Source organism: Nyctereutes procyonoides, unplaced genomic scaffold (assembly GCF_905146905.1).
Source record: "Nyctereutes procyonoides isolate TBG_1078 unplaced genomic scaffold, NYPRO_anot_genome, whole genome shotgun sequence".
Taxonomy (NCBI): Eukaryota; Metazoa; Chordata; class Mammalia; order Carnivora; family Canidae; genus Nyctereutes; species Nyctereutes procyonoides.
The window spans coordinates 4,689,542-4,833,720 of NW_026575051.1; the positions used below are offsets into that span (position 1 = coordinate 4,689,542).

At 40.1% G+C, this 144,179-nt stretch overlaps 2 protein-coding genes and 1 non-coding gene across 11 annotated transcripts; 1 reads left to right on the plus strand and 2 right to left on the minus strand.

Moving 5' to 3' along the window:
* Window positions 1-9,982: 9,982 nt before the first annotated feature.
* FKBP5 (FKBP prolyl isomerase 5) lies at window positions 9,983-119,587 on the minus strand. 9 transcript variants are annotated; one of them, XM_055330888.1, is made up of 12 exons: window positions 119,487-119,586; window positions 112,832-112,934; window positions 70,326-70,455; window positions 66,257-66,401; window positions 48,161-48,303; window positions 47,102-47,216; window positions 32,260-32,416; window positions 26,556-26,646; window positions 24,030-24,113; window positions 16,034-16,219; window positions 12,965-13,204; window positions 9,983-12,272 (listed from the first exon to the last, which is right to left on the minus strand). In XM_055330888.1, the coding sequence occupies exons 3-12, from the start codon at window positions 70,428-70,430 to the stop codon at window positions 12,168-12,170; spliced, it is 1,371 nt and encodes a 456-aa protein (XP_055186863.1). In that variant the 5' UTR covers window positions 70,431-70,455; window positions 112,832-112,934; window positions 119,487-119,586; the 3' UTR covers window positions 9,983-12,167. The 9 variants fall into 9 exon arrangements, with proteins under 9 accessions (XP_055186863.1, XP_055186862.1, XP_055186861.1 ...); XM_055330887.1 differs by lacking the exon at window positions 119,487-119,586 and adding an exon at window positions 113,104-113,215 and having other exon boundaries at window positions 70,326-70,452; XM_055330886.1 differs by lacking the exon at window positions 119,487-119,586 and adding an exon at window positions 113,104-113,215.
* LOC129513140 (40S ribosomal protein S15a-like) lies at window positions 13,211-15,871 on the plus strand. Its single transcript, XM_055330896.1, has one exon. It carries the CDS (start codon window positions 14,768-14,770, stop codon window positions 15,032-15,034), a length of 267 nt encoding a protein of 88 aa, XP_055186871.1. The 5' UTR covers window positions 13,211-14,767; the 3' UTR covers window positions 15,035-15,871.
* On the minus strand, window positions 98,865-98,967 carry LOC129513171 (U6 spliceosomal RNA). Its single transcript, XR_008665156.1, has one exon. It is a non-coding gene; the product is annotated as a U6 spliceosomal RNA (small nuclear RNA).
* Window positions 119,588-144,179: the final 24,592 nt, after the last annotated feature.

The window sequence follows — 144,179 nt, forward strand, 5'->3', positions numbered from 1 at the left end:
CAGCCGCTGAGCCACCCAGGCGTTTCTAATTGGATATTTTTTGTTTGTTTAGGGTTTTTGTTGTTTTGCTATTGAGTTGTATGAGTTATTTTTTGTTGTTGTTGTTGTTTTGGATATTAACTAACACTTTATCAGATAAATAATTTGCAAATTTTTTTTTTCATTCTGTAGGTTGTAGCTTCATTTTGTTGATAATTTCTTTCGCTGTGCAGGAGAAATTTTGAGTCTGATGTAGTCCCACTTGTTTATTTTTTATTTGCTGCTTGTACTTTAAGTGTCATGTCCAAAAAATCATTGCCAAGACCGCTGTCAAGGAGCTTCTTTCCTGTGTTTTCTTACAACAGATTTATGGTTTCTGATCTTACATTTAAATCTTTAATTCATTTTGAGTTAATTTTTGTGATTGCTGTGAGAAAGGGGTCTAGTTTCACTCTTTTACATGAGAATATGCAATTTTATTGAAGAGACTGTGTTTTCTCCAATTGAGTGTTCTTGGTTCCCTTGTCAAATATTGGTTGCCCATATAATGCATGGGTTTATTCCTGGGCTCTTGATTCTGTCCCATTGGCATATGTGTGTGTGTTTCATGCCAGTTCCACACTGTTTTGATTATTATAGCTTTATAATATAACTTGAAATCTAGAACAGTGATGCTCCAGCTTTGTTCTTTATCAGGATTGTTTTGGCTATTGAGGTCTTTTGTGGTTCCATATAAATTTTATTTTATTTTATTTTTTATTTTTTTTTAAGATTTTATTTATTCATTCGTGAGAGACACACAGAGAGAGGCAGAGGCACAGACAGAGGGAGGAGAAGCAGGCTCAAGGCAGGGAGCCCGATGCGGGAATTGATCCTGGGACTGCAGGATCACGCTCTGGGCCAAATGCAGGCACTAAATGGCTGAGCCACCCAGGGATACCCCATATAATTTTAGATTGTTATTTATACATCTGTAAAAGAAATGCTATTGAAATCTTGATAGGGATTGCCTTGCATATATAAATAGATTATAGATTATATTGTTAATTGTTTTAACAATATTCTTTTTGAGAGACAATAATATATTTTTTAAGATTTTATTTATTCATTCATGAGAGACCCAGAGTAAGAGGCAGAGACACAGGCAGAGGGAGAAGCAGGCTCCGTGCAGGGAGCCCGATGTGGGATTCGATCCTAGGACCCGGGGATCGCGACCTGAGCCAAAGGCAGATGCTCAACCAGTGAGCCACCCAGGCGTCCCGAGACCATCATATTTTTATTTTATTTCCTTAATAATTATAGTTATTTTAATTTTTATGTTAATTGAAATGTAGTCGACATACAGTATATCAGTTTCAGGAGTATAACATAATTGGCATTTATATACATTGAAAAATGTTCACCAGAGTAAGTGTGGTTACCATCTGTCACCAAAGTTATTACAGTATCACTGGCTGTATTCCCTATGCTTTTCATCCCTGTGACTTATTTCATGACTGCATGTTTGTATCCTTTTTTCTTGCTCCTTAAATTATAAAGTTGGGTTTTGATTCAGAACCTTTTTTTTTAAAGATTTTTAAAATTTATTTATTCATGAGAGACAGAGAAAGAGAGAGAGGCAGAAGCAGGCTCCATGCAGGGAGCCCGACGCGGGACTCAATTCCGGGTCTCCAGGATCAGGCCCTGGGCTGAAGGTGGGGGCCAAACTGCTGAGCCACCCAGGGATCCCCATCTTTCTTGTTTTTTGATATAAGTGTTTATAGCTACAATTTTTTTTTTCTTGAGTACCACTTTCATTATGTCTCAAAGTTTTGGTGTGCTGTGTTTTCATTTTCATTCATCTCTAGGTATTTCTCATTTATCTTGTGAGTTCTTTGATTTCTGGGTTAAAAAATGTATCATTTCCACAGTTTTGTGAATTTCCCAGTTTTCTTTGTTATTGATTTTTTTAAAAAAAGATTTTATTTATTTATTCATGAGAGACACACAGAGAGAGGCAGAGACGTAGGCAGAGGGAGAAGCAGGCTCTATGCAGGGAGCTCACTGGGGGACTCGATCCCTGGACCCCAGGATCATGCTCTGAGCCAAAGGCAGATGCTCATCTGCTGACGCCCAGGTGTCCCTATTGATTTTTTAAAAAATATTTTAGTTATTTATTTGAGAGAGAAAGTGCATGCATTGTCTTTAACTCTTATTGTTGAATACTATTTCTCTGTATCTCTCCAATTCAGTCTGTTTTTACTTCACATATTTTGATGGTCTCTTATTAGGCACAAAAATGTTACTGTTGTTACATCTTCTTTTTCTTTTAAGATTTATTTATTTATTTTAGAGAGGGTGAGGGTGGGGAGAGGGGCAGAGGGGGAGGGAGAGAATCTTCAAGTAGGTTCCCTTCTGAGCATGGCGCCTGATGTAGGGCTTAGTCTCACAACCCTGAGATCATGACCTGAGCTGAAATCAAGAGTTGGATGCTTAACCCACTGAGCCACCCAGGTGCCCCTACTTGTTGCATCCTCTTGCTGTATTGAATCTTTTGTGTAATGTCTTTCTTGGTCTCTTGTAATCTTTTCTTTTTTTTTCTTGTCTTGTAATCTTTTCTATTTAAAGTCTATTTTGTCTAGTTTTAGTATAGCCCCTCTTGCTCTTTTTTGGTTATTATTTGCACAGAATATACTTTTCCATACTTTCATTTTCAACCTGTTTTTTTGTCTTTGGATTTCAAGTGAGTCTCTTGTTGGCAGCATATATTGATTGCGTCATGTACTTTCATCCATTCTGCCAATCTGTCTTTTGATTGGGGAGTTTATTCATTTCCACTTAACATAATTCATGATAAGGATGAACTTATCATTGTGGTATTGGTTTTCATGGGCCCTATAGCTTTTCTGTGTTTTATTTCTTGCATTCCTGTTTTCTTTTGTTTTTGATTTTTTTCTTTTTGAAGAGATTTTATTTGAGAGAGAGACTGACTACAGGGAGGAGTAGAGGGGTAGGAAGAGGGAAGGGGAATGAATCTCAAACAGTCTATGCTGAGTGCAGAGCCCCGTGGGGGGGCTTGATCCCTCAATGCTGAGATCATGACCTGGATTGAAACAAAGAGTCAGACACTCAACCAACTAAGCCACGCAGGTACTCCATTTTTTTTTTCTTTTTGTAGTGAAAAGTTTAAATTTCTGACTTCCTCTTTTGTAAATTCTATAGCTATTTTCTTTTTGGTTACTCTAGGGATTACATTTAACAGGAAGTTATGATATTGTAACTTAAATGTATAGCAGCTTAACTTCAGTAACATACAAAAATTGCTCCATTAGAGCTCTGTCCTCAACCCTTTTGATTTGTCAGTCACAAATTACATTAAATTAATTAAATACACTAATATTACTTTATACATTGTGTGCCCAAATACATAATCATTCCTTTAAGTGTATTAGTCTCCCAATTTATGTGGAAAATAAGTTTTGGAGTTATATACCAAAGTTATGGTAATATAAACTTATACATTAATAATTGTTTTCTCCTTTAAATGTATTATTCTCTTAAATCATGTTGAAAATAAAAAATACTGGGCATCTGGGTGGCTCAGTGGTTGAGCATCTGCCTTTGGCTCAGGTCATGATCCAGAGTCCTGGGATCGAGTCCTACATCGGGCTCCCCATAGGGAGCTTGCTTCTCCCTCTGCCTATGTCTCTACCTCTCTCTCTGTGTGTCTCTCATGAATAAATAAAATCTTTAAAAAACAGAATAAAAAGTACCATCACTAACCATTGTTATAATAATACTTTATTTAAAAAAAAAAGATTATTTATCCAGAGAGAGAGCACAAGCAGGGGGAGCAGCAGGCAGAGGGAGAGGGAAAGCAGGCTCCCCCACGGAGCCCAATTCGGGGCTTGATCCCAGGACCCTGGGGTCATGACCCGAGCCAAAGGCAGATGCTTAACTGACTGAGCCACCCCAGCATCACTCACCTTCATTTTTGAAAGATGGTTTTGCCAGAGACCCTTCATTGATTTTTTTTCTTCTTTGCCCACTTCGAATATATTGGCCAACTGTCTTTTGGCTTCTAAATTTTCTGATGAGAAATCTACACACAATTTTGTTGAATCTCCCTTGTATGTTATGATTTGCTTCTCATGCTGTTTTCAAGATTCACTTTGTCTTTTGCTTTTGAAAGCATGATTATAACGTGTCTAGTTGTGGGTCCTTTTGAGTCTAACTTGAAATCTGTTGAACTTTGTGGATTCTTATGTTCATGTGTTGCGCTAAATTCAGGAGGTTTTCATCATGGTTTAATACCTCTTTGCCCCCTTTTCTCTCTCCTTCTGGGACTCCTATGATATGTATGTTGGTCCATCTGATGGTGTCTCATAGGTCAATTACACTGTCTTGTTTTTCAATCCTTTTTCTTTCTTTTCCTCAGCCTCATAATTTCTATTGTCTTTTTTTTTTAGATTATTTATTTATTTATTCATGAGAGACACAGAGAGGCAGAGGGAGAAACAGGCTCCATGCAGGGAACCTGACATGGGACTCGATCTTGTGAGCCCAGGATCATGCCCTGGGCTGAAGGCAGCACTAAACTGCTGAGCCATCCGGGCTGCCCAATTTCTATTGTCTTAAAGTTTGTGAATTCTTTCTTCTGTCTCTGCCTTTGAATCTGTCTAGTGAACTTTTCATGTCAATTACTGTGCTTTGCTCCAGTTTTTTTTTTTTTTTAGGTTTCCTAGGTCTTTATTATTATTTACATTTTTCTTCAGTTTTCTTGACTTTCTCCACACATTCCTTTAACTCTTTGAGCACCTTTAAGACTATTGCTTTAGGGATCCCTGGGTGGCGCAGTGGTTTGGCGCCTGCCTTTGGCCCAGGGCGCGATCCTGGAGACCCGGGATCGAATCCCACATCGGGCTCCCGGTGCATGGAGCCTGCTTCTCCCTCTGCCTGTGTCTCTGCCTCTCTCTCTCTCTGTGACTATCATAAATAAATAAAAATTAAAAGAAAATTAAAAAAAAAGACTATTGCTTTAAAGTCCTTTTTTTTTTTCTTTTTAGGACAGATTCTATCGAATTATTCTTCTCTTTTGAATGGGCCATACTTTCCTGTTTCTTTGAATGCCTCGTGACTTTTTTTTAATTGAACACTAGCATTTGAATCTAATAATGTGGTATTAACTCTGGAAATCAGTTTCTCCCCCTCCACCCAGGGTTTGGTGCTTGTTATTGGTTTTATTTTTAGTTGTTATAGGCTATCTCTGTGCTAAGGATCAAACTGAAGGGGGCAAATGTAATGTCTTTTTTTCTTTTTCTTTTTTTAAATTTATTTATGAGAGACACAGAGAGAGGCAGAGACATAGAGGGAGAAGCAGGCTCCCCCAGGGAGCCCAATGCGGGACTCGATCCCAGGACTCCGGGATCACGACCTGGGCCAGAGACAGATGCTCAACCGTGCCACCCAGGTGCTCCAAATGTAAGGTCTTTAAGGTATTTTCTGAGTCCTTCCCTCGGCATGTGCTATCACTTGCTAATTTCCCTCAATATGCACATTTGCCCACCTCTTTTCTCCTCAGCCATCACAAGCAGCAATCAGCAGAGCATGATCCCCAATATTCAGAGATGCTGTGCCTTTTGCTGTGGAAGCTGCTCCAGAAAAACCTGCGAACTGCCTGCCATTTGGAGGGTGCTAAGCCCTGAAATTGAGTGAAACTGCAATTTACCATCCCTGCCCTCCCCGAGAATTTGTGGTTCTTCAACAGACTCCAGGGCTGCAAAATATTTACTTAGATCCTGCCGTTGTGATCCTGCAACTGTTGTGAAGGTGGGGAGAGCTTCCTGGAGAGAGCTTTAGCATCAATTTCACTCTGCCATCTTCCCAGAATCTTCTTCCATTCCATCTGTGCAGGACGATGAATTCTTGAGTTATCAGTGTGACTGGACACAGACTTAATTAAAGTCAATATAGCCTGAAGACCACAGCCCCATTTTGCAGTTATGCCCCCACCTCACCACCTCAAGGAATTCAACACAAAAAATCAGGTTGTAGGAATTGCTAGGAAACCATGTAGTTCTGGCCTCCATACTATCAAGATAAGTGACAGGAATGAAGGACCACTGAGATTGACGTGTGGGTCTACTTTGTGAGAAAGGCCAGAAAACCAATTTATTGAGCATCTACTATGTACGATGTTGGTGATGGTGTACTTAGTACTGAGATGGTGAGGAGTCAAGGAGTAAGTGAGCTCCTGGGTCTCTCGGTGGTCACATGAATACCAAGTATATGTTCAGGCCAGTGTCATTTTTAGGAGGACTTTGGTGTCTGTAGAGGGTGAGAGTATACATGTGGGCTTAAGTTTTTAGACAGATCAGGAGTTCTCAGGGTGAAGAGATGGCTGCAAGTAGACCTAAGTTAGTAGAGCAACTAGAATTGGACATGGTAACCTCAAATACCAATCACTGGCTACTTGTTCTTCCCACCTCATTTTCTGGGTCAGAAATTTGAGAGAATCTTAAAGCCAAATCATAATGTGTATAGCAAAGAGTTACCTTATGAAAACACGTGATCCAACGCAGACTCAGGCCAGAAATATTTACTACCTAAAGGAAGGCTTAGACACCTAGTGTATTTGTAATGTGTCAAACTAAGCCAGTTTTTTTTTTTTTTAAGATTTACTTATTTATTCATTCAGAGAGAGCAAGAGAGAGGCAGAGACACAGGCAGAGGGAGAAGCAGGCTCCATGCAGGAAGCCCGATGTGGGACTCGATCCCGGGTCTCCAGGATCACACCCCGGGCTGCAGGTGGCGCCAAACCGCTGCGCCACCGGGGCTGCCCAAACTAAGCCAGTTTTTTTTTTTTTAATTTTTATTTTTTTATTTTTTTTCTAAGCCAGTTTTAAATACATTCTCTCCTCGCGTAGTTTTGGGTATGGATCACATGATCTTGTAAGAGACTTGGAAAGTGGGAACAATGCAGCAAACATATTCTTTTTATATTTGGAAGGTCAGTGGAAAGGGGGAGGTTTAAGTCCCTGGCACAGAGCAAGCACTGAGCAAATAGTTATGACCAGCTTCAGCTTGTGGCTGCAGGACAGCTTTTCCTATGCACTGTTCCTAGCAGCTGATACCTACCCTACCTTTGTCAGTGTCTGGCATGATAGATTTATCTACTTGCCTTTGATTATGTTAAAAAGGCGTGTTTGGGTCCCTCCAAGCACGAATATTTAAGTGTATGCTCATAATGAGCAGAGGTAAAAGGAAAACTTTTTGCCTTCTCTTGCTCCCAACAGACTCCAAGGTGGTGGGTTGTAAGGTTCTACTACCTAGAGAAGAGGATCTGAAAAAGAACCCAAACGTTTGGGAAATTCCTTCTCTTAATCCAAAGCATTCCTTTTTTTTTTTTTTAATGGTTTACTCAGGGTTTTATTCAGGGTAATTTACTACAGTGGGGGATCAGATGGAAGATGTTCTACGGCAGTTGCATAGTTATTCTCTACAAAATCCTAAGTTCACAGATATTATGGAGGGGACATGCAGAAGGGCATTGTAGTGAGATTAAAGGGTTCACACGTACCTCAAAGGGCTTGCATGGACCTGACAGCTAACTTTTAATTAGATCTTATGGCACCATCGGTGTATCAGGAAGGGCACATTATTATCTTAACAGATTCATTGAAAGCTAAAACCTGTTTCTGAAAGCTAAAACCTCCCCCTGTCCTGGAATTGGTGGGCATTTCTTATGTAAGTAAGTATTAACCTCCAAGGGGCCCACAACATACATCCCCAAGAGAGGTTTCTGAGCAAACATGAACAAGATGGAGGGGCAAAGATGAAGTCAGTATTGTCAGCACTCCTACACTGTTATCACTGAAATTACTTACAAAATGTCATTTGAGTAACTGTAGAATATGCCACTGATTATAACAATTGTATTTAACCAATCACCTACTGTGTGGACTTATTTACTTCCTGTTAATAGCTTATGACTAAATCTTTGCAAACATCTTAAACTATTTCCTTAGGATAAATTATCAGTGGAATTTCTGGAGCCAGTTAAAGGGTATTTAATCATCACTTAATTTTTTTAAATTTTTGAATAATTTTAATTTACATAAGGCCTGCAAAGATAGTACAGAAAATTCCTGTATACTTTTTTGACCAGCTTCACTAGAGCATTCTTTAAAAAGTAAAACATGCCTATCCTTTACATATTAGCACATTTCCTGTATTTTTACTCCAAAGTAAAATGATGAAGCCTATGGCTCTGCTGCCATTTCAGGTCCACCAAATGCTTGGGGATTTCTTCTTAAAAAATATTTCTATTTATTTACTTAGAGAGAGAGAGAGAACACACACGCACACAGAGGGAGAAGTAGACCCCTGCTGAGCAGGGAGCCCAAAGTGGGGCTCTATCCCAGGACCCTGGGATCATGACTTGAGCTGAAGGCAGCCACCTAACCAATTGAGCCACCCAGGCGCCGCTTCTTGGGGATTTTAAAGAGGTACCAATATCTCATTCTAGTGCCAAGAGATTGTAACACAAACTAGAATAACTATATAAGGCTATCAGTTGACCTGGATAACTGTGGGCCAGCCACTTCACCACTTAGGGTCTTACCCGCCTCCCCACCCCCCATTTGATTCTCCAAGATCCTCAGGGAATTTCTGCATCATGGACTATACTCTTATTGTCCTATCCATAGGTAGGTAGCAGTTAGCTCCAACAGGATACTGATAAAGATCCTCTTGGGAGTTACGTCAGCGATATCCATTTTTTGCAATGTATTACTAAGGTCACACACGTAGATGATATGCAATTATAGATCAAGAGATAAATTATGCAAATAGCAGTTATGAAATTATTGTGCCTTCTTGGTATCCTGTCCCTATCTCCCCACCAAACGTCAGCCTTGTAGGAGAAAAATAAGAAAGGAAGCATTGAGTGAGGGTCCCTGAAAACTTCCTCAAGCTGTTAAAGAATGTCCTTTAATGTACATTTTTGCCAGTCATTGTTATTCAAACATGTAAGGAGCCAATTGATGGAAATAATATACAGGTAGGTTAGGGAATTCAAAATTTTGGGATTTTGACTAAACAGCTCAAATTCAGTGCATTGTGAGTCTCCCAGGGTTGCCGGTCTCAGAGAATACATCCTAATGCACCATGCTAGAAGGGAGCCGCTAAAAAGGCTGAGCAAGTATGGACAAAGCTCTTCATTGATACTCCTCATGCTGTGGGATGGACGCGGGCTGCCCTGAATTACCCAGGTCACAAATTAACAACTGCGAAACTCTGTGGCTATCCTTACTACCTACCCCCTGTATGATTGTTATTTGCTTAGAAAAAACATGCAAATAAAAGGAATTATTTCATTACCAAATAATTTAGCAGCAAAGGGGTATGTCTAGAATTCAAACCTGGAGATGAAGCATGGAATTCAGAGGGAATATATGGCAAAGTGTCTGGAGCCTACATTGACCTGTCTGCAGATGCCAGTCACTAGTCCTCCTGGAGGCAGGCTCGCCACTACCTCAGGTAGTCACCTTTCTTTTGCAGTGTACGTGACATCTCCTTAACCCTTCTGGGTATGTAACCATGAGCATCTGCTGAAATATGCTACTTAAGAAAGAGAAAGGGCATGCTTAACCCAGAGGATCACCCACCACATGCTTATGTTTTACATATTTACTAATTATGCAAATTAGCACATAATTAAACCTCTTCATTTCCCAAATTGAACCTACCTTACAATTAGCTAAAATAGTGGAATACTCACTGGCTGATGAGAAAAAAAAAATCTTCTTGTTTTTCTGATTTGGTTCATCTGAACAAAGATGCATCTTTCTACCACCTTTAGCCCAATGCTGATTTCAAGCTGTGCCTCTGAGCAGGGAGGACAATAGTGTCTGCAGCCAATTTTCTAAGGTTGTAGTTCTTCAACTTGGCCCCCACCCTAGTTTTCCAACCAAAACAACTTTTTCTGAAGACTATTTAAGCAAAACCCAAGAATAAGGGGAAATCATGTTTGGTTGTTTATTTAAGGAACACAAAAAAGTGCATCTGAATGTTTTTCTTTTTTTAAAAAACAAGTTTTCAATTCATCATATATGCTGCCTCAGCACTCCAAATGCAGTCTGAAAGATGGTTCAAAGACATCCACTGGTTTCTAGACAAATTAAGATTACTGAATTTGATACAAGAACATATGAAGTTTCTTTTTCTTGAGTGGTGATGGGCACCTCACCCTCATTTTCTCAGAACTACCTGCATACCCCCTGTCCTCCCCTCTGTGCACACTCTTGCCCACTCCCTGCTGGTGACCCATAACACACATTTGGAGACAATTGGCTAGGATAATCTAAGTTTTAGAACCTGTTTTTTTGTTTGCTACCTGCAAAAAGCTAACTGGCCTTAGAATCAAATCTCACTGGAGTCATGCTCTAGTCAAAAGAGCTACAAATACTAAACAGTCAAGCAACAAAGCAAAATCAACTTCTGCTTTTCATATTTCCTAGGCGAGATTGGGGCTTTTAAAAGAAATCTCATGAATAAAGACAAAAGTGAGAATTAAAAGCATTCTAGTTGTCAAAGGAGAAACTCACAATTTAATTCCACTTGTTCCATGGAGAAAAAAAAATGGTATAAATGGAAATTATTTTATTTTTAGGTTTTGATGTGGGTCCTAACCTAACAAGTGTTTTGCTAAAACCACCATAAAAGTTAAAACTAGTAATTGCCAGTGTTCTTTAGGATTTTACAAAGTGAGATGTTCCAGGTTGGAGCTACTGTTTCCTTTGATTGCAAACGCATTCCCACAAGTGCTTCTCAGGCCATGGGGAGAGAAAGCCATGTTCAATCTCACTTACCCGTAAGGACCAAGATTCCACTACATGTACGTACTCTGACTTGCCCTGATTCAATGCCCCAGGATTGGAGCTTTTAGGCTAGATGTGCCTGCACAGGAAGCAGTTTTCAGTTCTTTTTCACGACTTACACCAGAACAAAGAAGCCATAAGAAAGTTGCTGCGTGCCAAACCTGCGAGGAAAACCCTTAACGTACAAGAGCAACTGCTTATTTTTCCAACTCTGCAGATTTTGTTTTTAAAAATCAAGCTACTTCGTAGTAAAAAGTCAAACATTTTTTGCATGATAGAGGAGTGTAAATAAAGTTCCATAAACCAGTATACATGTTTATGAGCCAGTGATTTAAAAAAGACAAAAAAAAAAAAAAAGCTGCATGAATCCTAAGTGGATATGTAAATAAATCCACTCCAGGTCAGAGATATTCTAAGAACAAGTCTTAAATTCTTAATAGCAAGGTTTAGAATGGAAATCAGAAACTGAATGGCAGCAATGCTAGCAGGCAGTACGGTACTCCATATTAGTTCCTACAAGAGACAGAGGAGGGGAAAATGCATAATTCTGATTACTCTTTTCACATTTCAGCATCTCAGAACTTCAGGGAAAGCAGGGAAAGCTAATCTAGAAACTCCCTCTGCTCATTATCATTGCTGAAGAATGTTTTGGAAATGACAGATTCCCTCCTCCAGGGCCAGGCTGGGTGCCAGAGAGCCCCACTCTCCCAAGCAGACTGGCTTAGTGAGGAAGTTTGACTAAAGTCAGCAAGCAAGTGGCCTCTGAGGTTCTGGCTTCAGAGTCTGGCACTGTGGAGAACCTGAGGGGATTCCAGACCCCTCTCCCTATGGGTTGTGTTGGTTACGAATGCTAGCACTTCAGTCATTTAAAAACCAAGACCTCCTCCTCTCTCCCACCCAACTGCAGGAAAGGAGAAAATCATTAAGCATTTATTTTTAGGTTTCTGCAGTGCTATTAAAAGTTCAATCAGATGTAAAACCTAACAGACAGCCCAAATTGTTAGGATTATCTCAAGGGACCCTGAATTAGATATTGAAAGTTGACACAAACTGAAATGAGCTGGACTTAGCTGGTGGTTCGATCTCACCACATCAATAGTCACTTCTGCTTCGTTCCACCGGGAGTGGTCCCATGCCACCCTCTCAAGGAGCACGCTGGGCAGCAGCAGGGTGGCTGTTTTCTGGGAAGCTACTGGTTTTGCCATTTGCTTCCAGATTTGCACAGACTATAACAAACTTTACATGAAACACTGTTGAGTCCTGAGTTGGGTGACAGCCCATGGAGGAAGGGGCCGAGTTCATTAGGGCTCTTCCCTCCTTTGCGTGGTGTCATACATGGCCTCCGGCTTTTTCTTCTGTTGCTTGACTTTCTGCTTCTTTTTCATTGGTGACCCCTTCTAAAGTCTTCTTGCCCATGGCTTTACTGGCCTCTTCCTGAGGAAGAAATAAGATATCAAGAGGGTTAGAGAAAAAACTGAAACATTCAGATAATTCCTGGCTCCTCCTGACTGCTTATCAGGTCTCAAACAGGAGAGCATTACAGTGGCTTTCCTGGGGCTGCCTGGTTGGGTAAGTCAGAGCAGTGCTGACAAGAGTGTATAGTGGACAGCTTTCACTTTTCTTCAGTGGGAAGGACTAGCTTGCCACAGGGGTGTTGTGACAAGAGGACTGGGGAGTGGAGGATGAACTCAGGACCTGAACACAACCTTGCTGTAGGGGAGGTGATGAAGTAAAAGGGCATTGATGGTGGGCCTTCCCTATCATGGCCCACTGCCCGGGAAAATGGAAGTCTCAACAAATATCTGAAAAGTATCTAAAAAAATACTTGATGTGTTTGATTTTTAAAAACTAGCAAGTTTTCCTAATCTCTAGGGAACTTATTTTTCTCATCCCTTTCACAGACATGCAGTGCCTCATAACTCTGCATGTCTGGTGAGTAGAACAGCCCATTCTTCTTATGGATCCAAACCAGCCTCAGATCAGATCATAAATCATCTTCCCAATTCTTGTGCCTCTTAGGTTGTCTATCTGACCCTGTGCCCTATGCTTAATCTTGTTGTAACAAAAACCAAAGGGGCAAGATCAGTTTTTGATGTACCTGAAGGGAAAGACAGTTCTGCACATACCTTTGCATCCTGCTCTGCAAACTTCTTAAACATGTTGGCGTATATCCTGCGGTCCCGCTCGTTGTGCTCCTTAGCCTTTTTCTGGCACATGGAGATCTGCAGTCGTGCAGCCTTATTCTGGGGATTCACTTCCAGGACTTTCTCAAAGTCGCCCTTGGCCGACTCAAACTCGTTCATGAGCAGCTGGGCTTCACCCCTCCTGTACAAGCCCTTCTCGTTGGCACTGTCTAGTCCAAGCGCCTAGGGACAGATGGTCTACATTTTAGAAAGCATGAATGTAACTTTTGTTACATGTGGACATGTTTGTGGACCTTTCAAAGAAATTCAGTATTTAAATAACTTACCAAACTTTTCTGGCCAAGGGGACTGGAAAAAGTTTACTGAAGTGACAAGATTCAAGGTAATTAAATACTAATCAAAGTAGAACCAACTATATCCAAATTAACTTCTGTATTTAATGCAATTTCCATTAAGATTCCAAGAGGACTGGGGAGGAGCCTATTGAGAAGTTCATTTTAAAATTCAATGGAAAAAGCAAATGCCCAAGAATGGCTGAGAAAATTGTGGAAAAACAAAAATAATGAGAGGAGGCTTGACCGACCACAGAAGAAAAACATACTATGGAACCACTAAAATTAAACACACTGAAATTAAACCACACTAAGAAAAAAACTGAAATTAAAAGATGGATTGCTTGTCTCTGGGCAAAGAGGTTATGGAACAGAACAAAGCATTCAGAAACAGGTTTGTGTGTATATATAATAAGATTTAACAGGGACAAAAGTGGGAATGTCAATCAGTAGGAAAAGGATTAACTTCGTAATAAATGGGGCCTACACTGTAATAAATGAACATGGAAAATAAGAGAAATTTTTACCTCATATCAAAACACAAAAAATTCTAGACCAAGCATACTTACATGTATGCAATCTGTCCCATCAAAATACAATTTTTAATTAGTTTTTTTAAAAAGTACACCTAGTTGGAGTAGTTTTTGCAAGTACTAAACAGAATTATTTCTATTATCTTAGAGTGGGGGAGACCTTTCTAATTAGAAAGGAAAAGACAGATTCAATGAAATAAATACTAAAATTTTCCTTACAAGTGAGGAGAACAAGATCCCCACTGCCAAAGGATTAATAGTAATAAGGTACAGACTGCCTCAATATAAATCAATCTAGTTGAAAGATGTGAGCAGGCAATTCACAGAAGAAATGCAAAATGGCTGGTAATGAAAAACTGTATGATTTCATCAGTAACCAAGAAACAAAAATGAAAATAAGAGTTTTTTGTTGCTGACAATATTGAGAAAAAAAAAAAGAACTAAGATAAGGGATGTCTGGGTGGCTCAGAGGCTGAGCGTCTGCCTTTGGTTCAGGGCATGATCCCAGAGTTCCAGGATCAAGTTCCACATCAGACTCCCCTACAAGGAGCCTGCTTCTCCCTCTGCCTATGTCTCTGCCTCTGTCTCTCAGGAATAAATAAATAAAAAACAAAAACTATGGATAATATTCAGTAATCCTATTTTTTGACTCCATATTTTCACTCCTAGAAATATGGTCTGCAGAAACAATCCCAGAAGTATACAGAAGTGGCCTGTATACATCTTCTATGTAAGTAGTTGCAAGTCTATCATGCTTAAGCCCTGAAAGGCTTAGGTTAAATCTATTATTACATTGAACCTGAGGAGTTGATGTTCAATTTGATACCAAAGGCCACAGATTTAAGTAAAGTCATGGATGAAAATAATTTTAGGCGCTCGCCCCTCCCGTCCTCTTTCCGCAATCTCTCCGAGCCGCCACGATGGTGCGCATGAACATCCTGGCAGATGCTCTCAAGAGCATCAACAACGCTGAAAAGAGAGGCAAGCGCCAGGTTCTTATCAGGCCATGCTCCAAAGTCATCATCCGATTTCTCACTGTGATGATGAAGCATGGTTACATTGGCGAATTTGAAATCATCGATGATCATAGAGCTGGGAAAATTGTTGTGAACCTCACAGGCAGGTTAAACAAGTGTGGAGTGATCAGTCCCAGATTTGATGTACAACTGAAAGATCTAGAAAAATGACAGAATAACCTGCTCCCATCCCGCCAGTTTGGCTTCATTGTACTGACAACCTCCCCTGGCATCATGGACCATGAAGAAGCAAGACAAAAACACACAGGATGGAAAATCCTGGGATTCTTTTTCTAGGGATGTAATTCATACGTGCAAATAAAATGCGTCAATGGAAAAAAAAAAGAAAATAATTTTAATAACAAAAAAAAATTTTTTTTAAAGTATGCTTCATGCCCAGCATGGAGCCTGACACGGGGCTTGAACTCACAACCCTGAGATCAAGACCTGAGTTGAGATCACGAGTTGGATGCTTAACTGACTGAGCCACCCAGTGCCCCAATTTTATTAAAACTTATTCATAGTGTATTACTATAGTCTATGCATCAGGAAAGCCTGTGGGGCACCTGGGTGGTTCAGTTGGTTAAGTGTCTGATTCTTAATCTCAGCTCAGGTCAGGATCTCAGGGTTGTGGGATCAAGTCCTGCATCAGGATCCTTACTCGGTGGGGTATCTGCTTGGGATTCTCTTTCCCTCTGCCCCCATCCTCGTATGCATGCACACACACTCTCTAAAGGAAAAAAATCTTAAAAAAAAAAAAAGTTTGACTGTAATCTCTATCTTTCTGAATTTCCCAATTCATAATGAGAAACAATTCCAAGGGCAGCCCGGGTGGCTCAGCGGTTTGGCGCTGCCTTCGGCTCAGGGCCTGATCCTGGAGACCCAGGATCGAGTCCCGCGTCGGGCTCCCTGTGTGGAGCCTGCTTCTCCCTCTGCCTGTGTCTCCACCTCTCTCTGTAGCTGTGTGTCTCTCATGAATAAATAAATAAAATCTTAAAAAAAAAAAAAGAAGAAGAAAAAGAAACAACTCCAAGCAAACAAATGAACATAACAAAACAAAATGAAAAACCCTCCACCCCTTGGCTACGAAGGAGCAAAAGATGACCAAATATGAAGATGAAGAAAAAGATCTGGAACATCTCAAGTCCAGTCCACACACAGACACTCTACCTTGTCACAGCACTCAATAGCTTTGGTGTATTCTCTAAGCTTCAGGTAGCACATGGCCAGGTTCAGGAAGGCGGCAAGCAGAAATGACTCAGAAGCTTTTGACTCCTTTTCCGATAAGCCATATTCCATCTCTAACCACGATACGATCTTCCCATATTGAATCACTGCCTGCATGTACTTGCCTCCCTGGTAGAAAAAAAAAAGCTAGTGAGAATTTGTTGTACAGGCTCTGGGGGTTGGGGGTACAAGAGAAATGTTAGCTCAGGCCTCCCTTAAAAAAACCAAATCATCAAAGTGAAACAACCTCTCCTACTGACCATGGTATTTGATCATTTCTTTTTGCTCTTGAGAGATAGCCATCCCGGCCCCTTTCTCCATTCTCCTTGCAGTGCCAGTGCTTTCTGAGCTGGTTTGGGACAGTGAATTATGGAATGCTATTCTCCAGCATGTACCATCTCATCTTTTTCAGAGGGGACAGTTCTTCCAGCAGGAGGGCATCAAGGCTTTGGGTTACATTCTTTGGTACAAGTATTTATCAGACTTTCAAAACGTTGGTGAGTAGTTTTTTTTAAGATTTTATTTATTTATTCATGAGAGACACACACAGAGAGAGAGAGAGAGGAAGAGACACAGGCAGAGGGAGAAGCAGGCTCCATGCAGGGAGCCCGATGTGAGACTTGCTCCGGGGTCTCCAGGATCACGCCCTGGGCTGAAGGTGGCGCTAAACCGCTGAGCCTCCCAGGCTGCCGGGTGAGTAGTTTTAAACTCTATCACTAATTTACTTGAAGGGGAAGTTACTTTTCCCTCATCTCCTGAGGATCAGCACTCCGTAGAAGAGACTGCATTCTGGCAAGTGCCAGCTGTAAACACAGCAAATCTTAAGTTACCTAAACCAGGAGTTGCCAAACTTTTTCTGTAAAGGGGCAGATAATAAATATTTTAGGCTTTGCAGGCCAAACAATCTCTGTTGCAACTGGGTCAACAGTAGTGCAAAAGCAGCTATAGACAGTATACAATGTGCTTGATCCCTGAACAACACAGGTTGGGGTTGGGACTTCCCAGGCAGTCGAAAACCTGTGTACAACTTATTTCAAAAATGATTTACTTTTATTATTTTATATATTCATTTTTTCATCATGACAAGTACATTATTTAATCTCCCTCACCTATTTTACCCATTCCCCCCAGCCCCCTCCCCCCTGGTAACCATCAGTTTGTTCTCTATAGTTAAGAGCCTGTTTCTTGGTCTGTCTCTTTCCCCACCCCTTTGCTCATTTGTTTTGTTTCTTAAATTCCACATATGAGTGAAATCATATGGTATTTATCTTTCTCTGACTGACTTATCTCACTTGGAATTATATGTTCTAGCTCCATCCATGTCATTGCAAATGGCAAGATTTCATTCTTTTTTATGGCTGTTATTCCATTATATATCTTCTTTATCCATTAACATATTGATGGACACTTGGGCTGGTTCCACATCCTGGCTACTGTAAATAATGCTGCTATAAACATAGGGGTGCCTGTATCCCTTTGAATTAGTGTTTTTGTATTTTGGTGGGGGTAAATACTCATTAGCATGATTACTGGATCCTAGGGCAATTCTATATTTAACTTTTTGAGGACCCACCATACTGTTTTTCACAGTGGCTGCACCAGTTTACATTCCCACCAATGGTGGAAGAGGGTTCCTTTTTCTCCATATATTCCCCAACACTTGTTGTTTCTTGTGTTGTTGAGTTTAGCCATTCTGATAGGTGTGAGGTGATATCTCATTGTGGTTTTGATTTGCATTTCCCTGACTCTCCCAAAACTTAACTATTAACAGTCTACTGTTGACTGTAAGTCTTACTGGTAATAGTTGATCAACACATTTTACATGTTATTTGTATCAGATTTTACTTATTTATTCATGAAGGACACAGAGAGAGAGGCAGAGACATAGGCATTCTGCCTATGTCTTCTGGAGAGAAGTAGGCTCCATGCAGGGAGCTTGATGTGGGACTCGAACCCGGGAATCTGGGATCATGCCCTGAGCCAAAGGCAGACGCTCAACCACTGAGCCACCCAGGTGTCTCTCATATACAGTATTCTTAAAGCAAGCCTGAAACAAGAAAATGTTATTCCGAAAATCATAAGGGAAAATATATTTATGATAGTGTAGTGAGTCTGTCAAAAAAAAGTCTGTATATAAGTAAGTGGACAGGTGCAGTTCAAACCCATGTTTAAGGGTTGCCTGTAAATGTGTGTGGCTGTGTCCTGATAGAATCTTACTACAACAGGCTGTAGTTTGCTGACCTCTCGTCTACAGACAAGGGAAATATATAGTTGAATAGTATCCAACATAAATAACCCTACAACATAAATCACATAGATGTCAGTCAGCTAACTACATGAGAAAAATCTCAACATATTTTTGCTCTTACCTGATTAGTAGAATTTTAACAATTATGAATAGCAACTGTGTAGTCAATTCAGGTGAATTAATTATATATATGCTCCATACAAGAAATTATGGGGCTGAGACAATGTGTTTATTGCCATTTTAAGATGAAAGAAGTGACAGCTGGTAAATACACAAAAAAGTACAGGTGAGGAATCTCCTCTGAAGGAGTTGATTATAAGACTGAGAACAGATGACACATCCTACCGAGCATATGGCGTAATTGGAGCCAGATCCTCAAAGGTATTATATCCAATGTCTGAGCCACGTAGTGTTAAGATGATGTCAGGAGGATTTACTGTAGTCAAAGCAGTGTATACACCTCAATGTAGAACTGTCTTCACACATGCACCCCAAAGGTCACCCAATGACAAGAGAAAAACCCAGAGCAGATCTACAAGAATGTTCCTGTTCTAAAAGACGTCAAGTGGTTCACAGAAGAAATGGCTCCACTTGTAGAAGCAGCCCTGATGCTGATTTTTGGTGATGAGGATGGGCAGACCAGTTCCAAGTGGAAGGCTTAAGTCTGAATCAAAGGAAAGTTACATCCCTCACTGAACATCCCGCTTCACATGTGACTTGTTTAGAGAAGACTTACTGAACTGTGTTATCCCCTGTGACTTCAATTCATATGGTGAAGGCCTATCTCCATGATGATATTTGGAGATAGGGCCTTTGGGAAATAATGAGGTTCAAATGGGATCCTGAAAGTGGGGCCCTCATGATGGACTTAATCCCCTTGTAAGAGACACGAGAGAACTTGCTTCCTCTCTCTCTCCCTTGCTGCAAGCACCGAGGACAGTTCATTTGGGGACATAGCAAGAAGGCAGCCATCTGAAACCCAAGAAGAGCACTCTTACAAGACATCAACCCTGCTGGCACCTTGATCTTAAGACTTCCAGTCTTCACAACTGTGAGAAATAAACTCCTGTTGTTTATATCACCCAGTCTATGAGATTTTGTTATGGCAGCCCAAGGAAATGAAGACAACACTTTTATTTTTTGTCAGAGCCCAAGGCCCACTACTCCTTTTTGGGACACTACAAAAAAGAAAGTCCTCACGAGTTGTCATTTCTTTATTTTTATTTATTTATTTATTTATTTTTTTTTTTTTTACAAGTTGTCATTTCTTTCTGTCCCTGTCTTTTCTCTTGGGATGGTGAGCAATTGAGGACAGAATCACATCTTATCCCTTTGGAATATCCAAAGATACTTTAGCACAAAGAGGCCCTTACTGAAGGTTTGCTGAAGGAAGATTAAGATCAAAGATATAACTATGGAATTTTTAAAAAAGATTTTATTCATCTATTCATGAGAGACGGAGAGAGAGAGAGAGGCAGAGACACAGGCAGAGGGAGAAGCAGGCTCCATGCAGGGAGCCCGACACGGGACTCAATCCCAGGTCCCCAGGATCATGCCCTGGGCCGAAGGTGGTGCTAAACCGCTGAGCCACCCGGGCTGCCCTATGGAATTAAAACATTATCATTGGGAGCAAAAATGGAGAAGTGGGTAGACATGAAAGGTATTGTTTCATTTAGGTTAGGTAAGAAGGACTGTTCTGCCTTAGTTCCTTCTTTCTCCTCCTCAAATGTACCTATTACTTTTTCTGATTATCTCCTATGTATTATTACAGGGAAAGAAAAAAGCTGGAGAAGACAGTGATCCATGTCTTATAATAATGGTAGGTTTTGGGGCATTTGGGTGGCTCAGTCAGTTAAGTGTCTGCCTTTGGCTCAGGTCATGATCCCAGGGTCCTGAGATTGACACCTGAATCGGGCTCCCTGCTCAGCGGGGAGCCTGCTTCTCTCTCTGTTCCTCTCCGTGCTAGTACTCTCTCATTCTTTCTCTCATGCTCTCTCTCAAATGAATAAAAAAATAATAATGGTAGGTTCTAAACAGTCAGAATAGCAGGGAGCTATGGTTTCAAAATAACAAGCAAACAAAACAAACCAAAAAATCAAAACCAAAAAACTAAGTAATAGGCTTCATAGTAAGTTCCTTCACGTTTTTTCTTTAAAGATTTTATTTAGGGCAGCCCAAGTGGCTCAGCGGTTTAGCGCCGCCTTCAGCCCAGGGCGTGATCCTGGGGACTTCGTTAGGACTTTTTTTCATTAAGCTTAAAATCCTAGAGTTATGGGATGACATGTTTCTAAATTACAGCATTGGCTTCTTGGTTCAGCAAAGTCAAAACATAGCAAAGCTTGGTTCCTCTGAAAAGGTTTCAGCAGTCCATCAAGGATCCTTAATGAGCTTGCTTGAGAAATGCTTTTCTCCCCAAGGAGCACAAGGGGGCGCAAGAACCCCATTTCATGGCAACGTCCTCAGACTTCATACCACTCTGCCTCCAAGTCAGAAAAGAGAAACACTAACCAAGTATGACAGCTAGTGCTCTTGTCCTGCAGAACACTATCAGCTCTGAGGGCAAAAATAATGTCTGTTTAATTGGCTTGCACAAGGCCTGGCATAATAGCATGTTGTATCTGTTTAATTATTTTCAGAGACAAATGAAGAGTCTTTTGCCTTTCTTTTCTTTAGTGTTCAGAGGTTGGTATGAGGAGTTTACAATCTAAACATAAAATTATTCCCATTTTACAACTGAGTGCAATTCAACACTTTACTAACAGGAGAAATTTACCCATTTTATGTGTAAACCAAACCGACAGATTGATGAAAATGGATGGGTCTGTAATGTACCAGATGGCATGAAATGTAGATTTTTATTTTACCCCATCCCTGCTCTCACCCACACATCTGGACTCTGTGCATGTGCACAACGTGCCAAGTCAAACACTCTGGAAAGATGAGGCCCAGGAGGGCAGAGTGGCAGATTGAAACCTGCCCTGAATTTTTAAAAGGGAATGCGTATAGGAAACTATCTACCGACCATTTTGAAGTCTTACATCTAAAACTAGGATCACTGCTGGGATTTTTTTTTACCCATAATTATGAAGGTACCTCCAGGGAAGTTTCTAATAGTACAAAATGTTCAGAGACATTCTGGGAGAAAAGTCTTAGGTCAGTGGTTTTGAACCTTCCATTAATTTTCCCCCAAAAGACAAATGTTTTGACAGATTTTGTCTATCAAATTGCATGTTAAAAATAATATGTTCCATATGTGTGACTGCTGATCCAGATTTCATCCAAAGATCAGTAATTTTAAGAGGGTTCGTAATATTATGAAATACAAAAATCACTACTGCAATTGTGATGCTTAGAAGCAACAAAGTTAAGTAACTGTAAGGACACTGAAGCATTGCTTTCTGCTGCTCATCACTAATCCTGGCCATCTCACTGTATGTGTCCGGGACACAGCTAAACGACACGTGGCTTTGCCACATTACTTCATTACCAATAATGTTCCCTAAAGTTCTGAGTCATCAGCAACCAATTAGAACTTCTGAATAGCTGAGCTGTTTTACTACACAGAGTTGATAGAATTCCAGTCAAATGCCAAAAACCCCAACTCCCCAATCCCCAAACTATTAATATTCTATTTATAAGTTTGGGAAATATAAAAAATACAGTAAGGACTTTATAGACTCTAGGAAACACCACTCACAACCTATAGTCCTAAGGGATTTTGCAAAAAGTATTTTATTCTAGTGTGGTATGTATTTGAGTCTACAAATAACTCGTGGAATCTTACTTAAATAACTTAGAAATATCCAATATATTTCAATCCAAATTTAAAAAGATCAAACTTGCTCTCAAGACTTTTGAAACTCACAGAACTTTAGCAAGAAACTTCTCAAATCCATCACATTTTTTTAAAGATTTTATTTATTTATTAAAGATTTTTATTTATTTATTCATGAGAGACACAGAGAGAGAGGCAGAGACACAGGCAGAGGGAGAAGCAGGCTCCACACAGGAAGCCTCGATCCCAGGACTCCAGGATCACACCCTGGGCGGAAGACAGCGCTAAACCGCTGAGCCACCTGGGCTGCCCTTATTTCTTTATTTGAAAGAGAGAGCATGCACTCGAGCAGGGAGAGGAGCAGAAGGAGAAGGAGATGCAGACTGCACTGAGTGTGGAGCCTGACTTGGGGCTCGAGCCTATGAGACCTGAGCTGAAATCAAGAGTCGGATGCCGAACCAACTGAGCCACCCAGGTGCCCCTAACTCCATCACCTTACACACACAAAAGTAACCTCTTTGGACCTTAAATGGCTTTAAATCACTTGGTGCCATAAAGCCCAGTTCTCCCAATTTGGCTCATGCCACCATTCCCCAAAGCTTTCTGGTGATTCACACATTACTTTAGTATAGCTATAAGTATAGTATAATAGCTATAAAGAGATGTAAATAATTATATATTATCTATACTAATACATTTCAAACTTGTTTAGCTACAACCCACAGCAAGAAACATGTTTTCAATTATGATCCCGTACCTACTCACACACAGCTGAACAAACTTAATGAAACAAAATCTATCTTTACTAATAGGTCTGTTCTCACAGTCTGAAAAACAATAACCACACATGTTGGCCCCTGGCTGTCTGAATTCTGTCTTGATTATATAGTCTTACATAATTCTCTAGTTGTTTCATGGGGGTTAACACTGCTTCCCCTCCCTCCAGAAAAGGTTGTCAGTACAATAGCCAGTCTCAGAACAGACACTCCATAAAGACTTGCTGAAGGACATTTAGGCATCACTGCTTTAGACTGCTGAAAATATCATCCAATTTTGTTCATGGGCTGCAGTGGCAAGAAAAAAAAAAAAAGAAAGAAACCTTGACAAAACTTCGTTCTTTCTTTTTTTTGTTCTTTCTCTCTCTTCTCTAAGCCAAGCCCTTTCTGCTGGATATGGAGAAGGTACTTGGTTGGGTGTGGAGAAGAAATGGACAGAGCATTCTGATTAGAGCTGAATAAAGTGTTGTTTTCTTTTATACCTGGGGGGTTAAGATCTAAGTGAGGAAGTATCACATTCTGAGAGGTAACAAGAAAGGGCTTTCAAGAAGCAATCAATAACAAGTATCATTCAGGAGTTTCTCAAGATTCCTCACAAAACCAAGTATGGCAGGGATTATCTTGGCTACTAGAGAAAATGAACATTCTCCTCCTGTCGGTTTCTTTTGGGATCTGTGCAAGTTCTCCTTCCTTTTGTCATATGCCTTAGTGGTTTCACCAAGACAGCGGAGAGGAAAATGATGTGAAACTTACCTCCACTAATTCTCACTTACTAACAATTATTCTGTACATTCTTTGTTTCATTCCACAAACACTTGAGTACCAACTACGGACCAAGCAAGTAACCTTAGGCCCTGGGTGATACAGTGGTAGGTAGGCCAGGAGGACCTGGCCTGCCTTTATGGAGGGTTACAATCTACAGCAGAACGTGTACAAGAGGCATCTGTATTCTTTTTGTCATGTTAATCCATTCTTTCTCACTATTTATAATGAATACTGAAAATGACAGACTTGCAAAAATTCAGGCTTATTTTTATCCAAAAGGGTGCTGATGGAATTCAGAGTATGGAATATTAGCACAATTCACTGACACTTGAATAAATTATTGAGATGGAAAAAGTTGTACAAGGACTCACATACCTTGAAGTACACAGTTCCCTTCTCTTTGACAATGGCAGCTTGCTCCAATTTTTCTTTGGTGTCCATCTCCCAGGATTCTTTGGCCTGTTATGTAAATTTGTAAAAACAGTTAGATGAACAGAGAAGGAAAATGCATCAGTTGATACCTGTAAGAACAGAGAGGCTGCTTCTAGGATACACACACCTCAGAACACACTAGCTTTTAAAACTCTGCGCCATTGCCCATTCACTGCTAGGCTGGAGCTCACCTTCCGTGATGACTGAGCTGCTGTCTGACCCATGCTGCCTGAGAAGGAGGGGCAGGCAAAAATACAGTAAGGAACATAAGCTGTCATGTGCTGTTAAAGAGTGCACCTTTGGAGCTGTGAGGAGAGGACAAATAATAAAACCCAGTGTCCCCCCCGCCCCAACTGCCATTACAACATCAGCAAGTTGTTTCTCTCAAGACTCAGTGTTTCAAACTCTACAATGGGACCACTACGTAGTCAAGTCATGGCTGCATATTCACACAGAATTTTTTAAATGCCAGGTCACATTGTTGTCTCTCTGCTTTGAAATAACCAGGTATGCACTAAAGTGTCCAAACTCAGTCAACCTGCAGACAGATACCTAGGGGATTTCAAGTAATACATAAGAGGGAAGATAAAGCTGATGTAGAACTGTTGCAAAGGATTTCATGACCATTTGCTCTTTTGGATCATGTGTATTATTTCTCTCCACCATTAGAGAAAGGAATCCAGAGATAACTTCACTTTCATTAAGAATAGGTGGATTTCAAGGGAGCATCAAGAGTCAAGAGAACAATCTGGGATGCTTTAGGGAAAAAGACAGTGGCTGTGTTAGTGCTACTTACTACACAGGAATTACAAAACTCTAGTGGGTAACTGCGAAATTCTCTCTATTCAAAAAAATAATTAGTGATGTTTTCCTGCTGCCACCCGCCCCACCGAGTGAATAATGACAGTTACTAGTCTTTCTGGCAACCTTATGTTGCTTCTAACAATTTAGCTCTGTTAGTTAAAAATCTAGTAACAAGGTCCCTTTGCATTTTTTTTTATATGGAGTTCAGTCTTTTCAGAGTATAAATACATTCTTACTACTATGAGGCAGAGATTTAAATCATGTTGCCTCCAACATCACACTTTCACATGGTTTCAAATATACGGAGCAGTGTTTCATGGAACAACCCCTTGGAGCAAGAGGTGCACGCAGGGTTGCTTCCTGCATACAACAGTGAGAACGCTCCTCAATGTCCACTGAACTGTGGATGGGAAGGGGCTGTGGGTTACTTGATTAAATGGAAACAGGAAAGCCAAAGGTCTAAATAACCATATGCTAAAGATTATTTTCTCTCCCTTTAATAATAAAAAACATTGTGCTATGAAGACCACTTTGGAGGATCAGCGCTGAGCTGGCAGGCCTTCAGGAGAGGTAACTGGACAATTAGCGATGGTCATGACAACAGCGAATGTTTACTCTGGGGAACACGGAGTGTGAAGGGTATGATCAGGAACATCATTGTTGGGGGAAAATCCCAAAGCAGTCTTCCCCTGTCTTAGTCCGAAGTTACAGCCCTACAGGACAACTGTTTCCTGACTAAGTCTAATAAAATGTAAATAGTCACATTTCTAGTCCACAGCTTAATGTACAGAGAGCATGGAGACAACATTGTGGGAATTAAAAAAAGGTATTCAAAATGCAGTTCTTGAAACTCTCCGGGCAGGGTGGGGCCGTGGTGATGCAGGGGGACTACGTTGGATGTGATGGCATACCTAGCGCAGACACAGGCTTTATGTGTGACTGGTGAAGCTGCTGATGGGAGCCTCCAGAGGTAGGCCTGGGATAAAGACAGGCGCCAGGAGGTATGCCACTTCTGGAACCCCAGGCAACAGACAGACTCTTTTTTTACACTTGGGTGTGTGGAAAAAGGAAAGGCCAGAGGGTCAGCAGGTTTGGGTGTGTGGAAAAAGGAAAGGCCAGAGGGTCAGCAGGTTGGTCTCTTTTGTCCCTGGTTACAGAGTTTGGGGACCCAGGAAGACCTGCACTTTGGATAACAAATTGGAGCCACAGTGAAGGCCTCTCCATGACTCTGGAGAGGGGTACGATCCATTCAACACTAGAAAACTGCACCCCACTCCCCCAAGGAGCTGCTTGGCAGAATGTGAACCTTTTTGTCTTCAACCCAGGAAAAAAAGTACAGAAAGAACAAGTCTAGGAACAAATAAGGGAACAAGTCTTGGATTCTACCCAAAAAACTAAAACTAAAAAAAAAAAAAAAAAAAAAGGCTGACACGTAGGAACAAAATAAGAACACTGAGCTCCTTTGCTGTGTATCAGCTGTGCGCTATCAGCTCTCTCGTACTCTGGGAGCAGTGTCAAAGACAAGAGACAAACTTGGTCACGAAAAGCACAACATACGAATAAACACCATCCATCCACACCACTTAATGATATCCAATTGTCACTTATCGGGAGCTGGCAGAGAGGAAATCTACCATGATTTCAGAGAAGCGGGTATTTTCCCACCTTTTCGAAGCTCTTCAGTGTCACTTCATATATAAGCTCAGCGTTAGGCTCGATGCCAAATTTCGGCTTCCCTGCCTCTCCAAAACCATATCTGAAACAGAGAGTAAAAACAACAACAACAAAAAAACAAAAAAACTTTAAAAAGAACTGATGTATTTCCAGGCACTGCCTTTGGTATTTTGAGGCATCACAGTAGCACAGAGCTCTCATCTGGACACTACACACATCAGGGACCCTGAAGACAAACCAGCTGTGGATCAGAAGATACAGTGCCAAGTGCCGCTCTGTGGCTCTTGAAGAAACCAGGCTAGATTTAGTTTTCTTTTCTCCTTCACCAGCACATGTAATGTAACACCTGTACTACTTGGGAAATCTTCCTTGATGTGATTTTAAATTTCACTGCCTTTTCCTCTGATTTCATATCTAGTTCTTTGTATAAAATAGCCATTGTCTGGCTATCAGGACTTTTCCCCGAAGCTTTATCAGCAGCACAGAGAAGACAGGCACTGTGACTGTTACAGTGCTGTTCATTAGAGGCTATATTTTAATAAGCTTTTAACTTTAAAGTGCAGTCTCCCTCCAGTAGTACCACTTCCAGTCAGGTAAATAGAAGAAGGGAAGAAGGCTCACACATCAGGAAGGAAATTAATCTTCCCAGTATTTCTGCAAGACATTTAAAAGCACACCAGAACACACAAATGATAGAACAAATGTATAATCATAAAGAACAGCCCTGGCAAGCTCTAACACCTCATCAAGAAAAATGCTCTCATAGCTTTGTGGCTATCACACTATAAAACACTACACCTGTTAGCCAAAACTTACCAAAGAACATGACTGAAGGTATATAAATTGCTTTTCTGTTTTTATTTTCTTCCAGGTCATTGAAGGTCTTTAAACAAACCTAGAGCATTCAAAAAGCACGTATCTCCTGTAATGGCAATGCTGGTGGCGTTGTCTGTCTGGTCCAATGGTTTCCCAGCATTCAGTACAATGCCCAGCATATCATCATGAAAGTGTTCACTGGAATATATTCTGTTCCCATCTGTTTCAATGCTAAACTACTCTCGAGTATAGGGAATAGTACTGTAAGATAACTTAGTAAACCCAAAAGGATGCCAAAACCAGATGGATGCTAAAACCTCCCATTTTCTCTGGGGCAAAATGACTGGGGGTGGGGTGGGCAGAGAACACTCATATCTTGTGGCTTATACCACCCTCTTTACCTCTTGCCTGGATTTTTCAGGAAGAAAATGCTTACTCACCTCTGCTATTACACAAGAAAATGAAAGCTGGAGCCAGAGAGAGGTACAGAGATACAAAGAGAATTGGTAGGAATGAGGTGTGGTAGTTTTAATAGCAGGGCAAAGGGTATCTTCAGCAAAGAAATCAGAGAGGACATAATTACCAGTGGCTAATTTTAGGCAGTCATGACTAGTTTTCTACTTGGAGCTCTTAGACCTATACATCTATTTGGTTTTTACCATTTGGTAGATAGCAAACATTCCTTAACTGTTGGGAACTAGATGGATAGGGGAGTCCTTGCAGATCATCTGTACTGACAGCATGTGGTATTTGGAGCCCTGTGCTAAACAGGTACAAACCCAGTAATTGATAGTCTGATACTTGCCTTAGGTTAGTGACTGTTGACAGGGGTGATTTTAATCCCTGCAAAAGAGACATTTAGCAGTATCTAGAGATTTAGGGTTTGCCACAACCACAGGGGTGCTACTAGCATTTAGTGGGTAGAATATCCTACAAGCCACAGAACAGCCCCCACAACCAAGAAGTATCTGGCCCACAATGTCAACAGTGCTGAGGATGAGACAAGCTGCCTTAGGGGTACTCGTGAATTGAAGTCCCAAGGCTGGGGGAGGCAGGGAGGGCTGGGTCAAGGAATGCACCAAACTGTCCTGATTCATCATCAATTGGATTAAAGAAGACTGATTGTAGACCTTATTTCTACAATCTCTCCTGGTTTCGAATGGAGAGATTCCATGAAGATTTATGTGAAGCACACCACCCCAGGGAGGTGAAAGCCCACACGCCAAGCTGTTTTGGGAGCATCTATCCTGACTTCCAAGCTATACAGACAGTTGTCTGACTTATGTCAGATTGGCCTGGGTAACCAAGGGCCCACGGCACACAAATTCATCTGACTGAAAGACAGAATGTCACAAATGGAATTCCCAGACTTAGCCCAAAGACGAAAGCTGGGTTACAGTAACAGAAGGAATCTGGTATTAATGTTCTTGAATTAACGGCAGACAGCAGAGATACAAAACGTATCTGCACATGACCAATAAGGCTTCATGTGCATACAAGAAGTACCACAAGTGCTTACTGACTGCTTCATTTTTACAGATAAAGAAACTGAGGCTCAGAGGGGAGTGTTTCTGGATGTTAACACAAAAAGGCAGTGGCAGAGCCAGGATTTAAATTCAGACTCTGTGTGTCCCCAGAAAACTGTTTATTTTTAAACCCACACTGCCTCATAATTAAACATCATGGCTGTTTGGCAGCCTGTCTTTTTGTTTGGGACTGGTGCAGGACAGAAACACAAGGAAAGGGAGCAAAAACACTGTAACTAGCTGTACCTTACCTAAAACAAACAACAGGTCACAGTATTAAACACTGTATAAAAGACACTCTTCTGTTGAGAAGAAAGAAAACGGGTTCTGTGGAAGTGTTTTATGAGTTTATTACGAAAATATCCTACCAAGGGGTCTCTCAGAGTCGCAGAGGTGTGCCCTGAACATTTTCTAGAGAATGAAACACAGATGACGTGAGACAACTACAGAGCGTGCATTTGCAGCAGCCACATGTACAGCGACACTCAGATGCAATATTCTGTGCTGTGTGGGGATCTGAGCAAGACAAGTAAGCCCACTGCGAGCACTCACACTGCTTGGTGTGGGGATGGTCTACCTATATGGCTAGTCTTATATAGTGAACCTACGCAAAGCCTTACACCACAGACTGTGCATTTTATACTACTCCTCAAGAGTAATCTTGAAGACAGTATGTTCCTTTCTAACTGTGATGATTTATTTACCATGAGACATATGAAAAAATTTATACCTAGAAATTTATTAAAACTTGATTACTTTTATGATTGAAAATATTTTAAAAATCTACCCTATGTTAAAACAGGGTTTCCTTTTTCTTGTAGTCTGAGGGTAAAATAGAATAGAAAAATAGTCACCACAGCAATAACAGCTAATGTACTGAGAGTTTATGTGTCAGGCACTCTGCAAAGTTCTTCACATTCATTAGACCTCCACAACTTTATATGGTAGATACTGTAGAACTTAAACCTGAAAGCATACAGTGGACATAAATACCACTCTCTTTATATGAGTCTAGAACTATAATTGTAGAAAGCTAGATTAAAAATAATGAGATATTACCTGGATATGGAAGAGAAGCTCTCTCTATGCTCTACTTGAGTAAAGAATAGTTCCTTCTAGAATGAGAGAAATAAGTTCCCCTGAAGGTGAAATACAACTATAGGGTAAATGTAAATAAAACACACTAAAGCAGGAATACAGTAGTGGAAAAAGGATGACAGAGAAAAAGAAGATATGAAATAAATGGTGCCTCTTTGAAGGCTCTAAAACAGATCAAGGTATAGAGCATTTGGAGACCTGGCCAAACCCACCCATGAGAAATAGGATCAAAGCTCAAGTTATGAGGGCAAAGGTGAATATGCCACTGGATTACTTCTGAGGCTCCTAAAAGGCAAGCAACTGTACAAAAGGCACGATGGTACCTATTGGTAAGTGCAAGCCATCCAGATTCTCAATAACTCAAACCCTAGGGACTGAAATCCAAGGAGCCAGAGTGGGAGGAAACTCCAGATAAGCAGATGCACTTTCATGCAAACAGAATCAAAACACCCTGGTTTCTCTCAAGGGTCCCTTTCTCAAGATAGAAGGGTTAGATTGGTATAATTTTAGGTCTAAAAATAATACCAAACATGTTTTCACAAGAGAGACTGTTAGTGTCTGATAGTTCTAAGCTGGGAAGTGCTAATGGATATCCTTATGATGGGAAAAATTTAGGCAAAAATGAGTCATCTCCGCTGCCTTTAGATTCAGGAAGAACACTTTTTTTTTTTTTTCCAGAGGCTCTGTATAAGAACAGGTGGCACAAATTCAAGTGGTAATAAATCATCCAAATGTTTCTTCTACTTCCAACCTTCACATGTTTTACTACCTCCCACCTAATTTAGAGAAAAGGAAAGAGGGGGGCAAGAGAAGCACATGAGATGAGCCAATAGCTTCCTGTCTTGGCAATAAAGCAGGCAAAACACATAAAACAGCAAAACTTGCCTGTCAGTCCTATCCTTGACACACAACAATCAAGTAAACAGGCTTGCAGATCTTTGTGATACTATATGGCCTATCAATTCACTCCATGACTTAACTGTAGACTGATTTGTTTCCTTAGCATTAACTTCATTGAAAAAACTAAAATGTTGATTGCAAAAGCAAATGTATCTGTTTTTGTTTTTTTAAAATTGAAGTATAGTTGAATACAATGTTGTATCAGTTTCAGGTGTGCAGCATAGTGATTTGACAATTCTGTATATTACACTATGCTCACCGTAAGTACAATTACCATCCATTACCATGTAATATCAGCACAATATTATTTACTATATTCCCTGTGCTGTACCTTTCATCCCTGTGATTGATTTTATAACCATAAATTTGTATCTCTTAATTCCCCCTTTGCGTATTTCACCTAACCCCCCCCAAACCCTCTGACAACCAGCAGTTCCTTCTCTGTATTTGATTGTTTTGTTTGTTCATGGGTTTTGTTTTTTAGATTCCACATATAAGGGAAATCATATGGTATTTTTCTCAGACTGACTTCTTTCACTTAGCATAATGCCCTCTAGGTCTATCCATTTTGTCACAAATATAAAACACTGATAAAAGAAATTAAAGATGACACAAATGGAAAGATGTGCCACACCTTTGGATTGGAAGTATTAATACTATTAAAATGTCCATACTATCCAAAGCAACCTACAGATTCAATGCAATTTCTATCAAGATACCAAGAGTATTTTTTTTAATATTTTATTTATTTATTCATGAGAAACACAGAGAGAGAGAGAGAGAGAGGCAGAGACACAGGCAGAGGGAGAAGCAGCCTCCTCGAAGGGAGCCCGACATGGGACTTGATTCCGGGTCTCCAGGATCAGGCCCTGGGCTGAAGGCAGCACTAAACCACTGAGCCACCTGGGCTGCCCCCCAAGAGTATTTTTCACAGAACTAGAACAAATAACCCTAAAATTTATAAGGAACCACAGAAGACTCTATGTAACCAAAGCAATTTTGAGAAAGAAGAACAAAGCTGGAAGTATGATACTCCCAGACTTCAAGTTATGCTACAAAACTGTAGTAATCAGAACAGTATGATACTAGCACAAAATAGATGCATAGCTCAAATGGAACAAGACAGAGAGCCCAGAAATAAACCCACACTTATTTGGTCAATTAATCTATGCCAGAGGAGGCAAGACTATATAATGGAGGAAAAAAACAGTCTGTTCAATAAATGGTGTGGGGGAAACTGAAGAGCTACATGCAAAAGAATGAAAGTAGACCACCTTCATATACTACACACACACACACTGAAATCTCCGTCCTTTAGGTAACTTCACTGTGTATGGAACTGGTATGCTCCTTACCGTGGTCCAAGATATAAAATACATTGTTCTTCCCGTTGCATTTTCTCCAGGGCTTTGTCAATTCCAATTGGAATGTCATGGTCTTCTCCTTCCCCAACAATGAAGACCACATCTCTGCAATCAAACATCCTGCCATCACAGCGGCCTTCCAGGTGGACTGAAGGAGAGGAGACAGGTCTGTCAATAAAGGAGCTCCGCAGGGCTTGCTAATTTAGGGAAGGGATAAAGGCTTATTTCCCCTTTCTCATTTCATCCAGAGACAAATGGGGTATGTCCTGTTGACACTTAGTCTACCCAGTCTGAAAATTTAAGGGTAATCCTATTTTTTTTTCTAAGTTTAAGCTTATAATTATCAACAACTGTATCAACAAGATAGGCTGGGGGCACCTGGGTGGCTCAGTTGGTTAAGTGGCCAGCTCTTTTGGCTCAGGTCATTATCTCAGAGGCTTGGACTCCACACTCAGCAGGGAGTCTGCTTGAGAATTCCCTCTCATCTTCTCCCTCCCCGACTCAGGCTCTAAAATAAATAAATGAATTTTTTAAAAATAATAAGATAGCTTGGTGGATACTAAAACAAAGTGGAAACACAGGTTTAACCTACTATATGACAGATTTCCTCACCTGTAACAGGATCAAGAAATGCTAAAATATTTGGTAGATAATTATCAAGGTGTCAAATTTAATATCAAGTATATAGCGACTTAAACATTTATGACATCTTGACTTCAGATGCTTGTAAAAAAAGAACTAAATGACTATTTCCCCAAAGATAAACAAAGGTTAACTGCATAAAGAAGCTTTTCTTAAGAGTTCTAATCTCATTCACAAATCAATTTGAGTAAACAGAAAACCCAAAGCCAATGTCATCAATAACTATATCACAGCTATAGCCCTTAGTGGAGTGATAACTGTAAAGTGTGAAGGAATTATTAGTCTACCATAACTTCACAAATCAAATTATTGAACTATCTCTTCTTAAATGTTAAGAGGTCAATTTCTTGGGGCCTGATTACCCATTCTAATCAAACTCACTCAGATTATTCCCAGGGTAATTTCATATTAGACAAGGAGCTTTTATGTTTCTTCAAGACAAAATAGGAAAAACACATTTAGACACATTTAGGTCTGTGTATTTTTCTCAATCTATTGACTTTTTTTCTAAGATAAACAACTCTCTGAATCTTTCCATCTATTTTTCATATCATTCTCTTCCATTTAGGTCTTTGACTCAGTAAGAAAAACGGATGGCTCATGCAATAGCACGGCAGTTATCAAGCAATGTAGTAATTGGTCTTTCCTAAGAAAATTCCTTATTCTAATTTCTGTAATATAATGGCCTAGATTGAAATGTAACAATTTCCTAAAACACTTCTTTTCTACTGCTTTCTCTAACTTTACCTTGCTTAAGACTAAAAATTACTCATTCTGTTATACTTGTTTCATGAGACAACTATTAGTTTCCAAATACAAATTCAATTCCAACTTACTCTACTTTTGAATTACATGATCTCAAAGGTCCTCTGAAATTATATAATTTTATAAATCCATGACCCAGTGATATAGTTCTCGATATAGGTCAGAAACCAAGCTTCAAAGCTAATTCCTGCAGCTTATCATTTGATCATGTTACCCTTTAAGCCCAGGCCTGAAAAATTAGAGAAACCTTGAAAAGTAAACAGTGGTGGAATAGACATCAAGAGCCATGATGCCACCTAGACATTTATGCTTCAAAGCTCTTTACCCTTTTCTGATTTACTAGGATTAAGACCTTCCTGATGTGCTTCCATCACAGACATAGGATGGAGTTTAAGCAGCTTGGGCCAAATTGGAGGGAGGCAGGACCCTCCAAACAAAGGCAAGAAATACAGTGGCTCTCAGGGTGGAGTTGACGTATAGGAACTTCGCTCTATGTCCCACAGTCATAAATGTAGATGATCCTAACAGTCACTTTTGGAATGCTTCAGGTAAAATAAAACTCAACCAACTTACAGCACATAGAAAATTCTTTTGAATTAGAAAATATTTTCAAAATAAATTCAATTATTTTCAAATACATCTAGAGAGGTTCTGAAGGGTGTCTAAAGCTTAAGACATTTTTACTAAAATAAAAGCTGTTGTTACTAAAGGAATTGAGAGTTCTGAAAAGTTTATGCTCTAAAATACTTTAAAATCTGCCCAAGATATTGATGGGAGATTCATGTGATGATACTTTTCATGAAGTATCATAAAAACAAAAACAAAAAACTGCTGAGCAAAGTGCATTTCAGCTTATGAATTATGGAATATTCTCAAGTATTGAGACTTATCCTAGTACTTCACAACTTAGCTGACAGATTTTTCTGTCAGAGGTTTATTGTTAGAAGTATCTTCCTCCCTAAAGGAGAGTACATTTAGTGGAGGAGGAAACTATCAGTACATTCATTGTGGTTTTTGGTTGATCAAGTTTGAATGTTTTCAAAACAGGAAATCCAGAGACTCTGCAAAGGATTCCTGCCTGTGTGTCAGTTTCCTAGGCTAGTTTACAGCTTGATTCATGTACTTGATGTTAAAATTATGTAAATAATTTCAGAAGTTCTTTTTATGGGGACAACCCATCATATTAGAGGGGGAAAGATTGGCTACTAATCAACATGTTAGGAAAGATCAGTGAAGCAAGCAAGCTGAAAAAACAAGTTTAAATTATAAGGAAAGTAAGCACACTATGATGAAAACAGCTAGCCTAAGAGAGACAATAAATGATAAAACTAGCGTTTATGGCCACCTGGTAGGAAGGCAAAAATCTGCAATAACTCTTGTACTTACTACTTTATTATATGGGCTAATTTTTTTTTCTGTTAAATCTAACTTCTAAGTTGGAGTTGAACACTACGTACAGTACCATAAAAATCTTAAACCGATACATGCACACGCACACACACATACACACACACACCAGTTCATATGTATATATAAAACCACTACCTTTTAATCTGGAATGTCAAAGAGAAGGTACCACAGCCTCAGGGAGTAAACAGTCCATTGATTCTTTACATCTCTAAGTAGCAAAGGCTATCTCTCTTAACTGGTTTCTAAACTCAGAACACTGGTGTGACAAGTTCTACAAGACTGCTGACAAGAACTCACACAGTACCCTGGAGCCCCAGAAATGAGCACCATGGACTGCCACAGCAGAGGCCCCCCTTCATGGTGATAGATGTAAACGTGCCTGGCTGGCTCCTACTGGTCCAGTGCTCAGCTTTTTTTTTTTTTTTTTTTTAATTGTCTCAACAATCGATACCAAAGGAAACCGTAGCAACTCTGGCTAAGGAAGACGTGTGGTTGCTTTTGACCTTGCATCTCTTAGTGCAAATACTCACTTAATAAATATTTAATAATAACTAACATGACTCACTGGGAGCTTGGCCTCTAGGGCTCAGGAGGTCTGTTGCTAATTCCAACCAGCATGATTTACGGGAAGTAAATGATCTATGACGTGCCCAAAGAGAATAAAAGTACATACAGGATGCTTCTACTTAGGGCTTTTTTGGTAGAGGAAAAAAAATACACAAGTTAAAAAGGAACATTTTCTCTTGACTTAAAGTCTATGTAACTTGGAGAGGGGAGGTCCTCCAAATCCCATGAAGTCAAACCAAATGAAATTACCCGAGCTTTGCTGCGCAATCCGAGTGTAACCACATCAAGTAAGCCGGGTCTGCTGCAAAACATCACTTAAACTGGAGCTCTGACTTATTGTTCTCTTACTGCCCTAGAGCAATTTTGTTTTGAAGAGCACAGAACACCCTGTTCTGAATGTGGCTGGCACATGAACTCGATGTGCTGACAGCAATTTGTACTCTGATTAAAATAGGGGGGAAAAGGAAAGAGAGTGTACTGCAGTAACAAAAACTGGAATGCAAGAACCCAAAAACTGTAGAATTTGTATTTTAGGAAGCAAAACTGAGAAGGAGACTCCATAACCTAAAAACAACAACAACAACACCCAAAAAAAACCAGTGCTGTAAGTGCTCCAGCCTAGAGACGCTAGCTCTGCTAAGTGTCTGCTTTTCCCTTTTCTAATTATAGTAGCTGGTGTCTGATAGCTTTGCACTCATTCCCAAAACAATTACTGGGTCATGGGGATCTGAATGGGAATGCTGTAATGGCATTACTACTAGACAAAACCAGTCATCTCGCCAGAGAAAACCAGGTTGTGACAGGTTACTCCCACATGGCAAGGGTTTTCTCTGCTGCCTAATCCATGCCAAATGAGTTTCTGCCTGCCTAATAGAGCTGAACATCCAAGAGACAGTGGATTCTTAATGACCCCCTGAAACGGCAAATGAGGAAACAGAGATGGATTTCTATAATCAGGAGAGGCATATTCATCACTGATTAGAAGAGAAACTGTTCCCATCAAGCATGGTGGTCAAAGTCCCCCCCCCCTCCCCGCACTGCCTCCTCCCTCCTCGGCACCACTTTATACCGTGGGAGAGGACCAAATACCACTGTGCGATTGCTGACAGAACTAAGGGGCAGATGCTACCTACCCAGGACAGTCAGGCACCCTGGCTACCTGAATAGAAGAATCCATGCAACTGGATTATAGATCTTCATCTAAATAGGAGGCACATGCACAGGGATAAACTCTACCCCAACACAAGCCCTCATCACTCCCCTCTTTACACAGGGACAGCACTTTGGTCGGACGTGGACTCCAGTCTCATCCTGCCGCTTTATAGTAGTGGCTTTGGGCAAGGTCATCTAAATTATCTGAAGCTCAGTTTCTTCAACGACAAAATAATTCCAGCTAACTCATTGTTGCTGAGGATTAGATCAGGGCCCAGCAGCCGGCATTCCTCCATTTTCACGTCCGGGATCTCCTGTGTGAGACCACTGTGATCTGGATGAGACCCGTGTGAGACCACTGTGCACTGGATGCACAGAGGTGAACCCAATGGAAATTAGCTAGGATTATTTTCCTGCAATTAGTGGTAATTTAGACCAGATTAAACATGCTTTAGAACCTGGATACAAGAAGCCACTGAATGGCTCCAGGGAGAGCACTGTTGCAGTATGAATGGAACTAAAAGTAGGCGAGGTGAAGGGCATGTCTTACACTTCTTTTGTACCTCATAATGTCTACCACAGAGTTCAAGGCCAGAAAGTTAATATTTACTTAACAATGAGTTTGAAACAGGGCCTTAAGGAAAATAGTAATTTTCACTCATAGGAATTTTCCTGTTTGAATGTTGGTCAGTACTCCAATTTTTTTTTAAGATTTTATTTATTTATTAGAGACACAAAGAGAGAGAAAGGAGAGAGAGAGAGAGAGAGAGAGAGAGAGAGAGAGAGAGAGAGACAGACAGGCAGAGGGAGAAGCAGGCTCCTTGCAGGGATCCTGACGTGGGTCCGTGGGTCTCCAAGGTCTCCAGGATCACGCCCTGGGCTGAAGGTGGCGCTAAACCGCTGAGCCACAGGGGCCTGCCCAGTACTCCTATTTTTAATAAATTCCAAGAGCTATTTAAAGTTTTTACTGATATGGAGCTTTTGTCCTTTAACACTATTATTTATTTTAACACATAATAAATGATTCATTGGCTGGATTTTTTTTAAATAACAAAAAAGGACTATTTTCTATGAGGATTTTATTTTACCTGAAGACTTGAATATGCCTTTCTAGAAGAAGCTACATAAACAAGATATTTAAAAGAATAAACACTGTCCATTTTAGACCAAGTGCCATACTATATTTTTTTGTGAAAACATATAATAAAGTGGTTTCAAGAATTTGCTTTCTTACTGGAAAAAATTTACCAGGACATTCACAAATAGTTCAAAAGCATGTGAAAAACAAAACCAAAGAACGCTCATAGCTCTATTAGATCTCAACATGTACATACATGAAATAATTTCTCTATTCAAAATTGTTGGTACCATTTTGTTTTTGATATTTATCTATTTATTGAGAGAGAGAGAGAACGCATACCTGAGGGGTGGTGGGGGTGGTAGAGAAGCAGAGGGAGAGGGAGAAAGAATTATCAAGCAGACTCCACGTCCAGCATGGAGCCCAAAGTAGGGCTCAGTCACACCACCCTGAGATCAGACCTGAGCCGAAATCAAGAGTTGGACACAACAAAATGAGCCACATAGGTGCCCCAAGAAAAATCATTTTAGACAATTTTGCCTCCCCTCTCCATTGCCCATCTGCACCACATTTTGTTAAAATGATCCAGAGACTAGTTCCAGATTGTTATTATTATTTTTAACATTGTATTTTTGCCATTTCAGGGATCTGTTAAGTTAAATGCAACTTTACTGACACGGGAAGTACTCTTTTTGCTCACTAATGTTGCTTATGCCTAGAAATCTTCACTTCTTGGCTTTATTTTTTGTGTTATTTTAGTATATCCTACAGTATTTTTTCAAAAAGGATATAAGTCTGCATATTCCAAAAAGTTGATTTTGTTCTTAAAGGATGAACTGAGTATACAACTCTAGGTTCAAAATACTCATAGTTGTGGGCAGCCCCAGTGGCCCAGTGGTTTAGCGCCGCCTTCAGCCCAGGGTGTGTGATCCTGGAGACCTAGGATCAAGTCCCACGTCAGGATCCCTGCATGGAGCCTGCTTCTCCCTCTCTCTCTATCTCTCATGAATTAAAAAAAACAAAAACAAAAACAAAAAACTCATAGTTGTAATACTCAAAGTACTGTCATGTAGTATTTAGTGTCATGAATAAATCTGATGTCATTCTGATTCTCATTCCTTTGCTCAGAGTTTGTTCCTATCTGGAAAAGTTCAAAATTTTCTTTTAAGCTGTGGAATTAAGAAATTTTACCAGAATGTATCTAGGTGAAAAAGCACTCTTTACTGCTGTAGGACACTCTCAACTGGCCCTTTCAACCTTTGAAGCTCTTCTATCTTTAGGAGAGTTTCTACTATCACATGTTTAATTAGATTCAAATGGTCTTTGATTTTTTCATCCCTATCTTCTTTCTTCCACCTTCCATATCTTTGGGTTTTCTCACTCTATGTTCTGAGAGATCCCTAGACTACCTTTTTTATATCACCAATTCAGAACTCTGGGACTGCCCATTTTGCCTTTCAACCCTTCCCCTGAATTCCAGTTTTGATAATAATATTTTTAATTTCCAGAAACTTTATCTTCACTTTCCTTTTTCAGAGAAGCCAGGTTTTTGACTTATGAATTTAATGTCCCGTTATATATTTCTGAAGACAGTAATTAGTATCTTATTGTTTTCATTTTTAATTTATTTCAGAGAGAGGGAGAGAGAGCATGCACGTGTGCACATGGGGGTAGGGGGAGGAACAAATGGAGAGGGACAAGCTGACTTCCGTCCTGAGTGCCGAGCCCGACATGGGGCTTGATTCCAGAACCCTGAGATCATGACATGAGCTAAAATCAAGAGTTAGACCCTTGACTGAGCTGCTCAGTGCCCCCCGCCCCGCCCACCCCGCCCTCGTAGTATTTTAAAAATTCTCTTCTATTTCTTCTTAGTCCATGTTGGTGCTTCTTTTTCTCACGGGTACTTGGTGATGTTTCTTTGTTATCCGGTCATGTTATAAAGGAAGGATTCAGTAATATCAAATGATTGTCGTTATCTGGCACAGTTTTTCTTAGTGGTTAGATACATTTCCATGGTAGGCTTTTCCCCCAAAGAGGTGGGCTGATTGTGAAGATGTCTGCGTGGAGAGATATTTACCGAGAAATACCAGAAATATTTACTAAGCATTTACTATGAGCTGAGCATGATGTGCACATGAAGGCTGGGGATACCTTTCCCCAGCGGTGATATACAAAAAAGTCTTCAGGAGCAAAACACTTGAGCCTATTTACTATTGTGCAGAGCTTTTTCACTTTTCTTCACCTTCAAATCTGCTTTAAAAGTTCAAAGATACTTTATGTCTTTTTTCTCTAGGCCAAGGCCTAACACATGGAGTCTTCTGAGGCACATCCCTATTTTAACTTGGAAATCTGGCCTTACTGACTTTAGCCCAGGAGCAAAGATACAGCCAGACCCTAGAGTAATTCTCAATCCTTGGCTGCAAATTAGAATCACCTGGGGAGTTTAAAAATTTGTGCCTGGAGTTCCAGCCTGTGAGATTTAAGATTCTTATTTAACTGGTCTGGGCATCAGGATTTAAAAAAAAAACTCCCCTGGTAATTCTAAATTCAGCCAAAGTTGAGTACTGCTACTAAAGTTTACTGCCCCAGCTGTTCCATATTGTTTTATAACAACCATGATGATTGCCCCATAGCCTGCTTTGGCTCCCTTGCACCAGTCGACTGTGTGCTTGGAGTTCTGCCCAAGTTTGTTGAGAATGGTATGTACCTCTTCAGAGAACTTCTCTACACCTGTTTTGAGTTGGATTCCCGGAGTCTAGTTTCCATCAGTCTAATTTTATTTACTTTATATATTCTAGAAATTCTTCATAATTTCTGATCCACTTCTTGCATTCTTCCTATTTTCCAGCATGATTATGGATTTTTTTACTCTTTTATGAAATCATTCTCCAAACCCCTTGCCTGTCTCTTACTCACTGGGATCTGAATAGCGAAAGGAGGTAGGAAGGAAGGGTATTCCAACAAACTGAATCCTGCAGATGGCTCTGCTGAAATGTTCACATTTGAAAACACTGGCGATTGCATTTTTTGCATTCAAATATGGTGAAAGCACTGTGGGGCAAGACGGCCACATACAGCCAGCATTTTGATGTGTCTGCTCTAAGCACTGAGGTTAACAAATCAAAAATGTGAAAGACGGGGGGCTTGGGGAAGGAAGAGTGGTAGCTATTTAGAACCTGAAGTCAGTGAGATTAGATTTCTAAGAAAGCAAAGCTTAAAGGTAACAATGTAGCTTCTACTGCCAACTAAAGTATGATGACTAAAATATCCATCATCTCAATGTCAATTAGACTACCTTAGAACACTGTGACTTTTTTTTAATGGAAAAAGAACAAGACTGAATAAAAATTACAAGATGGTCATCTTAATCGACACAAGAAAAAGCACACGGAACAGAATCTAAAAGTTGATTTGCAATTATTAGGATCCTAACAGAGAGGGTAAAAATTTCTTTGAGGAGGAACCCTGGGTGGCTGAGTCAAGCTAAGCATCTGCCTCCAGCTCAGGTCCTGATCTCAGGGTCCTGGGATTGAGCCCTGAGATGGGCGGGCTCCCAGCTCAGCCAGGAATCTACTTCTCCTTCTCCCTATGCCCCTCCCCCTGCTTGTGTCCATGCTCTCTCAAATAAATAAAATCTTTAAAAATATTTCTTTGAGGAAGAATAAATCCTGTCAACTAACATAAGTTTCTCCCTTATTCCAAATACAAAGTAACTGAAGTAAAAGATCACAAGTCAGAAAAGCCTTTTGATTTCAGTCCATAACTTTATTTTTCAAAAACCAAACAAATATCCTAGAGAAATACGACTTAGGTACGATTAGTATTAAGAGCTATAGAATTGGGACCCCTGGGTGGCTCAGCGGTTGCGTGCCTCTGGCTCAGGGCATGACCCCAGGGTTCTGGGATTGAGTACTGCATCAGGCTCCCTGAAGGGAGCCTGTTTCTCCCTCTGCCTATGTCTCTGCCTCTCTGTGTCTCTCATGAATGAATAAATAAATGAATAAATGAATAAATAAATAAATAAGAGCTATAGAATTAATTTGAAGACTGTTGTTCAACAGGAAAACAAGACAACAAGGAAAAATTAATAATGGGTTCTAGGTCAGCCCTGGTAGGGCCAAAAGGATTTGCTAATGAATTAGATGTAGGATATAAGAGAAACAGGAGTCAAGGATTTCCTTCCTTAAATCTATATTCAGGAAGCAAAACAAAGTATATAAGCAGAATATAGAGGGTAGAAAAAAAGAAATTAATTGTTCTGTGTTACATATAAAACGATTATTAAAAAAAAAAGATTATCATTCCTGTTTTATAGATGACAAATCTGGATGCCCAAGCTAGTCAAGTAACTTGTCTCAAGTCATAAGAATATCAGGTACTGATTCCAAGATTCAGAAACCAAGTCTACCACTTGCCAAGCCTGTGCACCCCTCCCCTGACCACTCACTGTACCTTTACAAAGAAGTGACAGGCACTCTGTAACTCTTGTGTATCTATAATGATATATTATATGATGGATCACCACTGTCTCCCATTCTCCTTCATTGCAGAACTGGCTTTGAATCTAAGTGTACAGGTGACGCTATTAGAAAAGGGATACCTGTAAGGACCAAGAAGACTCCCAAAGAACAAGGTGATCATAGTTTTGGACAGAGACCACTTTTAAGTCAACCCTCTGTCCTCCTCCCACACACAGCAAACTTGTTTCAAAGAGGGAAAGCAGAACACCTTACCCTTGATAAGTGAAAATATAATATAGTTTTATAAAACCGATTTGTTCCAGTAAACCAAAAAAGGTTTTTGGGAAAAAAAGTAAAAATAAACCATTTACTCTAAAACCTCCCAGGAAAGTACAGCCTAACAATATGAGAGACAACAATCAGTCATTACCCTTTCTTAAGATATTTGGAAACAGAAAAAAGTAAAATGAGATAAAGAACTATTCAAATATTTTTAAAAACCATTGATAGTAGTTACTCTTCATACAAAAAGGAAGGGGTTATAAGAGAAGAAATGCAGGTACCTGCTCATTTGTACAGAAGAAATACAGGTGGTATAAACCAGGAACTTATATGACTGGTGACCAATGGTAGGTAGGTAGGAAGGAAGGTGGAAATAATGAGGAAATGGGAACAGGTTAGTAGAGATGAGGGGGAAAAACACTTCTGTGTATATCTTTTTGTATAGTTTAGAATCACGGTAATGTTTCACCTACACCAAACACAAACAGTAAACATCAACCAGAGTGTGTGTGGGACCCTAAATGGAACATAAATGTAAATGAACATAACTGCATTATAAATGAACAGCATAACCACACTGAAGGGAGTGAGGAAAAAGAACTAACCTAAGTTGGAAAGCAGTGTTTTCATGTATGCTCTAAGGCTCATGACTAAAGGAACCGTACACAAATATTTCCCATATTTAGGAAGCTTATTTTTCACAAGATGTGGGTTAGCAATTCTGAAACTACGTTCTATATAAACTATAATTAAGCAGTAAGCAAATATATTGTGGATAATGAGAGTGAGGTTTCTCACTGCTGGAGAATGCTGTTTTAAATAAGCAAAGGGAGAAGGTGAGAATGAACCTGTGGTGTTGGATTGGAAATAGAAGGGTTAGGATGTACTCATAGTTTGTAATATATATACACAGACTGGTAAAGAATAAATTTGATTGTGTATATTTATGCAGATTGAGGCACACATATTTCCTACATCCATCTACTTGAGAGGTTCTATAAACAATAACATTCCATAGTATGAGTATACCACCTAGCACTTAGATCTTGGTTTCTAAATACCATTCTCTAATAAAAGAAATCAGATTTTCTTTAAAAATAGCTGATTCCAGCCCCAGGGCAAATGAGAGCATCCTGTACCAAAAGTAAGGAAGTACTGAGGTGCCTGGGTGGCTCAGTTGGTTAAGCATCCAACTGTTAGCTTCATTAAGAGTCTTGGTCTCGGGGTTGTGGGACTGAGCCCTGGGTTGCGCTCCATATTCAGCACAGAGTCTGTTTGGGATTCTCTCCCTCTGCCCTTCCCCCAGCTTACTCTAACATAAATAAGTAAAATCTTTTTATAAAATAATTTTTAAAATGTTTTTTATTTATTCACTTAGAGAACGAGAGAGAGAGAAAGACAGAGAGAGAGAGAGAGAGAGAGAGAAAGAGAGAGAGAGAGAAAGAGAATGAGCAGGGGGAGAGGGAGAAGCAGACTCCCCGCTGAGCAGGGAGCCCAACATGGGCCTCAATCTCAGGACTCCGAGATCATGACCTGAGCTGAAGGCAGATGCTTAACCATCTGAGCTACCTATGCAATCCATAAATAAAATCTTAAAAAAAAAAGAGAGAGAGAGAGAGAGAGAAATAAAAAGGAAAAATTAAGGAAGTGCTTAAAAAAAAAAAACCACAGGAGGTATGTTGAAAAGCATTTTCTAATGACCAAACTTGGGACAATTTGAGCAACAACATAAATAAGATAGCAATGAATAATAACCTACAGAATAAAATAAACTCCCACGAGTCCATACTATTATAAACAACTGAATAAATAGGGGAGGAGAAACCCCTCCTTATAGCAGAATTCCAATTACATTGAAGTAGGAACAATGGAAATAGAAAAATCACCATTAGGCAAATACTACAGTTATAACCGTTGCATACAAAAGTCATCCATGGGAAAAAAAATCATTCATGGATGCTAAAATCACTGTTAAGGTGTAATGTAAAAGAAGATCTTGGGATCATCCATCTCCTAGTAGTTCTCTCCCAATGAGATACTTAGAAAGGCAAAAATAGGAAATTTTACAAAGCAGAACTTGGCAGATCCCACCTTAACCAAGGGACCCAAGTTACATCATCACTATCACATGCCTCCTGATAATGATTGAACTGAGAAAGGCACACTATTGCTTATATGATATTTTTCCAAAAAATGTGTAACTTCAATCTAATCAGACAAACCCAAACTGAAGTATATTTTATAACCAGACGGTTGTCTTCAAAAGTGCTAAAATAATGAAAATCACAGAAAGACCGATCCAACTGTCTCAGACTGGAGAGACTACATATCACAGTAGATCCTGAATCTGACCATGGACCAGAAAAAGGACATCAGTGTGGGAACTGATGAAATTCACCTAAGATCTATAGAACAGTTAATAGTATTGCTCCTTGTTAATTTCCTGATTTTGATAAATGTACTGTGGTGAGGGATGATGTGAACATTAGGAAAAGCTTGAAGCATATAAGAAAATTCTCTGTACTAGTTTCACAGTTTGTAAGTTGAAAATTATTTTAAAACAGAAAGTTGAAAATAAAGACTCCCACTGAAAATACTACTAAAAGCAAGATCTGATTTAATTTAGCCTGCCCCAAAGTTAACTCTGCAGTGGTAGCTTTGCGGCATTGTTTATAACTGGGAAAAGTTTTTCCTTTCAATTTGGTTACCAAAATCCTCCAGTTTAGAAATATACATTATAAACTGTTGAATCTGAGGAGTAACTGTAACATAGGGAAAAATCTCCATTTTTGTAAATGCCTGAAATTTTTTATTAAAAAATTAAAATGTGTAGTATAGATAATCTTTTCACATACTTGCTAAAGATAATTTTCTATCATCCTTGTGACTTTCATAAACACATAGAATTCTATCATGGAATGCTCAGAGCTAGCAGGACCTACAGGATCACTGTAAAGAAAGGAAGCTAAAGCCTAGAGACTCCAGGGTTAGTTAGAGTCAGCTGAAGCCAGAATCCTCTCTCTGACTACTGGTCTATGTATTTCTCTAACATCTGAGTTCCTCTTTGTTTATTCTAAAACTTACCATGAATGATAGCTACCTAAACATTTCAACTGCAATAATATAGTAATACTATTTATAATTGTTTCCAACTAAATGAATAACTCCATTTGAACTAATCTTCCAGACTCCCCAAAATGAAACATGGGTCTAAAGATAAGAAAATCAACCATTCTAGCTTACTGTTCCAAAGGAACTCTAACTTATTTTTATTTTTTTTAAAGATTTTATTTGAGAGCAAGAGAGAGAGAGAGTGAACATGAACAGGGGGAAGGGTAGAAGGAGAGGGAGAAGGAGACTCCCCACTGAGCAGAGAGCCTGATATGGGGCTTAATCCCAGGACCCCAGGATCATGACCTGAGCTGAAAGCAGATGCTCAACTGACTGAGCCACCCAGGCACCCTGGACTCTATTTTAAATAGGCCTTTTATAATAGTTCATATTGCCACCCTTGTTTAGTGCTTTGATTGTTTTCTTAGTAGAAATATTTCTCTCTGTTTTCTCACAACTCTCCTTTTTAAAGTACTTCAGCTTTATGAAGCAAATGAATGGCATCTTTCAAACATCTATCCACGCAGAAAGCATCTACTGAACACCAAATGCATGTAAGGCCCGGTAGGTGATGCTGGAAACAAAAAGATGAAGAAAGATTCTGGTCCTCAAGGTGCATACTGGGGAAATGGGTAAACACTGATTACAGCATAAAGTAGCAAGTGATGTACATAATGGTATACAGAACAGGCTCTGGGAGGAACAAAGAGTGACCGGGTATCCCAGTCCTTGACAGTATCTCCTTACTCCCAACACAGCAAATAAAAACACGGAATAGCTTTAAGTCATCCAGTAAATGGCAAAGCAACCTGAACCCAGATTTCCTACACAGAATAGAATGAACACTATTATCAATTATGATCTAACTAAAATAAACTTTTTGACCTTGAGGAAAGCCAATGAGATGGGTTTTGAGAGCTCTGAAGCGCACTATAAGCTAACTGCTCTGTTTAGAACTCTGTACTCTGTACAATTTATATAACTTTCCTGAACTCATTTTCCTCATCTGGAGATAATAAATCTTATCTCGTAAGGTTATTTTAAGAAATAAATGAATAAATATGTAAGGCAGCTAACATAGTTGCTGGCACACCAAGGAGTCCATAGACTTGGGACTTGATGGATAAGATTACCTTTTCTTCACCTTCTGGGTCTGCAGAAGCTCGCACAGTACCTGGCATGGGCATGCTAGATAAATATTTACCAAATAAAGTCAGTATTAAATAAATGTTGAATTTAAAACTATTCTCGGGCTATATTCAATTGTTTATTGCTATAAATAGATTTTTAGAAAGAAACCTCCCTTTTCTCCCTATAAATGGAACCCAATTTTTAAGGACCAGTTCACTGTCACAGCGATACTTACTTTCTACTGTTGCTCCTTCATTTGGGTTTGAATATCCTTCTCCTTTCTGTTTGATTCTTCGGATAATGCCTCCATCTTCAAATAAATCTTCTCCTTTGAAATCAAGGAGCTCAATCTAGAAAGGAAAAAAAGGATTTGGCTGAGAAAAGACCAAACAGAGCCAATTTAACATACTTAAAAACAAGGGCAACCAATTCTTTCATTTTACAAAATAAAACTCTTTTATATTTATCTATGTATCTCAGTTATTGGAAAAGTAGGAAAAAAAGAACACTGCACTTTCAATACCTGGAAAGAGCCTTCATGTAATGATAATGTCTAGGACTGCATCCTGTGGGATTGCAGTGCAAAGACAGACAGGAAACACTAGGAGGGCTGCCTTGTGGGCAAAAAGCCAGAGCTCCAAGGTGCTGGCCCAGAACTATTTGGTCGGACTCTAAAGGCCACCACCTTTCCAGCCCAGATTCATGGAATTCCCTTTTTAAATGTAAAAATAAATCCTATGAATCAGGCTTATGGACAACTAAAGGTGTTTTTTTTACCTAATTATGATGTTTCAGGCATTTCCTCCCTTCATTTTTTAAGTCAGATCTTGACAAATATATATAATTCAACACAGGATGAATAACATTATCACCACCTACAGCTTCTAATGAAGAAGTGAGATCTGTGACAAACAGTAAGCCTGTATAACATGAAAATATCTTACAATGTGGTTTCAGTACATTTCAACACTTACCTCCCACATTTCCAACCTGTTTTCTGGTCAATTTTGGGTATGTTATACTCACACCACTGACCAGAACCTTTATTTCTCAAGCCTGGTGTCTTTTGTTTATTTGGATATAACTTTTCTGTGCCAGAAACACGTTTCTAAGAAAGCATTGGCACACACCCCTTGGGTTTGTGGGAAACAATTCAAGAAGCCAAGCTCCAAAATAAATAAGTCGGATTTGATCCTCAATAGCAAGCTTAGCTCCTTGTTCCACTGCCTGTTGCTTCAGAGCCAGCACTATAGTAGAACAGATGCTAACAAGGCAACATCACACACATACTTACCTCAAAAAAGAGAGTTGCATTCGAGGGAATTTTAGGGAGACTGCCAGCAGAGCCATATGCATATTCTGGTTTGCACAGTAAATGGCAGATCTCTCCTTTCTTCATGGTGGCCACCCCAATGTCCCATGCCTTGATAACTTGGCCTAAGAGAAAGAAAAAGGTGGTTGAAAGCTGTAGGCCATATTTAAAAATACTTAACTGTCATAAAACACAAGTTCAAACAAATTTCCTATTCTCTTTATATTACCCACTCAGGAAGTAGGAGCTACAGAAGAACCTTGTAAAAGCTACCAAGAAATAAACTGTGATTTATGAGGGTGATCAGAGAAGATTCCCTATTGAGAAGGATGAAAGCTGTTATCAATTTTTTTTTTAATTAAAAAAAATTTTTAAAGATTTTTTATTTATTCATGAGAGACACAGAGAGAGAGAGAGACAGAGACACAGGCAGAGGGAGAAGCAGGCTCCATGCAGGGAGCCCAACGCAGAACTCGATCCCGGGTCTCCAGGATCAGGCCCTGGGCCGAAGGCAGCGCAAAACCGCTGAGCCACCTGGGCTGCCCTGTATCAATTTCTAAACTGCTCAAAGATTGAATCTTTGAAAAGTGGTAATAACATAATCTTTGAAATGTAGCTGGGTTGCACTTGTTGCTTAAATTTCCACTATAGGGCAGCCCGGGTGGCTCAGCGGTTTTGCGCTGCCTTCAGCCCAGGGCCTGATCCTGGAGACCCGGGATCGAGTTCTGCGTTGGGGTCCCTGCATGGAGCCTGCTTCTCCCTCTGCCTGTGTCTCTGTCTCTCTCTCTCTCTGTGTCTCTCATGAATAAATAAAAAATCTTTAAAAAAATTTTCCACCATAATAATCAGGGCATTTTTCTAGGTATAGATAGAACAAAAATAGTATGGAATAAAATGGAATTTGTCCTAAGGATGCTTACAATTTAGTTGAGTAGACAAAAACAACAAACTGGAAAGGTATAAATTGCATAAAAGGCCCCATGAACGATATCTTCTCAAAATTTAATAAAAGAAAAAAGCATCTTTTTTTTTTTTTTAAGCAAAACAGTCATGTGTCCTTTTGTCAAATCACAAGAACTACTGAACTCAGAATTTTTTTTTCCTACTTCCAGGAAATCAAAAGTTGACTTTACTCCACAACTGTAGAAGTATATTAGCCCATATAGTTGAAATTATATCTTATAATAAGCAGTCTCAAATCCTTTGGGAAACAATAAAAATGTAGGTGACTTAAAGGGATAAAATACAAGAATGAGGTACTATGTCAATAAAAAACTTAAGGTCTGATTCAGGTAAACATTGAATCTCAATGGAAATGAATTTTGAAGAAAGCTGTTATCCTGAACTGAGAACGGGTAGTAGGATATTAGAAAGTAAGGGGAACTCTATACCTAAGTAGGTAAGTAGGGATGCATTTAAGCATCTGCGACTTAGGACTACAGCTTGTCTTCATTAAGTATTACAATTTTTCAAAAGATCAGATACTTATTTTAGTTAAAAATCTGAAAGTTATATATGCCTATTATTAAAGCATACACAAAGAAAGACATAAAGTGAAAGGGCATCCATTCCTTCCTTGTAAGAAGCCACTCTTGTTCTTTTATATTCTTCTGGCGTATGCTGTCACTTTTTATAAAAAATTTAAGACACAAATGACGGCATACTATACATTCAACTCAGCTTTTCATTTTATATATATCTTGGGGCACCTGTGTGGCTCAGTCAGTTGGGCAGTCAACTCTTGGTTTCAGGTTAGGTCATGATCTCAAGGTTGGGCTCCACCACAGTGGGCATGGGCACAGGGCCTGCTTAGGATTCTCTCTCTGTCCCTTCTCCCTGTTCACCCCACCCCCCAATAATATAGATCTTGATTTTTCTCCATCAGTAGAAAGGAGAATATGCATTTTAGAAGTTAAAAGTGCACCCTGTTTTAAGCTTAGACTACCTGGATTAAAATAACAAACCCTTACAAGTGATGTGCAAATTATTTAACCTCTGTGCCTCAGTTTCTTATCTGCAAAATGTGGATAATAATAGTGCCTGCCATATAGCTGTTATAAGAATTATTAGATAAAATGTCAAATGCATAGCATGGTGCCTGGGTTAATAAAGAACAGCCATCATAATTGAGGGTGCATGGTTGGCTCAGTTGGTAGAGCATGTGACTCTTCATCTTGGGATTGAGTTCAAGCCTCATATTGGGTATAGAGCCATCATTATCATCGTAAATACAAACAGATCTACCTCATCCTACATGGTGGCATAATATCCCAGTCTCTCTCCTATTGAGAAACATATTAACAATGGTATTCTAAATAAGGATATTTGTTCATATAGGATTGTCTCCTTTGTTCTAGTATATTTGGAAGGTAAATTTCTAGAAATGCAAAGGTGATGTGTATTTTCAGTTTGATAGATATATTGTCCAATTGCCCTTCAAAAATGGCTACATCAATTTATATGCTTACACATGGGTCTACTGTGAAAACATTCCAGAATCATCAGGCAAAATGTTAAGTCTGTTGTTGACAGGTTGGCTTTCCTGTCATTTATTCTTTCCAAAGATTGCTAGGTTTTAGACTGGGCCCTTGAGAACATTTTTTTTTTTTTAAACTACCGACTCTGAAATTTTAAGATATACTCCTTCAAGACATCTTCATGTTGTGGGGGTTACTACTGTACATTTGTTCAAGATAGTTAGTCAAGGGCAGCCCCGGTGGCGCAGCGGTTTAGTGCCGCCTACAGCCCAGGGTGTGATCCTGGAGACCCTGGATCGAGTCCCATGTCAGGCTCTCTGCATGGAGCCTGCTTCTCCCTCTGCCTGTGTCTCTGCCTCTCTCTCTCTCTCCCTCTGTGTGTCTCTATAAATAAATAAATAAATAAATAAATAAATAAATAAATAAATAAATAAATAAAATCTTAAAAAAAAACAAATATTTTCTCTCCAAAATGCTCTCTGAAAAAATAAATCATGTTAAATATTAATAAATAAATCATGCTAAAAAAAAAGATAGTCAATTACTGAGGAACAAAGATCTAGCTATTAAGAATACAAAGGTGGCCATCCCCTTCTTCCTTCCAAGGATCATGCAATGTAGTATGGCTAGTGGAAGAGAAAGATACATGCACTGTTTTTGTTTTAAGCAAAGCATGGTAAACACTAACACAGAGTATAAAAAAGGGGGCTTTGGCTTTTGCTTTTGGGTGGGGGTTGGAGCAATCAGAAAAAGCTTGATTCACAGATAAGATCTACACTAGGCCTTAGGGGTCAGAAACATTAGCCTGTCAATTAAATCCACAGGACCCTCAACCTAAAAAAGATCATGCCTGTGCCTTTGCTTTTTTTTCTCATTTGAGAACATAAAGCTTCTTTTTCATTGAGCTCCCAATACCGAATGAAACACACTGAGCAAAGAGCCAGAGTGGTATGAACAAAGGCATTTAATTCTAAATTTGCCAACCCAGGGACTCTTAAAAAATATTTCTCCTTTGGGATCCCTGGGATCTCTCTCTCTCTGTGACTATAATAAATAAATAAATTAAAAAAAAACTTTAAAAAAAAATATTTCTCCTTTGATGTGATGAGTACCAGGTGTTGTATGGAAGTGTTGAATCACTAAATTGTATAGTTGAAACTAGTATTATACTGTATGTTAACTAACTGGAATTTAAGTAAAATATTTTTAAAAAGAAAAAAAAGAACTTCCCCCTGATCAAAAAAAAATACAAAACAAAAAATACTAAATATATACTCATCACAGAATACCTGGAAAGTATAGAAAAGCACAGAGAATAAAATTTAAAACCTTGGATATCCCAACATCAGGCATAAACTGTTAATTTCCTGGTTCATTTCCTTCCAAATTATACATGTACACTTTGTTTGCATTTAATATTTTTACATCCACATTCTTAAAATTCTGGCCACATTTGGTTTTGTGATCTGCTCTTTACATTTCACACTGTATGAGCATTTTTCTTGTTAAAAGACAGTATATGAAAAATGACCTTTAATAATTATATACTATTTCAACTTTTGATTATAATTTCATCACTTCCATTAATAAACACTTAGGTTCTTTCTTTTTTTTACTATTATAGTTTTTTTTTAATTTTATTTACTTATTCATGATAGACACAGAGAGAGAGAGAGAGAGAATTAGAGGCAGAGACACAGGCAGAGGGAGAAGCAGGCTCCATGCAGGGAGCCCGACATGGGACTTGATCCCTGGTCTCTAAGATCACGACCTGGGCTGAAGGTGGCACTAAACTGCTGAGCCACCCGGGCTGCCCTATTATAAAGTTTTGATGAATAATTTTGCACCTAAAAAAACAAACAAACAAAAAAACCAAAAAACAATTTTGCACCTAAATCTTCATGTATTTTTTTTTTCCTCCACAGTAAAAGCCTCTTACCTGACAATCAGAACTATAGTGGGTGGGTTAATTTAAAATGTTGCTTCAAGTGAGGAATCAAAAACGAACATATACATACTTCAAATATTTTTATACCTTAAAACATATCAAAGTATATTAATTCACTAATCTTTGTCACAAGGCCAACTCCTTGTCTGTGAGTGTGGCTCTGGTGATAAAGAGTTCCACACCAACCTTACTGTATACATCATACTTATGATGTATCATTTCAATCTACAATGTGGGTTTCTTTAAAGTGGACTGGAAATCAGAAGATACTTGTAAAGCAATCAGCACAAAGAACGCTTCTGGTAAAAACGTGTTCTGAATGGCTTGTTTTCGTCTTTTACCCATTCCTAATTTAAGAGCAATTTTTTTTAAAGAGCAATTTAAAAATGTTTTTAGCAATTCACCTTAGTAATGTCTTTCTGAAAATGTTCAAGTTTTCATAGAAATAATTCCTCTTTGTTTCTACATTAAGTGTTTTATGTACGATCTAATTAAATTCTAGAATTACAAAAAAGTACAGTGGACATGAACACGTTTCAGCTGATTCTTAGAGTCTGAGGAAGAAAAAAGCAGCCCCTAACATTTGGAAACTACTTGACACTGACAGCTAGGCCTTTATGATGTCTGAAGCAGGCCTGGGGGAAGGTAGGGCATGCTATTCTCCCATTGGACATAAACAATCTCACAAAACATCAACATCAGCCAAGGTCATTGTGAGACCATGAAAAAGTGAGACAAAACAAAAACACTTCAAAATTTTGTCTGAGCAAAAAATAAGGTCATTGTGCAACCTACAAAATACCAAACATCCCCCTCTCCTGGCTGACAGGAGTGACTGCTGCTTCTCCAGCAGGTGTAACTTTAGTCTCTTATCTATTCAGCCTTCCTCTTAGGTAATATTTACTAAGATACCCAAAAAATCAGCTCACATCCTAACAATATCCCATCCAGAGCAAAGACCCTCTTCCCTAAACCCTTCCCCAAATCACCTAATACAAGCCCAAATCCTATAATAAATCCTTTTGGACACTCTTAGTGAAATACCCCACAATTCCTATGTTCATTTTCCCTCCCTACAGTGAGTAATAAACCCAACTTGTTCAATGACAGCTGTGTTCTGTGGCTGGAGGGCATTGACAAGGCCCACTTAAACTGGCTGAAGCAGAGTGTAGCACCACACCACAGAACAGGAAACCACCAGTATCACTCAACATATTTGCAAACAGAATGAAGAGCATCATCAGTCTGGAATTGGTTAAGCAAGCTTCTACCATACTTCCTTAGGTTCAATTCCTAGAAGGAAAATTATAGGGTCGAAGTATAAACATTTTTAAGATTTGTAATTTTTAGGATCTTTTGATCTTTAGGATCATAATTATATACACCAAGAATATAGAATTTATCCTTACACTTGATCTGGACTTCAGTTATATTAGCTCAAAAACAATTTATCAATTTCAGAGTCCTATTTCATTTGTAACAATATCTGAAATGAAAAAAATACATTTAAACAAATGTATAATGTATTCTATATATATCTGACTATAGGCAATTGGAAAAGTTTAAAAGTATACAAAAAGCCCAGTATAAAGGCAACGAACTGTACTATTTTCTTCCTTCTGCAAAGTGTAATCAAAGAATACATTTTAAAATATAAAATTTTGGGTCACGTGGGTGGCTCAGTAAGTATGTGACTCTTGATTTCAGCTCAGGTCACAATCTCAAAGTTGTGAGACTGAGCCCCGTGTCAGGCATCATCAGGCTTTGGACTGGATGTGGAGCCTGCTTGGGATTCTCTCTCTCCCTCTCTGCCCCTCCCTGCCCACTCCCTCTCTAAAACAAACAAACAAAAAACCATAAAATTGGGGCACCTGGGTGGCTCAGTTAATTAAGCATCTGCCTTTGGCTCAGGTCATGATCCCAGGGTCCTGGGATGGAGACCTGCATCAGGCTCCCTGGTCAGTGGGGAGCCTGTTTCTCCCTCTCCCTCTGCCTCTGCCTGCCACTCCCCTTACTTGTGCTCTGTCAAATAAATATTTTTTAAAAGCTCATAAAATTTTATAGGTTCAATGTAGGTTCATCAATTTTAACAAGTGTATCACTCTGATGGGGTGTGTTGTAAAGGGGAGAGGGAAGGCTATGCAAGTGTGAGGATGGGGAGTATATGGGAAATCTGTACCTTCTGTTCAATTTTACTGTGCACCTAAGAGTACTCTAAAAATAAGGTCTATTAAAAAATATAGCAACACATTTTAATGAAAGCAACCTAAGTGTCCATCGATAGATGAATGGATAAAGATGTAGATAAAGACGGATATATACGCATACACACAATGGAATGTTAATCATAAAAAAGAATGAATTCTTGCCATTTGCAACAATATGGAGGATCTAAAAGATGCAATGCTAAGTGAAAAAAGTGTGTCAGCAGGGCACCTGGGTGGCTCAGTTGATTAAGCGTCTGATTCTTGATTTTGGCTCAGGTCATGATCTCATAGTTGTGGGATCGAGCCCCATGTTGGGTTCTGCAGTGGGTGTGGAGCCTGCTTAAGATTCTCTCTCTCTGCCCCACCCCTCCCCCTCTCTAAAAAAGAAAAAAGACCGTATGATTTCACTCATATGTGGAATTTAAGAAATAAAATAAGTGAACAAAGGAAAAAGACAATAAAAAACCCCCAGACTCTTGAATATAGAGAACTGGTAGTTCTAGGAGGGAGGTGGATGGGGGTATGGGGTAAAATAGGTGAAGGGGATTAAGAGTACACTTATGTATGCACTGAATGTATGGAATTGAATGTATGGAATTGCTGAATCACTATATTGTATACCTGACACTAATACTGTATGTTAATAATACTGGAATTTATTTATTTTTAATTTTTTTTAATTTTTTTTTTATGATAGGCACACAGTGAGAGAGAGAGAGGCAGAGACACAGGCAGAAGGAGAAGCAGGCTCCATGCACCGGGAGCCTGACGTGGGATTCGATCCCGGGTCTCCAAGATCGCGCCCTGGGCCAAAGGCAGGCGCCAAACCGCTGCGCCACCCAGGGATCCCTAATACTGGAATTTAAATAAATAGATTTATAAAATAAAGGGAAAGAATTTTAAATCATGTAACACATTTTAATAAAATATAACATTTTAATTTAATCATGGAATACTTTCAAACTATAGTGACCACTTTAGAACATTTTAAATTTTTAAAAATTGTGGTAAAATACATATAAAATTTACCATCATGACCATTTTTAAGTGTACAGATCAGTACTGTTAAGTATATTCACATTGTTGTACAACCAGTCTCTACAACTTTTTCATCTTGCAACATTAAAACTCTACCCATTGAACAACTTCCCATTTCCTCCTGCCCCAAGTCCCTGGCAAGATTTTCATTCTACTATTTCTGTGAATTTGATTACTCTAGATTCATCTAGATATAAGAGGAATCATATAGTATTTGTCTTTTTTCCACCAGATATTCTACACCCAATGTGGGGCTCGAACTCACAACCCTGAGATCAAGAGTCACAAACTCTACCCATTGAGCCAGCAAGGTACCCCCTATAGTGTTTGTCTTTCCATGACTGGCTTTTCTTAGTGTATCCTCAAATTTCATTTAGTGATGTCACATGTGTCACAGTGCCCTCTTTTTTTTTTAAGGCTGAATAATATTCCTCTGTGAGCGAGTATATGACAATTTATCCATTCAGCTAGAGATAAACACTTGGGTGGCTTCCAGCTTTTGGCGATAACGAATAATGCTGATAACAAATCCGAGCATACACCTATCTCTTTGAAACACTGCTCTCACTTCTTTTGGGAACATATCCAGAAGTAAAATTGCTGAGTCATAGGGTAACTCTACGTTTAATTTTTTGAGGAACTGTTATACTATTTTTCATCATGGCTGTACCATTTTAGATTTCTACCAACAGCGCACAAGTATTTCAATTTCTCCATAACCTTGCCAACACTTGTCATTTTCTTACTTTTTTTAGAAAAAGATTTTATTTATTTATTCATGAGAGACACAGAGAGGGCGGGTGGGAGCAGAGACACCGGCAGAGACAGAAGCAGGCTCCATGCAGGGAGTCCGATGCAGAACTTGATCCCGGGACTCCAGGATCATTGGCATGCCCTGAGCCAATGGCAGGCACTAAACTGCTGAGTCACCCAGGGATCCCCTTTTCTTACCTTTTTTGACAGCAGCTATCCTGATGGGTGTGAGGTGATCTCTCACTTCATTTTTTTTTTAAGATTTTATTTATTTATTCATGAGAGACACAGAGAGAGAGGCAGAGACACAGGCAGAGGGAGAAGCTGGCTACCTGTGGGGAATGTGATGCAGGAGTCGATTCCAGGACCCCAGGATCATGCCCTGAGCCAAAGGCAGACACTCAACCACTGAGCCACCCAGGTATCCCTCCCACTGCAGTTTTTATTTACATTTCCCTAATGAATGGTGAACTTAAGCATCTTTTCATATGCTAGTAAGCCATTTATATATCTTTCGAGAAATGTCTAGGTTCATTGCCCATTTTATAATGTTTATTTGGGGTTTTTCCCTGTTATTGAATTATAAGAGTTCAATATGTATTCTGGATATTAACTCTTTGTCAGAAATAGGATTTGCAAACAATCTTTCATTCTGTAGGTTGCCTTTTCACTGTTATTGTATCCTTTGAAGCAGTTTTAAATTTTGATGTCCAATTTATGTATTTTTTACTTTTGTTGCTATTGCTTTTGGTGTCACATCCAAAAAATCATTGCCAAATACAATTTCATGAAGCTTTTCCTCCAAGTTTTCTTCTAAAAAAATATAGTTTTAGGTGTTGTGTTTAGGTCTTTGATCCATATTTTAATTTGTATATATGGTGTAAAGGGTACAACTTCACTCTTTTTGAATATCCAGCTTCCCCAAACATCATTCATTGAGAAGACTGTCCTTTCTCTACTGATTGGTCCATAAAACATTTAAAGGTATGCATTTGAAATATGAGCATACTTAAAATATTATAGGATGGAAGATATATGGTATTATACAGAAAAACACTTTTTCATATGGGAATAGAAAAGAAGGACAAAAAAGATAAAATGTTTTCATTGTAAAAGGGTTTTCTTTCAAAACATAAAAGCCGATAAACACTTAAATATAAGGCTAGTCACTAGCAAGTTTCAGATAATTAAAAACCCATCTGATTCATTCCTGCTTTATCTTCATTGAAGATTTCCAGGACTTAGCAGCAATTTCTGCTTGCTATTCTAACTCTATGTGTATTTTGCTAATATTTTCTATTTAAAAAAAAAAGAAAATTCCATATCAAATATAATATTGAGAATGTCTTCCTTTTTTCATATTAGATAAAGCAAATTAGTTTTTCCTATTTTTCCCTCTTATGAATTGTTTGTTTTAAAAGGTCTTATAAAAGGGCTCTGATAATCATCTCTATTTCCTACCAAAAGTATGTGATTATGAATTGAACTATTTACATCTTAAGATTCTTTTAAAGTGTTCATATCTCTTCTGTTATATTCATTTTTGCCATTTCTCTAATTACTAAGAAAGGATGCCTTGGTGGCTCAGCAGTTAAGCATCTACCTTTGGCTCTGGGCGTGATCCCTTGGTCCCAGGATGGAGTCCTGCATCAGGCTCCCTGCATGGAGCCCGCTTCTCCCTCTGCCTATGTCTCTGCCTCTCTCTCTCATAAATAAACAAATAAAATCTTTTAAAATATATAAATAAATAAAAATAAACTTTTCAAAATAGGAATCCAACCTGTAATATCAAGCATATAACCGTAAATATTTTGCTTTTTTTATTTTTTATTTTTTTTATTTATGATAGTCACAGAGAGAGAGAGAGAGAGAGGCAGAGACACAGGCAGAGGGAGAAGCAGGCTCCATGCACCGGGAGCCCGATGTGGGACTCTATCCTGGGTCTCCAGGATCGCGCCCTGGGCCAAAGGCAGGCGCCAAACCGCTGCGCCACCCAGGGATCCCAAATATTTTGCTTTTGATAAACCTATTAACTCTATCATTCTTGTAATAAAAGTATCTGTTGTACAGCAGGCACTCAGTGAATTCTGCTGGCCCAGAACCTACTTTATTTTTGTACCTGGTTTGAGCTAGTTTTAAGCCTTAAGATCTAATATAACTCCGAAGAGATTGCTTGAGTTTGAATTCTGCCCCTACCACTTGATTGTATAACTTTGGGCTAATTACTTCATCTCCCTGTATCATAGTTTCCTCATATGTAAACAAAAAAACAGAACCAAATGAAAATAAAAATGGTTAATTATGGTAGGTACCTAAACCATAAAAAAAAAAAATTAGCAAAGTGGATTTCATCAAAATTAAAAACTTGTGTTCCTTTAAAGACAATTAAAATGAAAAGGCAAGCCAAACACTGTGAGAACATAGTTGGAAAATCTGATAAAGTGCTTGTTGTGCTGAGCACAACTAACTGATTTTTTAAAATAATAAAAAATAACAGATACTTCACAAAAGAAAATATATAAATGCCCACTAAGTGCAGGAAAAGATACCCTCAATATCACTAGTTAACAGGGAAATACAAATGACCAAAATGAGATACCATTTCATGCCCATTAGAATGGCTAAAGTTAAAAAGACTGACCATACTAAGGACTGGCAAGGGTATGAAAAACTTAAACTCTCATGTACTGCTGGTGCAAATGCAAAATGGTATGGCAATGTCTTATAAACATACACTTACTATGTCACCAGCAAGTCCGTTCTCAGGCATTTACTCAAAACACATGAAAACATATACCCACACAAAGACATGAATGTGAATGCTCATAAAAACATTGTTTCATAATAGCCCCAAACTCCAATGTCGAATTTCTGAATGCATGAACAAATTGTGCTATTTCTATACTGTGGAATACTACTTGGCAATTCAACATTCATGAATCTCAAAATCATTAGGTAAGTGAAAGAGGTAAAATACCAAAAATGACATATGATTCCATTCATATGAAATTCTGGATAAGGCAAACTATAATAACAGAAACCAGATTGGTGACTGCATGGGCCCCAAGGTCCAAGAAGGACAGAGACTGCAAAAGAAGAGGAGAAAACTTTTCAGGGTGAGGAAATTGGTCTATATTGATGGCTGGTAGTAGTTACAGAAGTATTACCAAATTCACCGAGCTTTACCTTTCTTAGAGGGGTAAATCTTACTGCAGGCAAATGCCACCTCAATTTTAAAAAACTCAAAAATTCTTAGAACAAATGTTAATATGACTGTCACCTAACAGATACTAAATAGATTGTATAAAGAATCCAAAAAATAATAATAGGCTTGGTGTGACAATAAATGGTGCTGGGAAAATTGGACATCCACATGCAGAAGAATGAAACTAGACCATTCTCTTACACCACACATAAAGATAAACTCAAAATGGATGAAAGATCTAAATGTGAGACAAGATTCCATCAAAATCCTAGAGGAGAACACAGGCAACAGCCTTTTTGAACTTGGCCACAGCAACTTCTTGCAAGATACATCCATGAAGGCAAGAGAAACAAAATCAAAAATGAATTATTGGGACTTCATCAAGATAAGAAGCTTCTGCACAGCAAAAGAAACAGTCAACAAAACTAAAAGACAACCTACAGAATGGGAGAAGATATTTGCAAATGACATATCAGATAAAGGGCTAGTATCCAAGATCTATAAAGAACTTACTAAACTCAACAGCAAAGAAACAAACAATCCAATCATGAAATGGGCAAAAGACATGAAGAGAAATTTCACAAAGACATAGACACGGCCAACAAGCACATGAGAAAATGCTCCGCATCACTGGCCATCAGGGAAATACAAATCAAAACCACAAGGAGATACCACCTAACACCAGTGAGAATGGTGAAAATTAACAAGACAAGAAACAACAAATGTTGGAGAGGATGTGGAGAAAGGGGAACCCTCTTGCACTGTTGGTGGGAATGTGAACTGGTGCAGCCACTCTGGAAAACTGTGTGGAGGTATTTGGTAAGAGTTCCAAATAGATCTGCCCTACGACCCAGCAATTGCACTACTGGGGATTTATCCCAAAGATACAGATGCAGTGACACGCTGGGACACCTGCACCCCAATGTTTATAGCAGCAATGTCCACAATAGCCAAACTGTGGAAGGAGCCTCGGTGTCTACTGAAAGATGAATGGATAAAGATGTGGTCTATGTATACAATGGAATATTACTCAGCCATTTGAAATGACAAATACCCACCATTTGCTTCGATGTGGATGGAACTGGAGGGTATTTTGCTGAGTGAAATAAGTCAATCGGAAAAGGACAAACATTATATGGTCTCATTCATTTGGAATATAAAAATTAGTGAAAGGGAATAAAGGGAAAGGAGAGAAAATGAGTGAAAATATCAGTGAGGGTGACAAAACATGAGACACACCTAACTCTGGGAAATGAACAAGGGGTAGTGGAAAGGGAGGTGGGTGGGGGGTTGGGGTGACTGGGTGATGGCCACTGAGGGGGGCAATTGGCGGGATGAGCACTGAGTGTTATGCTGAATGTTGGCAAATTGGACTGCAATAAAAAAAATTTTTTTAAATAGGCTTGGTGTGAGGATTTAATGAGACAATGCACATAAGGCCCTTAGTCTGGCATTACAAGCACTTAAAAAGTATTAGCTATTAGTCTTTCAACATATATTTTTTTCCTCTTACTCTAATATGCTCATTAACATAATGCAGCACAGAAGATTATATTAATGTTATAGGCAGATTGCTCATATTACTTCATTATAGTTTTGTTTAGTTTTTTTTTACTTCATTATTGCTTAATCTCAGTAGTAAGAGTATAGGTATGTGGAGAATCCAAAATGATGGGTTTCTTTGTTTCGCTTCTCAAATCTGGGGAAAGAATATAACAGAGGATTTTTATCTTCATAATTTGCAATCATGTTTGTCACATACCAAGAACACCCAAAACAACTTCACTGAAGTAGCCCTCTATAAGAAATCATCAGGGTATACCCTAATAAGGGTAGTTAGGGGAGGAGCAAAGCCTTGGTGTGCTTGGATTTACTTTGAAGAACTGAAAGAAAGAATTCTTTCATCCACCAAATCTATCCCTTCCCAATTTTATTGATAATATATTTGTTGGAGGGAGGCAGGGAGGGGGAAAAACCAGAACTTCTACTATGGAAGTATATTGGAGAATCCTGAGTCCTTATTTTGACTTCTTTTAAAATGAGTTATGAACACAGTTCTAGGAATTCGGAACATGTAAGATTTATTTATTTATTATTTTGTTTTTAAAGATTTATCTATTTATTCATGAGAGACAGAGAGAGAGAGAGAGAGAGAGAGAGAGAGAGAGAGAGGCAAAGACACAGGCAGAGGGAGAAGCAGGTTCCTCGCAGGAGCCCAATGCGGGACTCGATCCCGGATTCCAGGATCACAACCTGAGCCGAAGGCAGCCACCCAACTGCTGAGCCACCCAGGCATCCCAGAACATGTAAGATTTAGTTAAGAAAACTAAAAAAAAAAAAAAAAAAAAGAGAGAGAGAGAGAGAAAGAAAACTCAAGAAAGGAAACCATCATCTCTTCATTCTAATTTGTGTAACATATTCTGAAGTGGTAATAATCAGTTGTCTTATTCAGTTTTTGTCTTTCCAGATTTCCTGAGGCTAAAATTGATGGTAAAGCATTATTTCAAAAAGTCTGTATACAGGAACAGTAAGCAGAGTTAGGACCCAAACTGCTATAGCACAGTTTTTGCCATTCCACTAGAAAGCCAGTCAATAATCCTAATGCTAGGGATCCCTGGGTGGCGCAGCGGTTTGGCGCCTGCCTTTGGCCCAGGGCGCGATCCTGGAGACCCGGGATCGAATCCCACGTCGGGCTCCTGGTGCATGGAGCCTGCTTCTCCCTCTGCCTGTGTCTCTGCCTCTCTCTCTCTCTCTGTATGACTATCGTAAATAAATAAAAAAAAAATTAAAAAAAAAATAATCCTAATGCTATAACAACAGTAATAAACATGTGAGTGCTTACTATGTGCTAAGCAATGGTGTGCAATATCTTATTTACTCTTCAATATACAATAGTATATACTATCATTATCATGATTTTACAAACAATGGAGGTAGGGCACAGAGTTTAAAAGATGGTACAGAAAGAAAGACACATATACACACAACTCAGGTAAAGCTCAAATGTATATGGATGTACATATATATGGTATGTGTATTTTTATGGCAATTTTCTATAGATAAACTCTCATAACTCTATTTTAAATGCAAAAGTCACAACAGAATCCCCAAATTAGTGTGACTTTCCACTGAAATATTTCTATTTATTCCCTTGGTAGAGGTGCAATACAAGAGATCAAGAGAGCTCAATATAAAATCATTTATATTACTTTTCTTCATTTTGATCAAAATCCTAGGAAACAGAAAAGACTCATTCATCATAGGGTAGAGAAAATGGGAGTGTAAGTTCTCAGCAATTTTTTTTCTTAACAATTCTTAAGTCTTCTTACAAAGACAGCTGCTGAAAGAAGGCATCTTATTTTAAATCCATCAACTTCTTCAAGACAGAAATTCAAAGGGTAGAGTAAGGGTTTGGGGGGCGGGGCAGTGGGAACAAAGATGTCTAAGATTTCTGATGAGGCCATTTACTCTGAGGTCATCTAAATTAAATACTGATGCCACACTCATGCTGTTGGCCCTGAAGGTTCACATCCCTAAATCAACAAAAAAGAGACAAATTCTAATTTAACTGTCAGTCATCATCTGCTTTATCAAGAAAGAATCTGTATTTGATTTTGATTTGTATTGTATTGAGACACAAAGATTAATCTCACAAGAACCACTGATTCACTAAAGGCCCAAAGGAGAAGGGAACAGTGGCAGAGCCAAGCACCAGAGCTTGCAAAGAGTACAGCTGGACAGGAAGCAGAAGTCACCCCGACATATGCCTGAGAGTACCAGGGAAGGCAGCACAGAAGAGAGGCAGAAAAGAGCTTAATTCCACAGTTCCTCACTTGCTATTTCCTTTCCCAGATCCATGCTTAACTAACAATTCATCTAAGATGGTAAAATGAGAAAAAAAAAAAAGGGATGATAGTCAATACTGAGCCACGGTGGTAGACAGGGGGATTACTCCTTTTCTCCCACACTTAATCTGGGAATAAACTAGAAATCTGTTATATCTGTAGCAGATAAGAATTAAAAAAGATTGGTAATTCAGCCACTACCTTTCAATAAGCCATATGGCCCACAAAGTTCCATTTGATGTATAGGCTATTATTGTCCTTACAAGACTTTAAAAAAAAAAAAAAACGCTAAATTAACTAAAGCTATTTAAAAGCATTTGAAAATAAATCAGTATTTTTTTCTAATTAATTAGTTTAAATCACATTTAAGACTTGAAAATAGGGCAGCCTGGGTGGCTCAGTGGTTTAGCCTGCCTTTGGCCCAGGGCGTGATCCTGGAGTCCCAAGATCGAGTCCTGCGTCGGGCTCCCTGGGTGGAGCCTGCTTCTCCCTCTGCCTGTGTCTCTGCCTCTCTCTCTCTCTCTCTTTCTGTGTCTCTCAATGAGTAAATAAGTAAAATCTTAAAAAAAAAAAAAAAAAAAAGACTTGAAAATAGTGGTTTTCCAATCTTTTTTCCTCAAGACCTTCTTTACATCTTAAAAACTGAGGACCCCAAGGAGCTTTTATCTATTTACTGATATTTATCACATTAAAAATTAAAGAAAAGTTATTTACCAATTCACTGAAAAATAGTAATAACCTCATTATATGTTAACACTTTTTATGAAAAGTAGAATTTTAAAAAATTTATTAGTGAGAACAGCATTTTATAAATTTACAAGTGTAAAATGTGTCCAACTTAATTAAAAGACAACCAGGTTCTCATACCTACTTTTGCATTCATCTGTTCCAAATTTGGTTTAACTCTACAGAAAAAAATCCAAACCCACAAAAATAGATAGTTGGAAAAAATGGGAGTACTTTAACAGCCTTTTCAGATAATTATGAATATAATCATCTCATATGGCATCAAAGTTGGACAAATGCACAAGCTGCAATGTGTAATCTGAAAGCATATCAATGAATTTTTCATATCATATTACATTAAAATCCACTGGTCTAGCTTGCACAATGAATGGATCTTTTAGTCACGAGTGATTTTGTAACAGCTTGTATTGGGAAAATATTGATTCACTAAATTAAACAGATCTTCCAAATGTTAACACATTTCATCATATAATATTTTATTTATTTATTTATTTTTTATAATAAATTTATTTTTTATTGGTGTTCAATTTGCCAACATACAGAATAATACCCAGTGCTCATCCCGTCAAGTGCCTGTCACCCAGTGCCTCAGTGCCTGTCACCCATTCACCCCCACCCCCTGCCCTCCTCCTCCCCTTCCACCACCCCTAGTTCATTTCCCAGAGTTAGGAGTCTTCATGTTCTGTCTCCCTTTCTGATATTTCCTACCCATTTCTTCTCCCTTCCCTTCTATTCCCTTTCACTATTATTTATATTCCCCAAATGAATGACATCATATAATATTTTAAAAATCACATTCGTTGATATCCACTGATCTCATCAGAAGTCTTTTAAGTTTGAGGAAGTTGTCAGGCTCCCAGTGGCAGATACAAATTTCCCAAAACTGTAATTTTTATTTGAAAACTCAATGGTAAGACATACTGTCAGTTGTCTTCCTTGAAGTGACAGGCTCACTTCATTCATTTTTTTAAAATTTTATTTATTTATTTATTTATGAATGAGAGACACAGAGAGAGAGAGAGGCAGAGACACAGGCAGAGGGAGAAGTAGGCTCCACGCAGGGAGCCCGATGTGGGACTCGAACCCAGGTCTCCAGGATCACACCCTGGGCTGAAGGTGGCACTAAACTGCTGAGCCACCGGGGCTGCCCCATTTCATTCATTTTTAAGAAAGTATCTGCCAAATACTAAATAATCAAGTCTAAACAACAACAGTTTGCCCTTTTAAAGAAAAATGATTATTATAAAAAAAATGCATTCAAGTTAAGTGCACAGGTACTTCGTGAGATAACCAGTACACTCGGGTATGCAAAAGTGCTCCATGTGTGCTTCCCCATCTGTCATAAAACAGCAAAACAATGTGAAACTCAAGGATCAGGATTTAATAAAATCAGTATTTTTTATGCTTTGTACACTCGGGTATGCAAAAGTGCTCCATGTGTGCTTCCCCATCTGTCATAAAACAGCAAAACAATGTGAAACTCAAGGATCAGGATTTAATAAAATCAGTATTTTTTATGCTTTGTCGAGGACACCAAGTGAAACTGGCTTCCTTTCTGATCCTTATTTACACAGTGTATAAAGGCAGCGAAGCATATACGATTGCTGGCATAGTCTGGTGCCACTGCCTAGATTTGCACCAGGGCACCAGCAGCCTTTACCACTGCAGCTTGTGCACCTTCAGTAGACTTTACTGCCAACACTGTAAACAGATAAACAACATCTTAGTTTTATTATAAAAACAGTCTTGACATTATGGACCTCCTAAAAACCCACCAGCTCCTCTGATCCACTAGCTCCTATGTAATATAAATGGCAATAAATCCAAGCAAAACACAACTCCAAAAATACCCTCTTACCTTTGCCAAGACTAAAGACAAATGGTTCATTTCGATCATGACTGGAATCAAACTTCTTTCCATTTGACAATTTCCCTTTGTAATGGACATAAACTTTGTCTCCAATCATTGGTGTTTCCTCACTATTCCCCACTCTTTTGACAATCTAGAAAAGACAAACATCAAGAAAAAGGAGCTGATTTTATTGTGATCAGAGAATAAAAAGGATGCACAATCCACTCCACTTTACCTAGACAGATTTACTAATAATAACCTGTCCTTCCTAAAGGCCTCCCGGCTAGTTCTCTTAATAACCCTCACTGTTAGAAAATCGTCCTATGCTACTCTCAATCTTTAATGCTATATTTAATTTTACTGCCAATCACACTATTCCCTAAAAATAACATAATAATATAACCCCAGAGGGCAGCCTGGGTGGCTCAGCAGTTTAGCGCCGCCTTCAGCCCAGGGTGTGAACCTGGAGACCCGAGATGGAGTCCCACATCGGGCTCCCTGCATGGAGCCTGCTTCTCCCTCTGCCTGTGTCTCTGCCTCTCTCTCTGTCTCGGTGTCTCATGAATGGATAAATAAAATCTTAAAAAAAAATAATAACAAAAAAAATTTTTTTAATTAAAAAAAAAAATAAAAAAATAATATAACCCAAGAGATCCTGCCTCATGCTTTGACACTAAAATCTCTCAAAACACAGAGCTAGTTCATATACAAACTGAATTATACCAAAAAGATTAGACTTTCAAAAACATTCAAAAAGAAGTCGAAAGCAAACTTACAAAGGTGAGATTTTATTTATTTCCACCCTTTGCTAAAAACTTTACCTTTTGACTAGATTCCACTAGTTTGGTTTAATTTCAAAAAGCTCAATTTCCTGGTATAAGAGGTTATACTTCTTATTATGTGAGGAATATTTACTGTGAAAAAAACAGTATCACTGCATAGTTTGATATGATACTGAATAGCTTGTTTTCTAGTAAAGCAAATGCCAAAAAATCTCCAGGCTGAAAAATAGCTAGCTGTCATAAAATCCAGTATATTTATTTTGTTCTTGGCAGAGCAGACTACTAATGCAGTTGGTCAGTTCTGGGAAAAGAATATCAAATCCAGGCATGTGGTGGCATAATTTATTCTGTCAATCACCTATGCCAAATTAATCATTTTTATTAGATAAGAGAGGATGGTAGCTAATGTCCAAGAAACATCATTTTAGGGGAAGAGTCTGAATTTTTATATAAAGAATTCAGTTATTCACTCCTAAATTCCTTAAGATGTATCCTCCCAGCCCCACCCTCATATCACCACATAAACACTGTAAACTTATATTCTACAATTTTCTAGTTCAAAAGTCCAGACAGGGGATCCCTGGGTGGCGCAGCGGTTTGGCGCCTGCCTTTGGCCCAGGGCGCGATCCTGGAGACCCGGGATCGAATCCCACATCAGGCTCCCGGTGCATGGAGCCTGCTTCTCCCTCTGCCTGTGTCTCTGCCTCTCTCTCTCTCTCTGTGTGACTATCATAAATAAATAAAAAATTAAAAAAAAAAAAGTCCAGACATTCTTTAAAGGAAAAGAATCATTATCACAACTCCACCAAAAACCTGTTAGAACTATAATCATTAATGAATTCAGTAAAGCAGGAGGATACAAAATCAACACACAGAAATCAGCTGTGTTTCTACACACTCATAACAGGGAAATATCTGAAAAAAAAAATAACGAAAACAATCGAGAAATGCAAGTCAAACCCACAAGATACTACCTCATCTGTTAGAATGGCTAGGATCAAAAAGACAAGAAATAACAAGTATTAGTGAGGTTTTGGAGAAAAGAGAATACTCGTGCACTGTTGGTGGGAATGTAAGTTAGTGAAGCCACTGTGGAAAACAGTGTGACCATTCCTCAAAAAATTAAAAACAGGACTACCATACAATCCAGCAATTCCACTTCTGGGTATTTCTCTGAGAAAAATGAAAACACTAGCTCGCGAAGACATGTACCTCCTATGTTCAGTGCAACATTATGTACAACAGCTAAGCTATGGAAATAACCTAAGTGTCCACAGAGAAACGAATGGATGAAGAAAATGTAGTATGTATATTATATACACGTGAAATGTTAATCCAGCCATAAAAAAGAATAAAATCTTGCCATCGTGACAACATGAATGGACCTTGAGAGTATTATGCTAAGTGAGAGAAAATCCTGTATGATCTCATTTATATGTGGAATCTAAAAAAGCTGACCTCACAAAAACAGAAAGTAGAAGGTTAGTTGTTAGGGGCTCTAGACTGGGAAAAATGGGAAGACATGAAGAGTTACTTTAAGTAGATGCTTTAAGGATACAATCTAGTCTTGATTCAGCTCCACAATGTAATTTTATTACTTTTATAGTAATAAAAGACATGACTACAGATGAGGCACTCTGCTAAATGCTTTATATAATCTCAATAACTATATGAGGTGGGTAGTATTATTCCAATTCTACAAATGTGGAAATTTCACCACAGAGAGGTTAACTAAAATGCCCTAGGTCATATAATTAGTAGACCTATTTAATCTTAACCAAAAGCCCCATGGTGCTAGACAGAGATAAATTATAGGATTTAAAAGGCTTAGGATCTCAAAATGTTTCTTACAAACCTAAAAATCTTATCGGATTTACTCCCTGGAATAATACAGGGCTGGAGGCAGATTGGGGACTATGTTCTCTGTATGGGTGCATGGAAAAGATGAAAGAGAAGGACTTAACCAGAGCAGGGGGATGCTGAGGACAGCCTGCAGATATCTATTGTCTCTAGAAGCATCCTGGAGTTCAGGATAGGTAATTCATACAGGTTAAGAAGCCCTATGGAAAAAGACAGCGGTATATAACTCTAAGACATAAAGCCCCTATTTCCAGAGTTGAAAGTCTCCAAAATTTGGTTTTGCATATACGTAGCAAGCTAACAGTAAAACGTATATTCAGAAGACTCAGACACAGGAAGAAAGCTTTCACATAAGCAAGATTAGACAACCTAAAAAATTCCCATTTGCTGCTGCTGACACAAGGAAATATTGAAACTCAGCTTAGTGATGATATTTAGAACGTGTAAGATAATCTTTTCAGCAAGAAAAAAAACTATACAAACTTGTATGAGTAACAACAGTGTAGGAGAAATAATGACCTAATATGACTAGAATCATTTAACCTCTCTCAGCTCCACTTTATTTACTAACCTGGAATACCAATATATACCTTCCATAAATAAAATGGAAAGTTCAAGAGGTGCTCTGATTGTCTCACAAGACCATTGTGAGACACAAATAAAAACACACATGTAGATGTGATTAATTATAGAGTGAAAAAGATATAGTGTGTTTTAATGAGGAAAGCTAATTCAAAGGTAAGATATATTCTCTGATGAAATCTCAAAAAATACCTTCACTGCACAAATAACAATTTGCAAGTGAAAAAAATCCCTTTGAACTTTAGCAAGTTACCTTTTCTTTTTCCTCTAAGTCTTTTGAATTGTCACCAATTAGCTTTAATATACTGAAATATTATGTTAAAATAATAACCCATGTGTACGCTCTGAAAACTGGGAGACAGAGCCTTCTAGAGTCGCACATAACTTGGATCTGGACCCCATTCATTTACCCGGCTGGGCCTCAGTCTCACCATCTATAATTTGGGATTTTTTTTAAAGATTTTTTATTTATTTATTCATGAGAGACACAGAGAGAGAGAGAGAGAGAGAAAGGCAGAGACACAGGCAGAGAGAGAAGCAGGATCCATGCAGGGAGCCTGATGTGGGACTCGATCCCAGGACCCCAGGATCATGCCCTGGGCCAAAGGCAGGCGCTAAACCACTGAGCCACCCAGGGATCCCTCCATTTTTAAAATATAATTTGGGATTAAAACAAACCTCAAGTCATGAAGATGAAATGAAAAATGGTTGTAGTGTTTAACACTTAGGTAAGCCTCAATAAACATTATCGACCTCCACCTTCCAGCCAAAAGAAAAAAAAGAAAGAGTTTTATAAATTATCCTTCCAGACGGCAAATTTCCCTGCATGTCATTCATCCTTGTAACCTCACCTTTAATACTCCTCTATCTTTTTTTGAGGTGATATCCTCTCCACGTTCAGCCACAGCTGCTGCTGGGTTTTCTCCACTGTTCTTGGCACCTTCATCAGTAGTCATCGTCTTTTATAAGCAAGAAAACCTGCTGAGAAGAAACATATTTTAACTTAGAAAAATAGCACTGCTTTGAACATCTGAAAGTGCCCCTACATATGTATGGGCTTTCCCTGATCTAAGATTTACATAGGGCCAATAAAGTTAAATGCTGAAAATGAAAGCAAAAACACTTGTCATGAGCATGTATTGATGTCCTGTGGTATGTACATAAAACACCATCCAACTCTTTAATTTCTCATCCAGCACTGGTCCCAAACTAGAGAGCAGTACAAGTCAGGTTTGGTAGTGATTATATTCCTTAACATGATTACACACTGAGAAGCAGTACTTTAGAACTCTGAAAATGTCTTTTTCCTATAGTCATATTTTTGACAGAGAATTAAGAACTTATCAAGCGATCTGATTTTTAAGATGACAATATACAGGGGCACTTGGCTAGCTCAGTAGTTAAGCATCCAACTCGATTTCAGCTCAGGTCGTGATCTCATGGATCATGGGATCAAGTCCTATATCAGGCTCCACGCTCAGTGGGGAATCTGCTGGAAGATCCTTTCCCTCTGCCCCTCCCGCCACTTGTGCACACTCACCCTATCACTTTCTCTCTCAAAAATAAATCTTTTTTCCCTTTTTAAAAATTTTTTTTATTTATGATAGTCAGAGAGAGAGAGAGAGAGAGAGAGAGAGAGAGAGGCAGAGACACAGGCAGAGGGAGAAGCAGGCTCCATGCACTGGGAGCCCAATGTGGGATTCGATCCTGGGTCTCCAGGATCGCGCCCTGGGCCAAAGGCAGGCGCCAAACCGCTGCGCCACCCAGGGATCCCCTCTTTTTTCCCTTTTAATGGCAATATAGCATAGTGGTAAACAGAACAGGCTTTAGAAGCTGACAGACCCCAGTCCAAGTCTTAGCTCCAGCAATATCCGTCCAACACCTGCAAACTTAATCTCGCTGAGCCTCAATTTCACATCTATAAAAGGGATGGAGTACATTGTTCATGGAGTTACTGTGAGGCATTAATGAGACAATGTATGTGAAGAGATTAGCACGGAATCATAACTTAAAATTTTAAGTATTTATCATGCTTATTATGGGTCCTCTTTGGAGCTACATTTTTTATCTCCTGCTCAAAATATCTACAGAATGAGGTTCTCTTCCCTAGCATGACAGTTGAGGCCCTTCACAATCTGATCCTAACTTATCTTTCACAGGTCTAGCCACCACTTTCTTTTACTTTCTTTCATGCAGCTCATGCTCGAGCCAAACGAGAGTAATTCCTAGCTAAAGCAAAGCCCACTGCTTTCCCATCTCCATGCTTTTGGCCTCTCATCTTCCTCTCCAAACACTCCTCCCTCTTCTTTTTTTTTTTTTTAACTTTCTTTTTTTTTTAATTTATTTATGATAGTCACAGAGAGAGAGAGAGGCAGAGACACAGGCAGAGGGAGAAGCAGGCTCCATGCACTGGAAGCCCGACGTGGGATTCGATCCCGGGTCTCCAGGATCGCGCCCCGGGCCAAAGGCAAGCGCCAAACCGCTGCGCCACCCAGGGATCCCCACTCCTCCCTCTTCAATTCTTCCTTCATCATACCAATCCTGACCCTATACTTGGAAGTTGTTTGCACTTTTCTGTGCTATCATATATTTATAAGAAGACACACTGGATGATTTAAAAGAAACCTTGAGAGCAAGGGCCATGTTTTGTTCATATTGAGATCCTCTAGAATGCCTCCACCTCTCAGACTGCTAAAACGAAAAGAGCAAGGAATTTGGAGCTCCTTACAAGATGTTTGATGTTGGCTATCTCTAACTTTTCGAAGCCTTTTCTCCCACCTATGTAATTGGAATAATATCTACTTTCACAGGATGATCTTCTAGATTAAATGGTATAACGTGTATTTCTAGAAGTATACATTCTGAAGTGGGCTCTTACTATCAGTCACCCAAATGACAGGCACTTTTTCATGCACGGCAAACCAAACCAATGGGCCAAAAAAAACACACCCCACTGTCTGCTGCCATGATTAATTCTACACTGCTCTCCTGGTTGAGCAGGGAAAGTCAAGAATGAATCACTTCTATAGCTATTCCCTATTAGACTAATAATGAATAAAGCTCCCCTAAAGTCAATATGGAATAATAGTACACTGCAGTGTTTTAAACTCATTTCCAATTGACCTAAATTTATTTCAGTGTCAACAAAGACACAAATCAAATTCTGCTGTGCCCAAAAATCTTCAAAGAGAACACCAAAAACCAGGGGCTAAGCCCCTTTGCTTTATTTTCTAGTACAGTTTATACCAAACACAAAAGATCCAAATGCTTGGCTCAGGATATGGGAGAGGCCAGAACAAAGCATTCTCAAACAAACAACAACAGAAATTAAGTACCCAGCTGTATGTGATGCTAGGCTAGATAATTAGGAAAATTACATGAACAGGGTTGGTTCCAAGCTTCTAATAGCCTACTGCTTTTAACAGATTTCTCTAATGCATGGGTACTTGTAGAAGGCACCTAAAACAGAGGGGAAAAGATCTTTTAAATATTTGGGGAGTCATGAATCATATTCCTGGAAAAATACATTTACACAAAGAATTTCATAAACTGACTTCATAGATAAACTGACATCCATCAGTAGATCCCTGGCAAAACCCTGAATTAAATCAATGAGCAAATTAAAATAACCAGATTGAAGGTTATTAGGGAGTAGGACAACCACAAAGTCTCAAAGTATGAACCTACAGATTATTTAATAAAGGAAAAACACTTTCCAATAAAGTGATCTGAGAGGTACTCTTAGCATGAGTGGTTTGCATCACCAAACTGTGCATCATCAAAGTAACACAAACGGCTATCACCGTGCCTCCTGATGTGACGTAATGGGAAGTAGACATATAGTATTCCCACCAAAAGTATTTATTTAACCTGAAACTAATCAAGAAGAAGACAAAATCAGTTGTGGAATGTTGTATGAGGCAATTGGCCTAGATGCCTCAAAATGTTGTTATGAAAGATCCTTCACCCCCAAAAAAGATAAGGGGCCTGTCCTATTTAAAGGAGACTAAAAGACGCCTGGGTGGCTCAGTGGTTGAGCATCTGCCTTAGGCTCAGGTCATGATCCCAGGCTCCTGCGATCAAGTCCTGCATTGGACTCCCCTTGGGGAAATTGCTTCTCTCTCTCCTGTGTCTCTCACAAATAAACAAGATCTTTAAAAAAATAATAATAAATAAAGGAAACTAAAAAGATACAACAACCCTGGGTGCTGGGTTAGGGGAATAAAAGTGTTATAAAAGTACATTTTGGGGAGAATTAGAAAAACTTGGAAAAATAAGACTGTACATTAGATTATTATTACTTTACAACATTAACTTTCTGAAGTGTGATACAGTATTGTGGTCTTATGTTGAATAAGATCTTCATTCTCAGGAGACACAACCTGAACTATTTAGGGGTGAGGTGTCATGATGGCTGCTACTTACTTTCAAATCATTTAAGAGTGTGTGTGTGGGTGTGTGTGAGCACAACTACCACAAAAAAACTAAAAGTTTTGAGAAGTATTATCACACATCCAAAGACAATGCCTTTCTTTTTAATGCTCCTCAACTGAGGATCAGCTACATTTTTAAATGAAAATACTACCAATCAAAAAACATTTTCCTGGGGCGCCCAGGTGGCTCAGACAGTTCAGCATCTGACTTGATCTCAGCTCAAGTCCTGATCTCAGGCTCCTGCATCAGGCTCCTGCCAAAGGCTAAGTTGGCTTGAGATTCTGTCCCCTGTGCCCCTCTCCATTCCCACCCCAGGGCTGCTTACAAGCATCTCTCTATCAAATAAACAAATGAATCTTTTTTTTTTAAAGAAGTATTTTCTTTTGGTTCTAACCCTACCCTTTGTAAATAACAGCGTGCTAAAATTCAATAAATAGAGAACTTTTAAGTTGAGTTACCTTTATAAGTCTCATTTGTTAAAGGAATTGGCTTTAACACTTCAAGGGATGCAAGTAATCTCACACAATAATTCTGAGTAGTATGGAGTCCATACGAAAAGGATAGCACAAGTAATTGAAACACAATAATAAAAAACAACAAAATGTTTTCAACTTTCAAAGGCAGTTAAATCTGGAAGAACAGAGAAATAAACCGAACTTTTCAAGTCTCTTTCATTAATTCCAGTTTTGTCCTTTGGGGTACACATTTTTATAAGCAAACAAAACAAATTTTTTAAAACCCTTTTTCCTTGATCTAGTGTTATATGAAAAAAGGCAGTAAGATGAGACAATTCCTAAAAAACCTATAAGACACACTGAGAAAATTTCACTTTATTCATAAGAAAGCCTTTTCTTCTTTCCCCTACTCTAGGTTTATTCTGGATTTAAAATCACTATGTAGCTATGGATATTAATCTATGATAAAGCTCACTGTTCTGAACTGTCCATAGGGGGTAAACTGCTACACAGGTACACCAGAGAGGGAACACACAGTTCTGTTATGGACATGCCAGATAAAGCAGGCACTCTCCAAAGTGCAAGTCAGCAAACACCTGAGACATAACAGAAAAATGAGAATACGCTTAAAATTTCACCAACAGTGTACTGAAAAATTCAGTTAACATAACTGTCATATCCACCAAATGAGAAATCATTTTAAAGCATTATCCACTACTTCCCCATGTATATTATTCACTGTGTTGTTTTCTGTTAAAATATAGGTAACTTGTATCAAATTATCCTACCAAATTTTCAGAAAGAAGACAAAAGAAGGATATAAGAACTGGATACTTTGTCAGTGGCACAGAAAATTAGAGTAGCTGTCTAAGTACCACAGATGCCTGGGTCATAAAGGCTTTCAGTCTCCTAAAACGAAAACACGAAAGAAAACACACAAGGAAAGATGTATACCACAGGACTTGTAACTAAATGCAATAATTCATCTTAATTAAAAAAGAATACCCATGTAAGGATGAACTGGAAAGCCCTCATTGACTTTCAACTCCATGCCTGTCAAAACATTCAAGTCCAGGGATGCCTGGGTGGCTCAGCGGTTTAGAGCCTGCCTTCAGCCCAGGGCTTGATCCTGGAGTCCTGGGATGGAGTCCCACATCGGTCTCCCTGCATGGAGTCTGCTTCTCCCTCTGCCTGGGTCTCTGACTTTCTCTGTCTGTCTCTGTCTCTCTCTGCCTGTGTCTCTGCCTCTCTTTCTCGGTCTCTCATGAATAAATAATTAAATAAAAAATCTTTAAAAAAAACCAAAACATTCAAGTCCAGGAACATGGAAGTTTCAAGAGGAGTAATCTATTTGTAGACAAGACATACATACAAAAAAGAAATACGCACACAGAGGAAACAAGATCACACAAGGACAGACTATACATCTGTATGAAACTGCACACTACATTTAGCCATCTACTTTCCCCCGGTTAACGTCCTTCCTCCACACTGGGGAAGGGATAGGGAAGATGATGAATAATACTCCCACACATGCCCATACATTCTTTTCTCCTTAAAAAAAAAATCTATGAAAAGATGTACAAATGGTCAATAAGTACATGAAAAGATGCTCAACATCATTAGTTTTTAGAGAAATGCAAAAAAAATCACAATGATATATGTAAGGGGAAAAAGTTTCCCCTTCTTCCCTTCCAGGTTCTTTATTGGTCTAACAATTCAATTACATAAGACAGATTAACAGGGAGACCCCTGCCTCCAATATTTTGCACTATGGAAATCCCAAAGATAGGAAGCTTGCAGATACTCAAGCAACTGAGGCTTATAAACCATTCTGAGCTAAGGAGGTAGGGGTCTGGGACTTCAAAGGGGAGGAAGACAATTCACAGGAAGATGGGAGGCGCAAATGTTTGGTAAACAAATGTTTGTCTGGGCCATGCAGATAAATCTTTTTTATATAAAAAGTTATCTCTGAGGGATGCCTTGGTGGCTCAGCAGTTGAGCATCTGCCTTTGGCTCAGGGTGTGATCCCGGTCCCAGGATCGAGTCCCACATCAGGCTCCCTGTGAGGAGCCTGCTTCTCCCTCTGCCTATGTCTCTGCCTCTCTCTCTGTGTCTCTCATGAATAAATGAATAAAATCTTAAAAAAAAATGTATCTCTGATATTAGCTCTCATCCTGTTACAGTCCCTCCAACTAAATTCTTTTAGGCAGTTACAGGAGAGGTAAAAACAAAATAAAACAAAAACCACACAACAACAAATAAATAAATCTCTTCCTGAGTCTGTTAGACCTCAACTGCCTTCAGCTCAAAATAATCCACATGCCAGTGGCATATTCTGGAGTCATATATTCTGCTCCCATTTGGATACCTTCACACCTATTACAATGGCTATTATCCAAAAATGGAAGATGACAAATGTTGGGGAGGCTTAGAGAAACTGGAACCCTCTGTACTGCTGGTGGGAATATAAAACGGAGCACCCTCTGGTTCATCAGAATGTTCCATACAGAATTACCATTATGATCCAGCAATTCACTCCTGAATATATACCCAAAAGAGAAAGCAGAGACTTGAACAGCAATCTTCATAGCAGCACTATTCACAATAGCCAAAAAGTGGAAATGATCCAAATGTCCATAAACAAAATACTGTTTTTATGTGCTATTAAAATATTCAGCCATAAAAAATAAAATACTGACACATGCTACAACATTAATAAACCGGGATCCCTGGGTGGCGCAGCAGTTTGGCGCCTGCCTTTGGCCCGGGGCGTGATCCTGGAGACCCGGGATCGAGTCCCACGTCGGGCTCCTGGTGCATGGAGCCTGCTTCTCCCTCTGCCTGTGTCTCTGCCTCTCTCTTTCTCTCTGTGTGACTATCATAAATAAAAAATTAAAAAAAAAAAACATTAATAAACCTTAAAAACATTATGCTAAGGTGCAAAGAACCAGACACAAAAGGGCAAATATCATAGGACTCTATTTATATGAGGTATCTAGAACAGGCAAATTCATAGAGTCAGAAAAGTAGAATAGAGATTACTAGGAGCTGAAGGAGTGGACAGTTGTTTAATGGGTACAGAGTTTCTTTTTTGGGAAGGTGAAAAATTTCTGGAGAACAAAAGTGGTAATAATTGCACACCAGCGTGAATGTACTTACTGTCACTATATTGTACATTAATACTGATAAAAACTATAAGTTTCATGTTATGTATATTTAAACACAATTAAAAAAAGAAAAAAGAGGAAATCCTGGGTGACTCAGTGGGTTAAATGTCTGCCTTCAGCTCAGGTCATGATCTCGGGAGTCCTGGGATCAAATCCCCACATCAGGCTCCCTGCTCAATGGGGAGTCTGCTTCTTTCTCTCACTCTCTCCATTTGCCCCTCCTCCCACCCCCACTAGAGCACTCTTTCTCTCTCTCTCAAATAAATAAAATCTTCAAAGAGAAAGAAAGAAAGAATGAATTCTGAGCCCAGAGCAGACAGAAATCAACAGGTCACCCAGACTTGACTTCCCTCTTTAATCCTCCTACCTTTCCCTTAACAGAAGATGCCGTGGTCATTTGCAACATACAAAGTGCTGAACCCAGGCTCCAGCAGGAACTGCTGCATCAATTCTCCAGGGACTCAAGGCAGACACTTAACCAATGGAGCCATATAATATAATATAATATAATATAATATAATATAATATAAATTATATAACTACAAACTACTTCCTCCTTAATATCTCTTAAATACATACAATGCTTTGCTACACTCACTCTTCTCCAAGTAGTTACTGAAGACAACAAAATTAAAAGTAATTTGTAATTACTTCTGTCACTGACTACTTGGATGAATTACTGTCCTCAAATATTATATTAGTATTAAAACAAAAAAAAAATCTATCAGACCATCCAAATGCCGGAGGCTGAAAGACAGTACTATATTAATCAACTTTCTCCAAGAGGGCCCTGGAATCACGGGAAAAATCTGTAAAGCTCTAAAGGAGCTGAAAAATTGAACTAGAAGACAGCTGGGATAGGGGGAGAGGACAAAGAGACGCAAAGTGCCTTCTACACACCAGCTCTAAGAACAGCTCCTCCCAAGGGAGCCTGGGGTCAGAATCACAAAAGCAGGAATGGGCCAGAGAAATTCATTAAGCAGAGAACCATGTCCAGGGAAGAGAGGAGAAGCTGTGTCTGGATTGTTCCTGGAGTAACTGCACAAGGTGGCTCCTATTCTTTACAGAGGATGTAAACATATTCCTTATTCTTGGGGTTCAGACATAACACCACGATATATTGTGGTATTTGTTTTCTTTCCTTAATTCCTGAGGGGCCTTGATATCCTGGTCTTTAATTGCTGAAAAGTCATCTTTGGGGATCTCAGGGAAGTTCCTACGATTTCTTTTCCTTCAGTGTCTGTCCTCTACCTCTAAAATACTAGACAGGGGATCCCTGGGTGGCGCAGCAGTTTAGTGCCTGCCTTTGGCCCAGGGCGTGATCCTGGTGACCCGGGATTGAATCCCACGTCGGGCTCCCGATGCATGGAGCCTGCTTCTCCCTCTGCCTGTGTCTCTGCCTCTCTCTCTCTCTTTCTCTGTGACTATCATAAAAAAAAAAAAAATAACAATAATAAAAATAAAATACTAGACAAACTGTATACATCTTGGTTTTATCCTTCACATCTCTTAAGCAGGTTTCTAAACATGGAATAAACATGAGAATCACCTGGGAAGCTTTAACAAGCCACTGATGCCTGCACTCCCAGAGAATCTGTATTTAATTGGTCTGGGTTGAGGCCAGGGCAATCGGTGTTTTTTGTTTGTTTAAGGTTTATTTTAGAGAAAGAGAGAGTGTGAGCAGGAGGGGCAGAAGGAGAGGGAGAGAGAACCTCAAGCAGACTCCATGTTCAGCAGTGGAGCCTAACACAGGGCTTGATCTAAGGACCCTGAGATCATGACCTGAGCTGAAATCAAGAGTCAGACACTTAACTTACTGACCTGAGCTGAAACCAAGAGTCAGAGTCAGATGCTCAACTGTCTGTGGCACCTGGGTGCCCCAAGGGCATTAGTGTTTTTATTTTTATTTTATTATTTTTTAAGATTTTATTTATTTATTCATGAGACACAGAGAGAGAAGCAGAGACATAGAGGAAGAAGCAGGCTCCCTGTGGGGAGCCCGGTGTGGGACTAGATCCTGAGCCACATCAGGATCACGCCCTGAGCCAAAGGCAGATGCTCAACCACTGAGCCACCCCGGTGCCTCATACATTAGTGTTTTTAAAAAGTATCTCAGATCAATCCAGTAGTGCACAAAGGGTTGAGAAACATTGGGCTTTCTCTTAGATTCCATTACTGGCTTTTTGCTCTATATTCTAAGAGATTTTCTTTGATGGAATTTCTAGATCATCATTTGGTTATCAGATATGTCCATTATTTCATCTACTCTGTTCAAAGGATCTTTTATTTTTAAAAAAAGATTTTCTTTATTTATTCATGAGAGACACAGAGAGAGAGGCAGAGACATAGGCAGAGGGAGAAGCAGGCTCCCTACAGGGAGCCCGATGTAGGACTTGATCCCAGGGCCCTGTGATCACACCCCAAGCTGAAGGCAGATAGATGCTCAACCACTGAGCCACCAGGCATCCCTCAAATGATCTTATAAAGCATTGTTTTTTATTTTTGTATACTCTTATTATCTGATTACACATTTTTCTTACATGTCTTTATTTTGTGGATACAATTATTTTTCAAGTATTTAGGGATTCTACTTAGATGAGACATCTATGAATAAGTATTTGGCTGAAATTTTTTTTTTTTCATTTTTTGGCAGGGAATTGCTGGTTATGTGTATCCCCTAGTATCTCCCATGGGCACTGGGCAGTGGTAAAGGTTGAAAGGTTAAGAAACAGAAATAAAGAAAGACAGCATACTGTGAATTAGAAGTTAAGTAGAAAGGGCATTCATAAAGATGTGAAAGTGACAGGTGAGCCAGTTGATACTTGCATTAGGTTTACAAAAGGAAAAGGTGAAATGCTTTAAGTAAAAGGGAAATAAAGAGGAAAGGACCAGAAAGACTTAAATACATAGGTGAAAGAATCAAGTGTGGGTTTGTTCATCAATTAAACATTTATAGATCATTTAAGTTACTGCTAAGTTAATCACAGGGCTAAATAAAAGTATGCTGAAGTTTTTCCTCAATAGAATGGTCATGGGAGTGTTTAAATAAAATCTGGCAAATTCATGCTACAAAAATATAATGCAGTCTTTGAAAAGGATGAGAAATATCTAGACAGTAGAGAATCATTTAGAGTCTAAACACCAGAAACATCCAAACAGCTGAATTAAGATTTTGTAAATGCTCATCCACTGAAAAAGAATACCATTGTAATAAATGAAGTGTATTGTTATGGTGTCCAGTGCCCAGTGATGACTTGGTCCTCTGGGCTGTTTAAAAAAAAAAAGTCAGTTGATGATATCACAGAGGGATAATACACGTGACAATGTGTTATATTGTAATTACACGCAGCAATCAACCATGGTTCCCAGCTGTTTGTAGATTTTGGTGTGTGCAATCATTTTACAGCACTAGATTACAAATTACATGAATATTACATGCTTGATTTTTTTATCATTGTTTTTTCTTAGAGTTAAGATAGCTAAACTCTGGAAATATTAATATAGAACAGGTAAGGTCTTAGCCATTCCAGATAAAATAACCTTCTAATAATGACATTAAAAGATGAAAGATGCCCAAAATCTATCAAGCAAATGGTGAGTTGAAACAATCTATAATATCTTATTTTTAGAAAGAAAATAGTATATATATGTTTGTGTATATTGCTTATATACAAAAGGTTTGGAAAGATACCTACTATTAAAACAGCCAATAAAGCTACCTCTGGAGAATGAGATCTGGGAGGAAGGGAGGGATAGGAAGGAATTTCCACTTAAATTTTATTTTAGATCATTTAAATAGTTGAACAGTAAGCATATATCACTTTCATGATCATTTTTAAACTTAGGACAAAAAGATGAAGCACTTCATGTTTCCATTCACCAGGACTTTTTATTGTTACTGCTCAATTGAATTCAAAAATTTTGGAGTGTCTTCAATGCAGAGGAAGAAAACTCTAGTTGAGCAAAGAGTGTAAGACATCTAGAGGACAGTCAGCGAGACAAAGCCTGAACTCAGAGAAAAGTGTGGATGTTTGTTGGGAAATTATCACACTCTACGTGGAAATTAAGATAAAAGTATACAGCAATTACTACTAAGTAAATAAAACCATATTCTCAAACTTCTAATGTCCAAGACTCACTTCTGATTACTAGGACCCTTACCGATACAGTTGAACAGTTTAGAAAGTGCAAACCATCCCTGAAGAAGCCAGCAATATTCCAAATGATTAATTAAAAAGCTCTCTCAGTACTTCAAAAGCACTAGGTCTCTCATTCCTTTAATACCATACCATTGTTCAAATAAAATTACTGCTCTTTCACCTCCTCGCGTAAGCATCTGAATCCTTCTCTGGTACTTTGACTTTATGCATTGCCTCTTGGCTGTCACTAGCTGTAGCCTGCTCCATTCCAAGTCATGACATCCCTTAGCTGAAAGGTACATCTGATAGATATCACTGGTTAGAGTTGTGGTAGAGTCTGCCAGTAATTCTCAAGTCTCTTTTTCTCCACTTCTTCCTTCTTAATAAAACCCCTATTTTTTTTTTTAACAGGATACAAAGCTTCCCAGAAAAAAGTCTCAGTGTCCTACCTTGCAGCTAAGTACAACCATGTAATTAAATTCAGTCCACTAGGAGATAAGGTAAATATATCTTGAAAGGAACAGGTAGCCAGAACGTCATAAGCACACATCTGAGTTAAAAGCTGAAAGAAGCCATTCAACAAATAGCTACTAAATACCTACTACCTGCCACTCTTCTAGGCAATGGAGGTACAACAGTAAACAACAGAAAAAGATTTCTGTCTCCTCACAAATTATGTTCTAGTAAGGGTAGACAGGAGTAAGCCTCTATTACTTCATGTTTTGTTCATATTTCGAACATGTTTCCTCATGTCTTTGACAGAAAAATCTAATTTCTACCTGTGCCACAGGGCAGATTATCAACTTGGGTTGACTCATAGGATCAAACAGTTTGCTTCCAAGTCTGCTGATCATTTCTGAGAACAAGCCAATGAGGTAACACATGACAAAGATCTATAAACCCTGTATAAGCGGACAACGTGTCCTACTCATTTTTGTGCCCCTATCACCTAGTGCAAGTGAATGGCATAAAAGAGGCACTCAACAAACATTAAAATGAATTGTGATTTTTAAAAGCAGCCAATATAAAAATGGTAAGATATTGGACACTAGAGTAAGGAATCAGTGCTGAAATGACATTACCAGTTGACTATATTATTTCCCCAAATCTACTCTGAAAAATCTAGAGAATTATACTGCACCTGAGTGTTAACTATAAAAAAAAGTAAAAATATTCTGTTCTAATCAGGAGGGGTAACTACTAAAACCCTGACAAAATTAGCATATCTCTGAAGTGCACTGTAAGTATATGGCTGTGCATACATACACATAGCAGATTCATCTTATTAATTATATCAGTTTGGCTTAAACATGGGCAGCCAAGAATAGAAGACTACACCTAGCTGTCAATCTCTGAGTAAGCATTAAATTGCAACTGGAGGAAGAAAAGGTTTAGAGAGCTGGAATGCAGACGGAAAAAACTAGGATAAAAATTATATATCATATTGTATCCTCATATAATATTGTCTTATTAAAGCATTGTAATATAAATTAAGCAGATTCAAGATATGGTTTGCTTACTTGCTTTATCTATTTATTTATTTTTAAATATTTTACTTATTTATTCATGAGGGACACACAGACAGAGAGGTAGAGACATAGGCAGAGGGAGAAGCAGGCTCCATGCGGGAAACTGACATGGGACTTGATCAGGCTTCATGCAGGGAGCCCGATGTGGGACTCGATCCTGGGACTCCAGGATCACTCCCTGGGCCGAAGGCAGGCACTAAACCGCTGAGCCACCCAGGCATCCCAAGACATGGCTTTAAATATATTCTTTTCAAGGTCATTATGTTCAAGAGAAAAACTATGAGAACAGCATTTTGCGTCTGTGAACAAAACCTTACGTAGAAAGAACAAAAACCTTGGCTACCTTAAATCCCCACCATAAAAGTGTGGAAGGAGAATAGCACTTGAGGACAGAGAAGGGAAAGAGTGGTACTCTCAGCTTTGAGGTCTAGAGGACTCTGTTTGAGCCCTGGGTTATGAGAACAAGTGGATCTTTCTTCCCAAAAATATTAAAAAAAAAAAAAAAGTTCCTTCTACTGTGTAAGGTAACATATTAACAAATTCCAGAGATCAGAATGTAGACATGTCTGAGGGGCCATAATTCCACCTACCATAGATGCCTGGTCATCCAATCAAAATCCTAAGAATTTCTCCCAAACCTAGAATTCTGTTGACTTCCTCCATTTTATCTTTAGGGTTCTTGTAACATTCTTTCCTATCATCTAGTTGAACAATGTTCTAATCTGAGAGTAAAATTAAATTTAACATTTTATATGTATCATTCTGAAAATTCCTTTAGAATTTCAGAAAGCCCAAGTTAGAACACTTATTACAGTTTATCAGTTTTATCACAAGTTAAAACTGTAAGTAAATTTGATAATACACAATGCATATTTTCCCACCTTAAACTTAATCACTGAAAAATTATTTTAAATATTGGGTGGCTCAGTCAGTTAAGCATCTGTCTTTGGCTCAGGTCATGATCCCAGGGTCTTGGGATCGAGTCCTGGGTCAGGCTCCTTTGCTCAATGGAGAGCCTGCTTCTCCCTCTCCCTTTGCTTGTGGGCTCTCTCTCTCTCTCTCTCTCTCTCTCTTAAACAAATGAATACAATCTTTAAAAGAAAAAAAATTTCTAAATCATGACTGCTTTTTTGTCTTTTTGTTGTACCAATTGAGAGGTTAGGGTTTTAAGATTTTATTTATTAATTCATGAGAGATACAGAGAGAAACGCAGAGACACAGGCAGAGGGAGAAGCAGGCTCCATGCAGGGAGCCCGATGTGGGACTCGATCCTGGATCCCAGGATCACGCCCCAAGCCAAAGGCAGATGCTCAACCACTGAGCCACCTAGGTGTCCTGAGAGGTTAGATATTGAAATCCCCAACTATAATTGTGGATCTGTTTCTCCTTACAGTTCTATCAGTTTCTGATCCAGATAGTTTGAAGCTTATTAAGTGTATAAATATTCAGGACTATTAATATCACTTTATCACAATGAAATGATCTTCTTTATTCCTCGTAATATTCTTTGTTCTAAAATCTGTTGGTCTGAAATTAATATAGTTATTCCAACTTTCCTGACTAGTATTAGCATGGAATATCCTTTTCAAACCTTTTACTTTTAGCTTATTTGGATTCTTAGTATGAACAGAAGGTTTCTTGTAGGCAGAATATAGCTGAGTCTTGTTTTACCCAAACTACTAATGAGACCTGCCTTTTAACTGGGTTGCTTAGGTCATTTATAGTTAATGTGATTATTAATATAGATTGGTGTAAATTTAACATTTTGCTGTTTTCTATTTGTCACCTCTGTTCTTTGTTCCCCTTTTTATCTTTTTCTTGGATCTCTGAACTTACAGTTTTTATAAAATATGGAAAAATCTGGCCATTGTTTCTTCAAAATTTTTTCTGCACCTCCCCCTCCTCAAGACTACAATTACATGTATTTTAGACCCTCCAAGGTTGTCTAATAGCTTTCTGATACTCTATTCATTTTTTCCCAATTTTTACTTCCTTTTATTTTGGATGATTTATATTGGTTTGGCTTCAAGTTTACTAATCTTTTCTCTTGCACTAGTTTGCTGTAAATCCCATGAAGTATATTTTTCATCTCACACACTGTAGTTTTCAAATCTAAATGTTCAATTTGGGTCTTTAAAATATACTACATACCTATAGTTGACATTCTCAATCTTTCCAGTAATATATGGAATATAGTCATAATAAATGTTTTAATGTCTCTGTCTACTAATTCTATCATCTGTGTCTGTTTTGACTTATTGATTTTCCTCCTCAGAGGCTGTATTTTTCTTCTTCATTCCAAGTCTGATATTTTTTTATTGGAAGCCAAATGTGAATTTTACCTTGGTGAATACTAAATAATTTCATGTAATTATAAATATTAAGCTTTGTTCTGGGATGCAGTTAAGCTATTTGGAAATAGCTTGATCTTTCTGAGGTCTGTTTTTAAGCTTTGTTAGAAGGGATCAAAGCAGTCTTTAAGGCATTTGCCCCACTGCTGAGGCAATACCTTTCTGAGTATTCTACCCAAAACCCTATGACATATTTTCCTCTCTGGCTATTGGGAACACAAACTGAGACACAATCAGAGATTGTTCCCTATAGTCCTTTTGGGTGGTTCTTTCTTGGCTTGGGTAGCTTCCATAAAATACATGCACTATCAGTACTCGTCTGAAGACTTAATTAAGAGAGACTCCACAGACCTATGGAGTTCTCTCTTTGTGCAGCTCTTTCCTTTCTTAACTATAACCACCCTGGCCTCCTTGGACTCCAGCTCTGTCTCCTCAACTCAAGGAAACTGCTGGGCTCCCCTCACTTTACACTGCAGCCTGGAAACTCTCTCTAGTAAACTAGGATAATTGTAGGGCTCATCTGTTTCTGGTTTCTTGGTGATCATTGTCTTATATGCTGCTGCCTCTTGTCCAGTGTTTGAAACTTCATATATTTTTTCTGGGGTTTTTGTTTGTTATGTGATTACAGCTAAGGGAGTAAATCAATCTCTCTTAATCCATCTTGGCCAGAAGCATAAGTACATGAGTACATTTTCAAGCCAGAAAAAGGAGACAAAGTAAAAAAACAAAAAAGCACAAGTATTACGAATGGAGTTTCAGGTAGGAGAAAAGGTGTTTGATAAAATAAACACCGTTTAGAACAAATTTTGAGTCTGAAGTTTGGAGGGATAGGCTTTCCATGACATTAAAAAAGTCAAAGGAGGGATGCCTGGGTGGCTCAGCAGTTTAGAGCTTGCCTTCAGCCCAGGATGTGATCCTGAAGCCCCAGGATCAAGTCCCACACCAGGCTCCCTGCATGTGTCTGTGCCCCCCGCCCCTCTCTCTCTCTCTTTCTCTGCCTCTCATGAAAAAATAAATAAAATCTTAAAAAAAAAAAAAAGTCAAAGGAGGCACCTCGGCAGCTCAGTTGGTTAAGTGGCTGCCTTCAGCTCAGATCATGATCTGGGGGATCTTGGGATTAAGCCCCAGGTCAGGTTCTCCACTTAGTGGGGAATCTGCCTCCCTCTCTACCCCTCCCTTGCTGGTGTGCTGGTGCTCAATCTTGAATAAATAAAATCTTAGGGGAAAAAAAGTCAAAGCCCACAACTGAAAACAAATCTATCTCCAAAAATGGCAGATACTTTTTTTTTGAGATGGCGTTCAAAATTATGGTTTTGTGTATATTTTTTAAAAGTTGGATAATTGCACTCTCTTTTTTCCTTTAATCCATATAAGAGGTAATTGTTTTAAGCCTTATAAGAATGAAAAAAGTAGGGCAGCCCGGGTAGCTCAGTGGTTTAGCGCCGCCTTCGGCCCAGGGCTTGATCCTGGAGACCTGAGATCGAGTTCCACGTCGGGCTCCCTGCATGAAGCCTGCTTCTCCCTCTGCCTGTGTCTCTGCCTCTGTCTCTGTGTCTCTTGTGAATAAATAAATAAAATCTTTTAAATAAAAAGGAATGAAAAAAGTGTGGCTCTACATTTCTAAGGGACATTAATAAAACACAATTTTTAAAAATCTGAATTAAAACTATTTTTCCCCTTCTTTTGATTAATTCAACTGAAAACTATTCAGTAAAAATCACCTTAATACTTAAAAGTCATAATGCCACAAAAGTTGGCTTGTGATTGACATTAATCTTTAGTCTATAAAACTTGCTTTTGTTTTACAACCGCAATTGGACACCTAATTATAACCTATCATGTATCTCAATATACTGAAATTTTATTATTGCCTAAATTGGAAGGAAAGCCCCCAAACCATTTAGAATACACACATACACTGTAGCAGCACTTAAAAAATCATATGCAGAGTAGTCTATCATCAAGCCACTTGGTTTGATTCTCTGTATGTCTAATTTAAACTTCTAACTGGCCCCAGCACCATTTGCAGATATCCACCCTAAAAAAGCATATGGTATCACAAGAAAATAACATATACAGATGCAAAGAAACTGACAGAACACAAGAATGGCAGAGAAGGCAGAGAAGTGTGTTGCTTGGATGACTGACTTCCTTCCCCCCCCCCCTCTTATTTTCTATCAAAGTGGCTTCTGTCACTCAGATTGTATTATTTGGCTCCTTGCCCTCATGCTACTCAGCTGCCCTTTATTCCAGCTATCAATGGCAATTATACAAACTAGCCAGATTCCCAAAATTTCATCTAAAGGTTCTGAGTAAAATCCTAAGCTGGGATGTAAGGGAGGGCTTTTAATGAAGAGTGAAAAGGCAGAAAAGAAACTGAAGTAAGCTAACTGGAGAGAGAAAGGAAAATCAAGAAGCTGAATATTAAACCTGAACTGGCTCATTCTATCCATAATATATCCTTACCTTCACACACTCTTCCTGGGAATTTAGATAACTTGGGTTTTTATCTACAGAGCTAAGAGTTGCCTCTTGAATTCAAAATTTATTATATTAGCCAAAATTTAGTTAAAATTATAAAATTTAACACAGTAATATATTTTTAAAAGTTTGAGAAATAAAGAAAAGAGAATTCACCATAATCTCAACATTACAATGTAAGGGTACTTCTTTTTTTTTAATGGACATTATTTTTTTAGAGCAAAAATAAGTAAAATAGCCAAAACCACCTTAAAAAGAACAAAGTTGAGAGCACTTACACTTCATGGTTCTAAAACTTACTACAAAACTACAACATAGATCAATGGAATAGAACTGAGTGCTGAGAAATAAACTCTCAATTTATGTCCAACTGATATTCAAAATGGTTGACATGACAATTCAATGGGGGAAAATAAGAGTCTTCAACAAATGGTGCTGTGACAACTAGATCCTCACAAGCAAAAGATCACAAAGTTTAATACCTTCCTCACACCATATACAAAACAGTTTAATACGTTCCTCACACACGTAACTCAAAATAGATCAATGACTACAACGTAAGAGCTAAAACAATCTACCTTCCTAGAAGAAAGCATAGGGACAGTGAATCTTCACTGACCTTAGATTAGGTAATGATTTCTTCTGTGAAACTAAAAGTACAAGCAAAAACAAACTGATAAATGAGACTTCATGAAAATGAAAAACTTTTGTGCTTCCTAGGACACCATGAAGAAAGTGAAAAGACATCACACAGGATGGGAAGAAAATTTTGCAAATCACGTATCTGATAATGGGATTGTTATCTAGACTACATTAGCAACTTGGAGTCTAGGAGAGAGGGTAAAGAAAGAAAAAAAGGTGGATCTTGAGTTCACCTCCTATCAAGGACCTGCCGAGCCAATAACTACTTGTGATAAAACTCACTCTGAAAACCACTGGCAGAACAGATCTTCCACAGCTGAAGACCTAAGGAGAAGACCACATCAAGATGGGGAAGTGGGGGACTCCTGGGTGGCTCAGTCAATTAAGCATCTACCTTCTGCTTAAGTCATGATCCCAGGGTCTTGGGATTGAGCTCCCACATGGGTTCCCTGCTGCTCAGTGGGGAGTCTGTTGGTCCCTATCCCTCTGCCCTTGCGCTCTCTCGCTTGTGCACTCTCTCTCTCTCTCTCAAATAAACAAACAAAATATTTATTTTTAAGAAAGATTTTAATTACTTACTCATGAGACAGAGAGAAAGAGGCAGAGACATAGGCAGAGGGCAAGAAGGCTCCCTATGGAGAGCCTGATGCAGGACTCGATCCCAGGACCCTGGGATCACAACTGAGCTGAAGGCAGATGCTCAGCAACTGAGCCACCCAGGCGCCTCCAATTAAAAAAAAGAGGAGGAGGGCAGAGACACAGTTGGTGAACCAAACCCCCAGGGCTGCAACCCACAGCAGGATAGCTATCACAGGCATGGAGGAGCCAACATCCCCCTGGTACAACTACTGCTCTGTCATACCTGGTGGGCAGCCCTAGTTGGGAGGTACCCCTCCAAGCATACCTCCAGATTCTCTCCCTGAAGAGCAAGAGACCTGGCCCCACCCAGTAGCATGCCCATACTACAGTGAGGTCTCTCAGCTAGCCATGGGAATAAAGGGAAGGGGACAAGCCCTGCCCACCAGTGTACCCACAAGTAGAAGTCAGTCACTCCAGACTGCAGGGCTGAGGGCTGGCCCCATCCACTAGCACATCACCCAAAGCTACAGCTGGGCCATTAGGCAGCCATGCACACAGCAGACTGCCCACCAGTGTCCCACCCTCCCCAGAGGGTGCAGCCCATCATTGTGAACAGCCAGGCTGAAGGTCAGCATGCCCACAGCAATCACAGCCTAGCCACAACAGGAGAGCACATGCAGCCAATACAGGGGACACCCTTGGAACACCTGGTTATGGTGATCAGAGGGGATCACACTATAGATACCACAGAATATCTTCACACTATAGATACCACAGAATATCTTCTATATAAGACCATTACTTTCAGACCAGGAGATGTAGCTGACCTACCTGATAGAGAAACACAGATTCAAACAAAATGAAGGGACAGAGGAATGTGCTCAAAATGAAAGAACAAAAAATTAATTAATTAATTAATTAAATAAAAAAATGAAAGAACAGACAAAACCAAAATTAAATGAAACAGAGATAAGCAATCTGTTGATAGAGAGCTCAAAGTAATGGTCATAAAGAGACTCACCAGCCTTAAGAGAAGAGTGAATGAAGTCAGCAAAAACTTCAACAACAAAATAGAAATATAAAAGAGAACTAGTCAGAGTTGAAGGATACAACAGCTAAAACGAAAAATACACTAGAGGGAATCAATAGATTACAAGATGCAGAAGAATGGATCAGAGATCTGGAAGACAGGAAAGTGGAAAACAATCAAGCTGAACAGTGAAAAGGAAAAAGAATTTTTTTTTTAAGGAAAAAGAATTCTTAAAAAATGAGAACAGTTTAAGGGAACTCTGACAACATCAAGCAAATTAGCTTTCACATTATAGAAGTCCAAGAAAGAGGGATCCCTGGGTGGCGCAGCGGTTTGGCGCCTGCCTTTGGCCCAGGGCGCGATCCTGGAGACCCGGGATCGAATCCCACGTCGGGCTTCCAGTGCATGGAGCCTGCTTCTCCCTCTGCCTATGTCTCTTCCTCTCTCTCTCTGTGACTATCATAAATAAATAAATTACAAAAAAAAAAAAAAAAAAAAAGAAGAAGTCCAAGAAAGAGTAGACAAAGAGAAAGGGGTAGAAAATGTACTCAAAGACACACTAGCTAAGAACTTCCCTAACCTGGGAAAAGACACAGACATCCAAGTCCAGGAACGAAAGACAGCCCCAGATAAGATAAATCCAAAGAGATCCACACCACGGCACATAATATTAAAACAGCAAAAGTTAAAGAAAATCTTAAAAGCAGGAAGAGAAAAGCAAACAGTTACATACAAGGGAAATTCCATAAGGCTGTCAGCTGATTTCTTAGCACAAAATTTGTAGGCTAGAAGAGGGACATGATACATTCAAAGTGCTGAAAGGAAAAAAACCTAAAACCAAAAATATTCTGCCTGGCAAGGTTATCATTCAGAATTGAAGGAGAAATAGAGTTTCCTAGACAACAAAAATTAAAGGTGTTCATCACTACTAAAGCAACCTTACAAATGTTAAAGGGAATTCTTTAAAAGAAAATTATGAAAGGAAAAACTTCACTGGTAAAAGCAAACGTATGTTAAAAGATAGGAGATCTGGGTGGGGAATGGGTGATAGGCATTAAGGAGGGCACATGATCTATGTCTCTCATGAATAAATAAATAAAATCTTAAAAAAAAAAAAAAAGCATCCCTGGGTGGTTCAGTGGTTAGGCGCCTGCCTTCGGCCCAGGGCATGATCCTGGAGTCCCAGGATGGAGTCCCACATCGGGCTCACTGCATGGAGCCTGCTTCTCCCTCTGCCTGTGTCTCTGCCTCTCTCTGTCGTGAGTAAATAAATAAATAAATAAATAAATAAATAAATAAATAAATAAAATCTTTAAAAAAAAAAAAAAAGGAGGGCACATGATGTAATGAGCACTGGGTGTTATATGCAACTGATGAATCACTGAACTCTACCCCCTGCTTGTGCTCTCTCTCTCTGTCAAATGAATGAATAAAATCTTAAAAAAATAATAAAATAAAAAATAAAGACTTGTAAACAAGATACAAAGAAGGGGATTACATAATGATAAAGGGGCCAATCCAACCAGAGGATATAACAATTGTAAATATCTATGTACCACACATAGTGTACATAAATATATGAAATAAGTAATAACAGATACAAAGGGAGAAATTGACAGGAATACAACAATAGAAGACTTTAACACCCCAATTATATCAATGGATACAGATCATCCAGACCAAAAAAAAAAAAATCAATAAGTAAACAATGGCTTTGAATAACATATCAGACCAGATGGACTTAACAGATATATACAGAACATTCCATCCAAAAACAGCAGAATACACGTTCTTTTCAAGTACACATGGAACATTCCCAGAATAGATCACATGTTAGGCCACAAAACAAGTCTCAATAAATTTAAGAAGATTAAAATCAAATAAGCATCTTTTCCAACCACAACAGTATGAAACTAGAAATCAATTACATGAAGAAAACTGGAAACAAACACAAACATGTGGAGACTAAAAAACATGCTATAAACAAACAATGGATCAAATGAAATCAAGGAGGAAAAATTAAAAATACCTGGAGACAAATGAAAACAGAAATACAATGGTTCAATATCTTTGGGAAGCAGCAAAAGCAGTTCTTAGAGGGAAGTTTATTTGATACAGGCCTACCTCAAGAAACAAGAACAATCTCAAATAAACAATCTAACCTTACAGCAAAATGAATGAGAAAAAGAACAAAGTTAGTAGAAGAAAGAAAACAATAAAGATCAGAGTGGAAATAAATGAATTATAGACTAAAAAAAACAGAAAAGGGATCCCTGGGTGGTGCAGTGGTTTAGCGCCAGCCTTTGGCCCAGGGCGCGATCCTGGAGACCCGGGATCGAATCCCACGTCAGGCTCCCGGTGCATGGAGCCTGCTTCTCCCTCTGCCTGTGTCTCTGCCTCTCTCTCTCTCTCGCTATCATAAATAAATAAAAATTAAAAAAAAAAACCAGAAAAGATCAACAAAAACTAAGCTGGTTCACTGAAAAGATAAACAAAATTGACAAAACTTTAGTCAGATTCTTTAAGAAAAAGAGAATCCAAATGAATAAAATCAGAAATGGAAGAGAAGTTACAAATGAGACCACAAAAGTACAAAGGATTTTAAGACACTACAAAATGAAAAATTATATGCCAACAAATTGAACCTAGAAGAAATAAATTCCTAGAAAAATATAGTTGTCCAAGATTGAGTCAAGAAGAAATAGAAAATCTGAATAGACCAGTATTAGGAATAATATTCAATCAGTGATCAAAAAACTCCCCACAAACAAAAGTCCAGGACAGAACAGATGGCTTCACAAGTTAACTTTATAACATATATAGGTTACAGTATCTATCCTTCTCAAACTTTTCCAAAAAAAAAAAAAAAAATAGAAGAGGAAAGAATGCTTTTAGATTTATTCTACAAAGCCAAAATTACCCTGATACCAAACCAAAGACACTACCCTACTGCAAAAAAAAAAAATTACAGACTAATGTCCCTGATGAACATAAATGTAAAAATCCTCCACAAAAGATTAGCACATTGAACTCAAAAACATTTTAAAAGGATCATTCACCACTATTAAGTGGGATTTAATACAGCAATGCAGGATGGTTAAATATCTGCAAATTAACCAATGTGGTACACCACATTAACAAAATGAAGAATAACAATCAAAATAATAAAATAATAAATAAAATAATAAAATAATAAATATTTTAAATAAATTTTTTTAATGGGCAAAGTATTCAAATAGACATTGTTCCAAAGAGATATACAAATAGCAATGTCATCTTAATAGGGCAGCCCAGGTGGCTCAGCGGTTTAGCGCTGCCTTCAGCCCAGGGCGTGATCCTGGAGACCCGAGATCGGGTCCCGCACTGGGCTCCCTGCGTGGAGCCTGCTTCTCCCTCTGCCTGTGTCTGTGCCTTTCTCCATGTCTCTCATGAACAAATAAATAAAATCTTAAAAAAAAAAATCATCTTAATAGATGCAGAAAAAGCATTTGACAAAATTCAACATCCATTCATGATAGAAACTCTCAACAATGTGGGTACAGAAGAAATATACCTCAACATAATAAAAATGACAAATTCACAGCTAACATCACACTCAATAGTGAAAAGCTGAAAGCTTTTCCTCTAGGGTCAGGACCAAGACAGGGATGCCCACTCTCACCACTGGAAGTCCTAGCCACAGTAATCAGACAAGAAAAAGAAATAAAAAGCATCCAAATTGGTAAGAAAGAGGTTAAACTGTCACTATTTGCAGATGACAGGACACTACATATAGAAAACCCTAAAGAATCCAACAATAAATCTACAAAATCAACATATGGAAATCTGTTGCATTTCTATATACTAATGACTATCAGAAAAAGAAAGAAAATAATTGCATCAAAATCAATAGTATACCTCGGAATATATTTTTTTAAGATTTTATTTATTTATTCATGAGAAACACAGAGAAGAAAGAGAGGCAGAGACACAGGCAGAGGGAGAAGCAGGCTCCATGCAGGGAGCCTGACGTGGGACTTGATCCCGGGTTTCCAGGATCACGCCCTGGGCTGAAGGCGGCACTAAACCACTGAGCCACCCGGGCTGCCCAACCTCAGAATAATTTTAACCAAAGAGGTGAGAGATATGTACTCTGAAAACTATAAGACATGAAAGAAATTAAAGATGACACAAATAAATAAAAAGATATACCATGCTCATGGATTGGTAGAATTAATATTGATAAAATATCCAGAGGCACCTGGGTGAGGTTCAGTAAATTAAGTGTCCGACTCCTGATTTTGGCTCAGATCATGATCTCAGGGTCCTAAGTTCAAGCCCTGCATCAGGCTCTATGCTCAGTGCAGAGTCTCCTTGTCCCTCTCCCTCTCCCTGCTTGCTCTCAGTCTCTCTCAAATAAATAAAATCATAAATAAAATAAAATGCCCATACTACCCAAAGCAATCCAGATTCAATATAATACCTATCAAAATACCAACAGCATTTTCCACAAAACTAGAACAAACCTAAAATGTTTATGGAAGCACCAGAGACCCCAAATAACCAAAGCAATCTTGAGAAAGAGGAACAAAGCTGGAGGTATCACAATCTTAGATTTCAAACTATACTATGAAGCCATAGTAATCAATAAACCATGGTGCTGGCACAAAAAGAAACACATAGATCCATGGAACAGTATAGCAAGCCCAGAAATAAACTCAAGGTTATAATGGTGAAATTAATCTATGACAAAAGAGGCAAAAATATACAATGCGGAAAAGACAGTGTCTTTAATAAATGGTGTTGAGAAAACTGGATAGCTACATGCAAAAAAATAAAACCGGACCACTTTTTTACACGACATAGAAAAAATAAACTCAAAATGTATTAAAAACCTCAATATAAGACCTAAAACCATAAAACTTCTTAAGGAGACATAGGCAGTAAACTCTTGGACATCAGCCTCAGCAATATTCTTTGTTTATGCCTCCCCAGGAAAGAAAAGCAATGGCAAAGACAACTAAAACATCAAACTAAAAAGCTTTTGCATGGTGTAGGAAACCACCAACAAAACAAACAAGGCAACCTGCTGAATGGGTGAAGATATTTGCAGATAATCTATCTAATAAGGGGTTAATATGCAAAGTATATAAAGAACTCATACAACTCAACATCAAAAAATCAATCTGATTAAAAACTGGACAGAGAACCTAGGAATATATATTTTTCCAAAGACGACATATAGGTTGCCAATAAGTACATGAAAAGAGCTCAGCATCACTTATCAGGGAAAGTCAAATCAAAACCACAGAGACATCACCTAACACCTGTCAGAATGGCTATTATCAAAAAGACAAGAATAACAAGAGCTTGCGAATATATGGAGAAAATGGAACCTCTCTGCATTAGTTGTTGGGAATATAAATTAGTCTAGTCACGACAGAAAACAGTATGGAGGTTCCTCAAAAAACTGAAAGTTATGGGATCCCTGGGTGGCGCAGCGGTTTAGCGCCTGCCTTTGGCCCAGGGCACGATCCTGGAGACCCAGGATCGAATCCCACGTCGGGCTCCCGGTGAATGGAGCCTGCTTCTCCCTCTGCCTGTGTCTCTGCCTCTCTCTCTCTCTATGTGACTATCATAAATAAATAAAAAAAAAAATTAAAAAAAAAACAAACTGAAAGTTAGAAATACCATATGACCCAGTAATTCTATTTCTGGGTATTTATTCAAAGAAAATGAAAACACTAATTCAAAAACATACAAGCACCCCTATGTTTATTGCAGCATTATTTACAATGGGTAAGACATGGAAGCAACCTGAATGTCTATCGATAGTTGAAGGACTAAAGAAAATGTGGTGTATATATACAGTGGAATATTAGTTATAAAAAAAGTGAAATCATACATTCACAATATGTACGGAATTAGAGTGTTATGCTATATTAATCAGAAAAAGACAATTACCACGTTTTCACATTTATAGAATCTAAAAAATAAAACAAATGGAAACAGATTCACAAATACAGGGGAAAAAAAAAAACCTGATGGCTAAAAGAAGGGAAGGGGCTGGAAAGAGGTGAAATAAGTGAAGGGGATTAAGAAGGGCAAACTTCCAGTTAGTAAGTCAGTCACAGGATGAAATGTACAGCATAGGAAATACAGTCAATAATACTGCAGTAACTTTATATAGTAGTAGATAACTACACTTATGCTGAGCATTTCATAATATAGTTGTCAAACCACTGGATTGCACAGCTGAAACTAATATATTATGTCAATTATACTTCAATTAAAAAAATCTACAACTTAGTAATAAAGAAAACAACCCTATTAAAAAATGGGCAGGGGCACCTGGCTGGCTCTCAAGAGAGTGTGCCACTCTTGATCTCAAGATTTTGAGTTCAAGCCCCACATTGGGCATAGGGAAACTTAAAAACAAAATCTTGGGACACCTAGGTGGCTCAGCAGTTGAGCATCTGCCTTTGGCTCAGGGCGTGATCCCTGAGGGCTGGGATCAAGTCCCACATTGGGCTTTTTGCATGGAGCCTGCTTCTCCCTCTGCCTGCGTCTCTGCCTCTCTCTCTGTGTCTCTCATGAATAAATAAATAAAATCTTTTAAAAAAAAAATCTTAAGGGAAGCCTGGGTGGCTCAGTTAAGTGTCCAACTCTTGATTTCGGCTCAGGTCATGATCCCAGGATTGTGGGATCGAGCCCTGCATCAGGCCCCATGCTCAGCAGGGAGACTGCTTGAGATTCTCTCTCCCTCTGCTCCCCCACCCCCACCCAACTCATACTCTGTCTAAAATAAAATAATAAATATTTTAAATATTTTTTTAAATGGGCAAAGTATTCAAATAGACATTGCTCCAAAGAGATATACAAATAGCAAATAATCACATGAAAAGATGCTGAATAGCACTAGTCAGTAGGGAAATGCAAATGAAAGCCAAAGTCAGATATCACTCCATACCCACCAGTATGGCTATTAGGAAAAGGACAGATGATAGGAAGTACTGACAAAGATGTGGGAAAAGTAGAACCCTAATGCATTGTTAGTGGGAGTGTAAAATACTGCAGCTGCTTTAGAAAACAGTGTGGCAGTTCCTCTAAAAGTTAAACAGTTATCATTTGATCAACAATTCCAAGAAAAATGAAAACATACGTCCACACAAAAATTTGTACATAGATGTATGTAACAATATTCATAATAGCTAAAGAGTAGAAACAATCCAAATGTCCATTAACTATTGAATGGGTAAACAAAATGTGGTATATTCATACCACATATTATTATTCAGTAATTAAGTATTGACAACACGCTACATGAATGAACCTTGAAAATGTTATGCTAAATGAGACACAAAATAGGATGTATTGTATGATTCCATCTATATGGAATGTCCACAAATCCACAGAGACAGGAAGTAGACTGGTGTTCTTTTAAGGTAATGGTAGAAGTAGAAGTGACTGTAAATGGGTATGAGATTTCTTTTAGGGACAAATAAACAAAATGCTCTTAAATGGGATAATGGTAATAACTGCACAATTCTGTGAATATACTGGAAATCACTGAATTATACCCCTTAAAGATATGAATACCATGCTATGTGAATTTTATGTCAATAAAGCCATTAAAAAATACTCTATTGAACAGATGAACATTAATTATTAACAAACATTGCTTCCAATGTATCTATTCTACCTAACACTGCTGTGAACATTTTTGCGCCTAGGCTTTGATCATATATAATTAAGAGTATGGATTCTTGGGGTACATGGGGGGCTCACTTGGAGTGTGCAACTCTTGATCTCAGGGTTGTGGGTTCAAGCCCCATGTTGGGTGTAGAGATTACTTAAAGTTAAAATCTTAAAAAGAAAAAAAAAGAAAGGAAAAAAAGAGTACGGATTCTTTAAGGATTTATTTGAGAGACAGGGAGAGCAAGCAAGCACACATACACATGCATTAAGTGAGAGGGGCAGAGGGACAGGAAGAGAATCTCAAGTAGATTCCCAGCTGAGTGTGGAGCCCCAAGGCAGAGCTGGATATCATAACCCTGAGATCATGACCTGTGCCAAAATCAAGAGTCAGACACGTAACCAACTGAGCCACCCAGGAACCCCAAGGAGTATGAATTCATAAACACTGCTTCAGTGAGAATCTTGGCTTGAGCAGTGATATGAGCGACGCCTGGGCAAGTCACTCAACTACTTCATGCCTCAATTTCTCCATCTATCACGTGAAGTAACAGTAGTCACACCCCTTGGATTCTAAGGATCAAATTAAGTAAGGGCTTTGCATAGTGCCTGTCACATAGTAAACTTTCAACATTAGTAGTTATAATTGTCATTCTGGTTTGTATTATTTTCTTCTTTTCGATTTTTCTTTCTTTTTTTAAGATTGATTGACTGATTTATGAGAGACAGAGAAAGAGAGAGAGCGGCAGAGACATAGGCAGAGGGAGAAGCAGGTTCCATGCAGGGAGCCTGACGTGGGACTCAATCCCGGGTCTCCAGGACCGCACCCTGGGCTGAAGGTGGCGCTAAACCACTGAACCACCGGGCTGCCCAGATTTTTCTTTTTTAATTGGGATTTAACTTACAAAAAATATGAAACGTTACACGAATTTGCATGTCATTCTTGCACAAGGGCTGTACTGATCTTTCCTGTATCGTTCCAATTCTAGTACATGTACTGCCAAAGCACACGCTCTGTTATTTTCTTAAGATGATTTCCGGAAGTGGTGTCACTAGGTCAAAACCCATGAACATTTATGTGTCTGAATATGTTTTGCCAAATCACGTTTCAAAGGAGGTGCACTAACTTTTGATGCCAATAGTAAATATAGGAGAGAACCAAGGTACCCACGCCATCATCAACACTATGTTACAGTAAATTTGTTTTGTTAACAATGTCTCACTTTGCTTATGGCCCTTAGCATCTTGAAACCCAACAGTTTTCTATGAATCCTACATACCATGATGAGTACTTAACTGAATGTGAAATCTGTGCAGACCCTACACTGGGAGCCACAGTGGAAACTAAAATGAGTAAGGCCAAGGATTTTGTGTGAGGCAAAGCAAAAAAAACATTTTAATTCAAGATAACTGTGATTAAGTATGAGAGAGTTACAAAGTATTTATAAGGGTAGGGAAAAGATGGCAGTTTATAAAGCAGGGAAAAGAGGGCAGTGTTCCAGCTGGTTCTTGAAGAATGGACATTAATTTCAACTGGCAAGGGTGTGGCAAGAGTAAAATCAAGGCTGGTGGAAGAACACGGCACATTCCAGGGCTGTGGCTTGAGTACAAAGTTGCTAGCGGGGAGAAAGGTGAGACAAGGAGGCACAGGGTGCTCTAGAAGCACAAAAAGGACCCTCTAAAACACAGCCAGGGACTACGTGAGCTGAGGGGGAGGGTTTCTCACAGGGCAAATAGCATGCAGAAAGACACAAAGACGTGAATCATCATGACCCATCCAAGGAACCGCATGTAATCCAATTTGGCTAGAGCGGAGAGTACATGTGGAAAGGATGCAGATGATGCTAAATAAATAGGCAGAAGCTGACTGTGAAGGACTTTGTGTGCCAGAATAAAGCATTTGAACTTTATTCCAAAGGAAATAGAGAACTGAAGCATTCTTAAGGAAAGAAGTGACAATCAGACTAGCTTAAAAAAACTACTCTGGCAACCCTCCAACAGCTTCCCAGCTCACACAGAATAAAACCCAAAGTCCTTATTACACTTAACACCCTACATGCTGGTCAGCGGCTCTCTCTGAAAATATTTTCCTATTTCCCCTCCTCTCACTCTGTTTTTGCCACACCAGCCTTCTTGCTATACCCCCTCCAACATGCCTCTACTGAGACTTCTGCACTTGCTGTTCCCTCTGCCTGGAACTCTCCCCTGGAGACACAGTTTGCTCCCTCAGTTAGGTTTCTGTTCAAATACTTTCTTATCAGAGAGGCCTTCCCTGTTACCCAATATAAAAGAACAAGAAACAAAAGCAATCAACTCTATCATTTTTCTCCTCCACTTGCCACCTGGCACATATATTTACTTGCCTATTGCTTGTCTCTCCTTACTAGAATTAGAATATAAGCTCCATGACAGAGCCTCTCTCAATAACCCTGTGATATAGAACTGTTATTGCCACTTCCAGATGGTGAAATTAAGGGGCACAATATTGCCAGTGAACAATGGAACCAGGCACAATGACTCCTGAGCTTGCAACTCTAACCCATTTCACATAGTGTCAGAGGTCCTGACTTTGATACTAGATCATTTCCTGTGAATAGGCTCCATCCTGACAAGTTCTATGACAGTAAAAACTGAATTCACACTATGTCCTAAAGAGATATGGATCCTTACCACTGGTTATTAGTCAAGTTTCAAAAGCCAGGAAACATTTTTTTAAATGACCAACTAAAATACACAAGGTATCTGGACTTTATCCAGCAATAAGCTGTGTTTTTTTCTTGTGTAGGACCCAGAGAGATTAAAACAAGATGAAACAATTTTATGAAACTAAAAGGAACATAGCATAGGACACCAAAACTACTTTTTCAAGACCATTTTTCAAGCAGAATATTAACTTCTGGTATAAAATAAACTCCATCTTTAAGATAATCATTATAATTTTCTGAGGTTATCACCACCAAAGGAAGAACACAGTATCTACCTGGAAAATATCGAGTAAATATTGTATCATATGCAGATACATATCCCGATTCTTTCCCTACTCCTCAGATTACTAATTTCTTCTTCCCTGATTATTCTTTCAACCTAGCTCCCATTATTGAGAGAACCCCTTCCCAAAATGTTGTCCTCAATTAACACCTTTTTTTCTGTTAACTACTTCATACCAGAACTTACCACTCAATTCCAGCTACTTCCTCTATTATAACTAAATCTAGTTATAATTTCTTTTTTCTCTTCTGCATTTTTTTTAAATTTTTTTTAATTTTTATTTTATTTATGATAGTCACACACAGAGAGAGAGAGAGGCAGAGACACAGGCAGAGGGAGAAGCAGGCTCCATGCACCGGGAGCCCGATGTGGGATTCGATCCCGGGTCTCCAGGATCGCGCCCTGGGCCAAAGGCAGGCGCCAAACCGCTGCGCCACCCAGGGATCCCTCTTCTGCAGTTTTTGATCTCCAATCACCCGACCATAGATACTTCGGGGCCCTTTTATATCCCTACCTTTTTAAAGAAAATCACCTTTTCAAAATTGGCCTCTTTTCTACTTCATTAATCTGTATTATCTGGCTACTTTCCTAGGCTTACAACTTTAATATATTTTTTTCTCTATCTTATCAACAGGACCTGCCAAATGTTCACTGTGTTTCCTACTTCCTTACTTTCCAAATTGGTATCTATCACCATATTCTGGGTTTTCTTCATTTCCTTCCTGAATTACCAGAGTTCTCCAGCTGACCTATTTCCAGCCTACTCACTCACTTCCATTCATTCTGTACATACTGCCAGTAAAGCTTCTCTCTCACACAGTATACTCCCAATTCAAGGACTTTCTTTCTTTCTTTCTTTCTTTCTTTCTTTCTTTCTTTCTTTCTTTCTTTCTTTCTTTCTTTCTTAATTCAAGGACTTTAAATAGTTCTCCAGCACAACAGATCCAAACTTCTCAAATCTGCACTCAGGGCCTTCTACTGCTTCAGAATGTCACTAATAAATGTTTACCTTAAACATTCTAAGACAAATCCCCAGGAAACCAACATCTTGATCTCTTCTATCTGAATCAGTGCAATGTATACTATAGGTCTGAAGACCACCATCTTCCACTTGACTTCCATCAGGCAATGAGAATATATTAATCTATCATTTCCTAAACATCTCAAGTTACTATAGGAAGGATTCATTTTCAAAAGCTGAACTCTTCTAATCAGCAAAATGGAAGTGTGTACAGTTATCAGAAAATAACACCTTATATATCCCTAGTGAAAGTACAAAGTAGTAAAATATTTTAAAGGTGAATTTGCTAACATCTTTAAAAAGTTTAAGTGCAAAATATTCTTCAGCCCAGCAATACTTCCAGGAAATTATCAGTATTCTCACAGAAGAAGAATTATATGCAGAAGGATATTAAGCACAACATAACTCCAACAGTTTAAAACAACAGGACACAACTCAAACTTCCTTACTGGAAGTAAGGAACCTCAAGATCAAGACCTGATATTTACATACATTATGAAATGTTCACCATAATGAGTAGTTTACCACCTGTCAGCATACAAAGTTACTACGTTATGGACTATATTACCTATGCTGTACTTTACATCTCCCGATTTATTTTATAACTAGAAGTTCATAGTTCATAATCCCCTTCACCTATTTCATCCATTCTCCTGCCCCCTCCTCTCCGATAACTACCAGTTTGTTCTCTGTATTTATGAGTCTGTTTCGGTTTTGTTTATAGATCCTACCTAAGTGAAATCAAAGGTATGTGTCTTTCTCTAACTTAGCATATAATAAAAAAAAAAAAAACTTAGCATATAATACCCTCTAGGTCCATCCATGTTGCAAAGGGCAAGATTTCATTCTTTTTTATAGTTGAGTAATATTCATGTGTATCATGCCTTCTTTATCCATTCATCTATTGATAGATACTTAGGTTCCTTCTATATTTTGGCTATTATAAATAATGCTTTAATGAACATAGTGGTGCATCTACCATTTCAAATCATATATATATATTTTTTAAATAATCAGCATTAAATTTTCACTTTTTATATATCTTTTTAAAAAGTAATCAGCATTAAAATTTCACTTAGAAAGAGAAAAATGCATTGTTTTAAGAATCCACAATAGTCCTAACTAAATGTACACACAAATGTTTCAGTGCCTAGATGGCTCAGTCAGTTAAGCCTCTGACTTTTGACTTTGACTCAGGTCATGATCTCAGGTTGTGAGACTGAGTCCCGCATCTGACTTTGTGCTGGGCACAGAGCTTGCCTAAGATGCTCTCTCTCTCTCCCTTCTCCTCTCTCCCTCTCCCAAAAAAGAAAAAAAAGAAGCAAAAAACCAGACTCTTTTTTTTATTATTATTATTTATTTAAGAGAGAGAGAGCACACACAAGCTTGTGAGCTTGGGGAGGGGAAGAATCTAAGGCAGACTGAGTCAAAATCAAGAGTTGGATGCCTAACTGACTGAATCACCAGGGTGCCCTGAGAAACCAAACTCTTAAATACAGAGAACTGATGGTTGCCAGAGAGGAGGTGGGTGAAGGGATGGGTGTAAAAACATATGAAAGGGATTAAGAGGTACAAAATTCCAGTTATAAAATAAATAAGTCATGAAGATGAAAAGTACAGCAACAGAGAATATAGTCAATAATACTGCAATAACTTTGTATGTATGGTGACAGATGGTGACTACACTTACTGTGGAGAGCATTGAGTAATGCAATGAATTGCTGAATCAATATATTGCACACCTAAGGGACACCTCACACCTCCTCTGACACAAATTTTTTAAATAAATTAAAAAATAAAGATTCCTATGCATAGTACTTTATGAAGTACCTAAAATATCACAATACCTAAAAAAAAAAAACTTGCATACATTTAATTTTTAAGTAATTTCATCAATTATTTTCAACACTACAAAAACTACAGAATATATTAATAAATTATAAGGAAATAAAGTTCAATTCAATATAAGAAAATAAAACTTATGCCATCAGAACTTCTTAAGGGGGGATCCCTGGGTGGCGCAGCAGTTTGGCGCCTGCCTTTGGCCCAGGGCGCGATCCTGGAGACCCGGGATCGAATCCCACGTCGGGCTCCCAGTGCATGGAGCCTGCTTCTCCCTCTGCCTTTGTCTCTGCCTCTCTCTCTCTCTGTGACTATCATAAATGAATAAAAATTAAAAAAATAAATAAATAAATAAAAGAAATACTTTAAAAAAAAAAAAAAAAGAACTTCTTAAGGGTAAAATGGGCTACCTTGTTACATAGTGATCTACCCTTCCCAAAAACTAAACTAAAACCAAAACTGCAAGTCTCTGAAAGTGACATCCTTGAAGAATTTGACAGATGTGCCAGCTGTTTTATTTCTTAAAAGCGTATAGTTGAACACATATAATAATCTGTTGCATTTTTCTCTAGCATTACACAACTTTCCTGGCCGGCAACACACATACTGCATCTATTAACGTATTTAAGCATATGACAGCATTGTTCTAAGAATTCGCAATATTCATGTCTAACTAAACGTACACACAAATGTTTCAGTCTTCAAATGTCTATGGTTTCCAGCAGTTTAGTATTACATATTTTTTTTACACAAAGTCTCAATACAATACATTTCCTGAACTTTTAGCTTTCAGTTTCCTGTTCGTCAATGGCTACAACTCTAGAGGGAATATATAAACACACCCCAGCTATAGTATTTCCACTTTTGACAACAGTGGATGAAATTATTATGACCAAACATAACTACAGTGCATTTAAGTCGTACGTGATGGCTAACATAGCAATAACAGGAATTTAATAATTTACAAAGATGGAAATATAAATTATACTACTTATATAAGAATGAAAGTTACAAAACCAACAGTCTCTTTCTCAGTGTATAAGAATTGCAGGGCTTCTACCTAAAGAATCCTCCAAATACAAAACAAGTTGCAGATAAGACAGAGAAAAGAAAATCCCTCTCCCTTCAAAAAAAAGGAAGCAAAAAAACTCCCAAACCATGGGAAATAGTAGTGATCTGATAAAAGCTTTGAGGACACGGAAAAAAAATTTTATATATACTTGTGGATTATACAATTCAACTTCACAGTATTTTAAAATGATAAAGAAAAATTAGTATTTCAGTAAAAATAAATCTAATCTAGATGCCTACTTTCTTTGAAGGAATACAGCACGATAAAAAGTAGTCTGGAGCATCTTTATGTAACCCATGCCTTTCTCATTCTGTAATCATGGGAAAGAATATAGAACATTATTACCAGTTGCAAAATGATTTCATGATAAAATCATGCTTAAAGTGACTAAAAAGTATTTGTACACCATGCAAAATTTCCAAATGCAGGAAGGACATCTTGCCAAAGTTAAACAATACACGTCAAGGGGGAAAAAAAACAGTGTGAGAATGATTTATTTGGTGGCTAGGAACAGGCATTATTTATATATGAGAAAAAATTATGTACTCTGTAAAAAAGGGAGTATTTACTGAGCATCTAGAGTGACCAGAAACTAAGCTTAGGGCTTTATAGATGTTCCACCACACTACATCTACACAGGAAAATAGTGTAGAAGAAAACAAAGCTTAAATAAGTTTCTCACCATTATGTGTGGCATATACTAAAATGTAAGAGACTGGAGAAGATGTAACCTTAAGAAGCTACTGCAATAGAAGTATAGGGTGGGGGATGTGAGGTGAAAGTACAATAGCTCCCGACTCCTCATGCTAATCTTACAAGCACATCTATAAAATGATAGACACAAAAAGCCTACTTTTCTTGAGAATTTATGTTTAGAGCACTATTAAATTTGTAATTTACAACTCTAAAAATGAAAGAAACTCTATTCTTTTTTTTTTAATTTTTTTAAATTTATTTATTTATGATAGAGAGAGAGAGGCAGAGACACAGGCAGAGGGAGAAGCAGGCTCCATGCACCGGGAGCCCGACGTGGGATTCGATCCCGGGTCTCCAGGATCGCGCCCTGGGCCAAAGGCAGGCGCTAAACCGCTGCGCCACCCAGGGATCCCGAAACTCTATTCTTCTTAAAGTAGATTTTGGAGTATTAATTTTGGATATTTAAGAATAGTAATGCTAAAAAAAAAGAAGAGAAAAAAGAATAGTAATGCTCATCCAAGAAATGTAATCATAGGCTTCTCATTAAGAAGCTTGAATTACGGGGCAGCCTGGGTGGCTCAGCAGTTTAGGGTCTGCCTTCAACTCAGGACGTGATCCTGGAGTCCCGGGAACGAGTCCCACATCGGGCTCCCTGAATGGAGCCTGCTTCTCCCTCTCCTCTGCCTGGGTCTCTGTCTCTCATGAATAAATAAATAAAATATTTAAAAAAAAAAAAAGCTTGAATTACTATCACATTTTTTCTGACAGTAAAATTATTTTTTATCTTGCTTTTTAATAGCAATAGTAGAAAAATTATCACTACCATAATTCCCACCCAGATGGTTAAGAATCACACTAGGCATGACAGTAAAAAACAGCCCTACTTTAGCTCTAATTTTTATTTTTTATTTTTTATTTATTTATGATAGTCATACAGTGAGAGAGAGAGAGAGAGAGAGAGAGAGGCAGAGACACAGGCAGAGGGAGAAGCAGGCTCCATGCACCAGGAGCCCGACATGGGATTCGATCCCGGGTCTCCAGGATCGCGCCCTGGGCCAAAGGCAGGCGCCAAACCGCTGCGCCACCCAGGGATCCCCCTACTTTAGCTCTAAAAGGTACAGGCCTGCTCATTAATTAGCTGTGGATCTTGAACATGTGATTTGACTTCCTGTGGACCTCAATGTCCTCATCTGAAGGCAAGATGGCTGGACTTGAGGTTATATCCCTTCCTTCCTCTCTTGGGTCTCCCTGACTCTTTCTACTTTATGGCTTTAGTGATTTAGGATCTGGACTGGGGTCTCTGAGGACAGAGAGGAAAATCTGGAAAAAAGGAATAGGATAACATATACAACCAGAATATGGAGAGAAAAAAAAGTCAAAAACTCATATTTACAAAAAGAAATGGACAAATGGTTCAGGATAGAAGATCATGAGTTTCACTGTCAAAATTAGTTTGAATACAAGTTTCAGTTATATTGAAATCAGAAAAGAAAGTGAGAAATGCCAGAGATAGGACTTAGAAATGTTATCTGTAACATACAACAATGCCTCACAAATAACCCAAGAAATCCTCCCAAGTTCCCTCAGTTCACTCAGAAAAGATCTCATGTCTGGCTTCATAATTCTGCCCCAACATAATCACCAACTATTTTCCGACAGGTTATTCCCCTCAGCCACTTTGGCTTCATCATTTCAAACAAATCTAGAATATCTCCCCTTCATCATCACTCAATGCTCTGTCTGAAATGCGTTTTCTCTCAACTCATACTATAATTTATCATGTTCTCACCATGTTTGAAGCACCATTCTCAGTACCTGACATGTATTAGCTCATTTTATTCTCTCAACAATCCTAGGAGGCAAGTCAAGTAACTTGCTTATTAACATTACATAGAAGCAGAGCTCAGATTCAGATTCAGTCTGGCTCCAAGGATCTTGTCCTCTCAGCTTGCTAACTAGTCATTCAAAGCTCAGACCAAGTTCTGTCACCTTCCTGAAGTTCTCATCTGCTTAGCAATTATTCCTGCCTCTTGAGTCCTTAAGTAAACCACTCATTTACCACTTATCAGTGGGCCTAGGTTATTTATCTTTTGTATATATATTTTATCTTTGCTAAATGAGGCTCTTGCCTCATTTATTCTATAATAAGAACCTAAGAGAACCTAGTATCTGAAACATAAAAGTGCTTATTAAACTATAATGGCATTTAGTGTTTACTGAAGACCTATACGCAGGCTCTAGGCTAAGTGCCTTTATACGTACAGTCTCCTTTAATCCTCACAACTGCCTCTCCTCAATATCACAAGTGAGAAAACAAGGCTCAGAGAAGCTATGTATGTTTTGCAATATCACATAGCAGTAGTGACAGTCTTAAGAGTCTGTACCATGCTCTTAATCTCCAGCCAACGGGAGAACACCTTGAAGAATCAGTCCTAGCAACATTTCAGTTCAACCTGCACTTACTCTGCAGCATAACCCTGAACACTAATGATTTCAGACCAGAGTTGCAGCTGCTGCCCTCAAAAAAACTTGTAGCTCAGCAGGACTTCAGGACCAAACTGTCCTCTCACTGGCAGAGTCCCCATCATTGACTGAAATATTTTAAGCTCTACTTTAAATCAAAATATCAGGGCAGCCCTGGTGGCTTAGCGGTTTGGCGCCGCCTTCAGCCCAGGGCGTGATCCTGGAGACCCTGGATCGAGTCCCATGTGGGGCTCCCTGCATGGAGCCTGCTTCTCCCTCTGCCTATGTCTCTGCCTCTCTCTGTGTCTCTCATGAATAAATAAATAAAATATTTTTTTTAAAAATAAATAAGTAAATCAAAATACCAGGATATCCTTGGACACCACTCTCTTCGACACCACTCTTCCCCCTTCAGGCTCCCTCATTCCCTTTACACTCAGACTCCTCTCTCTGCGCTTTTGTATTATAGAGTAGAAGGGTCCCGTTAATCCTGACAATCATTAGGATAGCTAAATTTAATTTAGTGATAGCTCAGACGTAAGTGTATATTTGATAAATTCTATGCCCATAATGAAATATGAGCCTCACGGATCAGCTAGAAAAAAAGCAGTAGCAAAAAGCAGAGAAAAGAGGAATATGAAAGCCACACTGTAAAGGAAAGAAAATGTAATAAAAGTGGGAAAATGGACACAAACAAAAGGTAGAAAGTAGGAATCCAGGATAAATTCAGTGAAGACACACAGAAAAATAACACTAAAATCTAATCTATTTTAGGAATTCTGACTTCTTTATTCCTTTTCCTAACCTCTAAAGGAAATAGAAAAATATGAAATGACTGAAAAATTTACTAGAAACAGTATATAAATTAGGAGTTTTTTTCCTGAGAAACCATTCATTTTAAAATTTCAGAGCTGCAAAGAAACCTTAAAATACTACCTAATCCAACCCACTCATTTTACAATTAAAATAAGGCTCAGAAAGGTTGATTTTAAATTGCCCAAGATTGTAAAGCTACTCAATCTCACCCCAACATCTACTCCTACCAGACTAGGGCTTTCTAGAAATGTATTTTACTCCTCCATTTTCCACTCTTAATAACTATTAAATTAGTTTCTGTATAAGCATCTCAGAATTTACATATTATTCCTACTTCCCTTAAAAGAAAATAACCAGATATTCTGGATTACATAAGGCAATATGGAATTTTATTCTTTTATTCCCAAAGTCAGTAATTTCAAATTAAGTCCTGGTTCTTAACTGGGAGAAGATTTAATTTCCCAGAAAAGCAGAAAGAAAAAGATCTCCATAAACTGACCAAAGCAAGCCTAGTTGATAAACTACAATCCATCTGTAAAGGAATCATGCCCCAGACCCCTGGAGGCTGGACAACAGATAACTATAACAGTCTTTATACATAAGACTTTAAAGTCTTCTATATTAAACTTTAGTTTAAGTACAGTGATTACCTAGGCCTTAAACATGTCTTTGCCTACAAAAGGCTGACTGAAGCCTTCTCGGGAAGGGAAGAAAATGCCTAGTTTACTTTAGGAACACAGCTTACTTTTCATATATATGAAGTTCATTACTAGATTAGGGATAATCTGCTTTAACATGTTAACCAGATTAGGATTGTTGTACTGAAAATGAAAAGGACAAAAAGATGGGACACCTGGGTGGCTCAGCAGTTGAGCATCTGCCTTCAACTCAGGGCTAGAGGGATCAGTGCTCCTGGGATCAAGTCCCACAAGGAGCTCCCCTCGAGAGCCCGCTTCTCCCTCTGCCTGTGGCTCTGCCTCTCTCTCTGTGTCTCTCATGAATAAATAAAACCTTTTTTAAAAAAAGAGTAAAAAATTGACCAAGAAGAGTAACGAAGTTATTAACAGCTAAAGAGGAAAACTGGGAAGAGCTTTTCAGCTGGGGGTGAGCGGAGGGGGTGCTGGAGTGCAGCTGCTACAGAGATGGTATTTAAACTTATTTAGTTTGCAGACATAGGTGAAAATTTGGGCCTCAAATTTAGACAGAAAATATGGATTTGGGGCCTAGCAAGCACAGCAATGATTAAGTCTTTAGAGAAAGAAGTTTACAGAAAAACATTTAAAACAACAGCATTCCTCAGATAACACTTTGAAAATAACCTAACCTTCCATATGAATAATACTTATCACATAGATATATTTGGACTGCTTTATTCTAAATGAAAAGCTAAAAAATTAATTTTTTCCTCAGGCTAAGAGAAAAGGGTAAGGATTAAAACAGTTCCATAATTACTATTTGTCCAAAGTCAAGTCTCTGAACTAAAACACATTGTTTCTGAAGACTCCCTATTTATAACAAAACTTTTAGAAAAAAACTGAGAGAAAAATCTGATGCACTAATACTACTACAATTTTACAATAGTGGTGAGAACTTAATAGTTTTATAAGTACATTAACCAAAATGCCCATATTAGTAAATCTGAAGAATAGGTAGTACGGAAGTTCATAATACTATTCTCCCTAGTTCTATGTAGTTGAAAACTTCCAAAATAAAAAATCTTTAAAAAGTCTGGGATCCCTGGGTGGCGCAGCGGTTTGGCGCCTGCCTTTGGCCCAGGGCGCGATCCTGGAGACCCGGGATCGAATCCCACATCGGGCTCCCGGTGCATGGAGCCTGCTTCTCCCTCTGCCTGTGTCTCTGCCTCTCTCTCTCTCACTGTGTGCCTATCATAAATTTAAAAAAAAAAAAAAAAAAAAAAAAAAAATCTTTAAAAAGTCTACCTAGATAATTTTTTAATTACTTTTAATTTTAAAAAAATTTTTTTAAGATTTATTTATTCATGAGAGACACAGAGAGAGAGAGACAGAGGCAGAGGGAGAAGCAGGCTTCATGCAGGGAGCCCGACGTGGGACTCGATCCCGGGTCTCCAGGATCATGCCCTAGGCGGAAAGCTGACGCTAAACTGTTGAGTCACCCAGGCATCCCCTAAAAAATTTTTTTTGAGATACAGAGTGTGAGCAGTAATTGGGGACAGGGGTGGGGTGGGGGGATCCCAAGCAGACACCATCCCCAGCCTAGAACCCAAGATGGGGCTCAATCTCATCACCCTGAGATCATGACCTGAGCCAAAATCAAGAGTCCAATCCTTGATCAAATGAGCCACTAAGGCACCCTAGATATTTTTTATTTTTTTTAAAGATTTATTTATTTATTTATGATAGACAGAGAGAGAGAGGCAGAGACACAGGAGGAGGGAGAAGCAGCTCCATGCCGGGAGCCCGACGTGGGACTCGATCCCGGGACTCCAGAATCGCACCCTGAGCCAAAGGCAGGTGCTAAACCGCTGAGCCACCCAAGGATCCCCTATTTTTTAAATTCTATCTGTGGTTAAAGTTTGACAACTCAGAATTATAACAGATAAAAATTTTTCAAATAATGTTTTATTCATTCTCAATAGACCAATGAGGGGATCCCTGGGTGGTTCAGCGGTTTGGCGCCTGCCTTTGGCCCATGGCACCATCCTGGAGTCCCGGGATCGAGTCCCACGTCGGGCTCCTGGCATGGAGCCTGCTTCTCCCTCTTCCTGTGTCTCTGCCTCTCTCTCTCTCTCTCTATATATATATATATATATATATATCATAAATAAATAAATAAATCTTTAAAAAAATAGACCAATGAAACTTACACCTGATCTTAGCCAAAAGGCCGAGAAACAATAGACCAATGAAATTTAATGTGTATGAAAGGGGGAAAAGATCCTGTGTCACTTTAAAGAAACATAAGTAGTTTATTAAATGGAAAAAATCCTTTTATCCATGTTGTTTGACATTGGACATTTATTATGTTTCTCTTCAACGAACCTGTAATTTTTGTTGAAGAAAATACAGTCCATACAAATATATGTCTTTGGTTAGTAAAGACAAAATAAACATTTATCCCCAGTATCCATGATTAATTTGCTGAATGTAGTCAGCTGTCATGTTATTTCAAACATCTTCCACTCTAGTAAATAATCAAATAAACAACTTTTTAATGTAGATGCAAAAAAGGGGGGAAAAGATTTTTTAAAAGAACCAATATCCATAAATTACATCTAACCCTAACTTGTAAAAAAAAATGCACATATTTAAAATTATATAAATAAGAAGAGGGGAAAAGTTAAAGGTTTTTAACAATGATCATAGTTTAAGCCAGGACTTAAGTGGATGTAATTCAAATCAAATCACTCTACTGAGACTATAACAGTGCAACCAATAGAGAACAAATTGCTTAGATTTACCACTTACTGATAGTCATATATGGTTTACAAGCACCTATCTTTCCTCTCTATGATAAACAGCACCACCCAAAAACGACAACTAGATTTGTTTGCCTCCTCTTCATCTGTAAGTTCCAAAACAATAAAAACTACACATCTGTACAAAACTAGCACACTGTAAGTGTGTAACTTTTCTAACAGGAATAAGCACCTTCAATTCCCAGAAAGCTATTGCTAGCAATTAGTCTCATTCTCTAGGTGATGTGCATAGGATAACAAAATCAAGCAGGGTTTCCTTGGTGGCAGCTCTGCCTTGAATCATTTTCAGAATTTTATGTCTTCTAACAGAAATATGTCATCAGGAAACTTCAGAGCAGCAGCATAAATACATATACTTAGAGACAAAAGAGACTGTTGGTGATTCTCTTTTTCTCTATCATTATGAAAGCACTGCTGAAGTCTGAATTGAGGTATTTCATATTTTGCAGATGACAAGATCATTCTCCTTTTCAACAAATTGTTGTAGCTTTTTCCTTGTTAAAGTAAAAATTACATACCATAAAATGCCCAGATCTTAAGTAGTCAGCTCAATAAGTTTGAACAAGCGCATACACCAACTGGTGAATCTGGATGTTCCTTGTACTAGGTCTTGCAACTTTTCTGTAAGTTAAAAATTATACAAAAATAAAAGGTTACCCAAGAAGTGTACACTTGAATTGCCATTATCCAAGTCAAGCTACAGAATATTTCTATCTCCCCAGAAAATTCCCTTCTGCCCCTTTCCACAACCCTTACCCAGAAACCACTGTCCTGATTTCTACCACCTTACCTAAAGTTTTGCCTGTTTTATATTTTTCATAAACAGCATCATTTGGTACATATTTCTCTCTGGCTTCTCTTGCTCTGAATAATATTTCTGAGATTCATTTATGTTGTGTGAATCAATTGTTCACTCCTGTTGTGAAAAGTTGCTATGAACATTTTGCATCACTTTTTTTTTTTTGCATCAATCTTATTGTGATCATGTACTTTATTCCCCTTAACACAGTAAGCTTTCATTTAATGGAGGGGTTCCCCACATATAAACAACCCTGTTTAGTCATACAGTATAGACAGATGTACATATAGAGTAAAAACATATATAAATTACAAAAATCATAGATATCTTATCTACTTGTGTGTGCGTGTGTGTAAATGAACAGATTCTGAGAAGCCCACCCAGAACCAACAAAGATATGTTTTAAAAACTTATAAAGTTCATAGCGAAAATAAATCTAAGATGGAAAAGCTGTTCATTTCAATTCTGCTTAATAAGTATTACGTTTTAACCTAAGAATAATTCCAAAGAGAAATAGATTTTCTCTCCATATAAGTTACTCTGTTCTGCTTCAATGAAATACCTTCTTCTCCTAACAAACCTCCCCGCCCCCGCCACAACTAGAACTTCAAAACATTAAACATTACCTCCACTACACAATAATCTTTTATGCGAGGGGTAAAGCCCAAAATATGTGTTAAAATTACAAGTTTTATTGTTTTGCTTTTTCAAAAAGTTAAACAGGGAAATAATCCATCAGCTAATACTTAATATGGGTAAAGATCAGGGATCCCTGGGTGGCGCAGCGGTTTGGCGCCTGCCTTTGGCCCAGGGCGCGATCCTGGAGACCCGGGATCGAATCCCACGTCGGGCTCCCAGTGCATGGAGCCTGCTTCTCCCTCTGCCTGTGTCTCTGCCCCTCTCTCTCTCTGTGTGTGACTATCATAAATAAATAAAAATTTAAAAAAAAAAAATATGGGTAAAGATCATTCATCTTCATTGAGAATATATTCTGAAAAGGACTCAACCTCTGGGATGTTTTCTCCATCCCAAAAAGTAATTTACTGCAGCATTAAATCTATGACAGAGACATCTTGACTTTGAAATCCCACTGTGTAATTTTCAGCTGAAAGTAGGAGAGTTTCTCTAATTTCCAGAGTTAGTAACACTAAGAAACATACACACAAATCTGATTTTTGAAGAGATCCTTTGAAATTCCCAACCCTGCTTTTGATAATCAGATGATCATTTTTCAAGGGACTAGAAGTGGCTCCTCATTTGACATCATCTATAAATTTCCAAATGGAGGCTGAATGCTACAAATGGTTCTAGAAATTTACCATTGCTTTAGGAAGGGTTTGCAACTATAAAAGGAGGAAACAACCCTCCTCTAGTCTTTGATCTTTGTTCATCTTTTATTCCTCCTTCCCCAAAATAAGCAACTTCAAAAATACACAGTTCTAATGTATTACTTTTTTAATCTTACAAAACATTCTTAGCATCTTGGATGTTCCCTAACTTCTGCAGATGTATAATTATTTACTTAACCCATTACTCACTTCGAAAATACATCATTTTCACTTTTCTAATAATTGTATCATTTTCTAAAACAAGGAAAACAGCCTCGATTAACTGTTACAAAAATGACAGCAGCTCAAAATAGCTACAGACCCCATCTTTCATTTTCTTTTTCCTGATTGTTTTAGAGAATTACAATTTTATTCTTATTTTTCAAGTGTTTTTCTTTCAGACCAAGAGTAAAAAACAGATAGAGCAAATTCGTAGACCCCATACTCCCTCTGGTGGTCCTTCACTCTCATTAACTAGACAAATTCCGAAAGACTAGAAGTAAATACTAAATTACGCATAAAATGAACTTGCTCCAAAAAAGAAAAAAAGAAAAAAAAAAAAACGAAAAGAAAAAGAAAAAAATGAACTTGCTCCATTTAAGTATCACAATCTCACATGTTTAAATTTCAGCTGAGTACAGGCCAATTCTTTTTGTAACAAAGTGTGAGATACAAATTATTTCGAGTACTTGAATTTTAGTGTTTCAAATATTGCTAAAATATCCTTAATAACCTGTTATACAGATTAGTTACAAGGGTGCATAAGGCCCTACTCTAAATAATTCTAAGCTGTCTCTCTTGACAGAAGAGTCTTTTACCTGGTAAGTATCTTTTTTGCAAATTAAATCACACTTAAGTGGCTATTATTTTTAAATCAATAGTTATTTTCATACCAACAACCACTCAGTCTCCTATGTATATAAATTTAATTTTCTTTACACTTTGGGGATATATTATCAAAAGTTAAAAATGCACACAGACCCTTTCTACCTCCTTGGCAATCCTGGTGAGTGCTCTTGGCTGGGGCCTATCCCACACCTAAGGCAAGATGATGGTGGGGCTACATAGAAGAAAAAGTCACTGGAGACAAGTCTAGGCTCCAAATCAATATAAGTGGACAGTACATGATGGGGTACAAGGAGACAAAATGATCAGACATGACCAAGCAAAACTGGTCATCCTAGCCAACAACTGCCTAGCTTTGAGGAAATCTGAAACAAAGTACTACATCCTGTTGGCCAAAACTGGTATCTATCACTAAGGTGGCAATAATACAGAATTGGGCATAGCTTGCGGAAAATACCACAGAGAATGCACACCAGTTACCACCGATCCAGACGATTCTAATACCATTAGGAGCATGCCAAAAAAGACTGGTAAAAAGAAAATAATGTAAAATTTTTCTTTAATAAAACTGGCCAGAGATTGTTTGAAAAAAAAAATGCACTGTAGAAAATTCAGAAATATACAATAAAATGAAATCTAATTATTAATCAGCTGGTTAAAAAGCGCAAATAGTTTCGGGATGCCTGGCTGACTCTATCCATGGAGCATGCAACTCCTGATCTCCAGGTTGTGGGTTCGAGCCTCACACTGGGTGTACATGTTACTTAAAAAAAAAAAAAAAATCTTAAAAAACTTACAAATAATCTCAGAATTTTAAAAATGTCCATATTTAGTGGTTCAGTATCAAATAATTACAGGATTTGGTGTGCCAAAGATGTACAGTACAGATTTTTTTTCTTTAGGAACTGTGAAAAATTATTGCAAAGGCCTATACAGATATATTCTTAGGTATAACATGCATAATACTTCAAAGCTACATTCATGACTAAGAGTGTCACTTGATTTATCCTCAAATTAGTTATTTTAATATACGCCCTTGTTTTTTTGTGGCTTTATTCATTCAAAAATATTTCCTCACCCCCAAACTCAAAAGGAACCACACCTGAGGATAAATGACTTAAACACACTCACAATGTTTACTGTGTAGATGTGAGAATTCAACTTATACTTAATTTTGAAACTGAAATGTGGTTGATAATTTTATGATATGGTCTACCACAAGTTAAAGTGGACCAAAAAACCCTAGTAAAATATCCAAAAACTGAATTTGAAAATGAGTTTTCAATTAGAAGGCATTTTTATAAAGTTCCTAAAAGCTGCTTTTGTGTAAACAAAACTATGAAATACTAGTTTAATTTATCATATGTGGTATATTTAAGCATCACCATAGGACAAAGATTATAGTAATTATACACAGCAAATTACATACAGTAGTTAAAAATATATTCCTATACACTTTAAAGAACAATTATCTAAATCATCCAAAAGAATGAGGACCCTCAGACTTCTAAGATTCCTTACAACTATTTGTACAGAATAAAACCCACTCTACAGGACAAGTCACTGTGCAACCAATCTACCCTAACGATCAAAAAGACAACAGCAATGACTACTTCTACAGCTACAGAAAGAGGATGTTCTTTCTTCTCTAGACTGATTCTAAGCTAAGAAACATTTAGGAAATTAATCCAAAATATGTGTTCTTTCCCAATCCAAGAAAAAAACAGAAAATTGAAGATTTAATTAGCTGCCTACTCCAGTATTTTAAGTTTTTCATGTTGAACTGGTTAAAATTATGTTTTAAAAAAGAAGTTCAGGGGCGCCTGGGTGGCTCAACGGTTGACAGTCTGCCTTAGGCTCAGGTCGTGATTCCGGGAACAGGGATCCAGTCCCACATCAGGCTCCTGGGAGGAGCCTGCTTCTCCCTCTGCCTATGTCTCTGCTTCTCTCCTCTCTCTCTGTGTGTCTCTCATGAATAAATAAATAAATGATTCTTTAAAATAAATAAATAAATAAATAAATAAATAAATAAATAAATAAATAAATAAATAAAATAAAAAAGCAGTTCACCTAAAATTACCATAACTAAGAACATTAAAGATTCAGAAAAAAAAAATATTTGTTTTGTTAAATGCTGGGAAGACAAAGACCTCATACCATTTAAGCCTGTTGTTTGAAGACAGAAAACATTTTATAAAGACCATCTTTGATTTATTTTTTTTAAATCCCAGTCACAGCTAGCCTATTGGTTAAAGAGTTCAGCTTTAAATGGTGTTACTAATTACCTAGGTAAATAGTAAAATTACCATTCAATGAAATACTAATAAAGTAGCATAATTAACTCAAAATTATAACTTTGTTCTTAAGACATTACACTTCTGTTCAATATAAATCACCCCCAATAGTCACAAAAGACACATCAGAAAAAAAAATCACGCTAAATCAAAGTGTCACTCACAAATAAATCTAAATATGTATAAAGTGTATAAAGTGTAAAAAACTGCTGTATTTTTAATGTATTTTTTCTGTCGATACCCTATATTGGTCAGGGCCATAGCTGTAGATTAAGTGGAGGTCAGTTGGGAGAGAGATGAAGAGAAAATGGTAAGTGAAAGTATGACAAAGATTTCCCAAAAAGAACAAAAAATTTTTTCAAGTTCATCCTTGAATTTTGATTCAAATGCCAAGAGAAAAAGCTACTATAATCGTCTAAAGTAAAAACGATGGGGGGCGGGGGGGGGGGAAAGAGGCGTGGGCAGAATTCCATAGACCATTAAAAATACTTAACCGAAACATGTGCCTCAACTTTTCTCTCGTCCACAATCTCACAAAATGGGGAAACCACGAAAATAAACACATCTGTCTGCCCTTAGCGAGGCAAAGAAAGCTGCCGTTCAATGCTAAGCCTTATCCCACCGGAAAACAGACTCCTGAAAAGTAAATCCAAAACCACGAGCTCCAACTACTGCAGGCAGCATCTACTGAACGGCGTCTGGCCGCCGTACCCGCTGTCCTCAGCCGCACCGAGGGAGATCTGGGGCTCTGCATTCGCCACTTACTGACTTGGTACCTTCCTACGCTTTCGCCACCGCGGCAAAGGCCCAGGTTTCAGGCAAAGCTACCACGCTCCTCTAACATCGTAGGCTCGTCCGTGGAAGGAAGGCAACCGACACGCGGACCCCCTCAAGTCGCTGTGTTGGCGGGGCTGGTGGTTGCTTTGCTTTGTTTCGTTTCGAATCGGTACCGGGTGTGAGTCCTATCGTGTCGCCAGCGCACCTTCGCCGGCATCAGTGGAAGGAGCTCTAACGTGCCGGGAGCGAACCGAACCGCCAGCGCGTTCTCACGGGCTTTCCCCTGGAGCGAGAATAATCACCTGTTAGACCCGCGCCGACTGGCACCCTCCAGGCTGGCACCCTCCAGGCGCGGCCGAGGGCCGTCGGGATGCTGGATCCCAGTCACTCGTCCCATGGCGGCAGGTGAAGGCGGTGAACGCGCATCCACACCCACCGCCCGGGGAGCGCAAACCGAAAGCGAGGGGCGCAGCGGCGGGGCGCTCCGTTATCCTCGCCCGCCAGGGGCCCCGCCAGGTGTGCGCGGCTCCATCGCGCCCGCCGCGTCCCGGCGCACGGCTCACCCCGGCTCGACTTCGCCCGCCGCCCGGGCCCCAGAGGCGAAGTTTCTCTCCCGCCCGTGGCGGCGGCGGCGGCGGCGGCGGCGGCGGCGGCGGCGGCGGCGGCTGCTCACGCGCCGCCCGGCTCTCGGCGGGTCCCGCAGCCTGCTCCGGGCGGTCGCGGTCACAGGCGCCGGGCCTCGGGCGAGTCGGGGGCCGCCGACGGGAGCCGGAGCCGGGACCTGTCACCTCGGGCGGGAAACAAAAGCCGCGTGAGGACGAGCGGGCGCGCCGGGCCTCGCCTCCGCGAGGGGGAGCGCCGAGGGGCGGGGAGCGCCTCCCGGAGGGAGCCCCAACCCGCGGGCCGGCGGGGCGCGCTGGGGGCGCCGCAGCTCGGCGGGGGACGGCCGGCGCGCTCGCCTCGAGGCCTCCCCGGCCCCGCTCGCCCCGGAGCGCCGCAGCGGGGCTGGGAACCCGCGCGCACGGGGGCCCCCGAGGCGGCGCGGCGGCCCCCGGACCGCCGAGGAGGGAATTCGGCTACCGGGGCGCTGCGGCCGCCCGCCCCATCCCTGCGGCCATGGCGCCGGTACCTGTCGCCGTGGGTGCTCCTCGGCCTCGTCGCTCTCCGCCTCGGCCGCGCGCCGCTCGGCCCCCAGCCCGCCCAGCAGGCCGCCCGCGCGCTGGACGCCGCCGCCCGAGACTGGCAGCGCCCGCGAACCGGCCCGAATCCCCCGGGCAGCGCCCGGCGCGGTCCCGCCCCCGCCGGCCGCAGGACCCGCCGGCCATAGGGCCCCGGGGCTGTCAATCCGCCCCCAAAAGGCGCGCGGGCTGTCGCTCCGCCCGTCGGGATTGGTGGCCGCGCGCCGTCGCTGCGAATGAGGCCCCGCCCCCGGCCATTTGCACCTCCGCCTTGGTGTAAACTCCGCCTCTCCTCGCCAGCCCACGTGTCTGGCCCTTGGCCTTTGTGGGGTCGCGGGGACGGCGTGCAGGAAACTGACCGACGCCGCCCCGCACCACCTCTTACCTCCGGAGGAACGAATGCCTGCCTACACAGGCTAGCTGACTTCACGTCTGCATCGTGTCTCTGACGGCTCTGCCCTCCTGTCGGTTTACCCGGCGTGACCAGAGGATGGAGAGGGTAGGCCAGTCCTTTTGTGGCAGGTAAGCCGCCTAGGTTAGCATCAGGAAGTCAGAGATGCCCAGTGGAGCCTGGGGAAAATCCCGTCTTGAGAACCAGTTTAGCGCGGCGCATCTCCCCCGCGGCCTCCAGGGACTGTGAAGACCGCGCTTGGCCGTGGCCTTTATGCCTGTCCGGCATGATGAGATACCAGGCGGCTGAGACAGCAGAGGGCCTTAAAAAGTGATTGTGTACTCAGATCCCACTTTTTCGCCCCCGCCATCAGGGAAGAGTAGACCTACTGAGCAAACTCCACTTCGAGAGGGACCAGGCTCCTTCCACCAGAAGGCTGGCTGCCCCTGAGTAGTTCCCCAATAGAGATTCAGATGACGGGGATTGAGCTGGCCGCACCTGGGCTTTAGGGAATAACCAACTCAGTCCCCTCACTTTTGAGGAAACAGAAACCTCAAGTCCCGTAGCCATGGGGCTTAATAGTCACCTGTGGAAACCTGTCTCATAGCCAGATCAGAAGCCACACCTCTTAGCTCCAAACCTGCTCTCTGCACTATGTCATGTTGGTCATTTAGGTGTTTGTGAAGAGCCTCTTCCACAAATCGCCATCCCTGCCTTCCTGAGGTGGTGCCTGAAGAAAGGACAACTGGGACCAACACCTAAACCTTCTCAAGGGCAAGGGTTTAATGCCTGACTTAATGCCTAGAAGTTTCCCTGTTTGCCAGGTGCCACAGAGAATCACTGAAACAATGTGTTCATGCATTAATTCAACAAGCATCGGTGATTAAATCCAAATCCAGCCCTTTGTCCTTCAATAATGTTATAAAGGTTTCCAACACCAATTGATTGAGAATCTACTACTAGGGGCTCTCAGTCCAGTAAGCCTCCAACTCTTGGTTTTGGCTCAAAGTCATGATCTCAGGGTAGTGAGATCCAGCCTGGTGCTGGGCTCTGCACTCAGCAGTATCTGCTTATCACTCTCCCTCTGCTCCTCCCCCTCCTTGCGTGCGTGCGCGGCCGGGCTCTCTCTCTAAAATAAATTCATTAAAAAAAAAAAAAAAAGAATCTTGTGACACCTGGGTGGCTCAGTGGTTGAGCGTCTGCCTTTGGCTCAGGTTGTGATCCCAGGGTCGGGGGATGGAGTCCTGCATCCAGCCCCCTGCGGGGAGCATGCTTCTCCCTCTGCCTGTGTCTCTGCCTCTCTCTCTGTATCATTCAAGGATAAATAAATAAAATCTTTTTTAAAAATCTACTAATAGCAAGTGCCGTGCACAGAGTATACATAGGTGAGAAGACATTGTCCCAGCCCTTGAAGTCTTTAGCCAAGGAGATAGTAACATCCTCATTGCATGTCAGTACCACTTATGTTTCAGTGGACAGCTCCAAGGAAGGAGCATTCAGATCTTCCTGGAAAAGGCAGGGAAGGCTTCATTGAAGATGGGACACCAGAGCTGACTTCTAAACAATCGTCTTAAAAGATGGTGTTTGCCAGATGGAGGGATGTGAAAGAGGAAGGAAAGGGATTCCTGTACTGCAGAAGATAGCATGAGCAAAGAGCATACAGACCTGGAAAAGCCTGGTAATTGAGGGAACAGCGAGGGCTGTGTGGTCATGTCACATGCTCTGGGACCAGGCTCTTCCAGGAGGAAGACAGAAAGGCCCCAGAGGCTGCCAGGCTGTGTTGTAACACACCGCAGCAAACAACAACAGGCCCTGTAGATACAGCTGCAGGCTTTTTTTTCTAGGCCAGAGTCTGTGGGGAACAGTCAGTTCCACAGTTCTGATGGCAGCCTGGCTGGCCCCACCCACTCTCTCAGAAAACCACTCCGGTCACTGCACTTGCCCTCCTTGGCATTTAGAAACACGTGTGCTTGCAATTTCCCCAAACACTGCTGCCCTTCAGAACTCAACGATAACGTGGGCTATGGCTGCAGACACCTGGGTGTGGGACGGACAGCCCTTCCCAGATGCAGAGGGTTCTTTGCAGGGCCTGTTACCAAGGCTGGATTCAGGGGCGTGTGACCTGCACTTGGTTTCATGCTCTGCTGTCACCGTCTTGAAATTCTTAGTAAATTTTCAACATTGCATGTTCATTTTGCGCTGGAACCTGCAAATTATGTAGCCAGTCCTACCTGTCACTGCTAGTGCCCCTGGGAATGTTCGTGATCTTGCTCAAACGATTTCTCACTTTTAAAGCACTGGGCATTCATGAGGTTTGTTCACATGCACTGTATCACCTAATTCTCACAATGGCAGTGTGTGGTAGGCCTGTATTACTAGTCCTATCTATCAGCTGAGAAAACTGAAGTTTGGCAACCTTCTCCAGGTAGCACAGCAGGGAATGGCAAAGCTTGTATTTGAACTCAGCCCACACAAGCCCTATTCCATCTGCTGTGGAGATACGTTTATGTTGGTTTCAGAATCCTTTCAAAGGCAGATCTGTACAGGAAGGAGGCACTGGGGTGTTTTTGTTTTTAAGTAAGCTCTACACCCATGGGGCTTGAACTCACAACCCTGAGATCAAGACTCGCATGCTCTACCAGCCAGGCACCCCAAAGATGTACTGTTTTAAGAGTCAGAACATATGGTGAAGTGAATATATGTCATTTCATGGCTGCTTATCCCATCTGAATAAGTTTTCATTAATTCCGAAAAAATTTCAGCCAGTGTATGTTCAAATACTGTTTCTGTCCCTCTCTCTGAGCCCCCAGTTGAAATACCTATTAGACCTTCTCACTACATCCCTTTCTTTTACTGTTTTTTCTCTTTAGTCCTTCGATGTTTTGTTCTAAAAGTTTCTTGTGACTATTTTTCAGTTCACTAATTCTGTCTTCAACTCTTTAAAAAATTCTCCTCTTGGGGTGCCTGACATACAACTCTCGATCTCAGGGTCATGAGTTCAAGCCCCACATCGGGCGTGAAGTCTACTTTAAAAAAAAAATTCTCCTTCTAAACCCACCCATCAAGCTCTTAATTTGTTTTTTGTTTTTTTTTTGGGGGGGGAGGGGTCTTCTTCAGGTCTGCTATGTCACTTCTTATATCTCTTTGTGACTTGCTATAATTTTCAAGCTCAGCTTTTTTCTCCTTAAACAGAGAAAGTGTAGTTGTTTTATGGCTGTGTCTGTTAATTTCAATCTAGAGTCCCTTTGTGTCCGTTTCGGTTGTCAGTTTTTACTACTGGTTCTTCGTTCTTCCTCATGCTGTTTTATCTCTTCATGTACCTGGTTATATTCTGGACATTGTATTTGAAAAATCAGTGCCCCATCAATTTGACAGGGCACCTGGGTGGCTTAGTGGTTGAGCATCTGCCTTTAGCTCAGGTCATGATCTCAGGATCCTAGGATCCAGTCCAGCATCAGGCTCCCCGTAGAGAGCTTGCTTCTGCCTCTGCCTATGTCTCTGCCTGTCTCTCTGTCTCTCTCATGAATGAATAAGTAAAATCTTAAAAAAAAAAAAAAAAGAAAGAAAAATGATTTGAAGCAACAATAATAATATCTTCCTACGAAAAGGATTTCCATTGATTTCTGCAGACATTTAGTGACATTAGCAAGCTACGATCACCTTAACTCAATTTCAGGGCTTCTGATTTTCTGACCTTCCCAGATGACTTGAAGTTGGACTAGAGTCTGTGGGAGGGTTTGTTTATTTATGGTTCCTCCTTACCCAATGTTGCAGTTCTTTGAGGTTCCAGTCAAAGATTGGAGTTGTTTTAGTTATATATTATTTTATAGCAAACTATCCCAAAATTTAGCAGTTCAAAATAGATGTCAGTGTACTTTTTCTTAAAGGGCCAGATGATAAATATTTTAGATTTGCAGGCCATATGGTCCACGTTACTACTACTCAGCTCTGTCATTATAGTCCAAATCAGCTATAGACAATACATGAATGAATAGAATGGCTGCGTTCCAGAAAAACTTTATTTACAAAGCCAGGTAGCCATTTCAAGCTGATAAAAAGCATCGATGAAACACCCACAACTAATACCATACTTAATGGTAAGAGACTAGATATCTTCTCCAAGAAAAAGACAAGGAACAAGACAAGGATGTCCACTTTTGCCACTTCTATTTAATATTGTACTGGAGGTTTTAGCCAGATGATTAAGCAAGAAATAAAGTTAAAAGGCATCCAAAAAAAAAAAAAGGCATCCAAATTGGAAAGGAAGAAATAAAACTATCTCTACTCACAGATGACATAATTTTGTGTATAGAAAATACTAAAGAGGGGTGCCTGGGTGGTTCATTCAGTTAAGCATCCAACTCAGTTTCAGCTCAGGTCATGGTCTCAGGGTCCAGAGATAGAGCCCTGTGTTGGGCTCCGTGCTCAGCAGAGTCTGCTTCTCACTCTCTCTCTCCCTCCCCCTCCCCCCACTCACTCCCTTGCATACTCTCTCTCTCAAATAAATCTTTTTTTTTTTAAGATTTTATTTATTTACTTGACAGACAGAGAGTGCCCACAAGCAAGAGGAGTGGCAGGTAGAGGGAAAAGAAGCAGACTCCCCTCTGAGCATGGAGCCCAACATAGAGCTCGATCCCAGGATCCTGGGATCATGACCTGAGCTGAAGGTGGATGCTTAACCGATTGAGCCACCCAGGCACCCAAATGAATTTCCTTTAAAAAAAAAAAAAAAAAGTAGGGCAGGGCAGCCCTGGTGGCCCAGCGGTTCAGCCCCGCCTTCAGCCCAGGGTGTGATCCTGGGGACCAGGGATCGAGTCCCACGTCGGGATCCCTGCATGGAGCCTGTTTCTCCCTCTGCCCGTGTCTCTGCCTCTCTCTCTCTCTCTATGTCTCTCGTAAATAAATAAATAAAAATATTTTAAAAAATAAACAAGAAAAAAAATAAAAAGAAAATACTAGGAGGGGCACCTGGGTGGCTCAGTCTGTTGAGTGCCTGAGTCTTGATTTTGGCTCAGATCATGATCTCAGAGTCCTGGGATCAAGTCCTGTGTCTGTGAGTGTGGGGAGTCAGCTTGAGGTTCTCTCCCTTTCCTTCTGCCCCTCCCCCGGCTTACTCTTGTTCTTTCTCTCTCTAAATTAAATAAGTAAATAATCTTTAAAAAAATTTTTTTAAAGAAAATACTAAGGAATCTACTTAAAACTGTCAGAACTAAAAAGCAAATTCAAGGGCACCTGGCTAACTCAGTCAGTAGAACATGTGACTCCTAATCTTAGGATTGTGAGTTCAAGTCCCACACTAGGTGTAGAGCTTACTTAAAAATATATATAATAATAAGTGAATTCAGCAAGTTTGTAGGAAACAAGATCAACAATAAAAATCAATTATATTTCTATACACTTTCAGTTAACAATGCAAAAATGAAATTTAAAAAATTTCATTGGGATCCCTGGGTGGCGCAGCGGTTTGGCGCCTGCCTTTGGCCCAGGGCGCGATCCGGGAGACCCGGGATCGAGTCCCACGTCGGGCTCCCGGTGCATGGAGCCTGCTTCTCCCTCTGCCTGTGTCTCTGCCTCTCTCTCTCTCTCTGTGTGTGACTATCATAAATTTAAAAAAAATTAAAAAAATTCATTTATAATAGCATAAAAAAGCATAAAATACTGGGGCACCTGGCTCAGTCAGTAGAGCATGTGACTCTCTTGATCTTGTGGTCATTAGTTCAAGCCCTACCTTGGGTGTAGAGCTTACTTTAAAAATAATAATAGGAGTGCCTGGCTGACTCAGTTGGTGTAGCACGTGACTCTTGACCTCGGAGTTGTGAGTTTGAGCCCCATGTTGAGTATAGAGATTACTCAAAAATAAAATCTTGAGGTACCTTGGTGGCTCAGTAAGTTGAGCATCTATCTGACTTTGGCTCGGGTCATGATCTCAGGGTCCGGAGATTGAGTCCCAAGTTGGGAATTCCTGCTCAGCAGGGAGTCTGCTTCTCCCTTTTCATCTGCTCCTCCCCTTATTCTCTCTCTCTCTCTCTTTCTCTCAAATAGATAATTTTTTTAATCCTTAAAATAAATAAAATCTTTTAAAAAGTATGTAGGAATAAATTTAACAAAAGAAGTGCCAAACTTACAGTCTGAAGACTACAAGACATTGTTGAAAGAAATTATAGAAGATTTATATAATCAGAAAAACATTCTATGTTCATACATCAGAAGACAACATTAAGATGGCTACTCCCCAAATTATCTACAAATTCAATACAATCCCACCAGAGTCCCAGGTGACTTCTGTATAGAAATCAACAAGCTGATTCTAAAATTCATATGGAATTGCAAGAGACCCAGAATAGCGAGAATAGTATTTAAAAAAGAAAAATGGGGCACCTGGCTGGCTCAGTCAGTAGAGCATTTGCCTCTATCTTAGGATTTTGAGTTCAACCCCACAAATGTGGAGCTTACTTAAAAAATATTTTTTAAAGATTTTATTTATTTATTCAAGACAGACACACACAGAGAGAGAGGCAGAGATATAGGCAGAGGGAGAAGCAGGCTCCATGCAGGGAGCCTGATGTGGGACTCCATCCCAGGTCTCCAGGATCATACCCCAGGCTGAAGGCAGCGCCAAACCACTGGGCCATTGGGGCTGCCCTTAAAAAATAACTTAATAAGTAAATAGAAAAACAAATTAGAGGACTCACATTTCCTGATTTCAAAATATATTACAAAGCAACAGTTACTAATACTTGGTACTGGTACAAGGATAGACATATAGATCAATGAAATAGAATTAGAAGTCCAGAAATAAACCCACATATCTGTGGTCAACTGATTTCAACAAGGGTACTAAGCATCAGTGAGTAGGTGGAGAATCTAGAAGCCTGATGCATTGCCAGTGGGAATGTAAAATAGTACAGCTTCTTTGGAAAATAGTTTGGCATCTCCTAAAATGTGAAACATCTAATTAGCATATGACCCAGCAATTCCAATCCTGGATATATACCCAAAAGAACTAAAAAGAAGGGCTCAAACAGATGCTTATATATATATATATATATATATATATATATATATATATATAAAATTCATAATAGCCAAAAGGTCTATCAACTGATGGTGAAAACAGCCCAAATGTCTATCAACTGACAAACAGATAAACAAATGTGGTATATCCATGCAATGGAATATTATTTTGCCATTAAAAAGAACAAAGTAACTGATAGAAGCTACGATATGGATGATTCTCAAAGATGTTAACTAAGTTAAAAAAGCTAATCACAAGAGATGGCTGGGTGACTCAGCAGTTGAGCGTCTGCTCACGGTGTCATCCTGGAATCCAGGATGGAGTCCCGCATCAGGCTCCCTGCAGGGAGCCTGCTTCTCCCTCTGCCTATGTCTCTGCCTCTTTCTCTGTGCCTCTCATGAATAAATAAATAAATCTCTTAAAAAGGGGGAAGGGGAGAAAAAAAAGGGGGAAGGGTAACTTGTATAGTATGTAAGTTAATTGTATTTCAATAACGCTGTTAAAAAAAAAAGAAAGGTAGCCATCAATGGGCCATAGTTTGCGTACTCTTGACTTAAAACAGTAACTATTCTAGGGGCACCTGAGTGACTTAGTCAGTTAAGCGACTAATTCTTGATTTCACTCAGGTCATGATCTCAGTGTCATGAGATCAAGCCCCACATGGGGCTCTATGCTTAGTGCAGAGTCTGCTTGGGATTCTCTCTCTCCTTCTCCTTTTGTCCTCCCCCTACTCTCTTTCTCTCTCTCAAATAAATAACTAAATCATTTTAAAAATTAAATTAAAACATTTTTAAAGATTTTATTTATTGATTGATTGATTTTTAATTTTTTTTAATTATTTATTTATGATAGTCATACAGAGAGAGAGGCAGAGACAAGGCAGAGACATAGGCAGAGGGAGAAGCAGGCTCCATGCACCGGGAGCCCGACGTGGGATTCGATCCCGGGTCTCCAAGATCGCGCCCTGGGCCAAAGGCAGGTGCCAAACCGCTGCACCACCCAGGGATCCCTATTTATTTATTTATTTATTTATTTATTTATTTATTTATTTATTTATTTATTTGAGAGAGACACAAAGAGACAGAGAGAGAGGCAGAGGCACAGGCAGAGGGAGAAGCAGGCTCCATGCAGCAAGCCTGACGTGGGACTCGATCCCAGGACTCCGGGATCAGGCCCTGAACTGAAGGAAGATGCTCAACCACTGAGCCACCCAGGAGTCCCAAATTAAATTAAAATTTAAAGAAATTTAAAAACTAATTTTTCTATTTAGTTGCTTATGATTCTGCAATTTGAAACAGGGACAACTGGTCTCTATGTGGCATCAGTTGGGGCTGCTTGACCAGTCCTGAATGATCTACTTCCAAGATGGCCTTACTCACATGGAGGGGAAGTGGGACCTCAGCTGGGATGTTAGCAAGGTCTTAGGTTCTTTTCCACATAGTCTCTCCATGAGGCTAGGTTGAGTTTGTCACAGTATGGTTGTCTCAAGATAATTGGACTTAAAAAAGAAAGATTTTATTTATTTATTCATGAGAGAGGCAGAGACACAGGCAGAGGGAGAAGCAGGCTCCTAATAGGGAGCCCAATGTGGGACTCGATTCCAGAACTCTGGGATTACACCCTGAGCCGAAGGCAGACGCTCAACCGCTGTGCCACCCAGGTGTCCCAATAACTGGACTTTTGCATGATGACTAGCTTCTTCTACAAGGCAAATGTGGAAGCTGCCAGGCTTTCTAAAGGTTTAGATCTGTAACCAACAATGTTATTTCCACCATGTTCTGTTGGTGAAAGCAGGTCACAAGCCAGTCCAGATTCAAGGGGAAGGAACTAATAATGATGTGAGTACAGATATATGGTTTACTCATGGCCACCAAAATAACAATCTATCAATATTCCCTCTGTCCCTTAATGTTTCACTTCCTCCCCCATGCGAAATATACTCACTACCCCCTAAGATCTCCCCAAATCTCACCCTGTTACTCTACCAGGATTGGATTTGAGGTTCATAATCTCATCACCTAAATCAAGTTTAGATATGAATGAAATTTCTCAAGTGATCCTCCTCTGGTTATCACAACCTTTAAACTAAAGAGACAAGTTAACTGCTCCCCACAGGAAACAGTCAGAGAAAGGAAAATCACAAATTATATTCCTATTCAAAAAGGAGAAAAAATAAAAATAAAAAATAATAAAAAAGGAGACACATAAATAAATAATAATACAAAAAGCAGACACATAGCAGTCACAAATCCATAGCAATTCTGAAATCCAGCTGGGTACACATCACCAATTCCTTAGTTAGCTCCCATTTCTTAGGGGTAGTTTTACTTATTTCATGGCAACTGGCTTACCCCAGATCCAAAATACGGAAGCTGTACCAGACCTGGTACAACATTGCTTCCATCACATTCTATTGGGTCACAGAGCTAGCCCAGAGCGTGAATACCCATAGCTGTTGTGGTTCACTGGGAATCAAAGTTATAGTTTACCATAGGGGTGATTTATCAGAGTCTCTAACCTTCATAAGTCTTGCATTCCAATTTTGTACCCTAATCTTAATAAGCTTTGAAAACCACAGCTCAACCTCTCTGATGACTCAGATTGGCAAAAGCCCATGGGCAAAAGCAGCCCCAAGTGCTGGACTCACTTCTCTGGTTGGGTTGCCAGCTGTAATAAATAAAAATACAGGACATCCAGTTAAATTTGAATTTCAAATAAACAATCACTTTTTACTATGAGTATGTCACAAATATGGCATGGGCACACATATGCTAAAAAATAATTTGTTTATCTAAAATTCAAATTTGGCTGGGGCATACACTAAAAAACAAAACAAAACATGTCTTATCTGAAATTCAAATACAACTGGAAGTCCTGTATTTTACCTAGAAAATCTGATCTCTCTGGATTCCTATGTTTTAATGTATCTTGGTTCAGTAATTCTTCACTATCTTGTTAGATTTTTTAAGATTTAAACATATAGCATATTTAGGGCAGCCCGGGTAGCTCAGCGGTTTAGCGCTGCCTTCAGCCCAGGGCGTGTTCCTGGAGACCCAGGATGGAGTCCCACGTCGGGCTCCCTGCATGGAGCCTGCTTCTCCCTCTGTCTGTGTCTCTGCCTCTCTCTCTCTCTCTCTCTCTCATGAATAAATAAATAAAATCTTTTAAAAACTATTTTAAAATATAGCATATTTAGTTGTCTTTGACAGGAGGATTGGTCCATATTCTAAGTGGCTTTTCTATATGTGGGAGCATTCCCCTATTATGAGTTTTGTCCTCAACCTGGAAGTCAACACAAATTCCCAGCCTCCCTGGCAACTAAAACATGGACATATGACCTAACTCTACCAATCATACACCCAAGGAAGACTTCAATTTGGAAGTGCAGAACATGAGGCTTGGTGAAGGACTCCCACTTTTTGTTGGGCAGCTTGCTATAAAAAATTCAATTTTTAAAAATGAGGCAAATCTATGTATGCTGTAGCAGAGACCGTTAGTCATCCCCAATATCTATTCTCCTCAGAGTGCCTGGGTGGCTCAGTAGGTTAAGCATCTGCCCTGGGCTCAAGTTGTGATCTCAGGTCCTCGGATGGAGCCTCTGAGTCCTTGAGTCCTCAGGCTCCCTGCTCAGCAGGGAATCTACCTCTCTCTCTCCCTCTGCCCCTCCTCCCAGCTTGTGCACTCTCTCACTCTCATAAGTAAGTAAGTAAGTAAGTAAGTAAGTAAGTAAGTAAGTAAGTAAGTAAATCTGTTTTAAAAATATTTATTCTCGGGATCCCTGGGTGGCGCAGCGGTTTGGCGCCTGCCTTTGGCCCAGGGCACGATTCTGGAGACCCCGGATCGAGTCCCACGTCGGGCTCCCGGTGCATGGAGCCTGCTTCTCCCTCTGCCTGTGTCTCTGCCTCTTTCTCTCTGTGTGACTATCATAAAAAAATAAAAAATAAAAAAAAAGATTTAAAAATATTTATTCTCTTTTGATTTTTAGCAGATACATGGCTACCTGCAATAAAGAATGTTGCCCAGGGGTACCTGACTGGTTCAGTTGATAGAGTATGTGAGTCTTGATCTCAGGGTCATTAGTTTGAGCCCCACATTGGGGACAGAGACTCCTTAAGAGAAAAAAAAATTTTTTTCCCAGCCTCCCTTACACCTGGGTGTGTCCCTATGTTCTAGCCAATGAGAGTTGAGCAGAAACATCATAGGAAGTGTCCTTAATGGAAGGAAGCATGTCCCACTCTTTCCTTTTCTCTTTCTGCTGGCTAGATGCACATGTAATGGCTGGAGCTCAGATAGCCATTTTGGACCATGAAGTAGAGCCCCGTGCTGAGGATGGCATAGCAAAAGGCAGAAGGTATCTGATAATTGTGCAGTCCTAGTGTTGCCTGGCTACTTACTTCTAGACTTTATTAATGAGAGATAAATCAATGTCTAATCTTACAAGGCACTGATATTTTGAATTGTCACTCACAGCTGAATATTATCTTTTTTTAAAAGATTTTATTAATTTATTCATGAGAGACAGAGAGAGAGAGGCAGAGACACAGGCAGAGAGAGAGGCAGGCTCCATGTAGGGAGCCTGATGTGGGACTCAATCCCGGGACTCCAGGACCACGCCCTGGGCCGAAGGCAGGCACTAAACCGCTGAGCCATCCAGGGATCCCCAGCTGAATATAATCTTAAATGATACACCTATTGATGTGGAATGATTTCTATAAATTGCCAAGTGAGAAAAGCAAGGTGCAGAGCAATGTATTCAATATGGTGCTATTGGGGGAAAAATGCAAATAGATGTATCTATGTTTGTATATGAGCAGCCTTTTCCTTAAGCTGTAATAAATAAAAATATCCTTAAGGATATGCTATTTGAATTTTTTCTATGTGTAAATATTACTTATTCAAAAGCAAACTAAAAAAAGTCTAAAAAATTAATAAATAAAAAACATCTAAAACTAGCTAATAATATATAATGTTTTATACTTTTAAATCATGGTGATTTGGTGAAACTACGGTCAATTTTCCTCTTTTTTATATTTTTCTACATTTTTAGATTTCTAAGCATATTTACATGCATAATTGAATGGCCCCAGACAATGCAAATAATTTATGTTTTAAATATTTGTATTTGTTGATGTGCATGCCCTTTAATTCCCAGGACCTCAAAGTCCAATATACTGAATGCATACTTTGGACTGAAAATCCATTCAACAACATATGTTGAACATCTACTATCTATCAGGCACTGTTCTAGGTAATAAAACAGACAAGATTCCTTTGTTCATGGAGTTAAGGTTCTCATGGGGCAGACAACAAGTAGACAAATAAGATTCTTTCAGGTAGGGCTCACTGCTACAAAAAAAAGAAACAGGGTAAATGGGATAAAAAGTGTTGAGGACACCATCAGAGAAGGTGGTGAAAGACTTTGAGGAGGTGACATTTGTGCTGAAACTGAATGATGAGAAGGGGTCAGTTTTGGAAATTTCAAGAGGATGAGAATCCTGGGAAGGGGGCCTAGAGCATGGGAGAAACAGAGAAATGGTTGGAGCAGCTGGAGAGAAGTGTGCAGGCAGGAGGAATGGTTCCAGAAGACTTTAGAGGGGTGGGCGTATGTGTACCTCAGTGAGAAACCATTACACGCCTAACCAGAATTGCTAAAATTAAAAAAGACCAAACAATACCAAGATCTGGCAAAGACATAGAACAACGAGAATTCTCACACTCTGCTGGTGGGAACATATACTTCCACTTTGAAACACAGTTTGGCAGTTTCTTTTGAAGTTAAACATACTCTTACCGGGACACCTGGGTGGCTCAGTCGGTTAAGTGGCCGACTCTTGATCTCAAGCTCTGGTCCTGATCTCTTATTTATTAGCCCGCTATATTATCTGTCTGTTTCTCTCCGTATTTTCAAGGAAGTAGCTTGCAAGTAATAATTTCTCACCTGCTACCTGCCCACTTGTTTTTTCCCCTACCCCTAACAACAAAGAGAAGTAAGCCTGACACCCAGAACTTCTAACTTTTGAGGCTGACTTCATCACCTCAACCCTCACCACAGAAATGTTCATCTGCATTTTACAGAGAACAGAGGTGCAGTGTGGTTAAGTCAGCATGAGTGCTTTCCCTGAAGGCCTCCTTGGTGAATTTGGGGGGAGCCCCTTAAAGCCCCCAAAGAGTTTCTTTCCTCTCTCCGCTGATGCCTGAAATGCATGGGTCTTAATGGTATCCTTTTTGGTATCAAGACTTTAGGAGCCTAGGACGAGAGGTGGCCCCACTTTTGCTGACTTCAGTGGCCAGTGAATGTTCCATTCAACAAATAGGCCCCACAGTGTCTGGGTACACAGAGGTGAGTGACATCCAGGCCCTGCCACTGAAGCACTCACAGTCCTGCCTGAGTGGTCTCAAGTACAGTGGACCTAAGATGGCCTGGAACTTGTTGGAAACACAGACTCTTGAGTTCTCAGGAGATTCTTATTTGGGTGGGGCATTGTTAGCAAACTCCCAGACCATCTTCGAGAAACGGTGTCTGGGACAGAAGAAATACTGAAACCATGTAGAACGAGCCATGGCTGAAATTGTTCAAATCTGATGAATGCACCACAAGCAGGATAAACATGCAAGAAATCTCACCACAGAACAACTAGTTAAAAAACAAAACACAAAACCCAAAAACACAGTGATAGAAACTCTGGTTCCCAGGATTCAAGAGAAAGCTTTTACAGGGTGGAAGGTGTTGGGAGAAAGTCCCAGAAGTGAGCAAGAAGGGCAAGATAGGGGGAAAGGTGAACCTGAGAGTTCAAAGAGAACTGTCAAGGCCCTCTCGATTTGCAACCAGTTGGGCCTGGCATTGGGAAAGGGCCCCAGCTCTGTTTATAAGCTAATCCCCTCTCCACCTGGCCCTTTGCTGTGAAGAGCCAGGTTTATATCCTATCTCAAGGATAGGATTCTCAGAGTTCTCAGAGATCTTTGGGCTGTCACTGCATAGCTGGATGCTGCTCTGACCCTGTTGGGCAAACAACCAAAGGTATTTCCCAAGCCTGGGTACATGCAGGGCCATGAGCTGGCTGCTCCAGAGGAGACATAGAGGCAACAATGCCTACTCTTTGGGGACTTAGCTCTGATGCCTGGAACCTGGCTGACCCTCAAACTGAAATTGGCTGTGTGCCCTATGAGCTCCCAGAAAGCATTTACTCAGGTTTCTTTGCAGCTTGGCTTCCCTGTCCAAGCCCAATGGGCACAAATCAGAATTAATCATATCCCAAGAAGCCAATAGGTCAACATAGTGGGCATAAGTGGGCAGGGGCAAAAAGAGGGGGTGACTGATTCAGGCATTTGGTGGGTGAGGAGGGTATTGCTTAGGTCAACAGGAACCACACCTGTGGGGAGACATCTAGGACTAGGAGAGGTGACATCGAAGGCCAAATCCTGTGGTCTAAAAGAAGGATAACCCAGTGCAATTTGCATCATGATGAAGACCCTTGACTAATGTTCATATTAGCTAAAGTCTACCAGGCACTTATTGGAAGCTGAAATTCTTAAAGTTCTAGATGCTTTAAGTGTCTTAACTACTTTAAACTTTTTTAAAGATTTATTTATTTATTCATGAGAGACAGAGAGAGAGAGAGGCAGAGACACAGGCAGAGGGAGAAGCAGGCTCCATGCAGGGAACCCGATACAGGATTCGATCCCAGATCTCAGGATCATGACCTGAGCCAAAGGTGGACACTCAACTGCTGAGCCACCCAGGTGTCTCTGTCTTAACTAATTTAATCTTCAAAAACAACCCAAGGAAACTGTAGCATGGAGAAGTTAAATGATCTGCCAAGCCAGCAACTGGCAGTTGTGGCTCTTGCTCTAAGCTCCGCCACCTTTCAGAAGTGAGCGTAGGGAGACTGAAGATGTTGGTTGGGTAGGTGGTGAGGCTACTATGCTAGATTGCAGAGTCAGCACATTCTCCTGCCCTGGGGATTCTCATTTGAGCTTTTCCCAGATTTAAATGCTTAGTTTACATATAGGACAGAAAATGAAAAATTTAAAAATCAACTACTTGTCCAAAAATGTACAATCAACCAGGATGGACATGAAGACGATTTCAGCTTCTGCCACCCCACTAAGTGGCGGTTACCTACCTGCCTGGTGGTCTCACCTCCCACCACATCCTCTCTTGCCTCCTACTTTCCTGCCTGACTCTTCCTACCACTGAATCTGGGTATCCAAACATTCTCTGGACTTCCATGCCCTTCTCCCTTCTCTCCAATTATCAAAATCTTTCAAGACTTAGTCCAAATCTCATCTCTTCCAGAAAGTGCTCACAGACATGCCTGGTTGGAACAAATCTGTCCCTGGCCCATGTGCTGAGATAGGATGTTCTTTCAGCATCGGCCATAATTCACTTTGTATTAGGTCACTTCTCAGTGGATCTGTCTCCCTGGTGGCATAAGCACAGAGATTGCTCAGAATGTAGCTGACATCTGCCTGTGTCATGGGTAGGAGGTCATGGTAAGTAGGTCATTAGAAGGTCTTGAGGACCTCTCTTCACTGACTTGAAAAAACTTAGGCTTGAAGATCCATACAAATTCCATGTAAAAAGCAAGAAGATAAAATTAAAATAGTATGTAGGGGATTTTACTCTAAAATCTGTTTTAAAATTTTTTCTATGTCCTGTAAAATAAAATTGCTTTGGGATAGCAGACATCTTACGTGAATGAACATGAGCCCTACTTCTTCATGTCATTAAATGTTAATGAGTTCATTCATTCATTTATTAAACAATTGAATCTGGTTGCTCAAAAGCTACGTAAGTTGACAAATATTTAAGACAGGGAGGCAGTGTAGTGCAGAGGTGAACTGTATGGACTCTTTGGCTGAACTGGCTGTGTGTAAATACCACTCTACCACTTATTAGGCATGCCACTTTAGGTTAATAAGTCATTTAAACTCTCTGTGTATCAGTTTTCCCACCTATCAAACGGAAATGATAATTATAGTACCTATCTGGGTTGTGAGGATTAAATGAATTAATGTATATTCATAAATATAATTATCTATTTATATGTAATATATAAAGCAGTCAGAATTGTGCCTGCTATGTAGAAATGTTGGCTTTTAAATCATTATTGTCTATTGTCAGCATTATGTTAAAATGTGTTCTTTTTTCGTGGGGGGAGATGAGGGGCAGAGGAAGAGGGAGATAGAGAATCTCAAACACGCTCCATGCCTAGTGCAGAGCCCAATGTCGGGCTCAAGGCCATGACCTTGAGCAGAAATCAAGAGTTGGACACTTAACCAACAGAGCCACTCAAGACACCCCTAAAATGTATTCTAATAGAAAACAAAAAAAGACTCCCTCGGTCTAGAAAGATAAGAAGGTCCTTGCTAGGTCAAGGAGGGGATGGGCATTCCAGGCAACAGGAACAGCACATCCGAAGGCTCAGGTGTGTACACCAGCATGGCCAGTAGGGGAATCAGGAGGCTGGGGTCTAATGTGCAGATGAGGGCAAGCTGAGCGATGCAGGGGTCATGCATGCTGTGCACGAATGGCTGGCTGTGCCGTGTCAGACATTTAGACCTCTACTCCGATGGTGATGGTGAGCTAGTGAAGGGAGCTCAGTTACAGAACAGCTGTGTGTTTGAGGCAAATGGTTCTGGCAGCATAGCGGGAGATGATATAAGCTTGGAGGTGGGACACCCTCCCCCCCCCCACACACACACACGCCCAATTAGAAGCCCCAGGAAGGAGGAGGTAAGAGACGCTGAAGCTGTGGCAGTGAAACCTGAACTGAGAGAACTCAGGAGAAGGATGGAACAAGAATTGCCGGGCAGCCCCGTGGCTCTGCGGTTTAGCGCCGCCTTCAGCCCAGGGCCTGATCCTGGAGACCCGGGATCGAGTCCCACATTGGACTCCCTGCATGGAGCCTGCTTCTCCCTCTGCCTGTGTCTCTGCCTCTTTCTCTATTTCATAAGTAAATAAAATCTTAAAAAAAAAAAAAAAAAAGAATTGCCCAGGGGACGGGGGTACTGATTGGATGGGATAAGAGAGGAGAGATCTAGGATGGTGCCCCCGTTCCACTCTCTGGGTTACTACGCCATTTCCACGGGACCCATGCACACATGCACACTTAGAAGACAGTTGCTGTGTCTTACTCATTTATGTATCCACTCCCTCGCCCTCCCCAGACACCCCAGCACCACGCCAGGCTCAGTGACTGTAGCTGAATTGGGTTTAAAGGAATCCAAGTTTGCTCCCTGCCCAACCCCTGACTGGGTAATTGTGTCAAACACAACCCCTCCACCTCACCATTCTCTGCATGACTGCTGTGCTGCCCTGGTGGTGGCCAAGAGGAGCCCCCTTCCACTTGAGGGGGTCAGCCTGCCTGGGACCCTGTGTCAGCCACAGAGTTCCCACATCAACCTTGGGACTGGGCCCGCTTCACAGCCTTTCTACCTCTTTGCAGGAAGAGAATAGGAGCCTAAGGGCCCTGCAGCCACGGGAAGAATGGATGGAATGGGATCAGCCTCCGGTCTACCGGTCCCACAAAAACAATGGCTCCTTGGAGACGTCTGTTCAGAGTGATAGAAACCTTACCGCCGCCCCTCACCCCCACCCTCATTCCTGTCAGCCAGCCAAGCAAGGTGCTGCCCCGAGGGAACCCACCACAGCTCTTGGGGCTTTCCCTGCTACCCATACGGTCATTCATGAGTAAGAAAAATTAAGACAGAAGAGCATAGTTCGATATAAACCCAGAGGCAGCCAGGAGCCAACAATGGAGCACTGTCCTCACCCCACGTTCCCCTGGAGGATGCTCAGCGGGCAAGTATGAGCTGGCTCACCCCAGAGTTGAGGGTGGAGCGGAGCCCCGCATCGTGGAGAGTAAGCGTGTGCACATGGGCACCCACGCGTGCATGCACGTGGGAGTGTGCGCGCCCGAGGCGCACGGCCCGCGTTCACTCCTAATACCCACGTGTGCACCCACGTGTACGCCCGGGGACCCGCCCAGGTGTCCGCGTGCGCCCATGTGCACCCGTGTGCGCATGTGCAGTGACTGTGCGCATGTGCCCATGCCAGAGGAGGGGCCGGGGGGCAGAGGAAGCAGGAGGGTAAGTGTTTCGCGGAGGTGCTGGTCTGTCGGTGGGCAGGTAGGTAGGAGTGGGTTTGGGTGTGGTTGTGTGAACAGGAGCCACATGTTTGTTGTGAGGGAGGATTTCTTCCCAGGTGTTTGTGAAGGAGGACAGGACAGCTGAGGTGGGGCAGAGGCCCTAGCTGTCCTCATCCTTCCTGGGATCGCCTCCCAGCGGGGTCACCTTTGTCCCAAATGCCCCACTTTGATGCCCCGGGTTGGGCTGGCCTGCCCAACAGAAAGTTGAAAGGGGCACGCAGAAGTGGGGAGCAAGAATTCACACACACACACACACACACACACACCCATATCCCCACTCCCACCCTCACCCCCAGCTACCTTCCCAGCAGGGCCTGGGCGGCCCTGCCGTAGGACAGGAGGGCTGCAGAATGAGGGAGGCTCTGTTCTGGCAGTGGAGACATAAGGGGACACCACTCAGTAGATCCCCAGTGCTGTGGGGGCCTCAGGGGACAGCATGTGAATTAGGTCATAGATGCCTGGGAGAATGTGGGGAGGAGGGAAGGGAAGGGAAGGGAAGGGGGCATTGCAGGAGGCAGAGGAACGAGGGAAGGCACTGAGGTGGGGAAATGCAGAGTGTACTTGAGAAAGCGGAGCTGAAGGAAACCTAAAGCTCCTCTGGAGGCTGCCTTCCTCCTGGCAATGGGAGAAAACCCGGGCCTAGAGAGAGGAAGTGCTTCTAAGACCTAGAAGCAGAAATGAGGTCTCCTGACTTCCAGGTCAGTGCTCTTTCTGCTACTCCAGAAAGCCTGCGGGGAAGAAAGCCAGGGAATCAGGCTGTTGATTTTGCTTCCTTCAGCTTTCTCACCCACAGGAGGGAGGCCAGAGTCAAGGGTTCCTGTTCTTTGCCTCCCTCTGTTAGCAGCTCACTACCTGGCACAAGTCACTTTGCCTCTCTGAGCCCCACATTTCCAGCGCGAAGGCACTGGAAGGCCTGGCATCACCTGGGAATGCTACCTTTCACTCCCTGTGAGCTAATGTTTGTCTTAGTCATCCTTCTTTCTTTAGTGGGAAGCAGAAGCTACAGTGTCATGGAGGCACTCAAATAAGTGTTTTCATTTTTATTTATTAAAGTTTTTTTTTAAGATTTTATTTATTCATGGGACACACACAGAGAGAGAGAGAGAGGCAGAGACACAGGCAGAGGGAGAAGCAGGCTCCATGCAGGGAGCCCGACATGGGACTCTGGGACTTGATCCTGGGTCTCCAGAATCACGCCCTGGGCTGAAAGCAGCGCTAAACTGCTGAGCCACCGGGGCCACCCTAAAGATTTATTTGAGAGGGAGAGAGAGCATGAACGGGGAGGGAGAGGGTAGCCCAATGTGGGGCTCAATCCAGGGACTCTCAGATCATGACCTGAGCCAAAGGCAGATGCTTCACCAACTGAGCCACCCAGGAGCCCCAAATCGGTGTTTTTAAATGAAGGAAAGAAGGAACTATGATGGGGCGCCTGGGTGGCTCAGTCCATAAAACATCCTCCCTTGGCTCAGGTCATGATTTCAGTGTCCTGGGCTCAGTGAAATCTCCTTGTCCCTCTCCTTCTCCCTCTGTGCTCTTTCTCTCTCAAATCAATAAAATCTTTTTTTTTTTTTTAAAAAAAAAAAGAAGGAACGTTGAGCTCCATGACTCTGGTACCACCCTACCTTGAGAACCTCAGCCTCTCCCCAGGCAGGGCATAGGGTGAAGGAGGCCTCAAATCGAAAAGACCTTGAAAGGGAGGGCAGGAGAGATAAATAACCTAGCTGTACAGAGGCCTTGACTTCTCCCTGTCTCTGGGCGGATGCCCTTGAGAGCGCCCTTCCTAGCAGCCTTGGCCTTGCAGAAAACTGCTGTGGTGAGAGGGTTGGAGGAGGGGCAGGGACCTCACACAGAACAGGGGGGTGGATGGACCCAAGAGGAGCCCTGGTAGGCCTCTTCCTCACCCCTGCTCTCTCCACTCACTGCCTCTCTGCTCCTAGAAACGTCCCCAGACCTCCTGTTCCAATCCTGGGAGGCTGGGCTGGGCCTGGAATCTCCCATTTCCCATGCCAGTGATTCCTTAGTTTTTTTTTTTTAATTTTTATTTATTTATGATAGTCACAGAGAGAGAGAGAGAGAGAGAGAGAGGCAGAGACACGGGCAGAGGGAGAAGCAGGCTCCATGCACTGGGAGCCCGACGTGGGATTCGATCCCGGGTCTCCAGGATCGCGCCCTGGGCCAAAGGCAGGCGCTAAACCGCTGCGCCACCCAGGGATCCCTTTTTTTTTTTTTTTAATTGAAATAACGCTCCTATTTTGAGGCCTTTTTCCTTTTTTTTTTCTTTTTGTTTTAAATATTTATTATTTGAGAGAGAGAGAGAGAGAGCGAGCCCCTGACCACAGGCTGGGGAGTGGGGGGACAGAAGGAAAGGGAGAAGCGGACTCCCCACTGAGCAAGGAGCCCAGTGCCTTGCAGTGCCTTGCGGGGACTCAATCCCAGGACCCTGAGATCATGACCTGAGCTAAAGGCAGACAACTTATCTGACTGAGCCACCCAGGCCCCCTTTGAGGCCCCCTTTTCATGTTAAAGATTTTATTTTCCACTTCCCTTTTCTATGATAGCAGCTGTATTTCTTTGTAAATTTCTTTGTAAAGCATGAATCTGTGCTTATACACAAAACTAACCTATGGTGTAGAAATCAGATTGAGGTTGCCCCCAGGGATAGGGACTGACTAGGAGGGGGTACCAGGGAATATAGGGGTGCAGAAAATGTTCAAAATCTTGATCTAGATGATGGCTGCACAGATATATATATATATACACTTGTCAAAATTCATCAAGCTGGGGATCCCTGGGTGGCGCAGTGGTTTGGCGCCTGCCTTTGGCCCAGGGCGCGATCCTGGAGACCCGGGATCGAATCCCACGTCGGGCTCCCAGTGCATGGAGCCTGCTTCTCCCTCTGCCCGTGTCTCTGCCTCTCTCTCTCTCTGTATGACTATGGTAAATAAATAAATAAAAAATTTAAAAAAAAATTCATCAAGCTGTAAACTTAAGATGTGTGCTATTGCTGTGTGTAGACTATACCTCAGTAAAGTAATGCTACCATCTAAAAGACATACGTAGTTGAGGTGCCTGGCTGGCTTAGTAGATCATGGGACTCTTGATCTCAGGGTGGTGAGTTCAAGCTCCACGGTGGACGTGGAACCTACTTTTAATTTTTTTTTTTTTAATTAAAAGACACATATAGGGTGTCTGGGTAGCTCATTTGGTGAAGCGTCTGCCTTTGGCCCAGGTCCTAATCCCAGGGTCCTGGGACAGAGTCCTGTATTGGGCTCCCTGCTCTGTAGGGAGCGGCCTTCTCCCTCTGCCTCTGCCTGTCAGTTCCCCTGCTTGTGTTCTCTTTCTGTCAAATAAATAAATAAAATCTTAAAAAATGAAATCAAATAAAAGACACACGTACAGAGAAACATATAGAACAGTCATGATCAGTTTAATGAATTATAAAGCAAGCACCCATGTAAACACCACCCAGAATGCCTGGTGCCCCTTGTAGTCCACAGTGCTGGCTGTAATCTCCCCTTGGACCCCAACACCAAAGACTGGGCATCTTGGCTGCAAACACCATGCACTTCCTGCTCCCCAGATTTAAGGGGACACAGAGACAGAGATGGGGTAGAACCCATGGGCTTTGGAACCTAGAATTTCCCATCAGTGCAACCCCAAGCTTGACTACAACTCCTGTTCTGGTGAGCTGAAGGAACGAAAACACACCCATTTCCCCTTTTTGGGAGGGGGGTTTCCGTACTGGCCTCCCCAGGCCAAGTCTTGGCTGGGGGGTGGGGGATGTCCCCAGTGAAAGTCAAGGAGAAATGTGCCTTCCCTGCATCCATGCTAAAAATAATCCCAGGCAGTGCTGCTGCCACTGAGCAGCAGGAAGGACAGAATCATGTTTTGCTTTAAACCTAGAAGCAGCTCAGCAGTTGGGGGTGAGGGAGGGGTGGTAGACAGAGGCTAGGGATCTGAGAACCCTGGCAGTGCTCTCCCAGCCCCCACCTCTGAGCTGCAGCTGGTCCTCTCAGGGGGTGCCTGGGAGGGGGGTGAGAGAGAGAGAGAGAATGTGTATGTGTGGTGACAGGGCCTTCCAGCAGAGCAGGAAGCTGGGGAAGGTTGGAGATGGGTGGGGAGGGGTCTCTGTCCTGCTAACCAAACTGTGTAGGCTGCAGGGCAAGAGTCATGTACTCTGCGGGGAGCCACCACCGCTGAGAAGAGCTTTGACCCAGCACCCCACACCCAGCTCCCTCAGGGGCCCCTGTCCTCCTGTAGGGTGGCGCCTGCCCCTTGGGAGTTCCTGGCACACACAGGGCTGAAGTTTGTCACTTCACAGTCCCCAGCTCTGTCTAGCTTTTGCTCTGCCCTAAGACATAGGGAGGTCCTCAAGGGCGGGTGCAGTCCAGTGGTGAGGAATTTCCCTGGAAACGGGAAGTTCAAGATGTGTCAGTGTGGGATCCCAGCTTGAGGAGTAAGTGGCTGAGCACAGGCAAGAGGCACCCCTGGCCGCCCTCTCCTGCTCTCTCTCCCCCCACAGCTCCCCTGGCTGTCTCATGCAGCAGAGGCTTCACATGGTGACAGGATCATCCTGCAGGTGACCTCAGTTTCCCAAGGTAACAATAAAACTATCGTGAATTGAATGAAATAAATGTGTGTCATGTTCCAGGCATTGCCCTGTCTTACATGGATTATCTTATTTAATCTCTCAGCGAGCCTGTGTTATCAGAATTATTACTCTACCTATTTACAGATGATGACACTGAGACTTATGATGATAAAGTGCTTGTCCTAGGATCCCACTGGTACTACGTGGAAGAGACAGGGCTCAAAGTTATGATTTGGGACAGAGAATGTCCAGAGAATCGATGAGACAAATTTTTAGAAATTGGACCTTCCCAGATAATTTAGGGATACATGGTTGCTATACTTGATACTTTGGTAGGAAAACACACACACACACACACACACACACACACACACACCAAAAACAAACCAGCAGTGGCTTTAGAGTCAAAATTTTCACTACCAGTTATGATTTTGGCCAAGAAACTTGACCGTTCTGAGCCTCAGTCTTCATCTCTACAAAATAGGTACAATAATCCTTGCATAGAACTGCTGTAATGAATTCAAATGCAGCATTTTTTCTAAACTTGGAAAACTCCAAGCTCCTTACTGCCTCAAGGCCTTTGCATGTGCTGTAACCTATGCCTGGAACCCTCAGCCCCAGATGTTCACATACTGGCTTGTTTTTGTCATCTTGGTCTCAGGTCTTTCTTTAGACCAGGCTTCCCTGACTAACCCATTACCCTTAGCAGCATCATTCTTGTTTTTAAGATCTGAAATTATCTTGCTAATTTATTTGTTTTGTTTATGGCCTATCCTCCCTCTCCAACTGCCCAGGATGTAAGTTTCTTGAGCACTAGGATCTCTGTAGGGTTTAAGGACCCATTCCCAATGCTCAAAGCAGCACCTGGCCAAATCAGAGGTTCCTAAATATTTATGAATGAGTGCATGATCATGCTTTAAAAATGCATTATTTTCCAGTTTATTATTTTCTGTCACAGTCTTCACTAAGCCAAAGGGCAGTAAATGTGGGTTAATGAGGGCTTGAGAGAGGGCTTTGGGCCTGGCCCATGCCCAGCCCTGAAGCTCCCAGGCTGCACGGAGCCATGCTTGGGCTTCCGGCTGCTCCAGGATAAAGGTCAACCCTTTTGCTGGAACATGAGGTTCTGTACCATCTGGGCCTGCCTGCCTCTGGCCTCATCTCCTTGGGTTCTCCAACCTGTACTCCATGTCCAGGCCAGACCAAACAACTCAAAGTGCCTACTGGAGAACACAGGCTGCTTCATGTCACTGTACCTTTATAGACACTACTCCTTCTACCTGGAACACTCTGCACCCTGGCTCTGCCTGGCTAGCTCCTCTCAGACTTGAAGATTAGCCTCCTCAGAGGAGCCCTCCCTGACTCCTCTGGCCACATCCAGTCCCCAACTTTCCAGGGCACTGTCATGATTTGGTTGTTTTTTTTTTTTTTTTTACAGTCTCTCAAGTAGCCTAGAGATCTCTTGAGGGCAGTGACCAGGTTTGGCACCCCCAGGATGAA

Coding starts and splice junctions, on each gene's coding strand:
- LOC129513140 (XM_055330896.1), top strand. CDS start 14,768: ATGGTGCGCATGAACATCCTGGCAGATGCTCTCAAGAGCATCAACAAC.
- FKBP5 (XM_055330893.1), bottom strand. CDS start 70,430: ATGACTACTGATGAAGGTGCCAAGAACAGTGGAGAAAACCCAGCAGCA. Junction 47,217..48,160: donor ATGCAACTCTCTTTTTTGAG/GTAAGTATGTGT, acceptor TTTCCTTTCTAG/ATTGAGCTCCTTGATTTCAA. Junction 16,220..24,029: donor AGGGAACTGTGTACTTCAAG/GTATGTGAGTCC, acceptor TTTTTCTACCAG/GGAGGCAAGTACATGCAGGC.